This window comes from Salvelinus alpinus, chromosome 5, assembly GCF_045679555.1.
Source record: "Salvelinus alpinus chromosome 5, SLU_Salpinus.1, whole genome shotgun sequence".
Lineage (NCBI taxonomy): Eukaryota > Metazoa > Chordata > Actinopteri > Salmoniformes > Salmonidae > Salvelinus > Salvelinus alpinus.
Window position 1 is genome coordinate 74,578,681 of NC_092090.1, and position 142,494 is coordinate 74,721,174.

At 41.7% G+C, this 142,494-nt stretch overlaps 4 protein-coding genes and 1 long non-coding RNA gene across 9 annotated transcripts; 2 read left to right on the top strand and 3 right to left on the bottom strand.

Annotated features, from left to right (window-relative positions):
- Window positions 1–19,636: 19,636 nt before the first annotated feature.
- LOC139576769 (uncharacterized) lies at window positions 19,637–32,831 on the bottom strand. The gene is made up of 4 exons (XR_011675169.1): window positions 32,494–32,831; window positions 32,267–32,371; window positions 30,912–31,554; window positions 19,637–28,286 (listed from the first exon to the last, which is right to left on the bottom strand). It is a non-coding gene; the product is annotated as an uncharacterized lncRNA (long non-coding RNA).
- Window positions 32,832–34,141: 1,310 nt separating this feature from the next.
- On the top strand, window positions 34,142–37,365 carry LOC139576771 (dual specificity protein phosphatase 18). The gene is made up of 2 exons (XM_071403211.1): window positions 34,142–34,240; window positions 36,595–37,365. The coding sequence occupies exon 2, from the start codon at window positions 36,674–36,676 to the stop codon at window positions 37,214–37,216; it is 543 nt and encodes a 180-aa protein (XP_071259312.1). The 5' UTR covers window positions 34,142–34,240; window positions 36,595–36,673; the 3' UTR covers window positions 37,217–37,365.
- A 126-nt stretch (window positions 37,366–37,491) lies between these two features.
- Window positions 37,492–48,607, bottom strand: LOC139576770 (trans-Golgi network integral membrane protein 1-like). Of its 2 annotated transcripts, none has more exons than XM_071403209.1 (4): window positions 48,405–48,607; window positions 41,128–41,636; window positions 40,017–40,100; window positions 37,492–39,829 (listed from the first exon to the last, which is right to left on the bottom strand). In XM_071403209.1, exons 1-4 carry the CDS (start codon window positions 48,460–48,462, stop codon window positions 39,827–39,829), a joined length of 654 nt encoding a protein of 217 aa, XP_071259310.1. In that variant the 5' UTR covers window positions 48,463–48,607; the 3' UTR covers window positions 37,492–39,826. The 2 variants fall into 2 exon arrangements, with proteins under 2 accessions (XP_071259310.1, XP_071259311.1); XM_071403210.1 differs by having other exon boundaries at window positions 37,492–39,826; window positions 48,405–48,600.
- A 7,671-nt stretch (window positions 48,608–56,278) lies between these two features.
- LOC139576772 (transcription factor 7-like 1-A) lies at window positions 56,279–104,529 on the bottom strand. 3 transcript variants are annotated; one of them, XM_071403214.1, is made up of 13 exons: window positions 103,608–104,529; window positions 103,356–103,428; window positions 103,112–103,239; window positions 78,463–78,546; window positions 62,988–63,123; window positions 62,686–62,788; window positions 60,652–60,735; window positions 58,837–58,983; window positions 58,422–58,584; window positions 58,190–58,297; window positions 57,908–57,959; window positions 57,633–57,669; window positions 57,096–57,206 (listed from the first exon to the last, which is right to left on the bottom strand). In XM_071403214.1, the coding sequence occupies exons 1-12, from the start codon at window positions 103,791–103,793 to the stop codon at window positions 57,650–57,652; spliced, it is 1,284 nt and encodes a 427-aa protein (XP_071259315.1). In that variant the 5' UTR covers window positions 103,794–104,529; the 3' UTR covers window positions 57,096–57,206; window positions 57,633–57,649. The 3 variants fall into 3 exon arrangements, with proteins under 3 accessions (XP_071259314.1, XP_071259313.1, XP_071259315.1); XM_071403213.1 differs by lacking the exon at window positions 57,633–57,669 and having other exon boundaries at window positions 56,279–57,206; window positions 58,422–58,581; window positions 103,608–104,526; XM_071403212.1 differs by lacking the exon at window positions 57,633–57,669 and having other exon boundaries at window positions 56,279–57,206; window positions 103,608–104,526.
- Window positions 104,530–123,919: 19,390 nt separating this feature from the next.
- On the top strand, window positions 123,920–134,804 carry LOC139576773 (ubiquitin-conjugating enzyme E2 D4). 2 transcript variants are annotated; one of them, XM_071403215.1, is made up of 8 exons: window positions 123,920–123,965; window positions 124,312–124,387; window positions 129,789–129,852; window positions 130,077–130,108; window positions 130,217–130,294; window positions 130,393–130,498; window positions 131,699–131,792; window positions 132,021–134,804. In XM_071403215.1, exons 2-8 carry the CDS (start codon window positions 124,325–124,327, stop codon window positions 132,064–132,066), a joined length of 483 nt encoding a protein of 160 aa, XP_071259316.1. In that variant the 5' UTR covers window positions 123,920–123,965; window positions 124,312–124,324; the 3' UTR covers window positions 132,067–134,804. The 2 variants fall into 2 exon arrangements, with proteins under 2 accessions (XP_071259316.1, XP_071259317.1); XM_071403216.1 differs by lacking the exon at window positions 123,920–123,965 and having other exon boundaries at window positions 124,358–124,610.
- Window positions 134,805–142,494: the final 7,690 nt, after the last annotated feature.

The following is a 142,494-nucleotide window of genomic DNA, read 5'->3' on the forward strand; positions in this document are numbered from 1 at the left end:
TTCCACTTGTAGGTAATAATACAAGAAATGTTCTGAGCAAATAATATAAGAAATAAAAAAAGTTGGTTAGGAGCTAGAAACAGAGCGATCGTGTCTGTCGGCGCCATCTTGCAACCACATATTTAACCATGGAGGACGTTCTGATTGGCCAGTGAAGGACCAAGTCTCGACACACCCACAACTTGTTTATTCACAAAAACCCAGCCCTTTCACGCCACCGCCAACTACTGTGCCTATAATTCCTGTTGTGAAAATAGCAAAAATATTTCTGACACACACTCAAACCAATAACGCTACCGCCAGTGCCAAGATTTACCATTACGTTAGGTTTGTTAAATAGAGCCTCTAAGGGCCTCCCGAGTGGCGCAGTGGTCTAAGTCCAGGCTCTGTCGCACCCGGCTGCGACCAAGAGACCCATGGGGCTGTGCACAATTGGCCCAACGTAGTCCGGGTTAAGGGAGGGTTTGGCCGGCAGGGATCTCCTTGTCCCATCACGCACTAGCGACTCCTGTGGCGGGCTAGGTGCAGTGCACGCTGACACAGTTGCCAGGTGCACAGGGTTTCCTCCGACACATTGGTGCGGCTGGCTTCCGGGTTAAGTGGACATTGTGTCAAGAAGCAGCGCGGCTTGGTTGGGTTGTGTTTCGGAGGACACATGGCTCTCGACCTTCGCCTCCCCTGAGTCTGTACAGGAGTTGCAGCGATGAGACAAGACTAACTACCAATTGGGGAGAAAAAAGGATAAAAGTAAAAACAATTATAAATAGAGCCTCTAATGAAATAACTCATTCTTGAGATGAACCACACAAAGAGCGGCTAATTCTGTGTGAAGGCATCCCTCACGTACATTAGCACACACACACACTCCCATTCTCCAGCAGCTCTGTAGGCGCTGTCATGGGCCCACTCCTCATCGGCTTGTCTCTTTTCTCTAGCTCTCCTCTTCTTCCTTTGTTCCCACCACACCACATCACACAGTCGTGTCCAGGTCTCCCCTCTAGGGAACATAGCCTGGCAGGATCCTTGTTTTCACAGTGCACATATTTTTTTGTTTCTTCATTTTCTTGTGTTTTTGTCTGTACGGGTGCTGGCTAATTACCGGAGCATTCTCCTCCTGCCAACAGCAAGCGGCTGTCGAGCGCCCATCCCCTCCCACCATCACCACCCCCCCCCCCCTTTCTCTCTCTCTTCCGTCTCTCTCTTTCACCTTTCTTTCTCTCTCTCTCAATTATATTCAAAGGGGCTTTATTGACATGGGAAACATATGTTTACAACGCCAAAGCAAGTGAAATAAACAAGAATTTTTTTTTAGAAGAAACAAAACAACAAAACAAAAACAATTAGAAATGAACACTAAACATTGCACTCACAAATGCTATGTTATCAGTTGTGTACAGTGTTTTAACAATGTGCAAATATTTGAAGTACAAATGGTAGGGGAAGATAAATACAGATGAATATTGGTTATATTTACAATGTTGTTGTCCTCCACTGGTTGCCCTTTTCTCATGGCAACTGGTGACAAATATTGACGCTTTGATTGCACACTGCAATATTTTTTGCCTAACAGATATGGTAGTTCATCAATGTTTGATTTGTTTTCAAATTCTTTGTTATATTTGGGAAATATGTGTCTCTAATATGGTCATGCATTTGGCAGGAGGTTAGGAAGTGCAGCTGTTTTCACCTCATTTTGTGGGCAGTGTGCACATAGTCTTCCCTCGAGAGCCAGGTTTGCCTATGGTGGCCTCCCTCGATAGTAATATAGTAATAATAATAATATATGCCATTTAGCAGACACTTTTAACCAAAGCGACTTACAGTCATGCGTGCATACATTTTATGTATGGCAAGAATAGCAAGACTATGCTCACTTAGTCTGTACATGGTCAAGGATTTTCTTAATTTTGGGTCAGTCACAGTGGTCAGGTATTCTGCCACTGTGTACTCTCTGTTTAGGTCCAGATAGCAATCAAGTTTGCTCAGTATTTTGCTTGATTCTTTCCAGTGTGTCAAATAGTTCTCTTTTTGGGTGATTGATTGGGTTTAATCGTGTTGCTGTCTTGGGGCTCTGTGGGGTCTGTTTCTGTTTGTGAACAGAGCCCCAAAACCAGCTGGCTGAGGGGACTCTTCTTTAGGTTAATCTCTTTTGCAGGTTATGGCTTTTTCGTGGAATGTTTGGGCATCGCTTCCTTTTATGTGGTTGTAGAATTTAACAACTCTTTTCTGAATTTTGATACTTAGCGGGTATAGTCCTAATTCTGCCCTGAACCCATTATTTGGGGTTTTACGTTATATGCTAAGGACATTTTTGCAGAATTCTGCAGATCAATTGGGTGTTTGTCCCATTTAGTGAATTTAGTGAATTCTTGTTTGGTGACAGACCTGGCACCAGGACAAAGCTGCGCTGTATCAGCATGAAAAAGGGGTCTTCTAGAAGTCATAAGGACAAAAATTCAGCAGGAGACAGGCAGATAGAGGTCCAAATGAGTGTTGGATTTATTTACACAGCGCTGGTGTTTCAAAGATGACGGTGATATTTACAAATATATATACAAAGATCTGACTTCAAAATGTCAGCGTTCAAAAGAAAAAGGCCCTCATCAGGCAATAAAACACAGGTGGGGTCTACCAGGCTCAGATACAGCCTCCCCTTGAGTTACCCAAAGTGACACTTAAAGGGCACTTAAATACAGTTGGCCACACCTATTCATGGCAGGCCAGGTATATTTATGCACGCTAAAGCGCGCGTGTTCACACAACATTAAACATGACGGCGAAACCGGACACATGCTCTCCAAAACAAAGACAACGAAGAAATTGACAGTAATCTGGTAAATGTAATTAAATAAACCAAAAGTTGCACCGTTTGTGAGCTCTCCAAACAACTTTTCCACTTGGAGAATGAGAATGGTATGAATGTATATTATATTTAATGAATTACCTACATTTCCAAATTAATGGGGGAATATGTTGGGATTAACAGTAACTTCACTGATGAATATATATTTTACGGGGCATTGATAAACATTGACACATTGAAACTAACATCTTCGACCACACACCCCTCCCCTTATTCTGGTCCCAACATTTTAAATGATGCTCGAGACACGTTCCTCACACAACAAGTAACCGCATAAACATTGTCAGGATGTAGCAGTGGTCATTTTCCCTTCAACTGAAATGATTACGGGTCAATATGTCTAACCACCACTCTTAGACACACACCCAAACTAATGGACATGTGACAGCAAGGCAGAATGGCACATTCCAAACGAGCACTGGGTACATGATACATATTGACCAGCATGGTATCAATTTGGTGAAGATAGATTGGCAGAGAAAATAAAGGAACATCATAGCAGTTGCTCCAAGTCAGGTTAACATTTTGCACAGGCCCTGAACAATGTCCACTAACCTTTTGGCGATGCGGGGGCCTTCCCCACATGAGCCTTTGTTGAAGCAGGTAAGGGAGCATTCTCCCCCTAACAATGCAGAGTGGACACTGGGGTTGTCTCCAGACAGTAACACAACTTCCATGCCACACCCAGGAACATTTTGCGGTGCAGTCATTTTCTCTCCAAGCCCGGAGAAAGTGTCAGAGCGCACCCTCTCCTCTCCAGGCTTCAATTCAGTGTCAGTCAATGTCGGGATGAAAACCTCACACAGCTAACCAAAGGGCAGACACTCCTGCAGAGCGCACCCCATAGGAACAGCAGAGGAGGAGGAACGAGACAGTAGGCCTCCAACAGGGCCCGATTGGTAAACTTGACCCCGCCCTTGTTAATCCAAATCAAATACTACAGGTGGAGGCATATCACGTTATTCACTTAGCCTGCCACAGAGATGAGAAGCATTTTTTCCTGCTTTTTATGGAAACCCAAAGGAGGCATACCTGACCGCCCAAGTGGCTTTCCATAGCCCCCTTACACACACCGCGGCACGCTCTGTCCACTGTGCTGACAGCGCAGTGGAAATTCAGACTAGTATAGAGCCCTCGCTAATTCATTGATATAAATGTTGAAGAGGGTGGGGCTCAAGCTGCATCCCTGTCTCACCCCACGGCCCTGAGGAAAGAAATCTGTGTACATTGCCAATTTTATTATTTGTATTTTTAATGTTTTTTAATTTGTTTTTTAAACCATATACATACAAACAACAACAACTTATAGACACACCCAAATAATGTTTATTGCCAATTTTAACTGCACATTTGTTATTTGTGTATATTGATTTTATAATGTTGTTTGTTTTCCTCCCAACACAACTTTCCATCAATTTGTACAGCAGGCCCTCATGCTAAATTCTCTCTTTCTCCCTCTCGCTCTTTTTCTCTCCTCACATTACCATGTTTCTGTCTCTCCCTCTGCTTGCTCTTTCTGACTCTCTTTCTTGCTTGCTCTCCCTCCCCTCTCTCTGTCCTCTTCCTCCTTGCCTCTCTCCTTCACTCTCCGGCTTGATGCCACTGCTGTTTTGAATAATTCAGCAGAAGCCGGTACTCTCCAGGGCCCCATTGTCTGTGCATGGCAGGAAAATGAGAGGGGGTGATAGGGAGAGAGACAGTAAAGGAGAGAGGAAGAAAGTCAGGGCAGTGTGTGTGTGTGTGTGTGTGTGTGTGTGTGTGTGTGTGTGTGTGTGTGTGTGTGTGTGTGTGTGTGTGTGTGTGTGTGTGTGTGTGTGTGTGTGTGTGTGTGTGTGTGTGTGTGTGTGTGTGTGTGTGTGTGTGTGTGTGTGTGTGTGTGTGTGCGTGTGTGTGCGTGTGAATGCGTGTGTATGTGTATGCGTGTGTGTGTGTGAGAGAGGGGGGGGGGGGGGGGTATTCCTGCCTGCCTACTCACCTGGCTGTGGTGTAAATCAGTCCTAATGAGGCAGTGGAGGAATACCCGGGCCCAGTGACGGACCGCAGACCCCCTCCACACACACACACACCACTTCTATTACCTCCGGCAGTGTGTGCTTCAGCTATCGACTTGTTGCTAAACTCAATTCCTTGTGTAGTCACCTCTGTGTGAGTTCAATGCCATCCAACTGGAGCAGGTGTATCGGCATGGAGAGCAGTGGTATGTAATGATAAAGCACACATAACCACAAACAATCTATGATACACCAACATCTATAATACAATATAAGAGATTGTAGTCTATTCAACCCATCAAACAATCAATAGCACATCATTTTTCAACCAACACATTTTTTTCCAACTGAGTGCAATTTCTGCCATAGTGGTAAGTTAGTGTTGCCGGTAGTTAGGGCCTATGTGCTCGGTCTCTCGGTCTCTCTCATCGTGAGGTAGATGAGTGTAAGCATTATTTTGAGTAGGACAGCAATCCCCACTCCTCCCAAACCACCAACTCCCTAGTTACCACCTGCAAGAGGGAGGGGAAAGAACTCATTTTCTAAATCTTTAGGATTCTCAGGGGGGACAGAAAAACAGTCCCTCTTCACAACCCCCCCTGGGTGCTGTGAACATCACGCAGCACTGATCTCAGACCAGATGACTGCAGTAGCACAAAGCTTCAAACACTACCATACAGGCTCCTCCATTCCCTACTGGTGATTTGTTCCTATAAGGAAATGTGTCAGTAATAGCGACACCTTTATAAATATGGACCAATGAAGACGCTTTGTACTGCCTACATTGTGACTTCAGTCAAAGACTGCTCTCTTAGGAGATGACATACTAGACCGTCAGATTGAAGGTTTTTAGTCGTAGAAGGAGTAGAAAAAAAAGACAACCATACAGTGTCTAGACATCTAAGGAATGATGCAAATGTTGTGAAATGGCTTTCTGTGAGATGTTCTATGAACAAGACAACTGTCAGGCATTTGTGTGTAAAATATGGATACTGTACTAAACGCTTGGGGGACATGTCTTGGAGATTTGAGATAATAAACTAAGTATTGATCATTATTTCTATCAATAATCACAGTATTATTTCTATCTCCTGGTTTTGGGTGAGAAGCCCACACCACATCTCTCTCCAGTAAAAAGCAATGATCCTGGTGGATTTGACATGATTACTACTCTTTACAGGGTATATTGATTCCTTTTGTCCCCTGAGACATAACATTTAATAATACAATAATAAAACATGGTAAACCTTTAGTGGATTGTTCATTGGAGGAAACGGGGAGGCATAAGATGCAGTATATTGAAGGAAGATTTACACATTCAACCAGGTTAACAAAAGGAAGTAAGGAAATACTTGTAGAACCTGTGCTGTAGGGGCATCATATTTCAAATCAAATAAATGGTATTTGTCACATGCGCCGAATACAACCTTACAGTGAAATGCTTCCTTACGAGCCCCTAACCAACACTGCAGTTTATAAAAATACTGATAAGAATAAGAAATAAAAGTAACAAGTAATTAAAGAGCAGCAGTAAAATAACAATAGTGAGACTATATACAGAGGGGGTACCGGTACAGAGTCAATGTGCAGGGGCACCGGTTAGTTGAGGTAATATGTACGTGTAGGTAGAGTTATTAAAGTGACTATGCATAGATGATAACAACAGAGAGTAGCGGCAGTGTAAAAGAGAAAGGGGTAATGCAAATAGTCTGGGTAGCCATTTGATTAGGTGTTCAGGAGTCTTATGACTTGGGGGTAGAAGCTGTTTAGAAGTCTCTTGGACCTAGACTTGGCGCTCCGGTATCACTTGCCGTGTGGTAGCAGAGAGAACAGTCTATGACTAGAGTGGCTGGGGTGGCTTATTTCAGTTTCTTTGTTTCTATCTGTCCCTCACTGTAGCGCTAGCTTTTCTAGAGCATTTCCTCTCCCCTCCTCCCTCTAGTTAACAAGTCAACATCAGAAGGTGTGTTTCAGTTTGGTCACATACTGTATCTCACATTAGCAAGCTAATACATCTTACTGTATCCAGGGGACTGATTGGACAGCTGGAGTGATTTTGGTTAGAGAGAGGAGTGAAGAGAATAGAGAATAGGAGAGAAGAGCATAGGAGAGAAGAGAATAGGAGAGAAGAGAATAGGAGAGAGAGAGAGAATAGGATAGAGAGAATAGGAGAGAGAGAATAGGAGAGAAGAGAATAGGAGAGAAGAGAATAGGAGAGAGAGAATAGGATAGAGAGAATAGGAGAGAGAGAATAGGAGAGAAGAGAATAGGAGAGAAGAGAATATGAGAGAGAGAATAGGAGAGAGAGAATAGGAAAGAGAGAATAGGAGAGAAGAGAATATGAGAGAAAAGAATAGGAGAGAAGAGAATAGGAGAGAAGAGAATAGGAGAGAGAGTATAGGAGAGAGAGAATAGGAGAGACGAGAATAGGAGAGACGAGAATAGGAGAGACGGGAATAGGAGAGACGAGAAGAGGAGAGAGAGAATAGGAGAGAGAGAATAGGATAAAAAATTAGAGGAGGGAGAGAAGAGAAAAGAGAGAATAGGTGAGAGGAGAGTAGGAGAGAAGAGAGTAGGAGAGAAGAGAGTAGGAGAGAGAGAATAGGAGAGAAAAGAATAGGAGAGAGAGAATAGCAGAGAGAGAATAGGAGAGATAGAAAATAGGAGAGAGAGAATAGGAGAGAAGAGCATAGGAGAGAAGAGAATAGGAGATAGAATAGGAGAGAGAGAATAGGAGAGAGAGAATATAAGAGATAGAATAGGAGGGAAGAGAATAGGAGAGAGAATAGGAGAGAGAGAATAGGAGAGAGAATAGCAGAGAGAGAATAGGAGAGAGAATAGGAGAGAGAATAGGAGAGAGAATAAGAAAGAGAGAATATGAGAAAATAGAATAGGAGAGAGAGAGAGAATTGGAGGGAGAGAATATGAAAGAAAGAATAGGAGAGAATAGAAGAGAGAGCGAATAGGAGAGATAGAATAGGAGATAAGAAAATAGGAGAGAGGATAGTAGAGAGAGAATAGGAGAGAGAATAACAGAGAGAATATGAAAGAAGAGAATAGGAGAGAGAGAATAGGAGAGAGAGAATAGGAGAGAAGAGAAGAGAGAGAGAATAGGAGAGATAATATGAGAGAGATAAGGGGGTATGAAGTATGAGGGTTGACCCTTTGCCAGTAATTCTGTCCAGAAGTAGACTGTTCACCATTTACATTCTTTGAAAACAAAGCCATAAACTGAGAGTAATTAGCTCCACATGTTGATAACCCCCCCCCCCCCCCCCCCCCCCTCATTTTTGTCACGGGGGTCCCCTATTGCAAACTGGCCCTGCCAAGAACATAGACTGGAGTAATAGAGAACACCCATAGAACATTTCATTCTTTTGTAAAATCATGAGAAATCATGAGAAATGTTGGGAATTTTAACAGGTGAGATTTTGTTTAAACCTTTCTGTTTATGAGTTATTTTGTTGGCGTGTATCCAACATATTGATGACATGCTCCATGGCAATTATAGAGATCAGTATTCTGCTGCTGCCGGCCTTTACAGATGCTATCTGTGTGGTCAAACAGCCTGACCTCAGAGCCACACAAAACATACTTGAGTTTGTATTTCTGAAAAGAAAGAAAGACATAGTTAAAGAAAGAAAGAGTCAAAGAAAGGGAATGTCTCAACATCTGCCTTGCAGCTGAGAGGATTTTGGAGAGAGAGCGAGACAGCAGGAGAAAAAGGAATTAAACATAAATGGGGGAAGGGGGGGGCTCGGGGAAGGGTGGGAGAACAGAGAGAGAGAGAGGAGCCAAAATGGCAGGAGTGGAACAAAATGGCAGGGGTGAGGGAACACTAATGCATTTACTTGCTGAAGTCAGACAGGTTTAATACCCCATGCCATTCACATCTGCCCTCCTGTGCCCTGCCCCTATTGGTTTAGTTTGGCGATTAGGCCTTGTCTTAGTGCACCCACAGCTGCAGAGAGGTCAGTAGTGGCAGTGTTTTAGCTTGTTACCTTGGAACTCACAGCACTGAAGTACCCCTTCCCTTCTTTCCCCTTGGTTGGCTGGCTGTGTGGCTGGCTGTGTGGCTGGCTGTGTGGGGGGCCCAGCTGTCACTCCTACAGGGCCTGACAGTAATCAGGAGAAGTGAGTGCTGAGGACGTGTCAACAGTAACAAACCCTGCGCTTCGTTTAGGCCAGATTAAGCAGATTGCTCATTGCCAGTGACATAATTTAGATGAATGGTGGGTGTAATCCATCAGACGGGTGTGTGGGGGGGGAGAGGAGAGAGAGGGGGGCCAGGGAGTACAACCCTCTCAGTGCCTAGCTGCTAGTAGAGATCCCATTACCCTACACCTGTTAACAACACCAGTCCTGCAGTGTAAACAGTAAAGTGATCGCTTTATCGGAGAGTGGGAACAGGACAGGAGAGGAAGGAAAATAGAGGAAAAGAGAGAGCGGTTTAGAGAGATGGAAAGATGGGAGGGAAAAGTGAGGAAAATAGGTGTTTTCTTCTGATTTGGGTGTTGGAGGGACTAGCACCTCTGGACATGATGGATGAGCTTGGGCTCTGGAGAGACAGGTCATGGACAGACGCAGCCACAACGAAACATGCGCCTGACACTGGGGCAACAGGGACATCTAGTGGCCAGGAGCCAGGAGTCAGGAGCCAGGAGCCAGGAGCATACAAGACCTATAACATGTTCCACAGGGATGTGCTCTGTGTGAGTAGAAAATGACAGCGGTAAGACAGAAGCAGATGAATACCTCCATTTCAACTTCAACCTGGTCCTGGTCCTGGATAAATATCACTCTGATAAGTCAACGATTACAGTTACTGTGACTGCTAGAGAGGGCTCTTGACCCCACGATGTAATTAATGGCACACAAAGTATTATATCTGTTGAAAACCATGTCAACATCCTTAAAGCAGTGCAAGACAGTATCAATGTAACAGACTACAATCAATGAGAGGCAGTACTACAGTTCTCCACAACAGCCTTAAGTATATCATAGTAGTATTATAAAGTAACAGCAGATCTGCACCAGACACATGATAGAGATCCGTGTAAATATACTGCTGGGAGGTATTGTAGAATGTTCCGAGTTTATTTCTCTCCCCTGGCTGAACCGAGGCCCTTGTGACTGAATACCCAGAGCAATGTGTTAGCACTTACAATTAAGAGGAGCCAAATATGCACTGTGTGATTACTCTAATGGGAGCTTCATCTGCACACACACAGAGCTGTTGGAATTATTCCTGCTTTTGTGGATGTTAGTGGGACTTTTTCTTCAAAGGTACCAAGTCTCAGTTGAAGCATATGATTATATGAACCTGTAGATTCTAGTGTGAAACACAAGATAAAATACTGACTGCCAGCTAAGGCATTTTGCCTGTAATTGGTAATTGCATTTGTAGAGATTAGCAACAAAATAAAAAAGCCCAAACTATTTCATATTAACTTGTAAATAGTTATACCACCTCACTTTATTTTTCCATGTGGAAAAAGCATGTATTCCCCAGTTTAGAACATCTCCCTCCTCATAGCCATGAAGGTATAGAGGCACATATAATTGGACACTCCTCTCATTGCACTCTGCACTCTCCCTATAAATCTCCCCTGGCAACAACACACACACCACACTAGGCGTACAAGTAAAAGTTTGGACTGAGTCACCTGACTATTCCCTCTAGACAATGCTAGCTAAAATACTTCATAAAGGCTTCATATAATCGTTTTTCCAGAGTCCTCCTCCCCCCCCCCCCCCCCCCCTACTCTGAACATTGTGTCTCTAACGAGTCACGTCCATCTAGCAATTATGATGAAATTAAAGCTATTTTCCATGGCCAGTGTTTGCCTCGGTAATAACCGCGGTGAGATAGGCTTCATTCATTCAGAATTTTAGTTCAGCTAAATTCCTGTCACATTAGGCAGAGGAGCAAAATCAGTGTCACTCAGATATTCCACTTAATGGTTTGGTGACGGCCTGGGATTTTTTCTCTTCCTTTCGCAATCCTCCTAACCCTAGCTCCCCGCCAATTACGCCTTTTAATCTATATGTAGATAATGGTGCCCAGGACCTCCCTGTTGAAATGTCAGGTGTGAAGAGGTTATTAGCTAACTTTTAATTACTGTCCATCATTCAGCGCCGTGCCTGATAGATTGGGCCTCTCTGCCTGTCCGCTTATCTAGCCTCGCTATGTTGGCTGAACGCAGGGGTAAAGGTGACAGTTTAGAAAGCACCGGGTCGCTGACTTAATATCACCATTTTTACACAGGACTTTGGGGTGGGGAGAAATGAGATGAGGAGGAGGGGGGAAATGTAAAAGGAAACGAGACAAATTGTGTCGAATGGTATAATGGAGGATATGAGGAGAGAGAGAGAGATAAGGAAAGGGGGAAGGACATGAAGGAAGAATGGGGGTAAAAAAAAAAGGTTTGTAGGGAACAGCTCTGGAGCAGCATCTCTAGCCACAGGTGAAGTTATGTTCCAGGAGGTATAGGTAGATTCATTCTATGATCAGTGGTTCAGCCATACACATTTTCTCATTCAAATAATTAATTGCAAATAAAACTCATTTTGGCAAGTTTAAAGTCACATGCAAGGTGCACCATCCATCTATTCATATAGACACATACACCTGCCCTTCACTGTCAGAGAGAGATCACGCTGTTCTTAGAAATTACTTTTAAATCTCTCGCTCTCTCTCTGACCATTTCCCTGTACTGGCCTGGTGTAAAAGCCCTTATTGTACTTAAAAAAAAGAAAAAAACATTCATCCTCCCCAATACTTCTAGTCCTAAAGCCCAGAATAACATGACCACTGAGGCTCAGAGCTGTGTCTGTATCCATTAGCAATTTAACAAGCTGCAGATTACTTTGGCTAAATTTATGACACAGGAAGGAATTAGATTACCTAGCAATAAGAAAAATAATAATAATTAAAAGGAAAACTGATCTTTTGTTTCGTTGGACATTTTTATTTCAGGGGTGAGATGTAAAAAGAGTACTCTTGCGGTTAAACTTTTAAAAAGCAGTTTGCTTCTCAATGTTATGGGATTGGAATGAATCCACACTAAACAAAAATATAAACACAACATACAACAATTTCTATGATTTTATTGTGTTACAGTTCATATAAGGAAATCAGTCAATTGAAATAAATTCATTAGGCCCTAATCTATGGATTTTACATGACTGGGCAGGGGCGCAGCCATGGGTGGGCCTGGAATGGCATATGCTCACCCACTTGGGAGCCAGGCCCAGCCAAACAGAATTAGTTTTTCCCCACAAAAGGGCTTTATTACAGACAGAAATACTCCTCAGTTTCATCAGCTGTCCGGGTTGCTGGTCTCAGACGATCCCGCAGGTGAAGATGCCGAATGTGGAGGTCCTGGGCTGGCGTGGTTACACGTGGTCTGCGGTTGTGAGGCCGATTGGAAGTACTGCCAAATTCTCTAAAACGATGGCTTGTGGTAGAGAAATTAACATTCAATTATCTGGCAACAGCTCAGGTGGACATTCCTGCAGTCAGCATACCAATTGCACGCTCCCTCAAAACATGAGACATCTGTGGCATTGTGACAAAACTGGACATTTTAGAGTGGCCTTTTATTTCCCCCTGCACAAGGTGCACCTGTGTAATGATCATGCTGTTTAATAAGCTTGTTGATATGCAACACCTGTCAGGTGGAGGGATTATCTTGGCAAAGGAGAAATGGTCACTAACAGGGATGTAAACAGATTTGTGCACAAAATTTGAGAGAAATAAGCTTTTTGTGTGTATGGAAAATTTCTGGGATCTTTTATTTCAGCGCATGAAACATGGGACCAACACTTACATGTTGCATTTATATTTTTGTTCATTGTAAATGGAATTACATGTTTTATGTTCCCCCAGTTTTCAAATCAGCTTGTATGCTTCATTTACTATATGGTTCATTTTAAAGCTTTCCAGAGCATAACTATTATGTTATTTTAGAAAAACCTAAACTCAAATCCTGTTACCAGCAGCGGACTGAAATGTGACATGATTCTGTGTGTTTATTTGAGTGTGTTAGCTAGTACAGTATATGTGCTTCATTTGAGAGTGTGGAAGTGTATGTGTGTACATTTTCCAGTCTCCCAGAGTGACCCATCAATAACACTGGAGCAAGATCATTACTTTTAATGTTGTGCCATGGTATTAAACCCTGTGTATTAAACCATAGACGCTTCATCATAACGTTGTTGAGACTTAGTGTGCTCCTGGGTTTTTCAGGTGAGTTACAACCTGTAATGTAAAACATGTTTTGTTAAACAGCCTCGGCACAGAAACAGATACATGAACATGTGTTTATTGGCTGTTTTAGAGCACTGAGTAATGCTGCTATTTAGGGTGGTTTTGAGAATGCACCAGGGAGGATTTTATGCAATTTACCCACACTTTGCCCTCCTTCCCCCTCCCCCTAGAGGTGAATTGGGGGTAAATTTGAAATATTAGGCCAACCCCATTACCCCCTTTATTCCCCATTTCCTAGTGCCTGAGGTACATAGATACACACGCTCAAAAACACATATGTGCTTATTCAAAACCCCAGTGAACGGGGTTTCTTCCTCTCGGTCCAGTATGGAAAAGACTACAGGACAGTCTGGGAATTGTAGGTTTCCTGGTTGTCTGATATATAAAACATACAGCTGATAGACATACTTGCAATCAAGACATTGGCTGAAACATTCCTACAAGCTCCCATTCACAACTGTACACAGCCTCGCACGGGCACACTCACTGATTCAGGGAGAGCCATCACTATTCAGCCCTTGAAATGTCTTCGATCAGATTTACTATTTTAAACTGTGCATGGCCAGGCACTGTCACAATGATTAGAGCGCTGTGGAAATAAATATTTCCCAAGCTTAGTGTCTCTCTCCTCCCTCACCATCTTTTACAGCTTAGAGACAAATTCTGTTTGAAGCAATCTGCTGCTATTCCAGCACACAGTTTCTCTGGTTATTCCAGGGAACTCGCTGCTTTAGTGTTGAAGAGGAGAGGAGCATACAAAGGACAGAACTAAACAAGTAAAAGAATTGGTCAAATCTTGCAAGAGGAGTTAATTTAGACCAAGCAAAATAATTAATCTAGCCAACATACTTTTCCCTCTGTCTCTCTCCTTTGTCTCCCCCCTTACACCAGATATATACAGCACTGCTCTCCAATTTATTTCATCTTTATAAATGTAGAAGAAATGTTTATTTACAATGATAGCCTCCAATATGACATTGAATCCCTAAAAAGTCAAAATAAACAAGAACCTCTACTTGATGAATATGCATTTGCGTGCTTACATAAATGCCAAACAGTACTGAAAATGATATCTTGTAAGCCCTTGAGTTACCACTTGATATGGTAATGAATAAAGGTGTAACGTGTAAATTCTTTCCTGGCCTGTTCTGTGAAGGGGTCCTGTGTGTTTTGATTCTGTGTGCTGAGCTCTGTGGTAAATTAAAAGTGACCCGTGAAGACCCTGGGCCCGGCCCCACCGCTCCTACCTATGGAAACCCCTCATCTGGATCACATTGGGCTCAAATGGAAAGCAGAACCCCTTTTTCTGATACAGGGAGAGGGGAGGTGGGAGTAGGGGTCTATCGGGAGGGAACAGGGTGGGGGCACTGGTGTTTCTACTCAAGCCTGTCTCTATGTGTATCAATGTGCAATACAATATCTTGGGCTCTTTCTCTCTCACACACACACACACGCATTCACACGCACACACACACACACACACACACACACACACACACACACACACACACACACACACACACACACACACACACACACACACACACACACACACACACACACACACACACACACACACACACACACACACACACACACACACACACACACACACTTTCCAGTCACGTTCTCAGTATGGAGAATGAGAGACAGGTGTGTCCTCAAACTCAGTTAACATCTGAAATGGTGTGCAAGTTTCAATGCTTTAATTACCCGAAGCAAATAAATTATCAAGTAATAAAATAATACGGAGTGGCTGTGGATCAGACTATTCCTGGATGTTTCTTCCTGACAACTAAAGGTCCAAGAGGGCCTGCGCATGTGCAGATATAAGTAGCACAAACGTCTCTGTGGACAAATGGATATTGGTTACCATTGTACAAATGGTGGCTGCATAGCTTTATCATTAGAGAGTCTCTCAGTCTCAGAGAAATGCAGACAGCTGACATTTTGACCATGGTATCCATGGCAACAAGGATGTGAGGGAAAAGTGTGTTCCAGGTGAACTTTTTTGGTGAGCACTCCTGAACTGTTTTTCATTAATCGTCTCACAATGTGTATTATCACCAGTAAGAAAAGTCAGAGTAAGAAATAATCATTATCATCTACATAATTTAACGGTCACAATTACGTGTGTGTGTGTGTGTGTGTGTGTGTGTGTGTGTGTGTGTGTGTGCGTGCGTGCGTGCGTGCGTGCGTGCGTGCGTGCGTGCGTGTGTGGTTTTGCTATCCTTGAGGGGACCAGAAGTCCTCACAAGGGATTGTAAAACAAGGAACATTCGAACAACTGGGGACATTTCGTCGGTCCCCAAAAGGAAAAAGGTTATTTTAGGCCAGTGTGTGTGTGTTTGTGTATAGTTGTTTTCCTACCTTATCAGGACCCCAATGTCCTAACAATTAACCTGAATGTCCTGACAATGTATAACTTTTTTGTTCTGACAACTTTTCTCATGTCCTGAATTTGTTCAAATGCTATTTTAAGCTTAAGGGTTAGGTTTAGGGTTTGGGGTTAGGGTTTTTGGGGTTAGGGTTAAGGGAACATTTTATTTTTAATGGTCAAACATTTTTACTTCCAAAAGTCCTGAAATTTAATGAAAATAAATCTGCTTGTGAGATCTGCTATTATGATTTATATAGCCATTTAAGGCCATGCGATTGCATATAATATTAGTCCTAAACATCCCAGGTGGGATGCATTATTGCAACAATTGTAACGTAATCCAGGATAAACACATATGTTTAAAGTGGAATAAATTACTCCTGTAATGTGATTGAAAATTCTGAGTAAAATAGAGCTTTCTTACATCATAATAGTGTACAAATTCACATAAATCCCCAAAGTACATGCTGGTTCAGAATGCTATCGCCCAATCATAATATATGATATCCCTTCAAAGGGGCAGTCTGCATTTTAAACAAAGTGTTTCCCCACCACTGTTTTGGTAAAAAGCTGAGGGATGGGGCTGGAGAAATGTAACCACTCTCAAAATCATAGACAGAGCTGTGGATGCAAGGACCGACCCTCTATGATATCAAAAGTATAGTCTTAACCATGTCGAGGCTATACGGTGTTTGGATAGCCTTAATATATTGGGGGTTCTGATGGGGTACATGAGTTGAACTAAGCTCATGAGGCATTTATAAGCTATATTCTTCAAGAATCATTGGGTACATATAACTCAATTATGTAATTTATTTAAGTCCAAAAATGGATGTAGCAACTGCATATTTCCCCTTGACGTGCCATCTATGGAAAGTGTGTTCAATATCACTTTACAGTATTATCATCCTTATCAGCAGTGGTGCAGACCTTGGCCTGTGTGTAGGGACTGATGGGAGGGCATATTGGTCCAGGAGAACAGCATAGTCTTATTTTGGCCTAATACCTAACCTGGCTGACACACCTGATGCCATGAGCTAAACCAAGCACAATCCCACCTTTATCCCCAAGCTGTTGAACAATCACGACCAGAAGAATAATCTAAGCGGGCTAGGTTTAATTTGCAGACAGCAGCAACACTGTCTTACGTGGGGCTTTACTGCCCCCTGCTGTTAAACCCTAGGAACAAAATATGATAAACACAACATGGAGGGAGGGTGGGGGAGACTTTGGACACAAACTTATTGTAAGGTGCTACTCATATACAGTAATAGTCAACAGTTTGGACAAACTTACTCATTCCAGGGTTTCTATATTTGTGCTATTTTCTACATTACAGAATAACTGTGAAGACATCAAGACGATGAAATAACACATATGGAATCATGTAGTAACCCAAAAAGTGTTAAACAAATCAAAATATATTTTATATTTGAGATTCTTCAAAGTAGACACCCTTTGCCTTGATGACAACTTTGCACACTCATGGCATTCTCTCAACCAGCTTCATGAGGTAGTCACCTGAAACGCATTTCAATTAACAGGCGGCCTTGTTAAAAGTTAATTTGTGGAATTTTTTGAATTTTTTCCCTTCGTAATGAGATTGAGCCAATCAGTTGTATTGTGACAAAGTAGGGGTGGTATACAAAAGATAGCCCCTTTTTGGTAAAAGACCAAGTCCATATTATGGCAAGATCAGCTGAAATAAGCAAAGAGAAACGACAGTGCATCATTACTTTAAGACATGAAGGTCAGTCAATATGGAACATTCCAAGAACTTTGAAAGTTCCTTCAAGTGCAGTCGCAAAAACCATGAAGCACTAAGATGAAACTGGCTCTCATGAGGACCGCCACAGGAAAGGAAGATACAGAGTTACACTACCGTTCAAAAGTTTGGGGTCACTTAGAAATGTCCTCGTTTTCTAAAGAAAAGCACAGTTTTTGTCCATTAAAATTACATCAAATTTGTCAGAAATACAGTGTAGACATTGTTAATGTTGTAAATGACTATTGTAGCTGGAAATGGCAGATTTTTTATGGAATATCTACATAGGCGTACAGAGGCCCATTATCAACAACCATCACTCCTCTGTTCCAATGGCACGTTGTGTTAGCTAATCCAAGTTTATTATTTTAAAAGGCTAATTGATCGTTAGAAAACCCTTATGCAATTATGTTAGCACAGCTGAAAATTGTTGTTCTGATTAAAGAAGCAATAAAACTGGCCTTCTTTAGACTAGTTGAGTATCTGGAGCATCAGCATTTGTGGGTTCGATTACAGGCTCAAAATGGCCAGAAACAAAGAACTTTCTTCTGAAACTCGTCAGTCTATTCTTGTTCTGAGAAATGAAGGCGACACCATCAACTTTTCAGAGACTGCGTGAATCATGCCTTCATGGTCTAATTGCTGCAAAGAAACCACTACTGAAGGACACCAATAAGAAGAAGGGACTTGCTTGGGCCAAGAAACACGAGCAATGGACATTAAACCACTGGAAATCTGTCCTTTGGTCTGATGAATCCAAATTTGAGATTTTTGGTTCCAACCGCCGTGTCTTTGTGAGACGCAGAGTAGGTGAACGGATGATCTCCACATGTGTGGTTCTCACCGTGAAGCATGGAGGAGGTGTTCTGGTGCTTTGCTGGTGACACTGTCAGTGATTTATTTAGAATTCAAGGCACACTTAACCAGCATGGCTACCACAGCATTCTGCAGCAATACGCCATCCCATCTGGTTTGTACTTAGAGGGACGATCATTTGTTTTCCAACAGGACAATGACCCAACACACCTCCAGGCTGTGTAATGGCTATTTGACCAAAAAGGAGAGTGATGGAGTGCTGCATCAGATGACCTGGCCTCCACAATCACCCGACATCAACCAAATTGAGATGGTTTGGGATGAGTTGGACCGCAGAGTGAAGATAAAGCTGCCAACAAATGCTCAGCATTATCTTTTTTTAAATTCCAGCCCCCGTCCCCGAAGGAGGCCTTTTGCCTTTGGTAGGCCGTCATTGTAAATAAGAAGTTGTTCTTAACTGAATTGCCTAGTTAAATAAAGGTTAAATAAAATAAATATTTTTTTAAATGTGCAAACTTCATCAAGACTGTGGGGAAATAATTCCAGGTGAAGCTGTTTGAGAGAATACCAAGAGTGTGCAAAGCTGTCGTCAAGGCAAAGGGTGGCTACTTTGAAGAATCTAAAATAAAAATATATTTTGATTTGTTTAACACTTTTTCGGTTACTACATGATTCCATGTGTTATTTCATAGTTTTGATGTCTTCACTATTATTCTACAATGTAGAAAACAGTCAAAATAAATGAAAACCCTTGAATGAGTAGGTGTGTCCAAACTTCTGACTGGTACTGTATATATTCCATGATTTACTTATACTATAAGTCATTCAACCAGATGTCACACATAAATGCCACTGATAGCAAATGTATACTATTACTCAATTCATAGGACACAAGATAATATTTCATTTCACAGGACACAAGATATTTAATTTATGGTGGACATTTTGACCATTAAAAGATGTTACAAATATTATACTTATGTTAACATTTGGGCAATCCAATGTCTTGAAAGTATGCTTTCTTGAATTGATAAGAAAAATATTTCCTCCAATTCAAACATTGGACAGGAAATTGTTGTTGAAGTGCTCTCCACAGTTTAAGGAGGTTTGTTAAGCACAGGTGTTTTTCAGCATTGTGAATATTAAGGCCTCTGCATGTGTCAAATACACTGTGGTAGTAATCACACGCCGCTATGATTACAGCAATTAGGAGATCAAAGACATAGCCCCAGTCACCTGTCTGTCACTCTACAGAGGCAGGCTGGGGTGGGGTGGGTGGTATGGGGGAGCAGTGACTGGCTGGTTGAGTGAAAGCTGCCTACTGCAGACAGAATGAGAGAGCCTCCATGGGAGCCTTTCACACACTGAGTACAGAGTGATAACGCAGTACGGTTGAGTGGCAACCTGCGGTTCCCACAGAGCGATAATATACATACAGAAAGATCATTCTTGGACTTAAAATTGGTCCAAGAAACACCAGGCCTAGAGAATGTTTAGCCGTTTTCTAAAAATAAATACCTTAGCGCTAAAACACAAGACAAAGAGGCGCTTTTCAAAATGTGTGACAGTTTATTCCACAGTGAAAAGGACATGGGAAATGTGTTTCATCAATCCAGTATTCAGTAATGCCAGTACATAAAGGACAGAGAAGTAAGACCTCTTCTACACTGTGGTGGTCACTGATTAGTTAGGTTGGTCATCCTTAACTCCTATGACTGAGCTACTCTGAAAAACTGCTTCATACAGTAGCTTGATCAATTTGATAGTCAAGCTTTGACAGTTGTTTCGTTATCATAAAATGTGGTTTCATTTTTAGGCTAAATCACTTGTAAATAGGGGATGAGGACAACATTGCTATGCCATAATGTTACTCAGCAGAAAACTGATACATAAACATACTCATTAACACTCAGACAATCACCTCGTCATGCACACAGTTTGAGAATAAATGTACACACATGCAGGCACACGCACATATGCATGCCCACACATGCACGCGGACACACACACCAAAGTGAGGTGATGGTTTGCTGAACCAAAACCTCAAAACCTTATAACTCTGAGCACATGATTTCAGTTTGTTTGTTAGATAATTAGTAGGTTTGTTTTTTGTTAGATAATTAGTTAATTAGTAGGTTAGTTTGTTAGATAATTAGTAGGTTAGTTAGTTTGTTAGATAATTAGTAGGTTAGTTAGTTTGTTAGATAATTAGTAGGTTAGTTAGTTAGTTAGATATTTAGTAGGTTAGTTAGTTTGTTAGATAATTAGTAGGTTAGTTCGTTTTTTAGATTGTGGGGAGCTATCATGTCCCAATAGAGCGATTCCATGCCAGCGGAATATATTTATTCTATCTCAGATTGTTCTGGCAAATCTCACAGAAACTTCATTGGGAGATGGATGTTTGACATGCTTTTTACATTTGTATCAGAATTTTTTGTTGCGGTTGAAAATCATGATGAAAGTAGCTATTTTAGACCTTTTTTAGACCTATACATGCCTCCTGTAAGACCCCTTGAACAGTACATGACACAGACATCTTGGTGTTATTATTCTTCTTATAATGTACTGTAAAATATGTATGTCTTGGTTCTGAAATAAAACCTTTCACAACTATTAATATGAATATCTCAAAACTACCTTTTTAGAATTTGTTTCCTTTTAAGACATATTGTTTGGAACAATATACTTTACAACAAGAATCATCAACTAGATTCAGCTATGAGCTGATTTTACTTGAGCGGATGGTCGGAACATAATTAGAAATAATTTGTAGACTGCAAATTGACCGTAAGAAACCTAAACGGATATAATATTTGACTAAAACAATAATTTCAAACCTTGCTTATATTTGTATACGATTACCTGTCTCTCTTATGTGTGGGAATATATTTCCTAAATTAAAAAACTCACTTGGAGCTGATTTCCTGGTGTTTTTGCAGTATTTTATGTCCAACAATGAAAATTCCAATGAACAAAAAAAGAAATTGGGGGGCCAAATAAAACCACCAGCAGGCCTAATTCGGCCCATGGGCCACCAGTTGGGGAACCCTGCTCTACAAGTAAATCAAATTTCCAGAGTGAGCTCTCTGCTAATTCTGAAGGTATGATCAATTTTATGAGCATCACCAACACAGTGAATGGGCAAAATATGTCAAAGGCAACTCTGCCGGTGACCTAAAGGAGGACTGGAATTGGTTAGTGAACTATGTCAATATCTATGTATAAAAATGGGTCATATCATTAAAAGTATGATAGAGCCCACTCTGGAAATTCGACATGGTTTGAAGAGTATATTGTTACAATGTCTAAAAATAAGCCAGACTCCTGCTACCCAAGTCATAGACTGTTCTCTCCGCTAACGCACAGCAAATGGTACCGGAGCGCCAAGTCTGGGACCAAACGTCTCCTGAACAGCTTCTACCCCTAAGCCACAAGACTGCTGAACAGTTAATAATATGTCTACCCTATTTGCATTGAGACCCTTTTTAATTGTACTGACTCCCTTGCACCGGCACTATGCAGACTCACTGGACTCCACCCACACTGACTACATACACTCACTCACTCACGCATATTGACGTCACACACTCACACTTTCACATACGCTGCTGCTACTCTGTTGATTATCCATCCTGATTGTCTAGTCACGTTTAACCCCTACCTACAGTTGAAGTCGGAAGTAAAATTAGGTTGGAGTCATTAAAACTCGTTTTTCAACCACTCCACAAATTACTTGTTAACAAACTATAGTTTTGGCAAGTCAGTTAGGACATCTACTTTGTGCATGACACAAGTCATTTTTCCAACAATTGTTTACAGATTATTTCACTTATAATTCACTGTATCACAATTCCAGTGGGTCAGAAGTTTACATAAACTAAGTTGACTGTGCCTTTAAACAGCTTCGAAAATTCCAGAAAATTATGTCATGGCTTTAGAAGCTTCTGATAGGCTAATTGACATAATTTGAGTCAATTGGAGGTGTACCTGTGGATGTATTTCAAGGCCTACCTTCAAACTCAGTGCCTCTTTGCTTGACAAATCAAAAGAAAATCAAAAGAAATCAGCCAAGACCTCAGAAAAAAATTGTACACCTCCACAAGTCTGGTTCATCCTTGGGAGCAATTTCCAAATGTCTGAAGGTACCACGTTCATCTGTACAAACAATAGTACGCAAGTATAAACACCATGGGATCACGCAGCCGTAATACCGCTCAGTAAGGAGACACGTTCTGTCTCCTAGAGATGAATGTAATTTGGTGCAAAAAGTGCAAATCAATCCCAGAAAAACAGCAAAGGACCTTGTGAAGATGCTGGAGGAAACAGGTACAAAAGTATCTATATCCACAGTAAAACGAGTCCTATATCAACATAACCTGAAAGGCCGCTCCACAAGGAAGAAGCCACTGCTCCAAAACCGCCATTAAAAAACAGATTACGGTTTGCAACTGCACATGGGGACAAAGATCGTACTTTTTGGAGAAATGTTCTCCGGTCTGATGAAACAAAAATGGAACTGTTCGGCCATAATGACCATCGTTATGTTTGGAGGAAAAAGGGGGGGGGGTGCAAGCCGAAGAACACCATCCCAACCATGAAGCACGGGGTTAACAGCATCATGTTGTGGGGTGCTTTGCTGCCGGAGGGACTGGTGCACTTCACAAAAAAGATGGCTTCATGAGGAGGAAAATTATGTGGATATATTGAAGAAACATCTCAAGACATCCATCAGGAAGTTAAAGCTTGGTGGCAAATGGGTCTTCCAAATGGACAATGACCCCAAGCATACATCCAAAGTTGTGGCAAAATGGCTTAAGGACAACAAAGTCAAGGTATTGGAGTGGCCATCACAAAGCCCTGACCCCATTCCTATAGAAAATTTGTGGACAGAACTGAAAAAGCGTGTGCGAGCAAGGAGGCCTACAAACCTGACTCAGTTACACCAGCTCTATCAAGAGGAATGGACCACAATTCACCCAACTTATTGTGGGAAGCTTGTGAAAGGCTACCCAAAACGTTTGACCCAGTTAAACAATTTAAAGGCAATGCTACCAAATACTAATTGAGTGCATGTAAACTTCTGACCCACTGGGAATGTGATGAAAGAAATAAAAGCTTAAATAAATCATTGTCTCTACTATTAATCTGACATTTCACATTCTTAAAATAAAGTGGTGATCCTAACTGACCTAAGACAGGGAATTTTTACTCTGATTAAATGTCAGCAATGGTGAAAAACTGAGTTTAAATGTATTTGGCTAAGGTGTATGTAAACTTCCGACTTCAACTGTACATGTACATATTGCCCCAATTACCTCGTAATCCTTGCAAATTGACTCGGTACCGGTACTCCTTGTATATAGTTTTGTTATTTTGTGTGACTATTTCCTTTTTTGCAAATGTTTCTTACTTTTTACCTCTGCATCGTTGGGAAAGGACTCGTAAGTAAGCATTTCAAGGTAAAGTCTACACCTGTTGTATTCGCCACATGTGACAAATAAAAAACATTTGATTTTATATGACTAAGATATCTGTATGATGTACGGTTCACAGATCATACGTCTTACAGGAGGCATGTATAGGTCTAAAAAAAAGGCTTAAAATGGCTACTTTCGTCATGATTCTCTCAAACAGTTTGTGATACAAATAAAATCATTTCAAACATCCTTCCTCCCAATTAAGTTTCTATGTGAGAATTGCAAGAACAATCTGAGATAACAAAAATATTTTCTGCTCCCACTGGCGTGGGATCGCCCAATAGTTAGTGTTCTCACTCCATTTCAGGAGGTTAGTAAAATGTCATACGATCAAGGACTAAAGGATGTATCCTCAGGATGACTCAGGAAAATGAGTAAAGACAATATACTGCATGGCCTACAAGATGCTGTTTGATACAAGATGCTGTTTGATCTCACCAAGGGGCAGGGTGGAGTGGGTGACATGATTAAAAGAAGAAGACATATTTAAAAAATACTATAGTATACTATGCTCTAAATACTGTAGTATTCCTATATTTATATACTATCGTATTCAGTGTAGTGTTTTTACGGAAGCATATTATAGTTTTCACTGTAGTGTTTTTGCAGAAGTATATTGTAGTATTCACTGCAGTGTTTTTGCGGACATGACTAATATAGTATAGTATTCACTGTAGTTTTTGCAGAAGTATACTATAAGTTTTCACTGTAGTGTTTTTGCGGACTTTACTGTAGTGTTTTTGTGGACATAACTCTAGTATACTGTAAAGCTTACTACAGTATAAATACTGAAAATATTCCTATAGTAAAAACTATAGCATATACTATAGTAATTACTGTAGTTTTTACGGATATTGTTCTAGTATTTACTATGTTTTTTGTGGTATTTTTTTGTACTTTTTACCCCTTTTTCGCCCCAATTTCGTGACATCCAATTGGTACTTACAATCTTGACCCATCACTGCAAACTCATGTTTGGATTCGGGAGAGGCTCATAGAAATGGAGGATTTCTCCTTGAGGAAACCTGCTGGGCAAAAATAGCAAATGTTCCATAAGCTGTAGGTAGGTAGGTAGAACTGGAGTCTGATCAGATAGTTCAGAGCATCTGTTCTTTTTTACAATCTGTAGGGAAGACAATATATAGTCTATACATGGCATGTAGGTATCTCACTCATAGTTAGCACAAATTGAGATATGGGGGCAATGATGAAAAAAGCACAAAATGTTCATACTTGAGTAAAACTAAAGAACCTTAAAAGAAATGACAAGTAAAAATGAAAGTCACCCAGTAAAATACTACTTGAGTAAAAGTCTAAAAGTTTTTGGTTTTAAATGTACTTTAGTATCAAAAGTAAAATAAAAATATTGTAAAATTCCAGACGGCACAATTTTCTTGTTTTTTTTTATTTACAGATCGCCAGGGGCACACTACAACCCTCAGATGTAATTTACAAACGAAGCATGTGTTTAGTGAGTCCGCCAGATCAGAGGCAGTAGGGATGACCAGGGATGTTCTCTTGATAAGTTTGTGAAATAGACAATTCTCCTGTCCTGCTAAGCATTCAACGAGTACTTTTGGGTGTCAGGGAAAATGTAAGGAGTAAAAAGTACATTATTTTCTTTAGGAATGTAGTGGAGTAAAAGTAAAAGTTGTCAAAAATATAAATAGTAAAGTACAGATACCCCAAAAAACTACATAAGTAGTACTTTCAAAAATGTTTACTTAAGTACTTTACACCACTGTATGGGGGATGGGAATGTGAAGCATATGCAAATTAAAATAATCTAGTATAACTATATATTTTTATTTTTTTACTGTTTTTGTGGACATTACTGTAGTATTTCCTAGTGTTTTTTGCAGATAATGCTGTCTTATTTAATCTAGTATTATACAGTATACAATAAAAAATATATAGTAAGCACTACACACGATCGAGGGATACTACAGTGTGTAGTATAGTATTCTACAGTATATTTAAAAAAATATATAGTTAGCAGTACACGATAGAGGGATATTACAATGTGGAGTGTAGTATTCGCCAGTATACTACACAATCCAATAGTAAGCACTATATAGTCAAGAGATACTACAGTGTGTAGTATAGTATTCCACAGTATACTACAAAAGTATATAGTAAGCACTACACGATCAAGGGATACTACAGTGTGCAGTATACTATATACCATTCTACATTTTAGACATTTAGCAGAATCTCTTATCCAGAGCGACTTACAGGAGCAATTAGGGTTAAGTGCCTTGCTCAAGGGCACATCGACAGATGTTTCACCTTGTCGGCTCAGGGATTCGGACCAGTGTCTTTTCGGTTACTGTATACCGTTATAGTATAACACAAAATGATATAGTAAGTTCTACACATGATCCAGGGATACTACAGAGTGTACTATAGTATTCTATAGTAAAATGTAGCATTGTTTTATGTGGGAAGATACAGTATGTTAGTAAGAGCAATGAATCAATGGTCAAATTGTTAGGCCTCATATGGGGTGGTTAGTATACCAGTCACCACTCAGTTAGTAGTAAAGCAGGAAAGGATTGCTATTTCCTTTGGTTTATCTTTTATAAGATAATACACATCAGTGTCTATGCAGACTGCAAACCCAGCACTGAGCTGCAACACCTTTTGGAGGTTGGCCACACAATGGACAGAGGGACAAACATTTGTCAGCCATTATTTGTTAAGATAGAATACTTCAGCTTTAATGAAATGCAATTCTTTAGCTTTAATGAAATACAATTCTTTAGCATAGTTACTGTACGATTTATAATATATATATTTTTTAAATCAATCGTCACCCTGAGCAGAAGTGTGTGGTCAACCTAGGTGCGCTTTTTCTTTAAATCAATTGGTTGATCCAGCTTTCCATCCCAGATCCTGGAATCACTCACCATTGTGCTTTAGGGGGCCAAAAGTAACATGTCTCAAGCAACATATCACACTTAAGGTTATAACAGATTGATAAATACATAGTTCTTGTATATGATTTTGGGTGATCTGTGTCTGGCGGGAGAAGGGTTTCAGGAAAATGTGAGAGGACTCTGTCTCAGACTCAGGGCACAAAGCAAAGGGTTAGTGAGTGTGTTAGAAATTACAAGTCCAGCCAACATCATCCATAGTACAGTTGAGTATTAGTAACAATAGGTCTGTTATCAGACGTTAGTACTGTTAGGTATTAGAGGGTTATTGTTAGTGTATTTATTAAGGAATGCCAAGAGAGCTGTTGACAGTTGGGGGTTTGGTTTCAGAGTGTAAGAATATTAATGACAGTAACAGCCCCACTCTTAAACACACAATGTACACACACACACACACACACAGTGGTTTTAACAGACCATTAGGTTAAGGATGGTTTTAACCAGGGAGAGTCAGACAAGGCACTTCTCCAGTGCTTGGGTTTCAGTTTGGTTGATTAGTGAATGTTAGACTGTTAGTCCAGGTTAGTAAACCAGGATTACCCCAGTGTTGGTTAGTTCTTTACGACTCCAGCTAAGGTTACTCAGAGTACATGCAGCAATCACAAGACAAACCAGGCCTCGGGAAACCGTCTAAAAACTACACCCCCAACACAAACACAGCTACACACACTGACACAACTCTAACATCCTCAACACTCCTGTAACGTTAGGGTAGACTAATGTTACCAAACCATCCACACAGGCTTGTCATGGGTGTGCTCCCTGCTAGCTTGGTTAGGAGCACATCATTGAAATTAACAGCAAGGCCATCTCAGCAGACTCAATCTTGTTAGTCATGTTAGACGTCAGAGATTGGAGGAGGTGAGTAAGGCGTTAAAGTGTTGCCAAGGTTACAGAGAAGAGAAAGGACAGTGCTGACAGCATGAGGAGAAGCAGGCATCAGAGAGAGGTGTTAGTCAACTGCAGTGTCAGTGCTTTGATCAGCTGAACAGTGTGGAAGGGGATCAGAACGTGTTAGAGTTATTTTACAAAGGAGGGGAGAGAAAGCATCCCTCAGTTAAACAGTATTTCGGGGAAGGAAATGCAAAGCACCAAAGCGTCAGACACACAACACTACAACTCCACCCCTTATGAGTCTCTCTTATGGCATGAAATGTGGTCCTATCCAATAAAGTCCTGAACAATGTGGCACAAAAGACTACAAGTAGCCCTTTCCTGCAGTCAAATTACCAAATCGCCCTCTAGTGGACTCATGGGTGGAATGTTATTCATATCTTTCATCATTAATAAACATTATTTCAAAAACCCGCCGAAAATTCTGGGTTTCTATGGTTTTGTAATGTTTCAGTCTTCTTTGATGTATATAAACTGTAATATTGGGATGCAAACTCAAACTTGAATACATTTCAAATGTATGGTACAGGTCTGATATGGTACAGGTCTTTTTTTAAGCCCATAACCATGTATGTGAGGTGTATACTCTTGTTTCATAGTAGATTTGTTTAAGACAACCAAGAAACACTGTGACTGATTTAGCTCATTGCAGTAAAAGGTTCAAGGGAAACCAGCAATGTGCCAATGATACTTCCATTTTAAGTAGGCTAAGTAAAATATCCAAATAATCACAGCAAGGTGATACACTTCTAACACATATTGATAGATAAAGAAGTGTGGCTGTGCCCCATCAGCAGTGGGTGAATGCCAATGTTGTGCCCCTTTCTCAGTGGGTGAAAGCCATAGGTCCCAGTTCCAGTCCCAGTTCGGTAAGGATGAACCGCGTTGACAACTGCAGAGGGAATGACATGACAACACAGTCACTGAGTTCTGTTCTACACAACACAGTAAGGTGTGTTGAAAACTGAGCAGCAGAGAAAGATGAAGATGATGAACTGAGTAGTAGACAGTTTGACAGGCTCGGAGAAATAGTCATTGTGTCAGTTTTACTGAGGACACCTCAACTAAGACAAATGGAGGGAGCAGAGAAGCAGGCACTGGTTCAGGCTGACATGGTGCTACGGTGAAGAGGAGAACAGACATTTAGTCTGCACTTTACTGTTTCAGTCTAAACATGAAATGTCACTCATTTTGTCACAAACTTCAAGTCATAAGCAAGAGGGCTTGTGTGTGTGCAATCAGGTTTTTGCCAATGGGCAGGATTCTAAGAATTACTACAGTTCCAGGACATATGTGTTACCTTGGTAAACCACATATGTAGACTACCCTTCCAAATGCAGCCTCTATTTCTCTCTAGCTCTTGGTTGACCTGACCCAACCAAACATTTTATAGGCCGATCTGGCACATGTCAGATATTAAAACTCATCAGCCATGAAAGCAGATTAGACTAATCTGATTTAGTTATGGTTCTGCTTTCAGGTTGTTTTGTTCTCCGCCTTCTTTCTCTGGCAGTATAGGTCGACTGCACTGTTAAAATGCGGTGGATTAATATACAGTTGAAGTCGGAAGTTTACATACACCTTAGCCAAATACATTTAAACTCAGTTTTTCACAATTGCTGACATTTAATCAGAGTAAAAATTCCCTGTCTTAGGTCAGTTAGGATCACCACTTTATTTTAAGAATGTTAAATGTCAGAATAATAGTAGTGACAATGATTTATTTAAGCTTTTATTTCTTTCATCACATTCCCAGTGGGTCAGAAGTTTACATACACTCAATTAGTATTTGGTAGCATTGCCTTTAAATTGTTTAACTTGGGTCAAACGTTTTGGGTAGCCTTTCACAAGCTTCCCACAATAAGTTGGGTGAATTTTGGCCCATTCCTCCTTACAGAGCTGGTGTAACTGAGTCAGGTTTGTAGGCCTCCTTGCTCGCACACACTTTTTCAGTTCTGTCCACAAATTTTCTATAGGATTGAGGTCAGGGCTTTCTGATGGCCACTCCAATACCTTGACTTTGTTGTCCTTAAGCCATTTTGCTACAACTTTGGATGTATGCTTGGGGTCATTGTCCATTTGGAAGACCCATTTGCGACCAAGCTTAAACTTTCTGACTGATGTCTTGATATGTTGCTTCAATATATCCACATAATTTTCCATCCACATACTTTTCCTTCCTCATGATGCCATCTTTTTTGTGAAGTGCACCAGTCCCTTCTGCAGCATATCACCCCCACAACATGATGCTGCCACCCACGTGCTTCACGGTTTGGATGGCGTTCTTCGGCTTGCAAGCCTCACCATTTTTCCTCCAAACATAACGATGATCATTATGGCCAAATAGTTCAATTTTTGTTTCATCAGACCAGAGGACACTTCTCCAAAAAGTACAATCTTTGTCCCCATGTGCAGTTGCAAACCATAGTCTGGCTTTTTTATGGCGGTTTTGGAGCAGTGGCTTCTTCCTTGCTGAGCGGCCTTTCAGGTTATGTTGATATAGAACTTGTTTTACTGTGGATATAGATACCTTTGTACCTGTTTCCTCCAGCATCTTCACAGTGTCCTTTGCTGTTGTTCTGGAATTGATTTGCACTTTTTGCACCAAAGTACGTTCATCTCTAGGAGACACAACGCGTCTCCTTCCTGAGCAGTATGACAGCTGCGTGGTCCCGTGATGTTTATACTTGCGTACTATTGTTTGTACAGATTAACGTGGTACCTTCAGGCGTTTGGAAATTGCTCCCAAGAATGAACCAGACTTGTGGAGGTCTACCATTTTTTTTCTGAGGTCTTGGCTGATTTCTTTTGATTTTCCCATGATGTCAAGCAAAGAGGCACTGAGTTTGAAGGTAGGCCTTGAAATACATCCACAGGTACGCCTCCAATTGACTCAAATTATGTCACTTAGCCTATCAGAAGCTTCTAAAGCCACGACATCATTTTCTGGAATTTTCGAAGCTGTTTAAAGGCACAGTCAACTTAGTGTATGTAAACTTCTGACCCACTGGAATTGTGATACAGTGAATTATAAGTGAAATAATCTGTCTGTAAACAATTGTTGGAAAAATGACTTGTGTCATGCACAAAGTAGATGTCCTAATCGACTTGCCAAAACTATAGTTTATTAACAAGTAATTTGTGGAGTGGTTGAAAAACAAGTTTTAATGACTCCAACCTAAGTGTATGTAAACTTCCGACTTCAACTGTATAAACACACTAAACTAATCCCTTACATATACCCCCTCTCTCAGCACGAGGAGATACTGTACAGCACAACCTCAATGGTAGCACTGTTCTTTGTGTGAGTATAAGGCCCTTGAACCAGTGTGTAACGAGATGTCTCATTGCTCAAACGCCTAACAAAGCCTCAGTCATATCTAGAGAACAGAGAAAACAGTCTACCTCAGTATAGGTTACCAGTTGGTCTCCTTAACAAGGTCATTTAGCAAATAATTGTGCCTTCTTAGTCAATGACTTCAATGGAAATCTACATTAGCTTGATAAATAGTGTTACCTGTTTAAAAACAGCTTTGTTGACAGCCTTGTCAGTCAGGAAATGTCGTTGACTCGTCTAAATAGGCTCTGAGGGCTGGCACCATCCCAGCATCTTCCTCAGGATATATCTGGAGATAAACACAGAGCAGAGAGCAGCAGAAAGTGGAACGCAACCCCCTGGAACACCTGTCCCCAAAACCCTACCAAGGACGTGCTGGACCATTGGCCTTGACTACTGCCAATAGATACTATGAACTGCAGTAGGCCAGGGTTACTAAATTAATCTGCAAAATCACCAAGAATCATAGGCGTTGAGGAACAGTATCTAATGGACCTGAATAACCTTTTTTTTCTAACTTATTTGAATTTTTTTACTTTGAACTAACCTAATTTAAATGAATAACTTGTTACGACAGCTCCCCTAATACCAACAATAGTCATTGAAAAATATCACGGAATGGAGCACACAAGACAGAATTACCATCAATAACGGCTGTTAAACCTCTGCCTTTACAAGAACCCCCTCCACAGTATGAGGATATACTGGACACATACCCATTTGTCTCTCCCTACTCCTGTATTCACCAGTCAGTCAGGGACACCAGGGAACCCCAGTCATCATGGGGTCTTGCATTCCGACAGCTGGGCTGTGGGTTTGGCCACTGTATACAGAGGGCATCCATTAGCCAGCAGCACTATGTAAACAGCAGCAGTGGAGGTGGACAGGGTGATATAAGAACTGTTTGTAATAAAACTAGATTGATCCACACTACCCTTGCGTCATCACATGCTGATGCCATAGAGGGGCTGCGAGCATGAATGTCTGCCCAAAGAAAAATACATGTTGATTATTCCTATCCTATGATTACATTTTTAAACTCCATAATGGAACAGCAGATTGCCAAAACGGACAAGGCATAGGATGCTGTGGTGGCTCACTCACACTCACTGCGCTGTTGCTGCATTCAAATGTCTCAATTATTAATGTAGGGTTAGACTAGTTGGTCCTGCGGAGCTTTGTGTGTGCGTGTCTGCTTGTATTAGGCGTTTGCCTTTAAACTTCACTGAAATGGGTGTTGAAAGGGTATTTAGCTCTTATAAAACTGTCGTACTACACGAGCGCATCATAAAACATAATTTCAAAATGAACCTCGCAATGACGATTTGTCAAACCCAGCTTGAATGATTAAACACCATACATTATGATTGTTTTAATCATCTTATTTATACCCTATGTTCTCCTGCGCATGATGTAAATGGGACAACAATTGTATGTCTGAGGCTACGGTCTTGGAAGCTAATCACATATTAAAATGTAGAATGAAATGTCATGTTATTAAACGAATATCAGAAAATCGGTCAGTGGTCTCCTACCTTTTGCAATGATGTAAGTTTGACCACCGGTCCACAATGCACCAGTCTCGCAGCATCTGTGTCAGTCAGTAAGGCTGCGATGAAGCGCTCGAGCTGTCCGATCCCCTTCGGGTAGGATGAGAGATGTGCAAAATTATCAATCATATAGTGTAGATATTCTAAATTAAAAGCGAATCCTTACCAATGGTTTTGTGATGCGCAGTGCACAAAAACATATTCCAACTTACCCATGCATCGATCTCCTCTAAAATGAGGACGTGCTGTGGAGTGCGTCACGTTGCTTGAGCAGAGGTCTGGTAAATGGCGAGCAGCTGCCTCTGATGGGCGGTTAAAAGAGAGTAAATAAAAGACAGAAGCCTGGACAAAGGAGTGTTTGGATGGCATGAGATTAACCAGTATGCAGATGTCTGTATTTTATATGCAAGCGCATGTAGGCTACGGACTCCAGCTGCCATAAATATACGTCCTATTGTTACTACAAACTCGTGACAGAATGCCCGTAGGTCTCCTCCACCATCTGCGTTCCCTCTGTAATCGAAACGTGTCTGTATGCGTTGTCCCAACCTTTTCAAATGGGCTACAACAACAGCATCTCTGCGGTGAGCTAGAATAGAATAGAATGAAGCATACTGTAAATACGGGGCCTATCCTATACCACAATGTAAACCCAGTGTCCAGTTAGGTAAAATAAAAACTGAAATTATCACATTAATAGCCTTGCCTGCACAGCGCCATGGAGAAATTAAATATAAGCACACTCCTGTCTGTGACCCCTTATAACCTAATCTAAATAAGAGCTTCATCTCATACAGAAAGCAATTATATGCACATATATACACACACACACACAAACAGTACCAGTCAAAAGTTTGGACACATCTACTAATTCCAGGGTTTTTCTTAATTTTTTACTATTTTCTACATTGTAGAATAATAGTGAAGACATCAACATTATGAAATAACACATATGGAATCATGTAGTAACCAAAAAAAGGTGTTTTGGAAGAATCTGAAGAATCTTATATTTGACATTCTTCAAAGTTGCCTTGATGACAGCTTTGCACACTCTTGGCATTCTCTCAACCAGCTTCATGAGGTAGTCACCTGGAATGCATTTAAATTAACAGGTGTGCCTTGTTAAAAGTTAATTTGTGGAATTTCTTTCCTTCTTAATGTGTTTGAGCCAGTCAGTTGTGTTATGACAAGGTAGGGGTGGTATACAGAAGTTACCCCTATTTGGTAAAACCAAGTCCATATTATGGTAAGAACAGTTCAAATTAGCAAAGAGAAATAACGGTCCATCATTACTTTAAGACATGAAGGTCAGTCAATACGGAACATTTCAAGAACTTTGCAAGTTTCTTCAAGTGCAGTCACAAAAACCACCAAGCACTATGATGAAACTCTCTCATGAGGACCGCCACAGGAAAGGAAGACCCAGAGTTACCTCTGTTGCAGAGGATAAATTCAAGTCAAAAAGGCAAAGGGTGGCTACTTAACTCTTTTTTGGTTACTACATGATTCCATATGTGTTATTTCATAGTTGTGATGTTTTCACTATTATTCTACAATGAAGAAAATAGTAAAAAGAAAGAAAAACCCTTGAATGAGTGGGTGTGACCAAACTTTTGACTGGTACTGTATATACATATACACACATATCAACTGTTGCTACCAGACTTAACTATTGCTAATACTGTACAATTTAAACACTTGCCCCCCAATCCCCCCTTCCCTGATACATGTGTAAATATTATACTATAAATTGGACCTTCCTGTATTATACTTATGCTAAAATGTCTACATGATCTACTTCATTCATCACACACAACACTTTGTAATTTGGGTGAACTATCCCTTTAAAAGAAACGCGTTGTAAGATGTGGTCACTTCGGGATTCCGTAGCTGATGAAAATAAACAGACATCACTTTGCTTCTTCCTGAAAAGAATGTGAGCCCGCGCACTGAATTGAGGTGGGTTGTATTTATGTGTTCAATGTTTATAATTGGTAAAGGATATTTTGGCATATGTATTTAACTATTTTAATAAACAGAGAGCTATGATCAAGTTGTTGTTGATTAGCTGCTTCCTAGCAACTGGCTGGCTTTGTTAGCTGCATGGAGATATTTTTTCCATCCCCCCGGCGGCTCCCCATTAAAGATCGTTAAAGGGGCAACCGACGCCCTTGCAATTGAATGGTTCCAGGCAGTTAACTAAATATTTCAGACTCGTTGCACAAATTATTATGAGGTCAGTCATACATTTTCTTAGTATTTGGAATGCAAGGTCAGTGGATTTGTTTATTAGTGATTCTGCTCAGTCCAATCCCCTCGAACGTGGTGATAAAATAATCAGTTAAAGCTAATTTCCTGAAATTCTACACTTGCCATGTTAATGTTATCTGAGATGAGTTACTAAATCAATGGGGGTCCCAAGCCTGGTCGGTATTCGGCCATAATTTAATACTAATTACTCCATGGCATCATAATTATTAGTTTAGATAGATGGCTAGACTAATTTACCAATCTAAAAGATTGTTGAGTGACTGACATAAGACCATAACCACATCTCGAAATTGCACCTTGTGTAGTCTATTCTAACTCAATAAGTTGAGACCCCGACTGAGTTCCTAAATCTTGTTTAAAAAGTCGCAACATATATACTTTAAGGTCGACTTCCACAGCTCTAGTACAAGATTAGCTCTAGTGCCCCAAAGCCTGTTTCAGCATGGGCAGTGCCATTGAAGACTTGTCAAAGTTGGTGGATAAATGTCTTACTCAGGCTGCTTACCATTGAAAAGAAAACACACTTGTCTGCTTAAGGCAGAGTTTTCCAACCCTCTCCTTTGGGCCCCCCTCCCATGATCTTTCACATTTTTGTTCAAACCCTAAACTGGCACACCTGATTCAATTAGCCAACTAATCATCAAGCCTTTGACTAATTGAGTCAGGTCTGCCAGTTTAGGGTTAAAGCACAAATGTGAAAGTCTGCGGTGGCCAGAGGAGAGGGTTGGGAAACCCTGGCTTAAGGCACCACTGTCCCATAGGCACCAATGCGATAGCAGCTGGGTCTGGTCTGCTTAGTTCAGGGGTGTCAAACTCATTCAACAGAGGGCCCAGTGTCTGCGGGTATATGTTTTCTCTTTCAATGAAGCCCTAGACAACCAGGTGAGGGGTGTTCCTTACTAATTAGTGACCTTAATTCATTAATCAAGTACAAGGGAGGAGCAAAAAAACCAGACACTCAGCCCTCCGTGGAATGAGTTTGACACGTGCTGTATATGAACCAGAAAAAAAGTGAGTGAGATGTCTCTGGACTTGACTTTCACCATTTTGAAGTAGTCAACTGGATGGGACTTCCTATGGGTTAAGGAAGAATCACATAATTCCCTCCAGGTCATCAGGAGGGATCAGCCAATGAATTATACTCCTGAGTAAACGTTCCATAACTGAAGAGGGCAGTAAATCAGCAACCTTGTCTTTTATACCTGTTCAGACAACACACTTCAGGTGGCAGTAAACACCCTTGACTACTTTAAAAATGGAGAAAGCCCTCAATGGTGCTGCCCATTTTAAGGCACAGCTGCAAAGAAAGGCCCCCTATGTGGTAGGCCTACCTGTGATGTTCAACACCTGGCACGTATTCATTACGCCGTTTTGTTGCAAAAACGTTCTTAAACGAAACGGTGAGAGATCTACATGAATTTGCAAGCTGCGTGACGAATGGTGCTTTGACTCCAATCTGCAGTTGCTCTCAGCTCAACGCTGGGATTGCTGTGGAGTAAGTTTGAGGGGTGAATGTAGCACATGGGGATGTCCACATGCACTGCCGAATAACTAGCTTTTTGCAAAGCACAACGGGTAAGACACTTCGGGCGAGCGGTCACGTGCTAACATGGCAGAGGTCCTGGTTTCAAGCCTCAGCGTGAGCCTAATCAGGAGAAGGCAGTACTTGCTAAGCAGGCAGCGTGATGTCCGCTACATATGGCCATGACACACTTATTTACTTCCCTTCAATCATTTGAAAGGAAATGACTGGTCTACGAAATATAGTGGAAACTTCCCCTAACCCAGCCCATGGTTGCGTCCCAAATGGCACCCTATTAGCTGCCTTTTATAGGTAGCTACTTTTGACAGGAGCCTTATGGGCCTTGATCAAAGTAGTGCACTATATAGGGAGATTTGTGGAAGATGGAACCCATGTCTCCACCAAGCCAATGCTTTTAGATTTGTGTTAAGTAGTCTGCAGGTGCTTGGAATGCAGCCAGATTATTCTATCAATTCATGTGTTGTTGCCTAACAAGTGTCTTTCTCCCATCTATTTTAAGTGTCATCTTGTCTGCCAGTCAGCTATCCATGGTCCACACACAACTCTGCCTACGTACTTCCTTTGGTTAACCTGTTTCAATGCATCAGTCTGGTGAACAGAGACTTGCAGGTTTGTGTCAAGTTACCGAACACCTTTTCCTCAGCAACGGCAGAGCTGCAAATGATAAGGCTGTCATATCTCGTTTCAACATCACCTGCATCATCAATGCCACACAAAACATCACAAACACTTCCACTGCAGAGGTGGAATATGTCCATATACCTGTTACAGACTCTCCATCTTCTCCTCTGAGCGACTTCTTTGACGAGGTAGCAGATAAAATCCAGCTCGTTGGGGAGCAGTGTGGACACACATTGGTTCACTGCAATGCAGGTGTGAGTCGCTCAGCTACGTTATGCTTGGTGTATCTAATGAAGTACCATGGAATTACACTTTTGGAGGCCCACAAAAAGGTCAAATCTTGTCGACCTATTATTAGACCAAACAGTGGATTCTGGAAGCAACTCATCCAGTATGAACGCAAGCTCCGTGGTTGTGCCACGGTCACAATGATCACGTCCCCCATGGGTGAAATACCTGACATTTATGAAGAGGAGACCAAAGATATGCTTCCTCTTTGACATGCACTGTTTGTTAAAATGATTGTCAACCCCATTGTAAAAATGCATTAATACTCTTGTTTTATATCCAGTATGTTGAGTTGGAAGTGGTCCTCTCAAATGTATTTGTAAACTTTGATTCAGAAATAAAAATTAGTTGTACAATGTCACTTTACGATTTACAACTAAACAAAAAAAGGTTTGTCTTTTGTAAAGGCTACAACTTCAAGTGTCATCCAGGGTAAGAAGTGTTCACATGTAGAAAGGTTTTATAAATACATTCAAATGACAATGAATATTGTTAAATACATTTTATTCATTTCAACTCCCACCAAAAAAGAAAAACATTTGCATTGTGTGACAGTGACAAAACCACAGCAAGTATAGTATAAAATGTCATTTCTAATCCAATTTAGCTTAAATTGGTCCAGCATACAAAAAGGATCTGTGCAAAATGACTACTTCCATTTGCCATATACTCAACTGACTATTGAAAAGCACATTGTACAGAAAGATCTCTATGAAACAAGGCCCTGGGTAGAAATATAGTGATCATTTAGGATGCAGACACATGAAAAATATACACTGGCTCAGTCTTAAAAATATTATCCGATATTCTTCAATCTTCTACATTCCTTGGAATGTTAATCAATACTCTTAATTTTGTCAAAACGTCTATCCTACGTCCCCCATGCGCCACTCGGGCCCTCAAATGACAGCTTTGTTGAGACCATGAAAAGTTTGGGACAGATCAGCTATTTTGGGGTCCCGAGTGGCGCAGCGGTCTAAGGCACTGTATCTCAGTGCATGAGGCATCACTACAGTCCCTGGTTCGAATCCAGGCTGAATCACATCTGGCCGTGATTGGGAGTCCCATAGTGCGGCGCACAATTGGCCCAGCGTTGGCCGGGGTAGGCAGTCATTGTAAATAAGAATTTGTTCTTAACTGACTTGCCTAGTTAAATAAAGGTAAAATTAAAAAATATTGTCCCTCTTTAGAAAGAACATAAATACATAATGCCCTTCACATGCTAGATAGCTCTAATCCTCGGGAGAGCCCTGCACGTGCATGAATTTTAGCACTAACCAAGCCCGCCACATTCAGGCACTACCCTGCCCCGGCCCAATTACTTCTGCCAAATTTAAAGGCCCAGCCCTGCCCGAAACCAGAAATAACTTCCTCACTTAGTAAATCCATTAGCTGCTCCTCTCTGTCCATCTCTCGCTCCCTGCGCGCAAGCAGCACGCTCTGCATGCACTATTCTCATGGCGGCTCATTATGTGTAACCATAGCAACGGCTCCGTTTGGGCTGCTCTGCTCAATGGCGAGACATGCGAGAAGTGTTAAAGCCGTTGATCCGGCAATGCCGTCAACCAATCATGTCAATGCAGAGCTATACAAAGCTATAGGGAGCCCTCCGCATTGATACAAAATCTGGGCGGCGATGCGGCCTCCGCAAGCCTCCAGAGGAGCCGCAGCTGCATCACACCCTCTGTACAGAGCCTCCGGAGGCCACATGTAACAATGCTGGGAGCTCCGTACAGCTCCACATTGACATGATTGGTTGATGGTAGGTGGGGGCGGTACATCCCGTATAAATACAAACGCACTTCCTTGACAACAACTCTGCTCTGCTCCTCAAGAATTATGAATGCCCTGACTTCTGCAGAGACCGCATCGCAGTAAATGCTCTACGGCCAATTCAGATGCCAGATTAACCATACATCGGCTTTTAGCTACTTTTTGTCACTCTAAACTTCTACAAAACTCAAGGAACATTATTTGGGGGGGGGGGGCTAGGACAGTTTCGGAAACCCTGATCTAATCGAATGCTAGACAGTCAGAAAGCATCGAAAATTACCAAACTGATGGATATTGGAATATTTTTTTCAGATTCTGACAGCTAGGAAATATAACATTTTACGTGTGGCCCTCCAAACCTCGTGAAGATAATGCTTTTGACACCCCTGCTCTAATATATTTGGAATTTAGGCCTAGGTTAAGTTCAGTATCATTCATCCACATGCATTATCAGTCACACAATCACTTTCACTGTTTTTCACTTACTGACACTCCAACCAACACAATGCAACTAAAACGCCCCTTTCCTCTGCTATCTCAAGGGATCAAGCTAAAAAGAAAATACAACACTCCAAAACATACAAGAAGTACCTTTACATTCATCTGGCCAACATTGTGGTCATCATAGCAGGTGTCCAACTACTGTCCAATAGTACTTGCAAACACTAAGGGACCAGTTGGAATCCTCACAATATAACTTCTTCTGTGAAAAAAAATCATCCTGAGTCAGTACATCAAGTTATTATATCAGTCAGATGGACTGACTGAGAAAACAAAGGACGCCCCAAAGTAGCACAATAACACAGGAGTGCAAACACAAGCATGCTTATCTTTCTCAGCAACAGTATCCTCTGCATAGTCATGCAATAAGCATCCAAAGACAAACATCTATTAAGTAATACCCATTTGTTAAAAAATAAAAAATAAATCAATATAGATTAAACCAAGCAAGTCTTCTTTCACCAGGAATCAGTTTGGTGCCTTATTTCATCTTAACACCTATATCCACAGTTTTCTGGCATTGACTTCATGACAGTGATGCACCTTCACTACTGAAGAAGAAAATAAACAAAATTAGTGCCAGACAGGGAAACAACATACAATCTGCTTCTGAAACCCTGCAACACACATAGGGAGCGTCATATCTTTATTCAGAACCCTCCATGTATGGACAGAGCAATAAATAAAACAATAAAAAGGGATTAAATTGACTATGGAATCCATATTTTTCATACTTACATTCTGTTCCAGCTTGGTGTACTCTGCGCCTTTGGGCCGACGTCCCGATCTCGACCTCTTTCCCTCGACGCAATAGGCAATGATCTGACAAAAACAGACAATAATAGGCCTGTGTCACAACTTGTTTAATTGACTGTTCTCTTACATGTTTTTAGCTAACACAATCATATCACTAGTGTCTTGGATGTGCTTGTTCTGGAGGTATCTTTTTATGGACTAATTCATATACTGAAGAAAAATATAAAAACGCAACAATTTCCAAGATTTGACTGAGTTACAGTTCATGTAAGGAAATCAGTAAATTGAAATACATGAATTAGGCCCTAATCTATGGATTTCACATGACTGGGCAGGGGAGCAGCCATTGGCCCACTCACTCGGGAGTCAGGCCCAGCCACTGGGAAGCCAGGCCCAGCCAATCAGAATGAGTTTTTCCCCACAAAAGGGCATTATTACAGACAGAAATACTTCTGTTTTATCAGCTGCAGGTGGCTGGTCTCAGATAATCCTGCAGGTGAGGGAGCCGGATGCGGAGGTCCTGGGCTGGGGTGGTTACACATGGTCTGTGGTTGAGGCTGATTGGACATATGGCGGCTTATGGTAGAGAAATAAACATTCAATTCTCTGGCAACAGCTCTGGTGGACATTCCTGCAGTCAGCATGCCAATTTCGAGCTCCCTCAAAATTCAGACATCTGTGGCATTGTGTGACAACACTGCACATTTTAGTGGCCTTTTATTGTCCCCCGCACAAGGTGCACCTGTGTAATTATCATGCTGTTTAATAAGCTTCTTGATATGCCACACCTGTCAGGTGGATGGATTATCTTGGCAAAGGAGAAACGCTCACTAACTGGGATGTATACAAATTTGTGCACAACATTTGAGAGAAATGTGTTTTTTGTGCATATGGAACATTTCTTGGCTATTTTATTTCAGCTCATGAAACCAACACTTTACAGGTTGCGTTTATATTTTTGTTCAGTATAATAATGAATGTATTTTATATAGCGCTTTTCATTACATAGAGAATCTCAAAGACGCTCATTATGACCCAGATTATGACCAAGAATCAAAAGCTGTAATGTGTAAATCGATATTAGCCCAAGTACCTTCCGCTTGTTGTGGTAGCTAATGTAGAGCACTGCCACCAACACAGCTGTGCACACAAGATAAGCAAAGAAGTGACTGCTCTCTGCCTCATCACGTGTGCCGTGGGTTTCCTTTCCAGCCGGGTCTACTGGTGCCGTCTCCTTTCTAGGCGGGTCTACTGGTGCCGATGTCGTTTCCTTTTCAGGAGAGGCTCCTGGTGCTGATGCCGTTTCCTTTTCAGGAGAGACTCCTGGTGCTGATGCCGTTACCTTTTCAGGAGAGACTCCTGGTGTTGATGCCGTTTCCTTTTCAGGAGAGACTCCTGGTGCTGATGCCGTTTCCTTTTCAGGAGAGACTACTGGTGCCAGTGTCGTTTCCTTTTCCTTTCCAGTAGATACTCCCGCTTCTGGTTTATTTCCAATAGATACTCCTGGTGCTGACATGTCCTTTGCAGAAATGATCTGTGCCTGCATATCGCTTACTGGTAGAGAATTTGGTAACAGATCCTTTGAGTCTCCTTGAAGAAGACCTATAGATTTAACAGATTAAACAAACATTTTGAGCTGATTTCAAATGTTTTGAAAAACATTTGCTGGACTGCCTAGTGAAAACTAAACTGACCGCAGCACTTATTTATAGTAAGACCTGGAGCGCACCCCACACCCGAATACATATGAGGAAGAAATCTGCAGCAGAGTACAGAGTGTTAAAACCAAAATGTGAATAAAAAAAACTAATGTGGCACTGGCAGTATAGTGTCTGATTTAGCTGGCTCCCTCAATTCAACAATTATTTGATCAGATTAAATAGCCAGTTCAGTATAACATTAGGACACTAGCAAATCTAGCTTTCAAAAACCCTTCTCCACAGGGTTTTCAGCAGTTAGCATTGCACACGGTTGCCTGCGTGTGAAGTACAATTCAGGCGCTGTGTTTTAACGTTTAGAAACGTAAAAAATCACCACTTGCAAAACATATGCTGATATGCCCCTTATCTTTCATATCAGCGAGAAAGATACTTTCAAATTTAAAAAAATATACATTTCATGTAGCAGTTTTGTACAGATCCACAAGATGCGTGTGCCTCCAGTTGACAAACTACACTTCCTCCCCAGTTACGCTTACACACAGGTGTTCAGCGCACGCTAGATGGTACAGGTGAGCACCTCTCGTGAATCGCAAACTACTGCCTTGCCACTACCAAGTCTCTCAGAGGGCCCTCTGTGGTCACCTGTTGCTGACGAAACTCGGGGATCAATAAACCCATGACACACTCGTGACTTAAATGATGCAATTCATGTTCCACTTTTAAATAATAAAACGAGCATGAAACTCAAATTAACAAATATCCTGTTGTTTTACAAAATATAAACCTCAGTAACAGTTAAACATTTAATTTGGGAGGTATTTATCTTTTACATGTGTCAAGTCTCGACATCAGACATAAACAAATGCATGTGTCATAATTAGGCACGACCTCTCCATTATTTTGCATCAAGTAGCGCAAACTCATGGGATTCCACTTTACTAAGAAGCCGGCAGCATTGCAGGCTCAGTCAAATTCATACCGGAGGGGCTAATTAGTCCTTGCATCCTCAATAATTTCCGCTCCCTCAGCTTTCACAGATGCCTGAGTGAATGTGCAAATGGAGGGGCGAGGGTGATTTGGGATTCAGCCACCGTCTTCAGTCTGTTCGCGGTAAACAAGCACTGTAACATGATATGGCCAGTGTGGGAACAAAACCCTATAAAAAGGGGCCTCCTGAGTGGCGCAGCGGTCTAAGGCACTGCATCACAGTGCTAGTGGCGTCACTAGACCCATGTTTGTTCCCGGATTGTATCACAACCGGATGTGATCGGAGTCCCATAGGTCGGCGCACAATTGGCCCAGTGTCATCTGGGTTAGGGGAGGGCTTTACCTGGCTCACCGCGCTCTAGCAACTCCTTGTGGCAGCCCGGGCGCCTGTAGGCTGACATTGGTCGTCAGTTGAACAGTGTTTCCTCCGACACATTGGTGTGGCTGGCTTCCGGGTTAAGCGGGCGGGTGTTAAGAAGCGTGGCTTGGCGTGTTTCGGAGGACGCATGGCTCGATCTTCGCCTCCCAAGCCCGTTGGGGATTTGCAGTGATAAGACAAGATCGAAATTGGGGCGAAAAAAGGGGGTAAAATATATTTTTTTTGTATCTAATACAAAAATATATATAAAATAACGTAGTAATTTTAGCTTTTTCAAAATTGTTGATATGAAAGATACATCCCTTAATGTTTCCAAAACCGTACCGCAAGCGATGCGTTTTAACGTTCAGAAGGAGCGTCTGGGCTGTTAACAAATTTACACCGGACAGAAGATAATACAGATGGGTTAGCTGACATCACAAGAATGATGTGCGCTTCCATCGGGCAGAAGTCAGCGTGTTGTTGTTATTCTGGTTGGCCAGATTACTAGCAAGAATGACAAGAAACTGTCATGTGGGAAATCGTAAATTGCTCGTTTCAGCTCGTTATTGATATCATGTCTTGTTTTGACTGATTTCATGCCAAAGCTAATATGGCTAAAATTCGCTAGCTTGCTAACTAACAACTGTAACAATGTATTTTAGAGACATGTGCTCATTGTGCAAATGTATTTATGTTTTCAATAAACATTGGACAGGAAATAGAGCTTACATGTTGTCAACAATCTAACGGTGTGTTTGTAAATTCACTCTGTAGAGCCAGAGTGCGCTCTGGGCGTTTGTAAATTCAGAGTGTTGTCAGAAAGTCCATTCTTAAATTCAGTGTTTTGCTTTAAGAGTGCACACTGGACGTTCTGGCCGAGGAGTAGGGTTGATCGAGGGTTCTAACCTCACAACAGCAGTCAAGCACCCAAGCTAACTGGTTAGTAGGCTACCTTGCTTGCTACCTACCTACTTCCAGACAAATGAGAGAACACCTCACTCTGGCCATTTTACTACCCATAGCAGATGTGGTTCATGTTATCTACAGCGTTGGTGACTAACTGTGCTGCTAACAACAATAGAATTACTTTGTTTGCCAGTGTTTGCTCATACCAGCCATATTCAACAGGTGTTGTAAACTCATCAGTTATTCTACACTCAAATCAAATCACTGGCACACTCAAGTAGGCTGGACACATGAAATGTTTAACAATGCTTTTTTCTAATAAAAAATAGTTCATTGCATCCGCGGTGGAGCCCAGTTTCATAATATTACAATATATCCCAGCTGCCTGCCGTAGTTTTGAAGTAATCACGGAAAAAAAACAGGCCTTATTTTAGGGCATTTTTCACCCTGCCAGCTCCTATTAGTTCTATTGAGCACTGTGGCACCAACTCGCCTTCCGAACGTTCTAATCCAATTTTGTTGTACTATGTAACAATGGCAGCGTCGCTATAGTTGGCAATGGAAACCTGTTCATGTTGTTTATACTTCAAATGTAAACAAAAACTTACTCATGTTACTCTGAGGTCGTCCCATTGTTTACTATTGGGAAATATAGGTATGTCTGTCTATTTTGCCAAATATCTCGCAATGTGTATATTTTGATTTTAATTAACTGGACACCATTTTAATCTCCTCTCTAATTAGGTAAGGCTGGGCAGTGTATCTCGTTGTCATCAAACGCTAGACCAGAAAGTAGTCAGAATAGTCAGAAGTTGCCATTTTTTCCTACTTCCTCGTTATGCAGACATAAGCACACGTGGCACCATCGAGGTGCGGATTTTTACTTTCTACACAAGTTGTTAATTTTCAGTTTCGTCCTATGAACAGATTGTAGTGGTAAAATAAAAAGGGATACATGTTTTGGTGCCATTTAGGCTAAATGGAATTCTAAGCTTCACTCCAGTCAAAACACGCTCTGCGAACGTTCGATTCCATTCATTTGCTATGGGCTGGCACTAGTGTTCAAATCAAATCAAATGTTATTTGTCACATACACATGGTTAGCAGATGTTAATGCGAGTGTAGCGAAATGCTTGTGCTTCTAGTTCCGACAATGCAGTAATAACCAACAAGTAATCTAACCTAACAATTCCACAACTACTACCTTATACACACAAGTGTAAAGGGATAAAGAATATGTACATAAAGATATATGAATGACTGATGGTACATAACGGCATAGGCAAGATGCAGTAGATGGTATAGAGTACAGTATATACATATGAGATGAGTAATGTAGGGTATGTAAACATTATATTAAGTGGCATTGTTTAAAGTGGCTAGTGGTACATTTTTACATAATTTCCATCAATTCCCATTATTAAAGTGGCTGGAGTTGAGTCAGTATGTTGGCAGCGGCCACTAAATGTTAGTGGTGGCTGTTTAACAGTCTGATGGCCTTGAGATAGAAGCTGTTTTTCAGTCTCTCGGTCCCTGCTTTGATGCACCTGTACTGACCTCGCCTTCTGGATGATAGCGGGGTGAACAGGCAGTGGCTTGGGTGGTTGTTGTCCTTGATGATCTTTATGGCCTTCCTGTGACATCGGGTGGTGTAGGTGTCCTGGAGGGCAGGTAGTTTGCCCCCGGTGATGCGTTGTGCAGACCTCACTACCCTCTGGAGAGCCTTACGGTTGTGGGCGGAGCAGTTGCCGTACCAGGCGGTGGTACAGCCCGACAGGATGCTCTCGATTGTGCATCTGTAGAAGTTTGTGAGTGCTTTTGGTGACAAGCCGAATTTCTTCAGCCTCCTGAGGTTGAAGAGGCGCTGCTGCGCCTTCTTCACAACGCTGTCTGTGTGGGTGGACCAATTCAGTTTGTCCGTGATGTGTACACCGAGGAACTTAAAACTTTCCACCTTCTCCACTACTGTCCCGTCGATGTGGATAGGGGGGTGCGCCCTCTGCGGTTTCCTGAAGTCCACAATCATCTCCTTTGTTTTGTTGACGTTGAGTGTGAGGTTATTTTCCTGACACCACACTCCGAGGGCCCTCACCTCCTCCCTGTAGGCCGTCTCGTCGTTGTTGGTAATCAAGCCTACCACTGTAGTGTCGTCCGCAAACTTGATGATTGAGTTGGAGGCGTGCATGGCCACGCAGTCGTGGGTGAACAGGGAGTACAGGAGAGGGCTCAGAACGCACCCTTGTGGGGCCCCGGTGTTGAGGATCAGCGGGGTGGAGATGTTGTTACCTACCCTCACCACCTGGTGGCGGCCCGTCAGGAAGTCCAGGACCCAGTTGCACAGGGCAGGGTCGAGACCCAGGGTCTCGAGCTTGATGACGAGTTTGGAGGGTACTATGGTGTTAAATGCTGAGCTGTAGTCGATGAACAGCATTCTCACATAGGTATTCCTCTTGTCCAGATGGGTTAGGGCAGTGTGCAGTGTGGTTGCGATTGCGTCGTCTGTGGACCTATTGGGTCGGTAAGCAAATTGGAGTGGGTCTAGGGTGTCAGGTAGGGTGGAGGTGATATGGTCCTTGACTAGTCTCTCAAAGCACTTCATGATGACGGAAGAGAGTGCTACGGGGCGGTAGTCGTTTAGCTCAGTTACCTTAGCTTTCTTGGGAACAGGAACAATGGTGGCCCTCTTGAAGCATGTGGGAACAGCAGACTGGGATAAGGATTGATTGAATATGTCCTTAAACACACCAGCCAGCTGGTCTGCGCATGCTCTGAGGACGCGGCTGGGAATGCCGTCTGGGCCTGCAGCCTTGCGAGGGTTAACACGTTTAAATGTTTTACTCACCTCGGCTGCAGTGAAGGAGAGCCCGCAGGTTTTGGTAGCGGGCCGTGTCAGTGGCACTGTATTGTCCAGCTTAGCCAACGTTCTAAAGCCGTTTTTCAGCCTTGGGTGAATCTTGACTCGTTCTATTGTCCAGCCTAACTCAAGCTTCATGTCCAGCAGATGTGTTCGACTTTTTGCGTTCCTGCGGAAGTCACGTCTCAATCACCCCAACAGCGTTTTTGCATTTTAGTACACCAGAAGTACATTCATTTTCAATGAAACGTTACGTTTGCCCTGCGTTGCAGAAGCAGTTGCAGTTGTTCCATGTGGTGCATACGTTGGATTTATCAAACATATGCATCAAACGGCTTGACAGAATTGGTAGAAGGTAAATGTTGAACTTTTGTTGCACACATATCCAGATGATGCTGTGTACCATTTTGCGTAATGATGCTGTCGATGTGATCAAGGCGTCATTCATTGTCAATGGAGCAGTCTGCAACGCTACGTTTGGGATGCCGCACTAGGGTGTGGTGTATTCCGTGTACCGCATGCATTCAATATTTTCAACTTGTGCGCTGCATGACTTTGCGGTGGTACAAACGCAAGATCATAAAAGTTCCCATGGTGGGGGTGACACCATACAGAGGCCAAATTATGACTATTGTGTAGTTGGAGAAGAGACCGGCTGAACGACTGGAAAGTTGTCTCAGGTAAGAATGACAGACAATTCATCATTACTACACTTGGGTAGTGCGCCCTGTTGGCTAGTTTTCAGGAAACCAGCAAACAGAATGGTGTGCAAAATTAATTACGCACAGAACTGTCCTGTGCACAATTTAGCCTGCCATCATGCAGGATAAGCTAGTGATTTGAAATCAGTACTCTATATGTGAACAACCAGTTCAATTTATTGATGTCTCTAGTGATGAGTGACAGAAGAATAGAAACAAACTAGATGAATTGTTGCAATGCACCCTTCTGTTTACCAGCCTAAAAAAACTGTAGGTGAATAGGATAATATCTTTAATCTGTTCTAATTATTAGCTTTGGTCGAACAGGGCGAAAATGATTTCATCCATGCTTCAAACCGCTCTGAAGCCTTGTGAAGCAAGTTCAAACATCTGGCAAAAACATACAGCAAAATGCATGTGCCTCTGGTGGGCATACGGCATCAGACGAGAGTGCTCTGAAATCGGAGTAGATAGCCAGTCAATTTAAGAACGTACCCTAAACTAACCCAGTCTGTTTGGCCCCAACCCGTGTTTTGTCAAAAGGCGCTAAAAAGTAGTTAGTTTTGCTATAACCCATTCATAGACGCTATGTAACGCAATTGGCCCACGTCATTGGGGTAACTAGCTAACGTTAGCTAGCTGTGTCATGTTCCAATATCTCTCAGATCAAATCGATTATCTAACGTATAGCCAGTCTCGGTACACACATAAAACACACATAAAAACAAAGATTGGCTGTTCAAAGTTATTGTAACATTACAATAAAGGTAAACATTTGTTTAAGTAACGTTATATAGGAGGTGAGGTATGGCATGCACCTGGTCTACGCAATTTAAGATTAGCAGATTGAGCGCTAAATTAGCTAGCTAGCTTTTTAAAATATTTTACAAAAACTCTCACCTCTGACACCACCAGACAAATAAACCAGCACGATAAACAACATAAATATTGTTCTCATTGTAGCTTTGAGGCAACACAAACCTAGTCAGATATAAGAAATTACTACGGAAAGAGTTCCCAATAATGCTTTGCTCAAAGGTGATGACTCAAATCCTGATATAAACACTTCCTTCCTCCTTCTACTGTTCATGTCTGCCAAAACCAAGAGTGTAATCCGGTGTAATCATTAGTCCAAACAGTTCCGTTTTGCGAGTAAAACGACAGTTTCTATTGGACAAATTCAGCTAGATCCCGCCCTGTTTCTTTCAGTTTGCTTCCGTCTAAGAAACGTTTTGCAACAGAATACACCTCTGATTTTACGTCACAGATTGAAACATTGTCAAATTAAAAGATGATAAACTCACGATTTCCAAAATCCGATTTTTGTACATTAACAGTTGGCTATGCAACTGAATGTGATGTGCGTTCACACAACTCCAATCGCTCCAAAATGTAGATTTTTTTGTCTGCCAATTGCAATATTTAAAGGAATCCAGCAGAGATCAGTACAGGTCTACTGATGATGTGATAAACCTTGAAGTTGATCACCAGTATCACAGAATATCACATTAAACCATATTATCCAATATGTCTTAGAAGTGGTTTATATTTATACCGGTCTGTTTAGACGCGTATATATACAGATTCATATTACATTTGTGATACATTTCCAATCAGCATAGGCCTGCTAGCTACTAGAGCCTGTCACAATCTGTATAGGGGAAAGGCCAGTTTGCAGCTAAGGTCTGATGGGAGATGTTTACAGACCAAAATGCTACCTGGTCTCAGAGCATTTCGTATTATTCTGTATGTAAATCCGAGACACTCCATTTAGTATGATATGTTACATAAGACAGATGGTTACTTGGTCAGCGTGGATGGATGGGTGGGTGTATAACGCAATTGTCTAGTAACCCAAAGGTTGTGAGTTCAAATTTCATCACAAACAACTTTCGCAAGTACTTTGCAAGTTAGCTAACCCTAACCCTTTTAGCTAACCCTTCACTTTTAATTTTTTAATGTAACCTTTATTTAACTAGGCAAGTCAGTTAAGAACAAATTATTATTTACAATGACAGCCTACCCCGGCCAAACCTGAACGACGCTGGACCAATTGTGCGTTCTATGGTACTCCCAATTACGGCCGGATGTGATACAGCCTGGATTCAAACCAGGGACTGTAGTGACACCTCTTGCACTGAGATGCAGTGCCTTAGACTGCTGCGCCACTCGGGAGCCCAAAACCTAACCCTACCCCTAACCCTTTAACCTAACTCCTAAAAGTAACCCTAACCACTAACTCTAAACCCTAGCTAACGTTAACAAGCTAGAATTTTTAACATACCATACATTTAACAAATTCGTAACATATTGTACAAATCTATAGTGATCAAAAATATAAACAAACATGCGTATAAGGAAATCAGTCAATTGAAATAAATAAATTAGGCCCTATATCTATAGATTTCACATGACTGAGAATACGGATATGCACCTGTTAGCCACAGATACCTTAAAAAAAGGTAGGGGTGTGGATCAGAAAAACAGTATCTGGTGTGACCACCATTTGCCTCATGCAGCGCGACATCTCCTTCTCATAGAGTTGATCAGGCTGTTGATTTTGGCCTGTGGAATGTTGTCCCACTCCTCTCCAATGGCTGTGCATTAGTTGCTGGATTTTGGTGGGAACTGGAACACGTTGTTGTACACGTTTATCCTGAACATCCCAAACATGCGTAATGATTGACATATTTGGTGAGTATGCAGGCCATGGAAGAACTGGTACATTTTCAACTTCCAGGAATTGTGTACATATCCTTGTGACATGGAGCCTTGGATTATCATGCTGAAACATGAGGTGATGGCAGCGGATGAATGGCACAGCAATGGACCTCAGGATCTCATCACGGTATCTCTGTGCATTCAAATTGCCATTGATAAAATGCAATTGTGTTCGATGTCCGTAGCTTATGCCTACCTGCCCATACCATGACCCCACCACAACCATGGGGCACCCTGTTCACAACGTTGACATCAACAAACCGTTTGCCCACACGATGCCATACATGTGGTCTGCAGTTGTGAGGCCGATTGGACGTACTGCCAAATTCCATAAAATGATGTTGGAGGTGGCTTATGGTAGAAAAATGAACATTCAATCATCTGACAACAGCTCTGGTGGACATTTCTGAAGTCAGCATGCCAATTGCATGTTTCCTGAAAACTTGAGACATCTGTGGCATTGTATTGTATGACAAACCTGCACATTTTAGAGTAGCCTTTTATTGTCCCCAGCACAAGGTGCACCTGTGTAATGATCACGCTGTTTAATTAGCTTCTTGATATGCCACACCTGTCAGGTGGATGGATTATCTTGGCAAAGGAGAAATGCTCACTAACAGGGATGTAAACAAATTTGTGCACACAATTTGAGAGCAGCTTTTTGTGTGTATTAAACATTCTCTGGGATCTTTTATTTCAGCTCATGAAACATGTGACCAACATTTCCCATGTTGCGTTTTACATTTTTGTTCAGTGTATATCAAGTTTTGAAAATTCATAACATATAACACAAATTGTAATTCGCAACATATCATACAATTTAATACATACCATACGAAATGTAAATATCATACTAAATGGAGTGTCCCGGATTTACCTACAGAATAATACGAAATGTGCTGAGACCAGGTTGCACAGTGTTGTTGGTTCAAATCCCATAAGGAGCATTTTTTTTATCCTTCAAGGTGGTTTGGTTTAAGAAATTCAATGTTTTTATTAAGTAAAGGTTTCTTATGTATTTTGTCAGCAGAGCCTAGCGGTTGGAGTGTTGGGCCAGTGAACGAAAAGTTGCTAGTTGCGTGAAATAGGACAAATATAATTATTATTTTATGGTGTCATAATAAATTACATTGGGATCCATGCCGATCTTACTGTGAACACATTCATATGCAAATGCAGAGAGATTCAGTGAGGTCTGACTACTACCATGGAGCTGTTTGTCAAGTTGTGCGATAAAAATCTCTAGAAGTAAACATATTTCAATATGTGCAAAAGCCTTGAGATAATCCTCCTTACGGAATCATCAATAAAATGCAACTTGTTTGAGCACATGACCTGAGATCGTGGGAGTGATAATCATCCAAATGTTAATGAGAGGTATTTTACATCTCAGCTGGAAACGAGAGACCTGTGGATTCTTGTCATGAATGTGTCTTCATTATGGTGTTTGACATTTAGAAAGTTATATCATCTATCTCATTCTTGAGTTACATTTGCATTCCCTTCTTTAAGGTCAAATGGGTATGAATAATACATTAAGCAGGGGGTTCTTAAGCTCACAGCAAGCGATACCTGTCTTCATAGAGGTGCCAGCTGAGTCTTGTCAAACTGGGGGGAAACAATCAATTAATATCACGTTGAGAAAGCAGGGTAGAAGCAAACACACTGGAACCTTCCAGACACTTCCAACATCCTGATATCTATCGATATGGGCACCAAGATAATGATAACAAAGGAAAAAGCAGGCGTGATTGTATAAGTACAGAAATAATGACATATTTGAACCCATATTTGAACCCTGTATGCATGTATTACTTTAGTTGATAATCTGGTAGACTCTTCCGTTCTGTCTGTAGACAATAACATAATTGAAATTTGAGATAAGCAGCACTACATTTATTTTTTGCAGCCCTACCCCTCCTAGACAGTCCATGTAGAATGTGGATTACTTACTCATTCTGACTGTTATTATGGCTCATATATCAAATTTTATTTGTCACATGCGCCGAATACAACAGGTGTAGACCTTACAGTGAGATGCTTACTTACAAGCCCTTAACCAACAATGCAGTTTAAAAAAAATACAACAACAAAAAAAGTAAGAGATAAGAATATCAAATCATTAAAGAGCAGCAGTAAATAACAATAGCGGGGCTATATTCAGGGGGTGCCGGTACAGAGTCAATGTGTCAATGTGCTAGCCAGACCTGAATATTGTAGCCTATAAGCCACTACTAGGATTTTATGTCCTTTTGACAGCATGCTACCTGCATAAAATAACAGGATGTTACAGTGTCTCCTGAATGCCAATCTGAATGGATCCTTCTCTATAATCCAATAGTATTATTTATTTAATTCAAGAATTAACCACTGATATTCTAACCTGAGAGGAATCGTATTAACTCCTCTGTCTAATGGGGTACTTATTTGGATCTCTACAGTGTCATGCATTTTAAATATCAAAGGGTTAACCTGGAATGAATTTGAGATCAAAGGAGGGCCCAAAAAAGAACCATGACAAGAGACTGCAAGAATTTAATGAGCAAAATTAACATGTATTAAATCTGACCTTGTGCACATGGCAGATATCTAGTAGAGGCAACCAAATACAATACTTATTATTGGATCAACAGTGACGAGTAAGGGCTAGGGATGCACACTTACAATGGGTGACAATAACCCCCCCTCTTTCAATAAATATACAGTACTAATATCTGTTATTTTCAAATGGGATCAGGAAAATGTTTATAGGTAGAATGCTGTTGGTACATTTTTAATTCCATCATAAGATTTAATTGTCACTCTATTATAGTTAATCAACGAGGGGCTAAGGATTCAGACTCTACAATGTTGTGCAAATAAAACCTAAAATACTAATATCAAGAAAAATAAATGTAGTTTCTAGCCTGTATGTATGAAGCAACAAATAGGATAGCATTTGTTCAAATATGAATTTTATACATTGCAGCTACATACACTACATGACCAAAAGTATGTGGACAGCTGCTCGTCGAACATCTCATTCCAAAATCATGGGCATTAATATGGAGTTGGTCCCTCCTTTGCTGCTATAACAGCCTCCACTCTTCTGGGAAGGCTTTCCACTAGATGTTGGAACATTGCTGTGGGGATTCAGCCACAAGAGCATTAGTGAGGTCGGGAACTGATGTTGGGCAATTAGGCCTGGCTCACAGTCAGTGTTCCAATTCATCCCAAAGGTGTTGGATGGGGTTGAGGTCAGGGCTCTGTGCAGGCCAGTCAAGTTCTTCCACACCAATCTCGACAAACCATTTCTGTATGGATCTCGCTTTGTGCACGGGGGAAATGTCATACTGAAACAGAAAAAGGCCTTCCCCAAATTGTTCCCACAAAAATGGAAGCACAGAATCCTCTAGAATGTCATTGTATGCTGTAGCATTAAGATTTCTCTTCACTGAAACTAAGGGGCCTAGCCCGAACCATGGAAAACAGCCCCAGACCATTATTCCTCCTCCACCAAACTTTACAGTTGGCACTAGGCATTCGGGCAGGTAGCGTTCTCCTGGCATCCGCCAAACTCAGATTAGCCTGTCGGAATGCCAAATAGTGAAGCGTGATTCATTACTCCAGAGAACGCGTTTCCACTGTTCCAGAGTCCAAAGGCGGTGAGCTTTACACCACTCTAGCAGACGCTGGGCATTGCTCATGGTGATCTTTGGCTAGTGTGTGGCTGCTCGGCCAAGGAACCCATTTCATGAAGCTCCCGACGAACTGTTCTTGTGTTGACGTTGCTTCCAGAGGCAGTATGGAACTCAGTAGTGAGTGCTGCAACGGAGGACACACGATTTTTACGCGCTACTCGCTGGTCCCTTTCTGTGAGCTTGTGTGGCCTACCACTTCGCGGCTGAGCCATTGTTGCACTTTGACGTTTCCACTTCACAATAACAGCACTTTCAGTTGACCTGGGCAGTTTTAGCAGGGCAGAAATGTGACAAACTGACTTGTTGGAAAGGTGGCATCCTCTGACAGTTCCACGTTGAAAGTCACTGAGCTCTTCAGTAAGGCCATTCTACTGCCAATGTTTGTCCATGGAGATTGCATGGCTGTGTGCTCGATTTTATACACCTGTCAGCAATGGGTGTGGCTGAAATAGCCGAATCCACAAATTTAAAGGGGTGTCCACATACCTTTGTATATATAGTGTATGAAACAAGGTACATCTAATACTATTGCCTCATCACAAATTCTGCACCTGTATTCCTATGATAATTTTGAAACAAGAATGCAGTGATGGATATTGACTGAAATTCATTGACATTGCTTGATGCAGCCATGTTTTGAAGCAGTATAACATGGCTTGAAGCCAGCCTGGGATAGCCAGCATATTTTAAGTCATTCACCTGGAGTCTCTCAGTTTTATGTGTTACTAACTATAGAGAATGTAACATTACAATAGATGTATAGCCTTGAGGAGACAGTTTTATCGGTTGTTGTTGACAACTCATTACCTGTCATATCAGTGATGGATTGGAGAAGTAGCTGAGGGTAGGCAGGCGTGGCACCAGAGACCACGGCCTCTGCCTGTGATGACATAAGACAGAGGAAAACAAGCAGAGACTAATAATTAGTTAAAACATTGCTGGGAGACTGACATCTCAGTATCTCACCGCAGGGCAAAAATGGAAACAAATCCTCTGTGTGCACATGTCCGTCAGTCTGTCGCTCGCAGTTCAGGCCATGAAGAACCCAGTCTAAGAGAGAGCGAGACACCCTTGTCTGAGGGCATTGTCCTACAGCTGTGTTGAGGAAATGGTTCAAGTTATCGATTATGGACAACACTAATGAATGACAGCTATTGGTATTGTTTGCATACATATAGAATTAGAATAAAACGCATAATTTTGTGTACAGAGCCATATTATTTTACTCTGCTCCATCAGAACTAGGCGAATCTGTATGTTCATAGCCTCTCAATCAGAGCTGATAAGGATGCTGAGCATGGTAAGCAAATGAGTGTGCATGTTGTCAACCATTGTTAGTGTTACACAGGAGGGGATACCCTGGGGAAACCAAAGAGGAGTGGATTTGGGACAGGAAGGCTGGTCAGCCTCCTACCATCTGGATGTTGCAGGAATACATTGACTCATTTCTTACTTCTTCAATTTGATTTTTAGAATACCCAAACTACCAATTATCTCAATGGCAATCTAACTGTAGCTCTCCTCTCTCTCTTCTTTGTGGGAAGTGTGGGTAAGGACAAGGTAAGGTCTAAAACATAGAGTCACAGGGCGAAGGAACTTCAATGTGCTCTTCCAGGCTAGTACCACAGCTAGAGGCTAATTGGACCATCCCTGGCACTGGTCCTCATCTCCAAAGCCACCAAAAACTGTAACCTACCTTGTGTATTTTTGACTAACTGAATATCCTAATTAGGTCCCAGGAGCTCCATCCCATTACCTCGGAGTTAATTAAGCCTCAGCACTGTGCCAAATGGTGAATAAAGATGCAGTAGAACTGTGCGAGGGAAAGGGGTTTGGTGTGCTGGGGAGGAGGCTGACCTGCTTGTTTGTCGTTGTTATGGAACTCTACATTCCAGGATGTCTTTTATTTTTTATTTGTATTTATATTTGGCTTAAAATGTTACCTTGGCACAGGTTGTCATTTTCCAGCGTGGTTAGCCTAAATTCACCCTATTAAAGATAAACTAGTGATTCTTCCCCCACTATCGTGATTATATATTTATTATCCACAACTAAAGTGCCCAAAATACAACATATCTGTTACTAACCGATGAATGACCACTTCCAATATTTATCTTGAAGAACTTCACAGTGCCTCCATCAGCTGTTGATAAGTTTTAAAACTCCCAGCAAATAGGCCCCTTCCAACTTAGCATCTGCACCTGTATTTACATCTACCCGGTTTGAATCTGTAGGAAATGTGTACATTGCTTCAAAATTCATATAATGTAACAATTATGTTATTGATTCATATTCAAATGAATGTGCATGATCAGAGAGTGATGAAAATAACACTCGTCTTGCAGAGTGCATGGAAGAAATGAGAAGCAGGCATTTCTAAGAAACAATCTCAAAGGTTTATTTAACATGTCAAAAGGAAGGTCACACACTTGGGAATTTAAAAGGGATCATTGAAATTACTGAAATAATTGGCAAAAACTATGAATTAAACTCAATATTAACATTAAATCAGGTTTTGGTTAAAAGGAGAGGGTGTTTTTTATTTTCCTTGTTTTTTCTTAAAGAAACATTTTATACATGGGTTATTTTATACAACTGGTTCATTGGATAAATGCATCAAAAAGAGAAACCAGTTCTGTAGTAAACTTTACAAAAAAATACATTTTGTTTCATTGAGAGTAGAAAAGGACAGGATCAAATATTGACCAATAATATTTCTTCCTTTTCATCATTTAAAAAAAGTTGTTCTAATATCAATTTTTTGAAAAGTAAAAGCAATATACAGCACAATAAAAGAGAAAGGAATTGCTTTTGTAGATTTAGTCAGACGATTTGGTTACCAAGGAGAGGGGCTGTGACTGGAACAGGGCATGATGGGAATGCAGGGCTGCTTGATGGAAAGGAGAGGGCGGGGAGAGCATCGAGTGGTGTAGGGAGCTGAATGGGATTGGCCGAGAGAAAATTGGTGCAGAGTGGCTGGAGTGGCTGCCTGAAGTACCAATAGGGATAGAGATGCTTGGGTGGGACGAGGAGGAAGAGGATGAAGATGACGAAGAAGAAGCAGATCCAGAGGGCTTGCCAGTTAGGAAATGATGGTGCAGGCGTCCCTCTGGTTTGGTGGTGAGGGACAGGGGCTGGGCCTGCTCTGAGTGGGTGGCAGCGGGCGCAGCCGGGGAGGCCAGAGCTGCAGAGGGTGTGGCTGGAGAATCCAGCATGCTGCCGTGAGACGAGGCAGGGCTGTCACACATCTTCTCTGAGGGTAGGTACTGCACACACTGATTCTTGTTCCTGATTGAGAAGTCTGGGTAAACAAAAGGAAGGGGCTTCGTCAATATTGCTGTTAAAGAAGCCGACAATCGTGTCCTTCAACAGTGCCCGTTCTCTTGTACACATGATAGCTGGCCAAAAAATACAAAACATTCACAGACAATGTACAGAACATGGAAAACCAAAAGGTCTGGGACAAACAGATAAACTTTGAATTAATTTATTAAAAAAAGGTGAAGTTGCAGAAGTGAAATTAACGACAAAATGGCATATGCTTTTATAAATTAAACAAATCAGGCAGAAAAACGTCTGTGATCATATAAACAAAGTCGATGACACGTTAAATGCCTGCATGTAAATGAGGTTTGAGCGTTCTGCTGCAACAAACCAAACCACTGCGGGTGGAGTGGAGAGCAGTGGCCTGCAGTTCAGCCACACTGGTTCATAACAGCAGACATACCTGCCACAACGTCACTATTAGCACTGAACCTCATATGCTGCTTGTCAAAGTATAGAAGGAAGAGAGGAGTTAGTAAAGAAGGAAAAAACTGAAGTCAAAAACTTAAAAAGGTGTTATTTTGCATATTGCATGTTGTATTGGACCACTGCCAAGTCACATGACCAGCAAAGTGAAGCTTGGGGTACTATTTCACACAGGCCAACAGATGGAGTTCTTTCTGCCCTAAATCGAGAAGAACGGTCCAAGAGAAGGACAGAGAGAAAAGGGCCCCTTACCCTCTGGTGTTGAGTCTGGCTTATTATCTCTCTTCCTCTTTTTCCGCTTTCCCTGAGCAGATAAACAAAACAATGTATTTAGAAAAAAACTGGTCTCTATCCAAGTGACAGCGACATGCTTCAACACTACCTCATACAACTTCAGTGTATGAGAACAACAGTACAGTTATTATTACAGATACAGTATTGAATCGTTTTTAAACCAAGTGGAAATGAGGGGGCGCTTAAGCAACCCACATGTCCCTCATTGTTAAAAGATCCATGGAAAGATGTCCTACTCACATAGTTATCTCGTGCTGACCAGCCTGGGTAGAGTTGGGAGTGGAGTTGCCTCTCTTTCCTTGCCAGCTCATAGTATTTCGCTTGCTCTTCTCTCGAAAGTGAGTGCCACTGTGAACACAAACATGACAAAAGTCAGAGAACTAGTCGAAGCATGTACAGAATTTACATCCACAAACACATTCCCAACCTGTTGTGTGTGTGTCTGTGTGGTCAGGCAGTGTGCTGTGCTCACCCTTCGGCCCAGTATCTGGTTGATGGCAGCGCTCTCCTTCAGGGTGCACTCAGCCACCACCTTGGCCCTCATCTCCTTCATGTACAGCATGAAGGCATTCAGAGGCTTCTTGATGTGGGGCTTCTTGTCCTCCTCCTTCTTCGCCGGGCCAGGAGACTTCCTGCTGAGACAACAAAACACACATTCAAATGTCCCTTAAAATAGTCCTTTTGTGTGAGGTCTGATTCCCTTCCAGAAGACCTGGCTGACCCATTACAAAGAGTCAGGATATTCTTGAATCCTGGCCCTTTAAATGGAATTATGAATAGAGACTGGATACTCAGTCAATAATCCATTTGAATAAGATCACAGTATAAAGTGTTTATATGTTTGGCTGTAAGTAAATGTGAAGAATCTGTTAGTTAATGGTCCTTACGAATGCATGGAGGGGCTCATGTGGTCATGACTGTTGGGCTCCTGCTTGATGGCTGGTGATACGATAGCAGGATGAGGGATGCCAGTCTGGTGCATGCCGTGGGGGTGGTGGGGCATCATGTGGGGGGAGAAACGGCTAGACACCAAGCTGGAAAACAACAAAAGACAAACACCTGTTAAACTTTTCACAGGCACTTTCTGTCTGCCCTGTCAAGTCAACTTCGACTGCTTTGACCGTCTGTCTGGAGTCTAGACTAAAGTAATGTCCAAAATTAGCTACATATTTTTTTCTTCTTCAAATAAAGGCTCAAAAGCCCCTTTATCCGACCATGCCTGGAGAAAAGTGGAGTGTGTGGTAACCATGGTGACCAAGGGGCCCTGACACCTGAAACCACTTTCCTCCCTGTGTTCCAAACCATGGAGGGACTTCCACAGCTACCAGAACAGAACATTCAGATAACTGTCGGAAAACGAGAGTGGTGCTAACACAACACAATGGTACATTGTACATGGTCAAAGGGGGAAATTAAGGTCCGTGCTCCTCTGCCACACATTCCTGTTAAATACATGATTGAATGGAAAATCCTTCAATGCTTCATAAAAATCTCATAACATTTAAGACAGATATGGTCCATGATTTACTATAGCATTGTACTGTAAGTTTGTGAGTGTGCACAGACACTTTCCTTGCTTTACTTCCCCAGAGTCAGGTGAACTTGTGGATACCATTTTTATGTCTCGGAGTCCAGTATGAAGGACGTTCGAGGTAGTTTTGCGAGCTGTTCCCATAGACTCCAGTCATTGCGATAATGCTAGTTAGCAATTGCGCAAACGGTAGTTAGCAACTTCTATCAAACTGCACCCAGACAAATATGGTATCCACAAGTTCATCTGTCTCCAGGGAAGTAGATAAAGGGCTTCATTGCCAAAATCCTGAAGTATCCCTTTAACAGTAACAAGTCAAATTGAGGATTACCCAATAGGGTAAATTTTATGAAAATAATCTCTCCAATATTTTTTGATTTAAACTATAATCTCATACGTAAGAGGGGCGGGCCTCTTTCAACCATTACCATCCCAGCAGCCCAAAAAAACAATGAGGAAAAGAAAAATATAAAACATAAAAAGTCAAGCAGACATTTTGCTACATACTGTATGAGATACAGTACATAAAGTAATATATTTATGACAAAACTGTCAAGTATTACCTGACACACGTATCAAGTCTTGTTCAAGGGGGGCGGACGGTAAGACAAACTTTGTAACAATGTGGCAGGAACTGAGAGCACTATTGATCCCATTGAGACCCTGATGAATATTTCATCCCATACTAGCACCGGAAGGCTCGCTACAAATCTTTCAAATTTGACAGTGGGCAGAGAGTTAAATCAGATGGGAGTTGTCGGTTCAGATTAGCTTTGATTTGTCCTAATCGATTCTTAGGCCTTTCATCTTTGTGTGTGTGTGTGTAGCAGAGCAACTCAGAACATTGGCCTGAGCGAGAAAAGACAGTGCTGTCTACCGGGTAGGGTTTTGAATGCCAATAGTCTGTTCGCTTTCTCTTTGGAAGGAAGGCTGATCTCATCTTTAGAAGACTTAGCCCCCACATTCCTTTGTAGTCCCTACCCCACTGACTGTCCATGGTTGGATACCCCTGTCCTAATACTGTTATAAACTAATGAGCAATGACAAGATCAGAAACATGACTAAAGAGTGTAATGTAACCACTAGATATTGAATATCTACATTTTTAGGGAGGGTTAGGGGCTGGTGGACGTTCCTGAGACTGGGTGACAAAAAGCAGAGATACACTCACCTGGACATGGATGCATTCATTGCGAGGGCGGGATAGGGGTGCCGGAACCCCCCTGGGGGGATAGAGTACATGTGCTGGCCCTGCCTGAGAATGAGAGAAGGAGAGGGAGGCAACAGTGAGAAGAGGATCAGACACAACTGAGAGAGAACGCAGCAGCACTAATCCAGCCCTCATCAACTGCAATCCCCTGCGTGAGGAACAGCACCATTCAAATTGATTACAAGACCCATGGCAAAACCCATCGAATGTGAAGTATTTATCGTAAATATCTCAAATATGACAGTGTTTTAATATTTGAATATCAGAACGTGCTTTAACGTTTAAGAAATGCATCAGACTGTAGTCAATGTTTCTCCTATACTATAGTTGAAGTCGGAAGTTAACATACACCTTAGCGAAATACATTTAAAAACTCGGTTTTTCACAATTCCTGACATTTAATCCTAGTAAAAATTCCCTGTCTTAGGTCTGTTAGGATCACCACTGTATTTTAAGAATGTCAAATGTCAGAATAATAGTACAGAGAATTATTTATTTCAGCTTTTATTTCTTTCATCACATTCCCAGTGGGTCAGAAGTTTACATACACTCAATTAGTATTTGGTAGCATTGCCTTTAAATTGTTTAACTTGGGGTCAAACGTTTTGGGTAGTCTTCCACAAGCTTCCCAAAATAAGTAGGGTGAATTGTAGCCCATTCCTCCTTACAGAGCTAGTGTAACTGAGTCAGGTTTGTAGGCCTCCTTGCTCGCACACGCTTGTTCAGTTCTGCCCACAAATTTTCTATAGGATTGAGGTCAGGGCTTTCTGATGGCCACTCCACTACCTTGACTTTGTTGTACTTAAGCAATTTTGCCACAACTTTGGAAGTATGCTTGGGGTCATTGTCCATTTGGAATACCCATTTGCCACCAAGCTTAAACTTCCTGACTGATGTCTTGGGATGTTGCTTCAATATATCCACATATTTTTCCTACTCATGATGCCATTGATTTTGTGAAGTGCAGCAGCCCCTCCTACAGCAAAGCACCCCCACAACATGATGCTGCCACCCTGTGCTTCACGGTTGGGATGGTGTTTTCAGCTTGCAAGTCTCCCCCTTTTTCCTCTAAACATAACGATGGTCATTATGGCCAAACAGTTCTATTTTTGTTTCATCAGACCAGAGGACATTTCTCCCAAAATAATCATCTTTGTCCCCACGTGCAGTTGCAAACCGCAGTCTGGCTTTTTTTATGGCGGTTTTGGAGCAGTGGCTTCTTCCTTGCTGAGCGGCCTTTCAGGTTGTGTTGATATAGGACTCATTTTACTGTGGATATAGATACTTTTGTACCTGTTTCCTCCAGCATCTTCACAAGGTTCTTTGCTGTTGTTCTGGGATTGATTTGCACTTTTCGCACCAACGTACGTTCATCTCTAGGAGAAAGAACGTGTCTCTTTCCTGAGCGGTATGACGGCTACGTGGTCCCATGGTGTTTATACTTGCGTACTATTGTTTGTAAAGATGAACGTGGTACCTTCAGGCATTTGGAAATTGCTCCCAAGGATGAACCAGACTTGTGGAGGTCTACAATTATTTTTCTGAGGTCTTGGCTGATTTCTTTTGATTTACCCATGATGTCAAGCAAAGAGGCACTGAGTGTGAAGGTAGCCCTTGAAATACATCCACAGGTACACCTCCAATTGACTCAAATTATGTCAATTAGCCTATCAGAAGCTTCTAAAGCCATGCCATCATTTTCTGGAATTTTCCAAGCTGTTTAAAGGCACAGTCAACTTAGTGTATGTAAACTTCTGACCCACTGGAATTGTGATACAGTGAATTATAAGTTAAATAATCTGTCTGGTAACAATTGTTGGAAAAATGACTTGTGTCATGCACAAAGTAGATGTCCTAACCGACTTGCCAAAACTATAGTTTATTAACAAGAAATTTGTGGAGTGGTTGAAAAATGAGTTTTAATGTATGTAAACTTCCGACTTCAACTTCAACATGAGATTTGGACTGTAAGATTTAACGCTGTGTGTTACTCACTGTGGCACCAGCCAGCCCAGAGGATGAGGGATCTGTCCCACTGCACCCGAAGACAGGGGGTAGTACGGAGAGAGCTCTGATGGGTGGGGAGTCCGAGGAATGCCTGAAGGGAAAACAAAAGGGTACAGTTTAAGCATTTAGGTCATTTTACTAGTCACAGTCAAGGTCATTATCTCTAAGAAATTAGCCAATGATTAAGTCAGACATACCTCTGTTAAAGTTGAATGCAAGCCATGCAATGCTTTTGGATCAGAGGCTGTACTAGGCAGCAACATGATATTCCATGAGGTTTGTGTGTGTACCTGTCTTTGGGTCAAGGATCTCCGGGGAGAGGTGTGAGGGAGGGGTTCCGGGGGAGAAGTGTTCGTTGCTGTAGGTGATGAGGGGGGTCAGCGGGTGGACATGGTGAGCATGCTGCACCACTGGGACCTTGTTGGACTGTAGGAGAGACGAGAGGAACACACAGAGGGACTTTAGACATGGGAGAGACAGGATAGGTTAGAGCAGGGGTTTACTGGTATTCCTGGGTCTCCAAACACTCTCACAGAAATAGGCTCATTCATAACTTACAGATAACACAGTCTGGCATTTGTAACACGTTGTGCATGATGTTTGACATTTTCATTGACTAACATGTATAGCCTTCTGCATCATAATGTTCCAAATCCACCATGGAGCCAACGAGCATGAAGGTACAGTGCATTCGGAAAGTATTCACACCCCTTGACTTTTTCCATATTTTGTTGAGTTACAGCCTTATTCTAAAATGGATTAAATTGTTTCCCCCCCTCAATCTACACACAATACCCCATAATGACAAAGCAAAACAGGTTAAGAAATGTTTGCGAATATCTAAAAAATAATTATAAAAAATCGTAAATATCACATTTACATAGGTATTCAGACCCTTTGTTGAAGCACCTTTGAAAGCTATTACAGCCTCGAGTCTTCTTGGGTATGAAGCTAAAAACTTGGCACACCAGTATTTGGGAGATTCTCCCATTCTTCTCTGCAGATCCTCTCAAGATCTGTCAGGTTGGATGGGGAGCATTGCTGCACAGCTATTTTTAGGTCTCTCCAGAGATGTTCGATCAGGTTCAAGTCAGGGCTATGGCTGGGCCCCTCAAGGACATTCAGAGACTTGTCCCGAAGCCACTCCTGCGTTGTCTTGGCTGTGTGCTTAGAGTCGTTGTCCTGTTGGAAGATGAACCTTCACCCCAGTCTGAGGTTCTGAGCACTCTGGAGCAGGTGTTCATCAAGGATCTCTCTGTACTTTGCTCCGTTCATCTTTCCCTCGATCCTGACTAGTCTCCCATTCCCTACCGCTGAAAAACATCCCCAAAGCATGATGCTGCCACCACCATGCTTCACCGTAGGAATGGTGCCAGGTTTCCTCCAGACGTGACACCTGGCATTCAGGCCAAAGAGTTCAATCTTGGTTTCATCAGACCAGAGAACCTTGTTTCTAATGGTCTAAGAGTCCTTTAGGTGCGTTTTGGCAAACTCCAAGTGGGCTGTCATGTGCCTTTTACAGGGGAGTGGTTTCAGTCTGACCACTCTACCATAAAGGCCTGCATGGTGGAGTGCTGTAGAAATGGTTGTGCTTCTGGGATGTTCTCCCATCTCCACAGAGGAACTCTGGAGCTATGTCAGAGTGACCATCGGGTTCTTGGTCACCTCCCTGACCAAGGTCCTTCTCCTCCGATTGCTCTGTTTGGCTGGGTGCCCAGCTCTAGTAAGAGTGTTGGTAGTTCCACACTTCTTCCAATTAAGAATGACGGAGGTCACAGTGTTCTTGGGGACATTCAACTGCCTTTTTGTGGTACCCTTCCCCAAATCTGTGCCTCGACACAATCCTGTCTCGGAGCACTGTGGGACCTTGCATACAGTACCGGTCAAAAGTTTGAACACACCTACTCATTCAAGGGTTTTTCTTTATTTACTATTTTCTACATTGTAGAATAATAGAAGACATCAAAGCTATGAAATAACACATATGGAATTATGTAGTAACCAAATAAGTGTTAAAAAATTCTAAATATATTTTCTATTTGAGGTTCTTTAAAGTAGCCACCATTTGCCTTGATGACAGCTTTGCACACTCTTGGCATTCTCTCAACCAGCTTCATTAGGTATTCACCTGGAATGCATTTCAATTAACAGGTGTGCCTTGTTAAAGGTTAATGCGTTTGAGCTAATCAGTTGTGTTGTGTCAAGGTAGGGGTGGTTTACAGAAGATAGCCCTATTTGGTAAAAGACCATGTCCATATTATGGCAAGAACAGCTCAAATAAGCAAAGAGAAATAACAGTCCATCATTACCTTAAGACATGAAGGTCAGACAATCAGGAAAATGTCAAGAACTTTGAAAGTTTCATCAAGTGCTATGACGAAACTGGCTCTCATGAGGACCGCCACAGGAAAGGTAGACCCAGAGTTAGCTCTGCTGCAGAGGATAAGTTCATTAGAGTTAACTGCACCTCAGACTGCAGCCCAAATAAATTCTTCACAGAGTTCAAGTAACAGACACATCTCAACATCAACTGTTCAGAGGAGACTATTCTGCAGCGATACACCATCCCATCTAGTTTGCGCTTCATGGGACTATCATTTGTTTTTCAACAGGACAATGATCCAACACACCTTCAGGCTGTGTAAGGGCTATTTGACCAAGAAGGAGAGTGAGGAGTGCTGCATCAGATGACCTGGCCTCCACAATCACCCGACCTCAACCCAATTGAGATGGTTTGGGATGAGTTGGACTGCAGAGTAAAGGAAAAGCAGCCAACAAGTGCTCAGGATATGTGGGTACTCCTTCCAGACTGTTGGAAATGAATTCCAGATGAAGCTGGTTGAGAGAATGCCAAGAGTGTGCAAAGCTGTCATCAAGGCAAAGGGTGGCTAGTTTGAAAAACTCAAATAGAAAATATATTATGATTTGTTTAACACTTTTTTAGTTACTACAAGATTCCATATGTGTTATTTCATAGCTTTGATTTCTTCACTATTAATCTACAATGTATAAAATAGTAAAAAATAAAGAAAAACCCTTGAATGAGTATGTGTGTCCAAACTTCTGACCGGTACTGTATATTTCCTGAGTTGTATAATATCTCCTAGATATAGGACAGACACTTGTGTTGTTTTCGCATTGTTATTATGGGGTATTGTGTGTAGATTGATGAGGAAAATAAATAATTTCATCAATTTTAGAATAATGCTGTAACGTAACAAAATGTTGAAAAAGGTCAATGGGTCTGAATACTTTCCGAATGCACTGTATGTTGTTGGTAGTCACCGTGTCACTAAGTCATGTGTGTAAAGGTGATGGTTAGCCCCTATGTCTGTGCCTGCCTGTTTGGCTGTCGCTCTTCCTCCCTGGTAAACAAAGCAGGCTGTGGCTGTGCGTGTGACGGGCCCTATGATGCAATCTGGATCCCCACCAAGGCACAGTAAAAGCCTGCGGATACATGCCAACACCATTACGGCCATTTAGTGGCGGAGAGAACTGTTTGTTCAGCCTAACAGGCAAAACAACAGGGCCCATGATCCAAAAGTCACACCTGTAAGTACTCTAGGTACCTCAATGCCCATACACATGACTGGATCCCTTATTTCATGCCGCTAACTCACCCACACAATATTCAGCCCTCAGTTGATCAGAGTGTAGGATGACGTTACCCCTATACACATTTTTAGGATCTCTCATTGATTTGGTCTGAGTACACTACACTGGTATTAGATCTATCTATATGGTCTACGGGGGGAAAAAATCCTATATACACTCAAAGCACTCACAATACAGCATAAATCACAATGGGAGTTGGGATATACACTTCAAGAAGTTTGTTGGAGCAGACTCATTGTTATTTCAGCTTTTTTAATAGAGCTGTGTGGTGCCAGAGAAACTCCAGATCCCCATAGTCTGCTAGCTAACTGCACTAGAGCTGGCCAGGACAGCCAGGAGGACGATGATGATGATAATAATAACCAGCGTCTCTACTTTCATTAGGCAGCGTTCAGCCTCAGTCATTTCCCCTGGCTGCCCCGCTCAATGGAACGCTTGTTGGCCCAACTCGTCACATGGGAGGGTCAGGGGTGGGGGGGGGAGAAAGGAATCTTGTTCCTCCAACCTAACCTTTCTTCAGTATCCCTCCCCAACTCCTTCTCAACCTCTCATCTAACCAATGAGGTCCAGGAGGGAACAAGGTTTGCATTGAGACGGCTGTACGCTCTCTTACTTCACGCTGCTTAGAATTGTTCCAAATATCAGGCATGCTTTTTCTGCCCTTTTTTTATATCAGTTCCAACCTTTCCCCCTTTTTAAGTCTTAGCAAACTTGTTTCTCCTGCTTCCAAAGCCTGCTTTGATTTCAGAAATGCCAGTTGTGACGAGGATAATATTTACAAATGCAAAGTGAGATAAAATGAACTTAAAATGTTTAACGCCTTGTAAAACGTGAAGTATACATTTGTTCAAAGTGCACATTAGGTGTAAACAACCAAAGAACCCATGATACGGATAAAGCTTTCATATTATATGATGGTTGCATAAAGCATTATTGCATTATGTAGAAAACCCAGTGCTCAAATGTCATGTATACTTTAGGCAGGCTTTGTTGTTCTACTTCATGTACAATGTGATAAAATTTCTCCTATATTGTGGATGCTGTTTGAAACCTCTGGACCTGAGTGCCAACACATTTTGGGAAGCACTTCAGTGAGAATTGGAAATGATCGGCATTAATAATTTGTACTTTGGAATACACCAATCGCGTGTTCACTTCGAACGGATTTTTAAGTTTAACAGCGCCAACTTCAACATGGATACCAGACTCTGCATTTTAGTAAAGCGTTGCCAAAAAAAGTGTGGAACAGAAATATGTACTGTAGGTGTGGGCTGTTCACATGCAAAACCATTTTGGCCAGCGGCCTACCTGCTTAAACCATCTCCAGAGGAGAGGTCCCTCTGTGGTCTACCTTAAGGGACATAGATGGTTACCTCATCAACTTCTACTGGCTTATTAGGTATTGACTGAAAAGTAAGTAAGTCCCTCCCACTAGATCTGAATATTATGAGTGGCTACAATTAAATAAAAATACTTTTAAAAATGAAGGCAATGGTATTACACTTCTTCAGTCTGTCACCTGAACATTCAGCTGGAATGCAGTTCAACAGTAATTACCAGTTAGTAAATGTGAATTTCCCACAACAACAAGTCGTCTTAATATAAAAAAAATTGATTAAGTTAGTTTAAGACGTTTCGGGGGGGGGGGGGAATATGGAACATGGAATTGTTTTATGAAGGTCATACCATGGATCATTTAGCCATTTGATTTTGAATTTTAGGACCTCTTTAGGTAGGCCTCAAAAACATTAATTTGATAAAATATTGAATTTGGCCTTTACTACTATAGCCCACAGAATAATACATTCATGAATTGCAAAATAGACAGTCATAAAAATACATCATAAAGAAAAAGGTTTTGAAGTGTCTGTCCTCTATCTTGGAGATATTATAAAACTCAGGAAATATACAGTACCGGTCAGAGGTTTGGACACACCTACTCATTCAAGGGTTTTTCTTTATTTTTACTAGTTTATACATTGTAGAATAATAGAAGAGATCAAAGCTGTGAAATAACACATATGGATTCATGTAGTAACCAAAAAAGTGTTAAACAAATCAAAATATATTTATATTTGAGATTCTTCAAAGTAGCCACCCTTTGCCTTGATGACAGCTTTGCACACTCTTGGCATTCTCTCAACCAGCTTCATGAGGGATGCTTTTCCAACAGTCTTGAAGGAGTTCCCACATATGCTGAGCACTTGTTGGCTGCTTTTCCTTCACTCTGCAGTCCAACTCATCCCAAACCATCTCAATTGGGTTGAGGTCGGGTGATTGTGAATGCCAGGTCATCTGATGCAGCATTCCATCACTCTCCTTCTTGAATCAAATAGTCCTTACACAGCCTGTTTTGGGTCATTGTCCTGTTGAAAAAGAAATGATTAGCCCCACGAAGCGCAAACCAGATGGGATGGCGTATCGCTGTAGAATGCTGTGGTAGCCATGCTGGTTAAGTGTGCCTTGAATTCTAAATAAATCACAGACAGTGTCACCAGCAAAGCACCCCCACACCATCACACCTCCTCCTCCTCCATGCTTCACGGTGGAAACCACACATGCCGAGATAATCCATTCACCTACTCTGCGTCTCACAAAGACACGGCGGTTGGAACCAAAAATCTCAAATTTGGACTCATCAGACCAAAGGACAGATTTCCACCGGTCTAATGTCCACTGCACGTGTTTCTTGGTCCAAGCAAGTCTCTTCTTTTAATTGGTGTCCTTTAGTAGTGGTTTCTTTGCAGAAATTCAGCCATGAAGACCTTATTCATGTAGTCTCCTCTGAACAGTTGATGCTGAGATGTGTCTGTTACTTGAACTCTGTGAAGCATTTATTTGGGCTGCAATCTGAGGTGCAGTTAACTCTAATGAACTTATCCTCTGCAGCAGATGTAACTGGGTCTTCTTTTCCTGTGGCAGTCCTCATGAGAGCCAGTTTCATCATAGCACTTGATAGTTTTTGCGACTGCACTTGAAGAAACTTTCAAAGTTCTTGACATTTTACATATTGACTGACCTTCATGTCTAAGGTAATGATGGACTGTTATTTCTCTTTGCTTATTTGAGCTGTTCTTGCCATAATATGGACTTGGTATTTTACCAAATAGGACTATCTTCTGTATACCACCCCTACCATGTCACAACACAACTGATTGACTCAAACTAGAGGTCGACCGATTAATCGGAATGGCCTATTTCAAGTTTTCATAACAATCGGTAATCTGTATTTTTTTTTTACTTAACTAGGCAAGTCAGTTAAGAACACATTCTTATTTTCAATGACGGCCTAGGAACGGTGGGTTAACTGCCTTGTTCAGGGGCAGAATGACAGATTTTTACCTTGTCAGCTCGGGGATTCGTTTTTGCAACCTTCCGGTTACTTGTCCAACGCTCTAACCACCTGCCTTACATTGCACTCCACGAGGAGCCTGTGTGGCAGGCTGACTTCCTGTTACGCGAGGGCAGCAAGAAGCCAAGGTAAAGTTGCTAGCTAGCATTAAACTTATCTTATAAAAAACAATAAATCTTAACATAATCACTAGTTAACTACACATGGTTTATGATATTACTAATTTATTTAGCATGTCCTGCGTTGCATATAATCGATGAGGTGCCTGTTAATTTCTAATTGAATCACAGCCTACTTCGCCAAACGGGTGATGATTTAACAAGCGCATTTGTGAAAAAAGCACTGTCGTTGCACCAATGTACCTAACCATAAACATCAATGCCTTTCTTTAAAATCAATACACAAGTATATATTTTTAAACCTGCATATTTAGTTAATATTGCCTGCTAACATGAATGTCTTATAACTAGGGCAATTGTGTCACTTCTCTTGCGTTCCGTGCAAGCAGTCAGGGTATATGCAGCAGTTTGGGCCGCCTGGCTCATTGCGAACTGTGTGAAGTCCATTTATTCCTAACAAAGGCCGTAATTAATTTGCCAGAATTGTACATAATTATGACATAACATTGAAGGTTGTGCAATGTAACAGCAATATTTAGACTTAGGGATGCCATCCGTTAGATAAAATACGGAACGGTTCCGTATTTCACTGAAAGAATAAACGTTTTGTTTTCGAAATGATCGTTTCCAGATTCTACCATTTTAATGACCAAAAGCTCGTATTTCTGTGTGTTATTATGTTATAATTAAGTCTATGATTTGATAGAGCAGTCTGACTGAGCGATGGTAGGCACCAGCAGGCTCGTAAGCATTCATTCAAACAGCACTTTCGTGTTTGCCAGCAGCTCTTCGCAATGCTTCAAGCATTGCACTGTTTATGACTTCAAGCCTATCAACTCCTGAGATTAGGCTGGTGTAACCAATGTGAAATGGCTAGCTAGTTAGCGGGGTGTGCTCTAATAGCGTTTCAATCGGTGACATCACTCGCTCTGAGACTTGGAGTAGTTGTTCCCCTTGCTCTGCATGGGTAACGCTGCTTCGAGGGTGGCTGTTGTCGATGTGTTCCTGGTTCGAGCCCAGGTAGGAGCGAGGAGAGGGACGGAAGCTATACTGTTACACTGGCAATACTAAAGTGCCTATAAGAACATCCAATAGTCAAAGGTATGTGAAATACAAATCGTATAGAGAGAAATAGTCCTATAATTCCTATAATAACTACAACCTAAAACTTCTTACCTGGGAATATTGAAGACTCATGTTAAAAGGAACCACCAGCTTTTATATCTTCTCATGTTCTGAGCAAGGAACTTAAACGTTAGCTTTTTTACATGGCACATATTGCACTTTTACTTTCTTCTCCAACACTTTGTTTTTGCATTATTTAAACCAAATTGAACATGTTTCATTATTTATTTGAGGCTAAATTGATTTTATCGATATATTATATTAAGTTAAAATAAGTGTTCATTCAGTATTGTTGTAATTGTCATTATTACAAATAAATAAAATTCGACCGATTAATCGGTATCGGCTTTTTTTTGTATTCCAATAATCGGTATCGGTGTTGAAAAATCATAATCGGTCGACCTCTAGCTCAAACGCATTAACTTTTAACAAGGCACACCTGTTAATTGAAATGCATTCCAGGTGACTACCTCATGAAGCTGGTTGAGAGAATGCCAAGAGTGTGCAAAGCTGTCATCAAGGCAAAAGGTGGCTACTTTGAAGAATCTCAAATTGAAAATATATTTTGAATTGTTTAACGTGGTTTTGGTTACTATTACTACACCATTGTGTTCAAGAGTGTCTCCTCTTTCTACAGTAGGGTCATAATAGTTTGTAGCCCAAACGGTTCGGACGCAACAGACAAATGTTGGGACATCAAATGACCAACTTCAGATGAGTCCCGTGGGGCTTGTAAGAGCAAAACGGAGAACACCACCGTGTTTGTGAGAGTCTTCCCTTTCTATAGAGTGGTCATATCAGTTTGAAGACCAAACCGTTTAGATGCTACAGTGCTTTTTGTGAGAAGACCAAGAAGTCTCCTCGTCTGACAAACAGCGCTGTAGCTCTGCCACTTTCCACCGCAGGTGTGGAAGGGCGACATATGGGGATGTAGTGGATTGAGATGCAACCCATTCAAAAAGCTAGATACTGTATTTCTAGCTTAAACTGACAGATTTTGATGGGGATTTTTTTTTCTTATGCTGCGTTTAGATGGTACGAGGTAGACAGCAAACCAGATGTCAGTCTTTTCAATGAGAATGTAAATGCTGTAGAGGATGGCGGCGGAAGACGAGACTTGCCGCCAGAGTTAAAATATTTAAAGTTTTGCCGTCTGCTGCAGCATTGTTTTCTACCGGATGTTGATTTGCACTGTTTGTTTACTGAAATCTCCATAGCAACACATACTGTCGTGCTGGCTTGCTTTTGCTGTCACCCTCTTTCTTGCTTTCTTGTCCCGCTTTGCCAACAGGTGGTTTTTGCGTCCCTCGTCTAAACGCAGCATTAGATTCCAGGTGTGTCAATAGACTCTAGGTCAATAGACTCTAGCCCATCAATACCTCTATTCATCCTCTAATAACCCTCCTACCCATGACAGCTTCACATGCTTGGCTTCATGATCACATGGGCAAGGTGTATTAAGTAAACCACATGGAACATAAGCTATGTTTCAAATATAAACATGTACCAAAACACAATGCCTTCACAAATGTCGTGTGGCAACACTGACTAATGATATTAGATCTGAGTCGACACGGTAACAGGAAGAAAAGTTGCTGAGCCAGTGCAGAGACAAGGTCGCTGTCTGTTAAGCGGTTTGAGGCGAAGTAGACCGAGGTGGCAGTACCTCACTGGGCCATTAAACTTGGAGCACTGCTAAGAAAACCACAGTCCTTAGTCAATGTGGGTGTAGGGGTGGATTTCATTCAAGCAAACATGTTTTTGGATCCTGCACATCTGAATTGAATTACTACGCAAACAGCCGATGGGGAAGAGAGAGCAGAACAAACTTTGTGTATGCTTTTCTACTACGCAATCACTTCAGGGTGGGAGGCTCAGAGGCCTTTCAAAACTCCAGGAAAGAAAGAGTGAAAAGATTGCATAGCATGCTGAGAAATCCAAGCCTTGTTTGTCAATGACAAAAGGAAACAGACGTAAGTTGACTGACCGTGTCACATGATTTTAGAATCAACCCACCAAAAACTATGACATTAATCCCAGAGAAGCTACGCCACTTTGTCTGACCAGTCACCCCCTCTGAAAGGGTCAATTGCAATAATGTTTAAGGTTAAGAAAATGGCTGTGTCACTTTGCAGTGGCTAGACACCAATAAATCATTTAGTGTTTCACCTAGGTCACGTGAAGAACTGAGAGGGCAAGCTAAAAACATAGTGAATTTATTAAAAGAGGTAGCAGAGAATAATTATTCATCAACGTCTAAATCATTAACATGGTATATAAACAAATTATATATAATTATATAATCAAATTCCTATATGTTTGACCTTTTGATAAAGATACCTTCTAGGCAATGTTCCCTCTAATCTGCGGGAGGGCATGCAGCTCCCCTGGGACTGCCTTGCAGAAGAAATATCAGCACGCGCAGAGAAGCACAAGGTTGAACTTCACTCAACTTTCTATTTTTCCCCTTTAACACTATCAACGTCTCCCTCTACTGTGGGTATTGTGAATATTAGCCACTTTCAATGAAACATACAGAAACAAAAACAACTATGCAAGAGATTTTCTTGTAGGCAGAACGCACCGGAGTAGGATTCTATTGCATTGACAGGCACGACTCAGCCCATACTCTACAGACCAGTGATGCATAACCAATCAGAGCTGCACTCTCCCTATATGCAAATAGACCATTGCCATATATGGATGTGTGCAATTCACTTTTAACTGGACTGTGTTTACAGCATTAATGGTGGTGAGTATATGCGCTTGTTTTGAGATCACTTGAGAGCAGCATGTAGCCACGCGTGCACATTTGTTCATATACTTTGCTAGTAATTGAGTTATTATCCCAGTTATAGCTCATTTCTAAATCAGCCATGGGGGAGTGGTTGTTTCCTACAAAAGCACAAAAAGTATGCATTTCTATCCATCTTTGAAAAGCGAGTCAGGTAAAGAGCATTTTTTCTGTCTTAAAGGGACAGTGTTGTACTTTGAGACTAAAGTAGCCAATAGGCAGAAGGTAGCATAATTTGTCTGATTATCTGTAAAAATGGTATGGGAATAATAATTAACTTCATTTTGTAAAGTGGTTTCTTGCATAAAACAGCACATTTTCAGTCATCTCCTTGTCTGAAGGACAAGTGGATAAACAGGTTAATGTCAAGCCCTGCATATTTTTTCCAAAAGTCTTACGGAATGTTTGCCTACAATGAACACCCCACATTGGCTGCTACTGTAGGCTGAATGATAGAACAGCTATTTCCATGTTAACATGTTATGGGATGCATTTTCTCTATTGTTTTTGATGCTAGGCCACTTGATAGGCCTACATTATGACCACAGTAACTACTTGGCCACTGTTATAACTGTAACTTAAAGCAAGTACAGCCTCAGTCTTCACAATAAATGCATCCCAGAAATTGCACAGAATTTTCACAACGTTCAAGTTTGCACTCAGCAGACCTGAAATTTGCTCAGTGCCCCCAAAAATTGAGGGAACAAGTGCACTTTCTTGTTTATTAGTGGCTATGTACTTGGATATTGAGACCTGATTCCTATCAGTGTGTGTCTATAAAAGCAGTGTTTCTGCAGAGCCATGAAAGGACTGCAGCCTTCCCATCAGTATTCAGTTCAGGCTTCCCAAAGCCTTTGATTTCATGATGGACTCTGGTTGTTCAATGCGTAATGCAACACTGGCAAATCTCAGAGGACACCCAGCCAAAGGTCTTTCAAACTATTTTGGACTGCGAGCTAGCAGAAAGTATCTTTGGCAAACCCAACCTGTACCATTCTCTGTCGACGTCTTTACAAAAACTTCTACTCAGTCTAATGTGCTGAAAGATGCACGGGCACTTCATGGAGAAGCCATCTTTGGAATGGAAATCCATGTCAATGCTGAGGTCTTACCACTTCAATTCAATTAACAAGCAACCAGGTGACCGCCATACTCCACTAAATGAATTATGACATGCTACTGACACACGGGGACCAAGACAGCGCTCCTGTCATCATGATTGCGCTGTAATGGGGTATTGAAACACAGAGAAAATAATGATTCTATCTTTGTCAAATTCAGAACAGGAGGCCATATTTGAGCTGTGAGTACTGATCATCTGATGACTGAACTGGGCAGATATAGTCCTGACTTCAGTGTCTAAGACCGACCTCGTTAGGAAGTCACATTACTTCGTAAACTTGCTTAACAGTGAGTCACTTGTTACCAATGACATGTCTAACATGGAAAAATCAGTAGGAATGGTAGAATGACTTGAATCAGCGGAAGTGTGTGCTATTGACACAGCTTGATCACCATGGTGATGATTAGGCAGAGTTAGTCTAGTCTGAGGAGTGTGTTATTGCTGCTGTGATCTGAGGAGCCAGAACGCAGGCAGCTCTCTCCCTGTCCAGTCTAGTCCGGCTGGCATACCGCTACTGGTGACTGACAAGGCTGAGGCTGACACCCACAATGCATCACCTGGCCTTGCATCGCCTTTGATGTATAATGCATGAATAGGCAGCTCTCTGAACACAGGGTGTGATATTGGGGCGATGGTGTGGTATTCACAGACAAGCTTGTTCCCTTCTCCATATCCAGCCCCCCACCCCAACTCCAAACCCCGCCCCCATACTACCAAAAGCAATACCAACTGAATGCTAAATAAACCTGTCTCGTGAATAATTGAGGATCTCGGCCAGAGCAGGCTCTGATTAGCATACGGGCCTTATGGACCCAATCTGCACAGCAGTGACAGGACAGACAGCCTTCCCTGTTCCCGGGCTTCTCAAATGCACAGAAGGGTTTCATTTCTATTTCAGACTCCTCTCACTCCTGGTCCACTAACACAGCGAGAGGAGTCCTAGTGAGACCAGCTCCATCATTCATTACAATGCACATTGTTGTCTGCTGCAGACCAGGCACCGTGAGGGACAATTGATGATCTGAGGCACCAGGAATCTGATCATAACCAATGGCATCATCATCTCATTACTGCTGTAGTGCTGCAGCTAAATATTAAATCAGCAAAGACACTAAGGGGGGAGAAGGCCTTTCAACAAACACATTGGAGGGCAGATAAGTCATATCAATTAAGAGCCATATGTGCATGAACAGTGGAAGATACTTGACGGTCATCCCCAGAAGTCCCACATAATCAATACCAGACAAAAACTCATCTCCACACCAGCCGTCATGAATATACAATTATAACATGTAATGAGTGCTTCCAGAAGAGAGCAGGAATACATAAAGATGCTGCTGTCCCCCTCTCTCCTCAGGTCCCTCTGGCTGGCTGGCCCTGGCTCCTGGGCAGTAATCCCTGGACCCCCACGGACCCCATCCGCTCCCCCTGCTCTCATTAGTGCAGTGCTGGGGCCCTGCAGGCCTGGGGAGCCTGCCTCCTGCTCCCCCTCTCTGCTGCTAGGGTAATGAGCACATAATCAGCCTGGCTCCCTGGCAGCAGCTCACCAGAGGGGCATGTGGGCTTATGGCCATGGTGTGTGTGTGGGTGGGAGGTGGTGGATGGTGGGGGTAAGGGCACAGTGGGGTGTTTCAGTCTGAATGGCCTGGGTATCAGAGGACGCTTCTGCTCACACATCTGATGACCTTGTCTCTCAGATCACCTGATTTTATCTTGGCTACATCCTCTTCTGGTTAACATGACCACTCTAAAATACTCTGTGGACCGAAGAGATTTAGCTGAAGGGCAAGAAAATATAAACGAGAAAGGAGACCGTGACTTGAAATGGGAACAAGCAAACTGTCCACTACAAAATCTAAAGTTAGGCAATTAAAATAAGTAAAATATTCTCCTTCAAAATCAACTAAATCCTTCACGTCTGAATCTCAAATTCCTGGTCCTCATAAGTCTCTCTCTATCAACCTTCCTGGTTCAATGGACATTCAATAAAGATGAAGGTCACACAAATATAGAAGGCTCGTCACAGAGAAACATTCGTACGTTTCTTTTATGCGAATCTTGAGTTTGGCCAAGGTAGGGCAGCATGGAACCAAGCCAAAGACCTCAGGTTCCTCGTCAAGTCTTCAATAGCCCCTTTCATTTCCTCCTAATTCAATTGCAATTACTCTGCTCCTTATTCACATTTTTTTGCTGCCCTAAAATACAGGCCCATGCATTTCATAATGTCATATATTAAGTAAATAAAATAAAATCCATTGGCAGGAACAAAACAGGGCACAGCGAGCCCTGTGTCCCGCAGACAAACGAGGCATACTCACAGAGAGTCACTGACAGGTCAGCACTGTAATAAAATATATTTAATTGGCTTCCAATTGAGAGGGAAGTCAGCCACAGAGAAGCTCTGGATTCCCCAGGCCAAGGCCTGCACTGCTCCCACTGACAACAGCTTCCCATTGACGCCACTCAATGAAGACTTTGTCAAGTGCATCATTGTGTTTAAGCGATCCGACAAACACACCACAAACTAAACAGACCCGTCTAGCCGGAATCACTAAGGTCACAGGCTGAGTCACTGTGATTATTTAACCACAGTGTGGTAACCATGGGTGGCTCGCTGAGCACAAATACAAATCACTTCCCTAACCCCAGATCACCCAGATATGAGGTACAATACGCTGCTCTACTTCCTCCCCACTTCATGGTATGGAATGACTAGATGACTGTTGCAATGATGTAGTAGTAGTAGTAGTAGTAGTTGTAGTAGTAGTAGCAGCAGAGGGTGCTGGGAGCCGTTACTAGACACAGTGAGTGGCTGGATGGATGGTGTGGTATACTCACTAGGTGTCCTGGGGTGGGAGAGTGGGGGTGGCTGGATGGATGGTATGGTGTACTCACTAGGTGTCCTGGGGTGGGGGAGCGGGGGTGGCTGGATGGATGGTGTGGTGTACTCACTAGGTGTCCTGGGGTGGGGGAGCGGGGGTGGCTGGATGGATGGTGTGGTGTACTCACTAGGTGTCCTGGGGTGGGGGAGCGGGGGTGGCTGGATGGATGGATGGTGTACTCACGAGGTGTCCTGGGGTGGGAGAGCGGGGTTGGCTGGATGGATGGTATGGTGTACTCACTAGGTGTCCTGGGGTGGGGGAGCGGGGTGGCTGGATGGATGGATGGTGTACTCACTAGGTGTCCTGGGGTGGGAGAGCGGGGGTGGTTGGATGGATGGATGGTGTGGTGTACTCACTAGGTGTCCTGGGGTGGGAGAGTGGGGGTGGCTGGATGGATGGTATGGTGTACTCACTAGGTGTCCTGGGGTGGGAGAGTGGGGGTGGCTGGATGGATGGTATGGTGTACTCACTAGGTGTCCTGGGGTGGGGGAGCGGGGGTGGCTGGATGGATGGTGTGGTGTACTCACTAGGTGTCCTGGGGTGGGAGAGTGGGGGTGGCTGGATCGATGGTGTGGTGTACTCACTAGGTGTCCTGGGGTGGGAGAGTGGGGGTGGCTGGATGGATGGTATGGTGTACTCACTAGGTGTCCTGGGGTGGGAGAGTGGGGGTGGCTGGATGGATGGTATGGTGTACTCACTAGGTGTCCTGGGGTGGGAGAGCGGGGGTGGCTGGATGGATGGTATGGTGTACTCACTAGGTGTCCTGGGGTGGGGGAGCGGGGGTCTTTGAGTCCGGCAGCTCCAGGGACATCCAGTAGAGGCCATTTCATCTGCAGGTACTGTGGGGTGAAGAATAGGTAACATGAAACACAAATGTCTGGACACTGAAATAATACAGTAAGGACAAGCATACAAAAACATGTAGGGGGGGTGAAAAGAGTGAAAAGGAATGTATTTCTTATACAATAATACCAAATCTGCTTGGTGCACACTCAAATTTACCACAATTTTACACCACATGCCATTATCGAACTTGCTATAATGTGTTTAGACCAACTCGCTAATCCTTGTTGAGACTGAATTGCATGAAATATGGTTGAGCTATTCCAGAGCAGACCATGTCATAAATGGTGTGGGAGCCAGCAGAGAGACAGAACTCTGACAGACACCTGTATGAGACTCATATGTTGTTGGAGTCAGACACCGGCTTTTGGCAGAGCGGGGGAGAGGGAAGTGAACACAGCAGACTGGAGGGGGACTGTGAAATCTCCGTTTGTCAGAGAAAAAACAAGAGTCCAGCTGTGGGCGCCCATCGACTAGCGGGTGGGAAGGGACAGCTGGAAGGAAGCTCCATCAGAACGGGAGGGAAAGGCAGGGGTGGGGTCTCAACACTAAGCCTATGGCATCCTGGTGAATTGTTTTGGCCTTTTGACCCAAACCAAACTAATCCACTCTCCTTGTTAGCATTTTTCATCTTGTTATCATAGTTATCATTATATGGAGCATTAGTGTTTTCCTTTAATTTTGGGGGGAAAGGAAAACACTAATTGTTATTTTATGGCAGCACAGCCCATGCATCCTCGCTTTGGAACAGGATCATGTATACAGGAGTTGTTCTCTCTCAGCCTGAAAGCAACATGTTTCAAATACATTTTCCCTGTCAGCCTTGGTGCTGTGTGGAGCTGGTGATCTGTTCGATGCATAGCTCCACCATCTGGTTTGTGAATCAGTTTAAATACCGGATACAGCAGATTGTCATGCATGTGGATTTTCTCCATGGTATCCAACGACTTCAAATTCATAAAAAGGGTTTTCATTTCAGCTTATGCTGCATTTGTGCGAGCACACATAGACATGTGGTATCAAAGTTCATCTGAATACCAACATGTTTCCAACACCTCTGCATGTGTCATTAGTAATGTAACAGCATTGCTGTTTAGTAATGGATCCTCTAGTTGCGAGAAGTTTAGCACATTACTCAGTAGTTTAATTTATGTTGAGTATGGCACTCCTCAAAATGGCTAGGTCAGAAGCAGGCTACATAGAGAATGATGGTTCCTGTAACCAACCTCAGCCACCTAGGCCTTATCAGTGGACCTTTGACTGTTTCACTGCCCTGATCTACATTTACATTTACATTTAAGTCATTTATATCTAAAGGTTAAGACCATTTTGACAGCTCAGCTGTTTCAGGGGCTAGTGCACTAAAACATTCTCGCTCTCGCTCTCGCTCTCTCTCTCTCTCTCTCTCTCTCTCTCTCTCTCTCTCTCTCTCTCTCTCTCTCTCTCTCTCTCTCTCTCTCTCTCTCTCTCTCTCTCTCTCTCTCTCTCACACACACACACACACATCACATCACATCACATCACATCACATTTGACTCATAACGTCATCGTGTCCTGCTGTTTAACTTCTCAAAACCACATCCCAGAATCAAACAAATTAAAGAGTATTTTGCATGGGAAAAGGCCATATTGTACAATAAGACATTGCACGTTTCCTCATATTACATAAACCAAGGCTGTGCACTTTCATTAACAAATTATACTGTTGCACAAAGTGATGTATATATGGTGGGGAAAACTCACTGCACGCATGTGAAAGATGACAAAAGCCTATTCAAGGCTTAAAAGACTTATCAATCATCTGTGCAGGATTTGATTTTTAAAGCTTCATTCATCACTCAGAGTTTGTAGAGAGGAAGGAAACTTGGATGACTGCGGGTTAAAAATGGAAAAGACATTATAGCAGCAGGGGGAAAGGGAGAGAGGGGAAAAAAACATTCAGGAATGAGTTTGTCGGAGCAGGCAGAGGGTATTGTTTCCTGACAGCTGGGGTCCAATAGAGTACTGAGGGAGGAGGGAGGGGGACCCTTATTCCCATCTAAAGGGGGGGGGAATTCTTGGAGTTGACATCAGCCCTTTTCATTTTCACCACACTGCTCAAGGCTGAATCGCAGGTTCCAACTAATGGGCCCAAGTCCATACAACTGTCAGAAGGCCCTTGCTTTTAGAGGCTGCTAGCTCCCCATTGAAAATGTATTATGCGCTGTGCATACTGCCTAAAGAATGCTGCTTTCTGGGGGGAAAAAAACAAAACAATACAGTTTTCACTGTCTAATCTATGTCATTCACGAGTCCCTCCATAAATGAAACAAGCCCTATTGTGAGCATTTGGTCTACCCTGACCATGCCTACCCCCAGCTCCCCCACCCCCCCCCCCCCTTCCCTTATTTGACAGCTTCTGCCAGGACTGGGGAACATGCCCTAAGGCACTTTTATATTCAGAAGAGTCAGCCTCCTTTAAATAATTGCCACTGTACACTATGGAGCGGCTGGTTAGAGAAAGAAACCCTCAAACTACCATCTTCCACTACCCTCCCTACAAATGTCTACTCAACCTTACACACCCTACCTCACTGTAGTCAACTACACACAACTCACTCACTCACTCACTAACAAGAGAGCGAGAACAGTCCAGTGGGCTGTGGTAGGGGAGACAAGGAGAACAAGAGGGAGAAAAACAACTCAGGGATCAACTCAGAGGAGCCTAAGTTATTCAAATGCTTCTTATAAATCTTTCCTGACACACTCTCACACACACACAAATACAGTACATTCGGAAAGTATTCAGACCGCTTAACTTTTTCCACATTTTGTTACGTTACAGCCTTATTTGAAAATGGATTAAAATGAAAAAAATGAAATATCACATTTACATAAGTATTTAGACCCCCTGTACTTTGTTGAAGCACCTTTGCCAGTGATTACAGACTCGATTCTTCCTGGGTATTACGCTTCAAGCTTGGCACACCTGTATTTGGGGAGTTTCTCCCATTCTTCTCTGCAGATCCTCTCAAGTTCAGTCAGGTTGGATGGGGAGCGTTAATACACAGCTATTTTCAGGTCTCTCCAGAGAGGTTTGATCGGGTTCAAGTCAGGGCTATGGCTGGGCCACTCAAGGACATTCAGAGATTTGTCCTGAAGCCATTCCTGCATTGTCTTGGCTGTGTGCTTAGTGTCGTTATCATGTTGGAAGGGAAACCTTCGCCCCAGTCTGAGGTCCTGAGCACTCTGGAGCAGGTTTTTATCAAGAATCTCTGTACTTTGCTCCATTCATATTTCCCTTGATCCAGACTAGTCTCCCAGTACCTGCTGCTGAAAAACATTCCCACAGCATGATGCTGCCACCACCATAGGGATGGTGCCAGGTTTCCTCTAGACGTGACACTTGGCATTCAGGCCAAAGAGTTCAATCTTGGTCAAACCAGAGAATCTTGTTTCTCATGGTCTGAGAGTTCTTTAGATGCCTTTTGGCAAACTCCAAGCGGGCCGTCATGTGCCTTTTACTGAGGAGTGGCTTCCGTCTGACCACTCTACCTTAATAAAGGCCTGATTGGTGGAGTACTGCAGAGATGGTTGTCCTTCTGGAAGGTTTTCCCATCTCCACAGAGGAACTCTGGAGCTCTCATCGGGTTCTTGGTCACCTCCCTGACCAAGGCCCTTCTCCCCCGATTGCTTGGCTTGGACGGGCGGCCAGCTTAGGAAAAGTCTTGGTGGTTCCAAACTTCTTCCATTTAAAAATGACGGAGGCCACTGTGTTCTTGGGGACCTTCAATGCTGCAGACATTTTTTGGTACCCTTCCCCAGATCTGGACCTCAACACAAGCCTGTCTCTGTGTTCTACGGACAATTCCTTCGACCTCATGTGTTTTATTTTATTTGTATTTATTTTTTCGTTTTTGCTCAGACTTGCACTGTCAACTGTGGGACCTTATATAGACAGGTGTGTGCCTTTCCAAATCATGTCCAATCATTTGAATGTACCACAGGTGGACTAGAATAAAGTTGTAGAAACATCTAGGATGATCAATGGAAACAGGATGCACCGGAGCTCAATTTCGAGTCTCATAGCAAAGGGTCTGAATACTTATGTAAATAAAGTATTTCCGTACATTTTTATTTGTTGCAAACATTTCTAAAAACCTGTTTTCGCTTTGTCATTTTGAGGTATTGTGTGTAGATTATGTGTAATGTAATCACTTTTAGAATAAGGCTGTAACGTAACAAAATGTGGAAAAGGGAAAGGGGTCTGAATACTTTCCAAATGAGCTGTATATTGGCAAAAGATAAGTGTTCCTCATGAAGAACTTTACATTACTCTAAGTACGGGGAGGAAGCTTCAAATCCAAATGGGAATGACATGTTCTCTCTGCAAAATAACAGAACATTTAGGCCAGAGGTTGCTAAAATTACCAGGAATTCTGTTAAAAATGCGTTTCATTTAGAAAATTTGTTCTCCAAGTATTCCCACGAAAAAAAATAAAAAGAGACAAGTGATCATGTCTCAATGTAATCTAGTTATGAAATGATTCTTATGTTCAAAACAATCTATTTTTGGACTAAGGTGTGGTCAATTTGCCGTGAACAAATTATTAGAATTATGTTCCTGCCCCTGACCATCCGCTCCGAACAAAATCAGCCCGCGGCTGAATCTAGTACGTACCCGATTTAGCCTAAGAATCGAGCCCCTCCCCCCATTCAATCAAAATCAAATCCAAATGGTGTTTTGGACTATAACACAGAAACCTGGTTAGGAGACTTCATTAAATCCCCCCCAAATAAAAAAGGTACTTAAAAACCCAGAAAGGAAGGCACGGTAAATAGGAAGATACTACTGAAAAGGAGGTTCCCATGGCTGCAGTCTTATTGAATAGTCTGTAAAAGATTGAAAACACTGATTAACTAAAATCAGCAATTACATTTTACAGTAAACTTCAGGCAGTCCTGTAATGCTTCACAGATGTCCTTAATTTCATTAGAAACAATTTGAGCAGGCCTATGGTTGGCCTCCATCGAGACGCTGGTTTCAATGTAGAGACTGCTCTAGAGAAGAGTGTCAGATAAAAAGCTGTGAGAGCTGTGCAAATAGTCAACTTCTGCAAATATCTGATCCATTTCCATGCCTCTCTGTCTTCCAGCCTCCAGAACTCAAAATAGACATCAGTAGAATACTGTGCTACATGTCAGGGACCCAGATGCAACAAAGGTGGCAAAGTCGCCACAGAAAATTTCCAAAAAGCCAAGATTAACTCTTTGGTTTTTCGAACAGAGAGAATACAGCATATGCTCTGGGGCATGCTGACTGCCAGAGTTGGGTTCTAATTGTTAAATTTCTCTCACAGAGCATGGGGGAACATAGCCAAGTGTCTTTGTCATCTCTGAAGTGTGTGGTGCCATACTGCTGGCCAGACAACATCAGAGCATGGAGGAGAGGAGAGGCAGATGTCTGGACATTTGTTGTCAAAGTAAATCAGACACTGCCAGAGAGAGAAAAAAACAGGCCAAACTTTTCCACCAACTATCTGCAGACTTTGGAGTGTTTTAAAAAGTGTTATCAATCTGATGTCAATGGCATGACACATCCTCGGGGTCTTCTGTTCTAGTCAAACAAAACTACAAAAATGTGTCTTTGGAGTGTCTACAATGTCTATTTTAAAGAGCAATCTTGTCTAAAAACCCTATTGTAGACCCATTTATTATGGTTACAAATTACTAACCAAATGACTTTAAAATGTTAATACACTGTTCTAAGATTCCAATGGCAACAGATTAATTGACAGTGACACTCCAGCTCAGACCTGCGCTAAAGCTGCCTTGCGCTGTGGCATCAAGCCCCCTCCCACCCCTCTCCTCTCCAAACAGCAGGGCCAGAGGAATGCTTCCAGTGACTGCTCCAGCAGATAATGTCAATCACCTACTGTGTGGAGAGCCCCTCCCTATGGTTTTCTTTTGCCCTCCAACAGAAAACAAATGGGCCACACAGCTTGCTGTTAGAGTGAGGTGTTAATGATCCTCTACCCATATGAATAGCAGCTCCACACATTTGCCTTGTCAAACCTTACACCATAGTCCCTAGTTTCTCTCCGCTCAAATCACCTGCTTATGCGAGCCATTGACACCTCCACTTGATCTATGCATGACATACAATTATAAGCTTGCAGAGCAAAGACAATTGCTGTAAGTAGTCCCACCTTGTCACCGAGTTTGAATTAAGACCCATTGTTTGCAGACATTGCGGGCAATTACATAGACATAGGCAAAGTCCAGCCCTCATTGTGCTAATTAGTGGTTAATTGATGGGGAAACGACAAGCAGTTCCGCTGGTCAGCTTGGCTGCTACAGGGCACAGAAATAGTTGTTAGTGGGTCGTTCCACCTCAAAAAGCACAAAGAGGACCCACCATCTCAGATTGTTCTGAAATTTGTTTCATTATTTTGTTGAAATATAATTTGATCTGAGAAGCTAATTTATTGCACCCAAATTGGCCATTTAAATGTATAGGATTCATTTCATATTAATTAAATATAGTACCTAACATCTGATTTGAACTAAACCTTTTTCTAACCACTAGTTAGACATGAGGAATACAAAGAAAGGGACAAAAGCCACCCACGGACCCTCCACACCCCAACAACGAGTATATAGTATCAGTTCTGAGTTCTCTATGTCTCACAAGTAGAATGGTGATGTTTATTTCCCCTGTTCAGAGAATTAGTCATTTAAGTTAGGTTTATGTCCCATCTTACATTCTGATATTCCCAGGTTCTGACCACTAGATGGTGCTGTTCTAGGTCTTTTTTTAAAGAATCCCCACACCTCAATGTTAAAGGGATAGTTCACCCAAATTCCAAAATGACATTGGTTTCCATACCATGTACGCATCCTATGGACAAGGTATGACAGCAATCCATGCGTTGGTTTTGTTGCCCACTGTTTCAAATCCAATTAAGGTAAATTGTACCTAAATTAAAATTTTCACGCTTCATGTCCAAATCACCCTGAAGTATCTAAAAATGTATTGTGTAACTCAAAAATGTTACTTATAGAGGATTTGGAAATGGAGCGTGGAAATGCCAATATAGGTACCATTGACTTTTTTGTGCCACAAATGTTAAGTATTAGCATTTGAAACAAAGGCCAGTTAAACAAAACCAAAGCATGGGTTGCTGTCATACCTTGTCCATAGACTGCATATAGAAACCAATATGTCATTTTAGAATTTGGGTGAAATATCCCTTTAACATTTGGACCAAACACTGAGGTGTGGGGGGATTAAAAAATGTAATAAAAATCACCTGGAACAAAACCATCTAGTGGTCAGAACCTGGTAACATCAGGATGAAGGATGGGACACAAACCTAAGAACTTAAATGACTAATTCTCTGAACAGGGGAAAAAAACGAAATACATTACATAGGATAAATACATAATACTCCGAGACGCATCTACACTGAACAAAAATATAAACGCAATTTGTAAAGTGTTGGTACCATGTCATACGCACAAAAAGCTCATTCCTCTCACAAATGTGTTTACATCCCTGTTAGTGAGCATTTCTCCTTTGCCAAGATAATCCATCCACCTGACAGGTGTGGCATATCAAGAAGCTAATTGAACAGCATGATCATTACACAGGTGCAAAATAAAAGGCCACTAAAATGTGCAGTTGTCACACAACACAATGCCACAGATCATGTCTCAAGTTGAGGGAGCATACAATTGGCATGCTGACTGCAGGAATGTCCACCAGCGCTATTGGCAGAGAATAGAATGTTCTGAAACAAAGCTGAAAATGTTCCAGTTCTTCCATGGCCTGCATACAAGACATGTCACCCATTGAGCATGTTTGGAATGCTCTGGGTTGACATGTACGACAGCGTGTTCCAGTTCCCGCAAATATCCAGCAATTTCACACAGCCATTGAAGAGGAGTTGGACAACATTCCACAGCCTGATCAACTCTATGTGAAGGAGATTATTTGCATTGCATGGTCACACCAGATACGGACTGGTTTTCTGATCCACACCCCTACCTTTTTTTAAAGTTTCTGTGACCAACATATGCATGTCTTTTTTCCCCAGTCGTGAAATCCATAGATTAGGGCCTAATGGATTTATTTAAATTGACTGATTTCCTTATATGAACTGTAACTCCGTACAATTTTGCATGTTGCGTTTAGATTTCTGTTCAGTAAACATACTACTTGTCTAACATAGAAAACGGATACTGTATACTTCTTGTTAGAGATAAAATTATGTTTCAACAAAATAATGTTGCGGGAATGCTAATATCTGTTTCTAACTACAGAAATGATTTCAGAAAAATCGGAGATGGTGGGTGTCATGGCTTGCTGAAATAACATGGAACGGTCCTAGTGGAAAAACAGCCCATTATCCAGTCTGACTCTGCAGTAAAGTGGATTACCTTAGGAGGAAGTTGTCAATGAAAACAATCCTGAGGAAAACTAAGGAACTTACAAGGAGAAATAAAACATGGAGAAAATATTATGGTGCCTATATAATTGATGGAAATAACAATTCTTTACTGTGAATATATCCACACACTGTATTTATCATGTCATACCTAAACATAGATATACACTGGCCACCTTTATAGGGTTGTCAGTAAATAACAAGATGCTCTTCACATTAAAGACAAATATTGCCTTGAACAATTATATTCTTAAACTAAACAATGTATGAACTACTCCAAGGAAATACAATGAGACATTATCAAATCACTTTCAATGTCCTTATCAGTGTTGGTACCATTCCCCCCCCCCCCCCCCCTTTTCAGGAAAAACTGTGTGCCAAATGCACATGCCATAAAATGGATACAATACCAACTAGGCCATTTTGAATATGAGTACATCAAAAATTATAGATGTGTGTGGTAGGATATGTGAATAACAGAATGATATTTTTCAATGCCCCCCAGCCCAGAGCAAACATCCAGTTTATGTGTGGGGTTAACCCTGAGAAGGCCGCTGTTTCCAGCAGTGTCACTAGCATCCTGCTAATGGCTAGCACATTTGAAGTATCCATTAGTAAGTAGAGGAGTGAAGTTAAGTGACTGTGACAGGGGCACTCCCTCCGCTCGTTGGGCCTCTATTGTGACCCGGTTGGTCGCCCTGCTCTCTTATTCACAGCCGGGGAAAATGGGTCAAAGGTCAGCCATCCAGAGTGCACTGGTTTCTATGGCAACATGGCCTATGAAGGCCAGGCTCATTTGCCTCTTAACATGCTCTTGTACACAAAATAACTATTAGTGCAAAGAGGGAGAGAGGAGAGTGAAGAGGGAAGGAAGGCTGAGGGAGGTATTAAAAACACAGTGGAGGGGCTTTTTGAAGATTCTCAACCAGTTAGACTGTGCCAAAGAGTCCCAGATAAATCCAACATAACATCCATCGATGCTTTCTCACAACTATCAGTCTTAGTCCAATACAGAGCTGACATCACTGCCACGGTCGTCTACAAGCTACAAAGTAGAGGTTTAAGACACAGGGGGAAAAAACTTGCTAATTCATCCACACTTTTGGTATTGGTTTGATACTCAACAGGGAAAATACTTCTAAATATTACACAAACATACCAGAGATTCAATTTCATTGAACTCAATGAGCTTTCGTGTCATATGACTAGCTCATGCATATTTTGAAAAATGCCAAACTGGTCTTCAAGCCCCGAGTTATTTAGGCTGCAAACATTAGGTTTTGTTTGTAAAGACCCACTAATGAATTTGGACTTCAGTCTCAATACACAATCTCTTTGTACATGAACATGAAGTGCAAGCCCAAGTTATATGTTGGATTTTGCTTACTCTTATTTTGGCCTTTCTGAATAGTGCCTTGGGGGTTTTACTAGAGAGGAAAATGGCTTTAGTGAGACTATGCATTTTTACAGCTCACGCAGTTATTTCAGGGTTAATTTTTGGGGGGTTTTGATGTGACCCTGAATTATTGCTTCCTGTAGCCAGAGCTTAAAGTGTGTTGCTACGGCAGCAGAGTGAAAGCCTTTTTAAAGGAAGCACAGTATAGTTTTTATTCTATTTAATTGACTTTAAGGCAATTTCAATAAGATGTGGTTAAGGAAAATAAGCACTTTGTGAGGCCTTGTTGGGGTGAAAGTTTGGAATAAGTGAGCAATTGCATTACAGAACACAACAACAGGCAGGTCGAATAAAACTGAATGTATAATTAGAGCCATAAGAAAATAATCATGCGTCTGGCATGAGAGGATAGGAGGTTGCCATGCTGTTGCAGTCAGTTATGTGGTTTTCCATACCTGGCGTATCTGGTTTCAATTGTGATAGGCTTCTCTGTTAAGCCTAGTGTTAATGCAGTCCAATATCAAACCATGCTACACCAATAACGAAGAAGACGTTGTCTCTCTTTCACATCATTTCTACTGTCATTGTTTGTCCAGTAACACAACATTTTATTGTTTTGGGAGCAGCCTACTTTCATTGAAATGCACAGCCGTAAACCTCTGTGTAATTAACTCCAGAACATGTGGTGGTTAACAGTGGTTGGCTGGATGTTTACTGTAAAGCTCAACAGAGAAATCAAATGAACTCCATGTGCATGTGTGTGCATGTGTGTGCATGTGCGTGTATGTGTGTATGTGCGTGTGCGAGGGACGGAAATAAAAGTGCAACATCTAAACAAAAGACACATCATTGAAACCTGCATTTTTCATGTTTAACCAAAACACATAGACTAAAAGGGACAGCATGGGTTACCAATATAATGGAGAGTGTGGTGCCTGCCAAGCTGATTAAGACGCAATAATAAGTCCACCATACACCCACCATACATCACTTCTAAACTGAGGGAGAAACATACAAATAAACTTTTTACAGAAAAAGTGGATAAATATTTACACCTCAGAGTAAATTTGATCTTAAATCGATGATAAGTCTGTCAACTTTTCTATAAGTGCTTTCTGACAGAGCAAACCAGGCCGATTTTGTCTCGTCTTTTAAAACTGCCTCAGAGCAGCTGACAGAGGCAGGAGGCCATGAAGCATCTTTTAGAAAAAGTCAGTTTGAAAAAGTGGGGTCAGTGGGTGGGGTGCTGGGGAGAAGGGGAGAGAGAAAAAGGGCCTAAATTAAACACATTTGTTTCTGCTCTCACATACCACAAGTCTTATGAAAACAGAGGGATGATTGTGTTCTCTCTGCAGCCACCCCCCAATGCCACCCAGCCTCCTCCACCAGCTCCACCCACCCTCCCCACCACCACACACACACACACACAGCTGCCTGCAGATGCCTCCAGTGTTTGCACTGCAAGCAGGCACAAATCTCAGGGCCTGAAGTCTCAGCCCTGCTTCGTCTCAGTTTTACTGCCTGACATCCCTCTCACCCCACTGCTAACTTACTCTCTCTCCCTCTGAAACACACACACACACACACTGCGGGTATGCATGCCTGAACACTATGTTCCTCTTGCGTTACTACAGCCCATACATCCAAGTCACATTGTTCAAGTTTAATATGGCAGCATTTTGGACTTAAACAATCGTATTCATGTAAAAATTATTAATCAATAGACTGTGTTGCTGACTCACCTTTCAAGACGAAAATGTTAAAATGGGTCAAACAACGATTACCATACAAAATCATTAAAATGTTCACTAGTACAAATGTAAATAAAATGACACTTTCTTAAGAAAGTGCATTTAAACCCAGAGCAAGCAGTCAGCACATACTCCTGCTTGCCAGTTCCCTAATTCCAGAAACATCAGCCTTTAGGAGGAACACGGAGCAAAACGAGCCTGGGTCATAAGGTCCTTAAACCTCTTCAAGGATCACCAAGTCGCCTGACAGCAAAACAATGGAGTAGTAAACATTTGCAGGGGAATCTTCACCTTCCTGAGCACACATTAACCTCTCAGTCCCTGTCAATACTTAGGAAAAACCTCTTGAACAAATACTTTTCAGAGGGTTTGGAGGAAAAGGGAGGGATGAAATTCAGTGATCTTAAAGAAATAAAATCTTTACAGATAATAAATGCCATGTCAAATGAAATAAAATGATCTGTATCTGAGAGGAATGACGGGAAGTACCAAAGGCACAATGTTAGCCAGTAGTCTTGATGAATGCCAATGATATCATGGAGACTTTTATCAGGGAGAATGGAGGGCCACTAAATGCCAATGGAAAGATATTGAAATCCATAAAGATGCTGTAACTACACCAACATCAACTAAAGGCTGACCTTGCCATTTTGCTAAAATATTCCAGTCGCTGCATATTACTATAATTCAAATCGGTATACATTCTTATGAGAGGGGCAAGGTGATTATGATCAGGGGCTGCAGCAAATATCAGATTCCCAGGCAGGAACAGGGCAGTGTACCAATTACACTGAGAGTGTTCGGGAATGTAGAGCCAAGACCACGCAGCCACAGACCTGAACACGGACCACTCTCCACAATCACCACTGGCCATAGCAATACCGCACATGCTGTTTAGCTCACATAGTAGTTTTGTTGATGGAGAGTGGAAGAAAATATATTTATTTCCAGATATATTCTTTCCAAAAAAACTAAACCTATCCTACTTTACAGTGTAACAAACTTCTTCCAAATCCAAAGTGCTCACTCCTGCAAAAAAATTGAGATGACCCAAGCACTGTAAGCTGTGGCTCAGAGTGAGACAGAGACAGAAAGAGAGAGAGGGGGGGGGGGGGGGAGCTGATGGAGGAAAGAAGGGGGAGGGGGGAGAGAAGGGAGAGGGGAGCTTGTGCACAATTACAGTAGGGATTTATGGCCTGAGAAACAATTTATAAATCACATCGCCTGAGATAATGTGATCCAGATTGCTCTCCATGCAGCTGCAATTTTGGTCTGCGTGAAACTGCATAATAAACCTGACTGGAGGACATTTTGGGGGTGGGGGTGGTGGGACGGAAAGAGGCTGGAGTTGTTGGTGGGGGCTGACGAGAGAGGTCTTTGGCTCACAAACTTTGGAGGTGTTATGGACAAAAAGGCTGAGAGTCTTTTATTTGTGTGGTGTGAAATTTTGCTGAGGTGCAAAACAAGATTGCTGATCTTGAGATGGAGAGTCCTTGCGTAAACCTCACAATATGACTTTTCACATGCAAATAATAAGTCAGACGTTTATGAAAAGCTCAATCAATCTAAATGCCATTATGTATGGAGGTGAAGGGTAATTATTGAGGGAGAGCCACAAAGTAGGCCTCCAGCAAAAATACCAACAACAGTTATACAATGGCACTAGCGTAGCCTGCAATAAGACACCATATCCATATCTCAAGTTCTAAGCCAATGTCATTACATCCATGTGAAAGTATTTAACCACCATAATCACATCAATGGATTAGAGTGAACCCAAACATTTATTTGAGATAAATCATTGTGAAAGAAAAAAAATATTTAACAATAGAGTGGCTTTTTCCCTCTCTTTTCACAGCTTAGAGCTGGTCTGAAAAAGGGAACGGATGTGCTTGGTGGGGTTTGGTGCCCACTCAGCCAAGTGGCCCTGAACCTTGACCTCTCACCCTTCACCTTTGGGGGGCAAACAAAGCTCTGAGTGACATCTGAAACAGGAGACCCTATGGGGAGAGAGTATCTGGACAGGGCTGAACTGACCCATTAACGCTGCTGATAAGATTGTGTCTTTTTTTTCTTATGCGCATCTTAAACCATGGGGTAGCACACAGCTCAATCAAAATAACGAAGCAAACAACTAATTTGAGGTCAAAGTCCTCATCTCATTTAATCTAATTTATTTGCCAACACCTCCGTATTATCCGAGAGCAAACAAAACTGTTCCCTAATGAACAACTTCACCCGCCTGACGCCAAGCAAAGCTGTGGTTACCAACAACAAGCGAGAGAGAGGTTCCATGGAGCTAGTTATACATGTTTAACGAGGGGCTTTGCGAAGCCCAGACTAATATGAGTTATAGCAAAGAAGGAGAAAAAAATGGAATAACATGGCAAAACCCATTATCGAAAAATAGATGAAACAAACAAATAATAACCAGTCTGTTGATAAGGAACTCACTGAGGCATATGCACTGCTCTTCCAAAGACTCAACACAATAGCTCACGTAAATAGCCTCCAAGCAGTAGCATGTTGTAAACAAAAACACTGGAGAGTGTTGATTGCAAATGTGGCATATAGAAGTGAATGTAAGCCTTGGTCTCCAGAAAGCTTAAAGCCACTGTAGTATTTAAATCAGGCAAGGAGAGAGGAACATTGGGCGAAGGCAGCATTCTGTAGCTCAGCTGTGAGGCTCGAAGTAGTTGCCCTGGGGTCTTTGTCCTGCTTTTTAGGGCAAGTCTGAGGTAGTCAAAGACCCTATTCATGACCAGAGCTCTCGCTGCCAACACACCCATACAGCCCCAGTCAACTCAGCCCACAGCTATAGATCCTTCCCATTTCACACGAGAATCAGACCTGCCCCCCAAAGCCTGCTTCAGGGATTTCCAATAGCAGGCCTTTCCAGCCCATGTACAAATCAAACAAAAGGACTCCTTGGCTTACTTCATGTCATATAGGCTTGATTAGAGCTTTTTTAATGTAGCTAACTGGTCTAACTATGCAGCAAATAAGTCATTCACGTTTGTAAGGATTTTGTATCAAACCATGTAAATGGATGAGAAATTATACCAATGGAAGGTGTGGAGGAGTTTGCGTCTAATCATTCCAACTCGCCATATTGCAACTGCACCTATAGAGACCCCTCTCTTAAACATGTTTAAATTTGAAGTCTTATCTTTTATTATACTATTGATCATGCTAGGGGACAACTGTTTCAAAGTTTTGAAAACATCTTTAAGCCAAATAAGGACAAGCGTCAAATGAACAAATCACAAGGATAATCTAAAGAATCAAAAACACAGAGAATCTCACTGCCGATAGGTACTTATCACAGTAGGAGGCCGTTTCTACTCTTGCTAGAACAAAAGTGATACCTGCTGTGTGCCGACCTGGTAGTGACGAATCTGCCGTTCCCACTTGTAGAATCGCAATGCTAGTCAGTGGCCAACAACTTGACTTTTAGTCAATCAGAGAGCACAACCCCCCACGTGGCGGAGCCAACCGGGGTGACAACATTTCGGGTTAAGTGCTTTGCTCAAGGGCACAGACAGATCTTTCGCCTAGTCGGCTCTGGGATTTGAACCAGCGACCTTTCGGTTACTGGCCAGCTAGGCTACCCATATGAAAATGTAGGCTATGGGATGGTAGCTAGCTAAGTGCACAGATGCATTGCAAACAACACTAAATACTTCCTCCAAGCTAGATAACCACCGTAGCTAGTATTGCCATTATAATTAAATCACAGTGTATTAGTTTCCTGGAAACAACTGCCTTTGTTAGCTGCCGAGTTGGTGCAATGTCCTTAGCTAGCTAACCAGCTATGTTGTGCTAACTAATGAATATGATAACATTAGCTAGCTAAACATTTGGCTATGGGCTGGCACTGGCAGTATGTGATTATGGAGAGTGAATTAAATTGTTTCTTCGTCATCTTGGTAGGTAATTATCTGGCTAGTATCAACAAGGGCTTTCTACAAAATAGCAATATTAGTGCAGCTAGCAAACTAACATTGGAATCTAGACCATAAACTAAGCAACACAAACGGACAAGCATTGCCAACGCTACAGCCACCTTCTGGTTTGGAGTACTTTAACCAGGCTGAGTGACTGACGACCAAGGTCTTTGCTGTGTGAACACAAAAGAGATTGACTGCTGACACTGTTCAGAGGTGCTAATTATTCGTGGCTGGCGAACGGTAGACAATCCTATGTGCATGTCCCTGCTAAAAGGCAGGAGAAGGGGAAATCCCAAAATCACTTGAAACTAAAGCTTGACGATCTCAGCTGGAATTCATCAGTGTGTATTATTCATGGTAATCAAGTACATTGCATAATGGTTTGAAATATTCCATGAAAGGCCATAAAAACTACAAATCAAACAATTAAAAGCTGTGACAATTTTACATCTCGTCTGACTAACTAGATCCACAAGTGGAGACAACGAAGCTACACATTTCAGATGACTTGTGTCTTTGCTTTAATCAAATGTGATGCTCTGCAGAACATTGTGACTCCTTAACAAGTACAATTGGTTTACAGGGGTTACTTGGAGGCAGCAAAGGCAACCAGAGGCAAATGGGGAATTTAAATGTTAGGACAACATCCACATCCACAAGCTGAATGATAACTAAATAACCATTTCAGTTTATGGCATTACACTGAAAGCTCTGTCACAGGTCCAAAAGTGATGTTCCACCTACATGCCTTATCCAAAGAACCTTGTTTGAAAGTCTTGCATCTTCCCCAGACATCCTCCACTGAACAAGTTAATCCTTATCTCCAGAAGCTTAAAGTGATTTAATAAATGTTGACATTCAGTCAAATGGGTAGCAGCTACTCTCTTCAAAGAAACCTTCCAATACATCCATCTGCTGCTTGTAAATGTATGCAAGCTTACATTACACCAGTGTACTATAAACACTAGTGTTATTACACGGTCAATATGTATGACATTGTAATAAGAGTTGAAATGGGAGTAGCACACCAGTTCACACTTTAGCGAACTTGTATGACATTGTATTGATTACATGGACTGCATGTTCATTAACACACGTTTCTCACAAATCTTTCAACGTGTCATGTAATCACCAAGTACGTAGGTCTTATGACAGAGGGACACTTGTGTCCAATGTCCAAGAAAACATGTCCTCATCTTACTGTGTCACGGTGGTATCTAGGACCTTTAGAATGCATGCAGGTGCAACGTGATGGCTCTACCAGGAGACTTAAGCCGGGACCAGCAGTGCTGGAATGAGACACACTGATTTACAACTTCAACATGAACAACAGCTGCTCCGCTCACTGACAACTAAACTCATGCTGGAAAGATACCCAACCATTTCTTTATATAGTATAGGTTGGAGAGTCTAATCTGGCCATACTAGTATATACACTTCACAAACACAATTAACCTATGGTAACCTACCAGTAGTTACTATACTTACTTTATCCTGCGTTCCTACAAGTAAAAGTTGCAGAGTAAGCCTTAAAAAATTATTTCCATGGCATTTATATGAACTTAAGTGAGACCAGATTAAAATCTAAGTACCAGGGAATCTAGATCTGTAGGATCTGACAGTATCCTGCAGCTCTCTGATTGGCCTGTGAGGAAAGGGCAATGCATTCTGGTCCATAGCAGAGTAGTGCAGCTCTGTGGGGGAGAGAATCCCTCAAATAAGAGAGAGCCTCAAGGTCTGGAAGCTGGCCGACCTCGGGATAACAAGCAAAGGAATAGTGAGGCCTATATCTGCCCCAGTTTATGCTCCCACCACCACATCTCATCAACAATCTCTCCTCTTACCTTCTCTGCTCCCCTCTCGCTCTTCTGCTGCATGCACAACTTAAACTGAAAACAGCTGTTTGTAATACCAGACTGATAAAACCTATTTAGATTTGATTTTTTTTGCTGTACAATCAGGTTTTATTAGCATGGAATGAAAACTTTAGTGTACACTTTGAGAGCTAACCTTAGTTAATGTAATATACACAAGTCTCTGCAAAGTGCGGCCCACGTACAAGGAACCCAAAAGCCGTGAGTAGTGGTGTCGTCACTGTGCCCCCTTCCCCATCAATCAGCGATTGGCCCAATCACCTGGGAGGCAGATTGATTACCCAGATCCCCTGATAAAACTAGGGAGAAAAACTCCCTCCTAAACGGAGGCTTACTCCTAATAACGGAGACCATAGACATTAGTGAGCATGAGACATGCTGGCATTCATATGATATATGATCATGTCATGGCAACCTTTTTACTTTCAATACAGTTAACAGCTGTATGGCCTTGCTGGGAGCTCCATTGTTTAGTGGGAGAATTCCACATATCACACTGGTCATGGCTTAGCCCTTACCTTCATGCCGAAGATGACAGGTTTGTCAATGAGAATAAAATTGCATTTCCACTACCTTGACTCCTCTGACTCTCTGAACCCCATCACGGCCTATCCTAAAGACGCTAGAAAAATAAGAGAATCTGCTAAAAGAGGGCTGCAAATATCAACACGTCCATGTACACCACACAGTGCTGTGCTGTCTTTCTTTTCAGGCATGGAGAGGGTCAGGAAACTGCCTACACAGTAACAATGTTGAAGATATTAGGTGAAATGAGTGATATACAGGTATATATGATCCACGTGTGGTTTCCTGAAACCTGCTGCCGGGGTTTGATGTTGCACAGCATTACATTGACTCAAGCCATTGACTCATGGTCATAAACACTTACTCAGATGCCTTCCAACCTGCTCCTAACTTAAACCTGGAAAACTAGGCCAGGTGACTTGTTTCACAAATAACATATACATTTCTACTTACTGTATCAAGTAAAACAGATGCTATCAAAGTGGACTTGAAAGGTATCCATGCTTTGGTTGGCAAAATATCTATCAGGTTTGACAAAAAGTAGTCCCAATTTTTTTCATGAAGACAAGTACTGTACTACATCTCAAACTCTGCAGTAGTTCTGGTTAGACCAAAACACATATCTGGGATAAATTGATAAAAACACATTTGCACACATATTCATATTGGCACTTCAAAAGGATTCATTGATGTCACAGAACGTAGGGAGTCTGCGGCTGAGGGGGTGGTTATCCTTTCCTCAAAGGGTGCCGAGATGCTCCTGATGGGCCCTGCTCTTGAGAAGCCAGCGAGTGCTATAAACAGAATTTCTAATGGCAGGCGGGAGGGAGGGTGGGTAGGTGGTGAGCTAGCAGGCGAGGGATGGCGGGAGGATTTGACGCCAGCTCATGCTTTCCACAGAGACCAAAGAGGGAGGAATAGAGACCAGGACTGGCACCATTTCACACACTTCAATACAAGTGCTGTTATGAACCGAACATGAACAACCCTAAGTCCGAAAGATGAAATACAGAGAAATATCCATCCTCCCCGAGACACAGGAAGAGATTTGGGCTGAGAATCCTGAGCAAAGACCTAAGTAGCACCTTTACCACTGCATGAAGTAATCAGTAGAAACCAAAATCAAAACAAGTGTTTGGTTTATACTCTATTCATTCAATTAATATGGGTGGGTACTAGAGAAATGTTTTCAAACCGTCTTTAAGACATATCAGAACTTAATCTGGGTTAGAGCTGTATATTAAAGGGTTAGTAGAACACCGTTCTTCAGATTCGTAGTTTACTTCAGTTTAGCCAAATAATAAGGCTTTTTGAGCATTTAATTTCCCCCATTGCAAACAATAAGACCATTTATGACAAATAAATAATTTTAGTTGTGAGATGTTAGCTGGTCTTGACGTCCCTGAGGGCGCGTGCAATCTTTTTTTAATCAAAAAGCTGCTACTAAATTGATGTAGATTTGTTTGCCTTTGAAGAAAAAAAACTTTTCTAAAACATAAACCTAGTAAAAAAATGTTAGCTCTGTTTACACAGTCCTTGTAAAAAAATATTTGCCAGCTAACATTGGAGATTACTTTCAGCAGTCGCACAGTATCGAGGCTTGTCAGAATGAGCGTGGACACTGTTCCCTCTATAGCAGAGCAGCCACAGAACCTCCCCTGATGCTCGTTCCCTCAACCACCCCTCCACCATTGGGACTGCAAGGTTAGAGGAAAAGGCAGTGTCCTACCTGATGAAAAGACTGCTCCACACAAACACTGTTTGCTTATACAAGGAGAGGTCCTTTTATTCAATAGGACAATGCCACTGTTTACTTGTCTTTGTCTACCCATTTTTAAACACCAAAACCATCAGCAAGGCTGGAAAAATGAACACCTCAGTGAAGCATGCAATTGTAGTAACTGACATGTTCAGACATAGTAACACCCCTATTTCAAAGCCCATGATTGACTAGAATACATGCATTTGATTTAGTTGTATTCAACTGACTTTAGCCGACATGACGGACACCTCTCACACAAGAGGTAAATCACTGTTTACTGACAACATTGTACAAAGGGTGTCCCTTTAAAAAAGAAAACAATCTTGACTAAAATATAACAGGGCCGATGAACATTGTAGTCTGGAACAACTCCTCCAGCACTCGTCACTGAGAGTTCTTAATTACATCTACACTAGGCCTAAAAACAACACTGTCTGATATTCTACCTCACAGGGGACAGCCTCCTTGGCCCTCCACCCATGACAAAAGTCTAGTAAAACGGAATTCCAAAAGCAAAGTTCCTCCTGAACCCTCAGCGGATTACAGTGGAATTTCAGCTCAGAACAGCCACTAAATCAGTTATGCTTCTCCCTCTAGGGATTTGTGTTGTGCTGAGCCAAAGTGTCTTACCATTGCTCACGATAGGGTTGTCATATCCACATTCTCAAGTTTTCCCTCAAAACAATTGACATACAATACTAGATTAAACCAGAAACACTAAAAGAAACAAGGCGTATTCTGAGAAAGCACGGTGGTCTCTTGAGAAGCCTCTGTAACTGCTCTCTTCGTCTGGACATCACACTACTTCTTCTAAAACATGGCATATCAATTGATTGAAAATGCCCATGTATTATCATAGTATCTATATTACTGGGGGAGGCCAGAAGGGGGAGTTGTCGACAACATTGTCCCAGAGACAGAGTGAATGCACCTTGGGGAGAAAAAGCAAGACTTCCCAAACAATTCCACCTAAAGGTTAGAGATTTAAACATTCACTAATTACTACTAAAGTTATGATACATCTATTACGCTTGTTATCAATTGGTTGGTTCAAAGCAAGGGAGACCGTGTTGTTAATGTACCTTTACTGCTCCAGTATCTGTGTTTACATTCCTTATTCTAATTCTGAGCTCTGTTTTAACTGAGCTCGAGAACAGAATATTTGCAACACCAAACTACTGTATGAAACTGATTTGAAATTGAAGACATGCTCCGGTACTTTGGCAACTAGTAAATATTTTTTTTTACTTCCCGCTTTAGGCTGGGATGTGCCAATGTGTAGTTCATACATGCATAATCTATGAGCAGAATTACAGTTTTACCTCAATTAGCCACAAAATCCCTAGTTTGAAAGCAACATTTACTCCCCCAACGTGGGCCTGCCCCCTAGCAATTCGAGTTTCAGCCAATGAGCTTCAGCCCACGAGCTTCAGCCCACGCAATTTGAGTGACTGCTAGTAAGATGCACACACAGTAGAGAGAGAGAGAGCGACAAATGATGTGGTGCACATATCTGCACATTTGTGACGTAGTATCCAATTTTCGGGGATCACTTTTGGCTTGTGGGCGCTACTTTCAGAACTAATGGCTAAAAAGTATACAAAAGTACCGTATAATATCTTTCTGCCCTTAATTCATTTCTGCCCAAATCTGGAGCAATGCTGTCAAACTCAACAAGACTAATTATCTACTATATGAGCCTGTAGAGAGACCTCAGTCACACTCTCCAGCCAACTAACCAATTAGGAAACCTTGAAGGTATGTACAGAGCAAATGTTACTGTGGAACTCATTAGTTTAACAAACTTGTTAACCCAATGTTTGAGCAGAGACCAGTGACAAGTATTCTCTATTAAATGCAGCTGTATCCAACTTGGCATAACGGTTCAAAAACTGTCATTGTAGGCTTAAAAGATGATACATTATCAGATTATTCGAATTCAGAGCATTTTCTGTTAGATCCCAGGCAATGAGTTTTATTCAGCTCAATGGGGCAATACCAGTAAATGTGCAGTTTAGGACTACTTGTTCAGTAAATATCCTGAGTATTCCAGCCAGCCATTGTCTCACTGTAGTTTCTCTACCATGGTGGTGCTGATTGACAGAGTGGGCTCAATACATCCCATTGACCTGATTCTGTCCTCCTCATGTCATTAAGGGGATATAGCTCCAAATTGGAAAGGCTTAGAAGGAATGTGGATCCCTCCCTAAAGCGTATAACATTGAGAAAGAAAACTGACAGCTATCCTAACTAACTTTTTGTTTAAGAGTTTGTTTTTCTAAACCAAATCAAAACCATGCGGCGGTGGAGCTCTAGGTCCCAGCATGCTTTGTGTGAGGGGTCAATGAGGAACAACGTGAGTTCAAGACAGGGTTAAGTAAAATGTACTTACTTATTATTTCGCTAACTCAACATAATAAATAGGCTATTTGATCACAAGTTCTGCTAAAATACCAAGTGCTGTAAGGAATACAACATGGAAGGTTTATGTAAATAGGGCCTGGCACGTTTGCAAAAAATACCCAGATTTTTTCTGATATCACTGACCTTGGATAGGATTTACATTTTGGTCAACTCACACACAAAAAAAGAGGAAGTGATGAAAAACATCAAGAAGGAAGCAGTGAGAAGGAAAATATTGTATATTTGTCTACACAATTAATATTTTTGTGACGTGAGAGAGCAGCATGGATTGCTTGCACAAACATGGACCATACAACATTTTGTAAAGAAAATTATCTTAATTTGAAAAACTTTTTGAAATCTCATTGCCAAATTCAGGCAAGGAGTGTACAAAAAAATGAGTATTGTTCAAACCATAGATCGAAGGAACCGAAATTAAAGCAAGAATTGAAATAGATCTAGATAATGTCCATGAGGAGGAAAATTAAACATGGAAAAAACACAGGCATGCTAATTAAATGCAACAATTATGCTAATTGCCTATCCCTACAAATGGCTTGAGGAACAAAAGAGGATCTCCACAGTGGTATGCAACTTGTGTGTAGAGTGTAGCCATTTAGTTAATGAGCCCCAATGGAGACCTCCAATGAAGCCATCAAGCGCTCAGAATAACAATGGTCAACAAACGCCTCCCTAATTGAATGGAAGGTACAGGGAGGCAGGGAGAGTTGGTTTGGAACAGTGAAAAGGAGGCAGGGAGAGTTGGTATGGAACAGTGAAAAGGAGGCAGGGAGAGTTGGTTTGGAACAGTGAAAAGGAGGCAGGGAGAGTTGGTATGGAACAGTGAAAAGGAGGCAGGGAGAGTTGGTTTGGAACAGTGAAAAGGAGGCAGGGAGAGTTGGTATGGAACAGTGAAAAGGAGGCAGGGAGAGTTGGTTTGGAACAGTGAAAAGGAGGCAGGGAGAGTTGGTATGGAACAGTGAAAAGGAGGCAGGGAGAGTTGGTATGGAACAGTGAAAAGGAGGCAGGGAGAGTTGGTTTGGAACAGTGAAAAGGAGGCAGGGAGAGTTGGTATGGAACAGTGAAAAGGAGGCAGGGAGAGTTGGTTTGGAACAGTGAAAAGGAGGCAGGGAGAGTTGGTTTGGAACAGTGAAAAGGAGGCAGGGAGAGTTGGTTTGGAACAGTGAAAAGGAGGCAGGGAGAGTTGGTTTGGAACAGTGCAAAGTAGGCAGGGAGAGTTGGTTTGGAACAGTGAAAAGGAGGCAGGGAGAGTTGGTTTGGAACAGTGAAAAGGAGGCAGGGAGAGTTGGTTTGGAACAGTGAAAAGGAGGCAGGGAGAGTTGGTTTGGAACAGTGCAAAGTAGGCAGGGAAAAGCAGAGAAAGAAAGGGAGTAATTGCTTTTCACTGAAATGCTTGACTGGTCCCATCCAAATCACTCGCTTTTCAGGGTGAGATGGAAATGCTCCTAACAACAACATTATTTCATTAGGTGGTATTTTAATGACGTTTGCACTATTATTTAGTTGATAATGATGCACATTATTTAATTGTGAATTATATACACAATGGATAGCATACAGATATCTAAGGTAACAAGTTATATTATTTCTTAAAAATATATATTTTATGCAGAAAACTTTAATTTGCCCGAACAAGCAGGTCTCAGTATTTTTTTCATAATATGCCACACAACCTGGAATACATTGTGGTATATGGAAAATTACAGTAGGCATAATTTTAAAGAAGAAAATGACTTTCTAAGTCATGGGCATATGATTTTGGGTAAATAACTGGGCGAAAACAAATTTTGACAGGACAGTCAACTCCTGAAAATAAGCACATTCAGGATGACAGGTTATTGGACACTACTGTGGCCACCTACATGTTTTGCTTAGGTCTCTTGACTGCAACATCTGATGATGCCCTGTGCATAAAGTGTCTGTTTGTAAGAGTACATGTTGGCTATCACCCACAAGTTATCATTATTGCAAAGTTTTCCTTCATACTTATTGTTGAATTTGGGCTCTATGGAACATTAGATGGGCTTTGGAATTCATGGTCCTCAATGTAGTATGTACTTAGTACCTAATAAGTTGTTAACCACCCGAATGCCACAGCTTCCGTTGAAGAATCACATTTACAAAACACTTTACTGCTCATATTTATCATAATCACTTCTGCCTCGAAATAAATAGACCAACACATAGATAAATCATGCACTTCATCTGAATTAGAGATCGAGCCTAAAAATGTGCAGTTAGTACCCTACAGAAGGCTGACAGGAGGAAAAATATCCCAAAAGAACAAAGAACTAGTTAGCCTACTCCTTGAGAGGCCACTCGAAGGGAATATGGCGGTCTGGTTGTGCATAACCAATTTTTACACATGCCTTCAGTGGAAAGCAACGCGGATAACTGGCAACACTGAAGAGTAGCCTACATTGTAGATTCATTTTGTTATGGTCACTCACCGTTCTTGCGCTAGGGGAGAGGGCCCCATTGGATAGGTAGGGGTTGGTAAGATCTGGGATCATAAGAAACGGGTACCCAGGATAATGGGGACTCTTGAAAAAGCCACCATCTTGCTGTCTTCTGAGTGCTGCAAGGACAGAGCATGAATATCAGTAAAGAGAAGGGACATCACATACATATGAAATGCATTAAACAATAGTAAAGCAAATGTAACAATGTAGCATTGCAAGTGACAGATTTTACCTTCACTAAAGTAATCCCTGGTTTTCTCGTAACTGTCCAAGTCTGGTCTTGGTTGAGGGCGCCGCTCTGCTTGCTGACAAGGACAGAGGCACACACAGAACAAAAAGGGGAAAACTTGTAATAGTAGTCTACTTCAGCAATAGGCTATACCAAACATTTTTTTTTTTTTATGGGCATGTAGTATAAAGCCTATAGGCTATAGACACGCGTTTGCAATAGATCAGACTTCAGATCAGCATATAACGGCCTTACCTCGGAGTCTGACGAGCTACTGTTGTTTTCCGATTCGTTCACTAACGAAGACTTCAGATCATCCAAATCCCTCTCCGCTGATACATTTTCGGATATTTTTTCCTCTTGCTCGCCTTCATCTTTGAATGATATCATTTCATCGTTCGCCCCCAAATCATCACCACCACCTCCGTTAAGTTGTGGCATTTTGCTGATGAAAAAGTTTCTCCCTGATAAAGTTGACAAGAATGCACGATCGCTCCAACAAACCGAAATAAATCGTCTATTTGCAAAGGGGGGGACCGTCCAGTTTGTGCACTAGAATAAACCCAAAACTGACAGTGTGAAAACAAAATGCCACGTTTTCACATCTCCATTTTGATATACTGAATAATCTCCAACTTTTCCATGATGATGAACTCTCCAATAATCCACCAAATGCAACTGTTTTAATTGCGGCGTCAATAGCCGGATAAAGCAACTTCCCAGAAGTGTCTTCTTCACTCTACCCAGTGGGTTAGTTGCAACCCACTCTCCCTCCGTATGGGTGCTGAAGAATGCAACTTCGATATTCTTCCCGAGACGCTCACAGGCAAACAAACTGGGTACGAACCAATTTAAATTCAAGGATGACGTCCAATTTCACTTCCTAATATCATATGTGAGTTTCAATTCGACAGGCAAAAGATGAGTCTTATTATAAGCATGGAAATCGAACCACAGCTATTGCTTTCTTCGCAGGACACTCTCGTTCAGTCAAGAGTTTCGATCAAAACTATATTTACTTCGAGGAAGTTTACCTTTAATAACCGACCTTCGTATGTTCTTATATTAACTGTCAAATGATATCCGGTGCCAAATCTATATTTTCGGGTAGGTAAAAAAAGAACCCTCTTTCCCTCCACATTAGCTAACGGGGAATGCGCTTAGAAACTACTTGGTTGTTCAAGTGTAAGAAACAGCGCAACTTGTTCAGAATGCAAAGGAGGAGTTAACGCTGAAAAACGACACTTCATTCACCATGTAGACGGGTATGCTTAAAGGAACAGTTTGACCATATTACACATTACAACGTTACCATTCATATGGAAATAGTATCCTGTTGTTTCAACATCAGCAAGATATCAATGGTTATTATGTGACTAACAATGCTTCCAAGATCCATGACAATGTCAACTAATAGGTCTATACTTTAATTTAAATCTTTAAAATTCAACGTAGCCTGCCTGCAGTAGCTACTTTTTGTTGTATCTTATTTTTAGGCAAATTGTTCTACGAAATAAAGAAAGTAATATTCATAAACATTTGTTCCAGTGGGCACTTACTGACAGAATTTCACTTTCTGACAGAGAGAGAAGTCGGGGTTTCTATCAAGCAGACCAAATATTATGATATGATAATACTATACAGTAATCTTTAGAAATACCTAATCCTCCAACAACACTGTATTTATTTTCTTTGTGCTGCTGATGGATACAGCAGCACAAAGAAAATAAATACAGTATCCATCAGCAGCACCTCATGCTCATGTCATCCCATGCATCCCTGTCTCCTGTCCAAGCTGTGAACCCATCAGCAGCACCTCATGCTCATGTCATCCCATGCATCCCTGTCTCCTGTCCAAGCTGTGAACCCATCAGCAGCACCTCATGCTCATGTCATCCCATGCATCCCTGTCTCCTGTCCAAGCTGTGAACCCATCAGCAGCACCTCATGCTCATGTCATCCCATGCATCCCTGTCTCCTGTCCAAGCTGTGAACCCAGCAGCAGCATGCAGGAACCATGTTGGGCTGAAGCCATGTGATAATGACAGGCTCAGAAAAAAGAGTCTTAATTACACGCTGCCATGCTAATTGTGTGTTGGTGTGTTCCTGGAACAATACACTTGGAAAGGCAAGGCCCAGCAGCATGGTCTGTTAGCAGAGCTTCAGGTTCAGTTTGGTAATGAAATCCTCTTGTTATGAGGTTGGATCTCCAGCCCTCCCACCTAGACAGGACTGTCCTGGCCATTGCACTAACCCCAGCTGCATGATGCCCTCTGCAGTGAGTTGGGGCTTTTGGAGATACCATCGAGGGGAATCTACATGTGTGATGTTGACTAATAAACAGGGACGACGCCAACACGTATACCCACTCCAGCTAATATAAGGAGAAATAAATGATTAAAGACATGTTTCTACTATACTTATATACTTCCAAAGAGGTTAGCTATATTCTCAAAGATAAATAGATTGCTTTTTAATTTTAATGTAATCATTTCTTTTAAATCCACCTCCCCCTCTGACCATCACCTATTACGAATCATGTCTATATCTGTGACTGTCAGATGAGTTCAGAAATGTGGCAAAAGAAGAAAAATTGTCAAATGATACCTGTCACTGTGCATTAATATTCTAGTACCTGTCTGTCGCATGCGATCTTTCCCTAACCCTGGAAATTGTGCATTTTTCTAAGCCCAGCATTATATACTGGTGTAGCCTAGTGCATTTAAGTGCACATCTGTGAAGCTGAAGCTGACCAATTAAAACTTTATATATTAATTTCAACTCTATATAGTCATTTTTTCCCTGCATGGAATCTATGTACAGCATCTATTGATAAGTACTGAAAATAAAAATGGTGAAGTGTCATTGAGGAAGGGCATAAATGATTATAACTGTCAGAAAGGGATCTGTCTGATAATCTAGTTGAAGTCAGAAGCAAGTTTCCCTCATCTGAGGCACATACTTCACTCTCTTGCACTGGCTCTATGCACACTCACTGGACTCTACCCATACACATACTACACTGACACTCCAACACACACACACTACATTCGCTCACACACACACAAAACACACACACACACATGCATATTGACGCCACACTCACATAAACACACTTTCACACGGTTTATTATCAATCCTGATTGCCTAGTCACTTTTACCCCCACCTATATGTACTGTACAAATGACATCAATCACCTCAACTACCTCGTACCCCTGCAGATTGACTAGGTACCGGTACTCCTTGTATATTGGCTCCCGAGTGGCGCAGCGGTCTAAGGCACTGCATCACAGTGCTAGAGGTGTCACTACAGACCCTGGTTCGATTCCAGTATCACAATCGGCCGTGATTGGGAGTCCCATTGGGAAGCTCACAATTGGCCCAGCGTCATCCGGGTTAGAGTTTGGCCTGCGTAGGCCGTCATTGTAAATAAGAATTTGTTCTTACCTGACTTGCCTAGTTAAATAAAAAATAAATATAGCCTTGTTATTTTATTGTGTTACTATATCCTTTTTTTATTTACCTACTTTTTCTTACTTTTTAACTGCTTTGTTGGTTAAGGGCTCGTAAGCATTTCACCGTTAAGTCTACACCTGTTGTGTTCGGCGCATGTGACAAATACAATTAGATTTGATTTACTGAATGATTCATAGTAAACAGATCTACAATATTGTTCTGGAGGAGTGGCACAACAGAAAATACACTACATGACGAAAAGTAGTGGACACCTGCTTGTCGAACATCTCCTTCCAAAATCATGGGCATTAATATGGAGTTGATCCCCCTTTGCTGCTATAACACTCTTTTGGGAAGGCTTTCCACTAGATGTTGGAACATTGCTGCAGGGACTTGCTTCCATTCAGCCACAAGAGCATTAGTGAGGTCGGGCACTGATGTTGGGCGATTAGGCCTGGCTCGCAGTTGGCATTTCAATTCATCCCAAATGTGTTCAATGGGGTTGAGGTCAGAGCTCTGTGCAGGCCAGTCAAGTTCTTCCACACCGGTCTCGACAAACCATTTCTGTATGGACCTCGCTTTGTGCATGGGGGCAATGTCATGCTGAAACAGGAAAGGGTATTCCCCAAACTATTGCCACAAAGTTGGAGGTACAGAATCCTCTAGAACAGGCCTGGGCAACTCCAGTCCTCGGGGGCCTGATTGGTGTCACACTTTTCCCCCATCCCTAGCAAACACACCTGATTGAAAGTAATTGCATTATTAACTGAGGATCATGAATAGTTGATTATTTGAGTCAGGTGTGTTAGATGGGGCTGGGGCAAAAGTGTGACACCAATCAGGCCCCTGAGGACTGGAGTTGCCCAGGCCTGCTCTAGAATGTTATTGTATGCTGTATTATTAAGATTTCCCTTCACTGGAACGAAGGGGCCTAGCCCGAACCATGAAATACAGCCCCAGACCATTATTCTTCCTCCACCAAACTTTACAGTTGGCACTATACATTGGGGCAGGTAGCGTTTTCCTGGAATCCGCCAAACCCAGATTCGTCCGTCGGAGTCGGACTGCAAGATGGTGAAGCGTGATTCATCACTCCAGAGAACGCGTTTCCTCTGCTCCAGAGTCCAATGGCAGCAAGCTTTACACCACTCCAGCCAATGTTTGGCATTGCGCATGGTGATCTTAGGCTTGTGTGCTGCTGCTCGGCCATGGAAACCCATTTCATGAAGCTCCTGACGAACAGTTATTGTGCTGACGTTGCTTCCAGAGGCAGTTTGGAACTCAGTAGTGAGTATTACAACTGAGGGCAGACGATTTTAACACGCTACACGCAGCACTTGGCGGTCTCGTTCTGTGAGCTTGTGTGGCCTACCACTTCATGGCTGAGCCGTTGCTGCACCTAGACGTTTCCACTTTACAATAACAGCACTTACAGTTGACTGGGGCAGCTCTAGCAGGGCAGAAATTTGACAAACTGACTCGTTGGAAGGGTGGCATCCTATGACGGTGCCACGTTGAAAGTCACTGAGCTCTTCAGTAAGGCCATTCTACTGCCAATGTTTGTCTATGGCGATTACATGGCTGTGTGGAGATTTTATACACCAATCAGCAATGGGTGTGACTGAAATAGCCGAATCCACTAATTTGAAGGGGTGTCCACATACTTTTTCTATACTGTATAGTGTACATTTGGAGGGAAGAAAACTTTCACCATCATCTTCTCTTCCATGCCCACAATTTCTTTGTCTCCGGCTTTTCATTCATTTTTTTCTCTTATTCATTTTTTTACTCTTGCCCTCTTTCCTTTTGCTTTTACTCTTCTTTCCTCATGTCCTCCCTCAGCCCTCCCTCTTCATCTTTCTCACCGAAACTCCTATGGACTTCTGATCCCCTTCTTTTCTGATGCAATCTGACAGGCTTTTATCTGTTTGGGAAAAATATCATTGATGTTGTCGACCGCGTGTCAGCATGCAGAGGCTTGATTGACAATCCAGCAGAGTCTCCAAGGGCCTCATTAGAGCCCCACTCCCCATGTGTGTGTGTGAGTGCGCGTTTTGCACATGCGTACCATATCACTATGAATTGCAGGTATGGAGATCATGAACAATAGACCCAGCTTAGAGTTCCACACACGCAGATACATTTTTGCTCCAAGGGCTACATCCCAGTGTCTTCTTGCCCTACTGCATCCCCAGCACATAACACAAAACATTTTCCCCATGATGCACAGGAAACTCTTGCTCTATTGCATGTCCAAATGGATAACCTAACCACAACCACAATACTTACTCCTACCGACTGTTGGCGCTTACACAATTTTTCAGGCATAGATTATTTTACACAAGTCAATTATTATGAGGAAAGGTACAAATGATTTTCTTTGTTTTATTCAATTATTTTCAAGGATTTCAATTTCTAATTGAAGGGCACCTTGCATCACATGACATAATAGTTCTTTGACTCCTTCCAGAGTGTGTGGTGTGTGGTGTGTGTGTGTGTGTGTGTGTGTGTGTGTGTGTGTGTGTGTGTGTGTGTGTGTGTGTGTGTGTGTGTGTGTGTGTGTGTGTGTGTGTGTGTGTGTGTGTGTGTGTGTGTGTGTGTGTGTGTGTGTGTGTGTGTGTGTGTGTGTGTGTGTGTGTGTGTGTGTGTGTGTGTGTGTGTGTGTGTGTGTGTGTGTGTGTGGTGGTGGTGGTTGAGCAAGCGTGAATGAATGTGTGTATGTGATTTTGATCCTGTGTCCCAGTAGACATAATTACCTTCATTCACACACCACACACTTATGAAGGATTTACCCAATCAAATATTAAATTAATTAATTACAACGACATAGATTTTAGGTCTTAGATCCTCCTGAACCAGAAATCTCCAACACACTGACAATTCTCATGGATGCATCAATGTCACTGAGCTATGAAGTACTACTGCTGAAAAACATGCTGTTATACATGTAAGAACCAAAAGCAACACACTGCGACATAGCACTTATACCTGAATGATGAAGTGAAAACTCAAGGGAGTATACAGCAAGGTAATGATTAATACAGTAGTGCTTCATTAATACGTACTATATATTCTTGAATAAAATTGAAGGCTCTTTAACCTATTACAGCACTTCTACAGTTGATAATAGAATCCCTCTCTCTTCTAAATATCCACTCTTATCATGTTTTTCTATTTCTCATTTTCTCCATGTCTTCCTTGTTAGTGAGGGATTCATTTTAACTGGGAGCTCATGAGGGGTCAGGAGAGATGCGAACAGCCACAATCTTAGCCTGAGGGCAGATCGACTGGTGGCCAGAAAATGTATTCAGAGGGTGCTGTCCCTGCATCTGCCTTACTTTGAAGTTGTTCTCTCAACTCTGGCTTGTCTTACGTGACTTTATGCCCATTTTTTCCTTTCTGGAGAGAGAGAGAGCGAAAAGAGAGAAATAGAACGAGTGTGTGTGTGTGTGTGTACGAGAGAGGAAGAGAGAGAAGGGGTGGGATACTCTTTTATGTTTTGCCGATCTTCACTCAATCAGTTTTCCATCAAAGTAATGTTTAATTCAGAGCTAATTCCGGCCTCCTAGTCACGAATTTGCCTCACTGTTTTCTAGGTGCTCTTTTCTCTGCTCTGATCTGCAGTGTTATGTTGAGCACATTATGGCATGCAGAGCCCACCTAGTCACTGTGACATGTATGTATGGCTGGATAGAGACATGTCAGACTCCACACTGGCTGTCCCCTCTATCTCAGTCCTTACAGGTTCAAGTCTCACTCCACTGTCCACAACTTCAAAGCTTTCCTAAATGTACATGTTGATCCACACATGAACATGACACATGTTTTATTAACCCTTAGGGCCATTCAGTGTGTCACAAATTGAACAATGAAGCCAGTTAGCAACTGTGAATATAAAGAAGGTTGAACTTATTCAACTGGTTTCACAGGTGGAAAAATAATAAGTTGTTCTTTCTGTCATACTGATCTTTGATTTGATTTACTTCAGAATGTACAAGTTCTCTCTTCAAGTGGGATTTTTCCGTAACACCTTTATTGTTATTCAAAGATCTTGTTTATTAGAATTGTTGCTGGAAGTTACTCAAGCATTTTCTCTTTGTTATTCAGAGGCAACCACATATTTTTTCCACTTCATTGAGAATGTTTTCTGATGTTTTGTTGATTGACAGGGCTACCCGCAACTCATACAGCCATGTCCCCATGTTTATTAATTTGTCTAACTCCCCCTCCTATCTCCTCCACAGACAGCACTCTGACTTTTAGTGGGAGTGCCTCATGCAATCATATGTTTTATTAAATAACTTCATATCCGTTTTCTCTAAAGAAAGGCCCCTTTTTCAAGCTGGTAGGGCGTACGTGGTAGTTAAAACTGTATGATGACACTATATTAGATGACAGTTTTTACTGCCAAGAGGGTGTAACTGAAACAGTAAACTGTGCAGAGAAGAGAAAATAAAATACTGTTTCAGCATTTTATTCATTCAGTTTCTCTTGTGTTGCACTTAAAGTATTCATTTTCAAAAGCTATATTTTTCAAGATACGGTAAGGTGTTCATTTCTACATTGATCCAAACTATGTTTTGTTCACATGCAAGAGTCACATTATCTTTGTCTAAATTCAGTGAATCTTAACACTGAATATAATCCCAATTTAGCCGGTTTTAAAGCTCACATGAGCACATTTTAATTGTTCATACTGATAATCCTGTCATACGTTATACAGTTCTGCTTTATAAGACTCCCCAAAAACACGGTCAAGAGGAAACATGTATCAGTGCATCTTCCATTGTGTGTTTACGGTTTACATGGCTCCCTAAAATTGTGCCCGGTCCTTTGATTGAAATACCTTTTTGTGTTCTCTGTAATGCAGAGGTTTCTTTTAAGGAGCATTATTGCCAAGAACTTCAAAGCCTGCCAAATGCACTCTCCTCTCCTCTTAAAAACATCCTTATATTTTCCAAATGGACAGGAAGAGGCACTCGCTGGTATTGAGGTAATGTTAATGCAGTGCAGCACTTGTTTTCCACATAACCCTGTTTGTCCCTGGTGACTGAGCCAGCACGGTACTCAGCCCTATTGAGATCATTCATATACAACTCTAGATTAACCCTATTTCCACTCTAATGAACACTGAAAAGGGAAGAGTGCCATGCATGACAACAATTTTACTAACTACCCTACAAAAATGACTTGATGCCTTCCACATTTGCTTGAAGCAATTCATTATTTAAAAAACTGAAAAAAGCTCTGGTACACAATGTTAAGTTTTACAATCCAGTACAAAATGTAAAGTTACAGTAATATCAACTATACCCTATGGCTAGTTTATTCCCAATTAGTGCAGTTGACATGCCAATGCAAGATTACTGTAATTTACCTAAATCACTGTTAAAAATGTAATATACTCTATTGTCCCCTGTATTGGACTGTGCAAAATGAGTCTCTCTTCAGATATGGGACTCTCCCATTCTGCCATCACACATTTTATTGATCCAGTTAGCAAGGCAAGCACTTTTTAACTGTCTGGTGTTTTGTCAGCTGAGGATGCACAGCAGAGCTCCTTGGAGGATTGGAGGTCCTTTCCTGTGATGTAAACCCTATACAAGTGAAAGAATGTTGACTTTATTTAATATGTCCGCCAGATTTTAGGAGTTTTACGTGTCTGAGATGGTTTTCATTATGCATGAACCATACGTTGAGCAGAGGCATGCATAGCTGTAGACAGCTGGAAGTAACTCGAGACTCTCAGTCACTTATCAGTACTGGCATCCCTGCCATTTCCCATAGCCATCCTCAACCAAGAAGAATCCACCCATTGTTTTCATCTCTGTGGGCCCTGTGTTAACCCAGCAATGCCTTGCTGATTGTTGCAGAGATATTTAAGAAAATGGCTTTGTCCACATAAACCCGCATCTTGTGACATCCAAGCTGTGTGTGTGTGTGTGTGTGTGTGTGTCAGTGTGTGTGTGTGTGTGTGTGTGTGTGTGTGTGTGTGTGTGTGTGTGTGTGTGTGTGTGTGTGTGTGTGTGTGTGTGTGTGTGTGTGTGTGTGTATTGAGGGTGGTTAGTTGATAGGGTTCGAGAGAGCAGCTGCACCTGTCCTGTATGTCAACACAGGGGACTGGAGCAGACACTGAAGTAGAGAGATGGTTTTCACACCACTGCCCTCACTAAAGTTGCTTACTTTGCAAAGACAACAATAACCATGGTGCTCTGCTGTAGAATGGCCAAGGCCATACTACAACACCATAAACTGGGCACCTGGTCTGTGTGGGCCACGGATTATCTCTTGACTGAGCCCTGCTATGTACAGGCTTACTGGCCTTCCTCATGTCCCCTGATTCTTTTGGGTTTAGAGTTTCCAGGATGCTTTTTGTCTGTTTTACACATAGAGACAGGATCCCCCGTGGGGGTTGTTTAGAGGTTACAGGGGTAGTAAAGAGGTCAGGGAGAAACTGTCAGACTATTTCCTTTCTGTGGCCTTGGGAAACTGCACCACAAGTCTTTTGCATATTTTTAGTGTCCGAGCTGTTTTTCTCAGAATGAATCCACAGGAGAAGTTGCAGTTATTCCCAGTTTATAGGATCTTTCATTTCTCTCATGGATTACTTTTTATTGTTTTTTTTCTTTCCCTTTTTCACATAAGATCCTGTCCAATATAATGGACAGTCTGGAAGCCATCATTTTTATGTGTTAGTGTGTAAAACTCTGGACCATAAAATTACTACACAACCTTCTTCAGGCATTTGCCTCGTGCTCCTGGGTACCAACCGTGTGTCTACAGCTGTGATTTGGGTGTGGAAGGAATGAATGTTGTGGAAAAATAGGCCTATGTTATTTCTAGGCTTTTCTCTCCACTGTCGGTGAGACTACACTAATGGGCACAGAAAAAATCTCTGTATGCTGATCTACGATAATACAGTATCTTTATTTATTAGCTCAGAGAGAAAACACTCTAGGTGAAAAATAGATACAGGGGTTATTTTCTGGTGATGTGGAATTATACTGAAGGCTCTCTTCAAATGTCGAGGTCATCATGTTTGAATGGACAACTTGTTTTCATTTTTCTGTGTTTAAGGGCTGGCATAGATATTCTGTTTTGGTAAAGAGCAAACCAGGATATTCAGTGAAAGGCTGACCCCCTTTCCCTCTGTGACAGATCAGTCCTTCCCAAGGCCTTGCCAAGTATTGAGAGGGTGCATTCAGATGTGAAGGTACTCATAAACCTGCTGAGCGGTCATGCTCATTCACATTCAACCTGTCTGAACCGTCTGACCAATCGCATGGAAGATAGTCCTACCTGCTGCTCCACATTCCTTCTTTGTGTTTAGGAATCACACATGCATCACAATACCTCCCACTACTTCACCACGTTCTGTCTTTATCTGATGATGGACACACTGACCAATCACCCCACAGTAATAGTTGATTGTGAAGGTCACACTGTGTGTTAAAAAGAGCTACTGTAAATATATATATATTTACTAACAGCATAAAATACTCCAAAACGCCCCAAAACAGAAGACATATTTGCGCACATTAAAATTGTCTTAGCCAGACTGTTGTTCTTTTCTCCACTAATTCTGCAACACAATTATCACTTAGTGAAAGGGATCGTACGGGCCAATAAAAACAAGTAATTTCTGCTTAGCACTAGCCTACTTACTTTTAAATGCTTGGCTGTGCAGCTGCACCGTGCTCTGAAAAACAAACAGTGCCGTGCAGCTGGGCTCTTCAAGACACAGAAAAAGGGGAATTTTAATCCCATGTTTTTTTTGTTCTTTGGCACCGGTCAGATTTATTTGGTCATAAAGAGAGTAAAAGCACCCCACCATCTGAAGGGGCTGGGGAAGTGGGAAACCAAGTCATGCCAGACCCAGTTGTAGACAAAGAAACACAACGGGCCAGGAAATGTTTTCTGAGGGGTCAAAGTGCACCCAGAATATTCAAACCATACATAGACTAATCAGCTCAGATAGTGGCACATTACTAGCATACCTGGAGATTTTAGGCAGATAGCCCAGACCACTCATGATGATGAATACTACTCTGGGTTTGTTATCAGTGTAGAACAGATAACATGCAGAAATACGGGTTTTATAATAGTGACATCAATGACTGTGTTGTTTGTCTCATAAAACATTTGACAAAGTACTGAAACCAATAGTTACATGTCTCCAAGATCCATTTCCTGCAGCCTGATATGAAAATAAACTATCCATGGACCCCCAAAAAAAGCATTTCCAGCTGTCACCTCCCCCTCCAATGGTTTCAATCTGATACCATTAGGGCAAGAAGGGGTGAGGGTTGAAACTCGAGGAAAATACAAGATATGTAACTCAAACTACAAGTACTATGCTCCGAATCACTGTTGGATGAAAAACAAGACAAGTGTAACACCTACACTGAATCATATTTCAGTTGCATATAACTTTAAGCCTTCCCACAGATACAACTACAAAGCACTCAGAATCATTTTCTGTATGCAAAAAGTTTGAATGCTTGTTCAAAGTAGAATTTCAATCTATTGAGTAGCAATTGGTTCATTGCAGTCAGAGCTTTAAGGACTTTGAGAGCTGCAGTATTATTACACAAATACTGTTAACAAACTATTTTGCATCTTTATAATTTACTGTAATGTACTATAACAACCTGTGTGTTGATGACACAACAGATAACATGTCAAGATAAACATGCAGTAACCTGACAACATCCTGGCCAAAGAGCATCTGGAATATCACAGAAAGCTCAAGTCCTAGTACCATAAAAAATATGGATGTGTCTCTGAGAATGTCCAGAGACCGCACATAGACTCATCCAAATCCCTCAAGACACAAGGTTTGAGGACAGACTGGAGGTCTTAAATCTCTCTTTGGTTAAAGTGCACTAAGCTCAAGAGCATGTGTACACTGAGCAATAGAGAAATAATTAACTTATTCCCCTGTAAAGCAAGCCGGGCATTTGAATCCCACATCAAACTAATTTAGATTAGGATATGCACAACAATTTATGATAAACAATTTAAACATTGTACTCTACTGATTTAGATGTATTCTTAAACCTCTGCACCACAACCACTCTGGCTGTCATACACTTCTGCCACTTCTGTCTCTCTTTAGAAAATGACTCTTACCCTTGTATACTTGGCTTCCATTATTCCGATTTTACCTGAGGTACCCACAGGTACCAACTGTGGCTAAAAAGCTCCTATGCACTTCTATCCCCCTGTACACTTCAGTTGAGTGCAAGCATAATAGCATTGGCATACGCCTCAGCTTGAAGAAAGGCCTGGGAGGATGATGCGTTATTGTTTAGATAAATGCAAATTATTGGGAGAGATCATTACATTATCATACTGTATATAGGTATGCATGACCGCAAGCAGTTACGGTCAGCTGCTGTGCATCAACCTTAATTTTGCAAAGCATAGCAGTTTCAAGAGAGAGCAAGTCTGAGACATTTCTCCGATTTTTGTAATGGATGTCTGCTTCTTCTTTGTATGTAAAATTCCAAGTCATACTATGAGATTCAAAAACTAGCTGTGTATACACGTCACACAATTGTATTTAATATTCTGTTGATAAAGCTGTTAATTGATCAACTATTCAGCATGATTTTCAGACAGGACCTTCCAGTATAGACTTTGCCAGGCCTGTCGCTCTGTAGCCGAGGTATAAGCAGCATTGTATGCTAGAGAACCCAAGACACAAGCAGTCCTTTCTTAGTTGTTTTTTCTATTTAATGATCTGCGTTACCCCCAATTTGGTCAAAATGTAATTCCCATACTTTTGTGGGAAAGCATGTATACTATGTCCCCCTTTGAAGGAAATCACTATATTGAAGTACCTAATTAAGACATACATAGAACGCGAAGAGGGAAGAGTGGTCTACTCAGATGAAAAAATAACTAAAGGCAGTAAAGTCAGGAAGTTTATTAAGAAATGGTCGGACATTCTATTCTAACCAGAAACTCTACTTTAGTTCGACAAAACTCTTGAAATAACGGTGAATAATAAAAGAGAGAAAGACAAGAGAGCAAGAAGAGTACATTTTAATGTTTTCTTTTCTCTAGAGGGGAAGGCTCTTTATCATGCTTCACATCCAACCTCTCACCTCCCCCTTTGGGCCTTTAGAAGCATCCTGTGACCCCTGACCCCTGGACAATAGAGGCCAGGACGTTTCCCAGTGAGCAGCGACGTAGCCAACAACAGGAACATGAGGGGTGCTCCTGGGAAACAAACTGTTTATTGTGCGACAGGATGGACAGGGCCCTCACTTACTTTCACACAAACCCGTACACACACACACACACACACACACACACACACACACACACACACACACACTCACAAATGCCTCCTGTTGATTCATAAAATGCAAGAACAGCTCCACACGTCTTGTCAGCTGATGTATGCACTGTCCAAACCTGCTGCTCTGAAATTAGCTATAGATTACTTAATGTTTTGATGTGCTATTGTTACACTAAATAGGGATACGCCCGTCACTTATCTGTGGGCTTCAGTGTCTGCTCATGTGGGGGATGGTCCCTGGTTCCTGGTAAGGAGTGTGTGGGGGGTAGGGGTTAGGGGGAGAGAGAGAGAGAGAGAGAGAGAGAGAGAGAGAGAGAGAGAGAGAGAGAGAGAGAGAGAGAGAGAGAGAGAGAGAGAGAGAGAGAGAGAGAGAGAGAGAGAGAGAGAGAGAGAGAGAGAGGGTAGTAGATGAGGACATGGCTAGGGAAGACATGTTGTCTCTGCTCACAAAAGATTGCATCCGTCAGAGAGCATCATCTAAACAAGTTTAAGGATTTCTATCTTTTGTTGTTTTTATTCAATAAGACATAAAAAGCCCTCTGTCATGGACACAGTCAATAGAGAGGGTACTTCTTTTGTGGAGAAATAAAGCGCCTTTTCTTACCAACCCCCCTGGTTCATATAGAATATATCCAGTTGAGAACTACATTTGTCAAAGCACTACATTTGAATAAGTTGACGAATACGACAGCCAACGCATATATAAAAAATTCTGTCCACCCTTTACAAAAAATATATACATCATCTATAGGAAATACGAGTAAAGAAGTAAATAAAATCTTCCAAATCCCACACTTGTGTGGTGGTAGTATTCAGAAACAGATCTTCTTCTCAGAATGGAAGGTGAGAGCGGCAGCATGGTGTCAATAAACACACGGAAAAGTGTACTAGTACCGCCTTCATTCTGCCTAGCATCAAAACATGCCTGAGAAAACGAAGATGAGATGTACTCTTATCTCATGTTACAGATTTTTTTATTATCACGTGGCTGGGTTGGTTCAGGTAGTCAACCGTTTACATCACTGACTGATGTTTTTTCTGATTAGACTAGTACCAGGAGTACTTGGTACTGCCACCGTCTGTCTGTTTGAGAGGAAATCCCTTCTTTGTTTCTCAAGGAAGCTTAGCGAAATGAAAACCTGAATAAGTCATCAGAAGTCAAACGGCTGGAAAGCATTTACTAATGCTCAGGCTGTGATTGTTCCAGATACAGCAACAACTGTGTTAGTTAATGCAAAGGACTATACCTTACCCAAGGCTCTGGAGACTACTCATAGCAAAGGCAGTGTAGTAAAACAACTTTTCCAGCAGGCACGTTGTCAGCTTTGCAGTTAAAGACAGACAGAAAGACAGACACAGGGGGTACAAGGCTCCTCCCTAAAATGCTTACCCCCCCAAGGATCACTGGCTATGGTTGAGTGTGTTTCAAGTTTTCCTCCTTTCTCAACATGCTCAAAGTCTGCATGTGGTGGGTTGAATATCAACATTAACTACCGTTCAAAAGTTTTGGGTCACTTAGAAATGTCCTTGTTTTTTAAATAAAGGCACATTTTATGTCCATTAAAATAACATCAAATTGATCAGAAATACAGTGTAGACATTGTTAATGTTGTAAATGACTATTGTAGCTATAAACGGCAGATTTTTTAATGGAATATCTACATAGCCGTACAGAGGCCCATTATCAGCAACCTTCACTCCTGTGTTCCAATGGCACGTTGTGTTAGCTAATTCAAGTTTATCATTTTAAAAGGCTAATTGATCATTAGAAAACAATTTTGCAAGTAAGTTAGCACAGCTGAAAACGGTTGTGGTGATTAAATAAGCAATAAAACTTGCCTTCATTAGACTAGTTGAGTATCTGGAGCATCAGCATTTGTGGGTTCGATTACAGGCTCAAAATGGCCCGAAACAAAGAACTTTCTTCTGAAATGTTTCAGTCTATTCTTGTTCTGAGAAATTAAGGCTATTCCATGCAAGAAATTGCCAAGAAACTGAAGATCTCGTACAAAGCTGTGTACTACTCCCTTCACAGAACAGCGCAAACTGGCACTAACCAGAATAGAAAGAGGAGTGGGAGGCCCCGGTGAACAACTGAGCAAGAGGACAAGTACATTAGAGTGTCTAGTTTGAGAAACAGACCCCTCACAATTTTATGTTATTTTAATGGACATAAAATGTGCTTTTCTTCAAAAAACAAGGAGATTTCTAAGTGACCGCAAACTTTTCAACGGTAGTGTATATAGAGAGGATTTGGCTCCCTCTCTCCTCATCCAATGTCTAGGAGGTCTGTGTAGGGCCGTAATGTGCATAGCTCCTTGGGGGGATGGGTACTCATGTCTGTCTGAGACTATGAGGGTCTGTCAAATAATCTTCGGGAAGGGTGGGGCGGCTGACTGCTCTAATTGTTGCTACAATGGTCTCCCTGATGAACATGCTGATGTAATCCCGTAGAGGACAATGGGCTCTTATTTAACAAAAAGGTGCTAAAATTGTTTCTGATGGCCTTGTTTGACTTGGCCCACCTCCTCTTTTGCACATCCCCTTCTTCACTTTGTATTAGTCAGTTACGGTGTTATAGATTATACCTTTCAAGCAAACGGTGTGTAGGCTAGTTGTTTTTTGCATAACATATTTGTAACACTTTGAACTACCAATGTGTAATGCATTGCCATATTATAAAAGCCCATGAGTTGTTATGATTTTTTATAAGAAGTCTTACATTGTAGTGCAATATGGGTGCAGTAGAACGCAATATAGATTCATTAAACAAAGGCGGTTGGAAGAAAGTGTTACTTTAAAAAGTTATCGGAATGCTTTTGATTGATCCAATTATGAACTTGTAAGCACAAGAATGAATGAAAAGCCTTCTTAGGAAATGTCCATATTGGAATCTCCAAAGTAAATAATATACCCCCACTCTTACAGGGGGGAGCAGTGCCGCTGAAACTATGAAAATACCAGGGGCAGATAGCGGGTCTCACCCCTGAGTTATGTCTATAAATGGCATGTCTGGGATCATGGGCTTTTAACTATGTTAATCAAGTAAACAAATAAATGAGGTGTTATTGGGCAAGGACCCCTGCTTCTAAATGAGACACCCCCTCAACTGTTCACCAATTAATCCAATTAAACACTGCAGAGTTCACTGTGGTAACTGTGAAAGCAAATAATGCCATTTAATGAGTACATCCCTGAGGCCATAAATGTTTACACCACTGTATCATAACAAGGTTTGAACATGCCCCTCACACAACAAACCAATGCAGGCTAATGCTTAGTCCTGCACCAGCTGGTTTGGATTTCCAATGTCTAAGATAGGGAGTAACTACTGTAGACATTTATATTGCACCATTAAAATGGATATATGAAAATATATACAGTGCCACAAAAGTTGTCATCTATGCCTTGGAAATATTTGTTCTATTGTTTTGTAATTTTCATTTTTCATACTTCACAGTAATGTGTGGTATGATGTCCCATGGTCTTTATTAATATATCTGCTTGGTCAAAAAAACAATTGTGTGGATTGCTGGTCTGAGTCCATGTGGTTTATTGAGGTCAGAACCAGGCTCAACAAAGACCCGTTCTATTCATTATATTTCTATGCATTTAATCCTATCCGATAGATGAAATTTGGATATGTAACTTTTGAAAAACTGTGCCCATGGAACTCTTGCTAGTCAGTCTGGTCTACCTGTCAGAACCTTTATAGATCAGGGAGGTTTAGTCAATCTGAGAAGGATTTGGTTTGTCGGATTGGTAGGTTGTGGCAAACATCATCCACACGAGTGCTTACACTGTCATGAGGAATAGTTGTGGACTGATTCAGACCTCCTTTCAGACCTCCTTTAGACTGGGTCAATGGGCCATCATCGGCCACCTAAACGTTGACAAACCAAATAAAATCAGAGTCCAGGAAATTGGCCATGAATCAGTGATTGCACTGCACATAATTCCCTTTTTCAATAGCCTAGTCAAAGAAGGATGGGATTGTGCCCAAAGATGCTGACTTCGCTGCAAACATGAGAATTGGCTGCACACAATTGAGAATGTATAATCAAATCAAGAACATTAACACAGGGAGTGTACAAATATCTCTCTGTAAGTAGGAATTAGGGATCTTTGTTCCATATAAGAACCTCTGAGAACAGCCATGGACTTGGTTAAGGTAGAGCACCTCGAGGGGCTCTCAGAGGCTGAGCTCAACTTTAATTGGTTGAGCGTTTATTGGATAATTCAGACATAAGCAGGACCCATTTGAAATTATTGTGAAAATGATTGTGAACATATGTGCATTGTCACAGCAGATTTAGCTTGGGGTGCTGGCGGAGACTAACTCAATAAAGGAACATGTTAAAATATAGCTTGGGTATGAGAAATTAAATGACAAGAACCCTTCGTTCCTGACAGTGGGACAATCCTCTGATGAAGACTCTTCGTCCGAGAGAGACATGTCATAAGAAACAGACACTGCCATGCTCTCAAATTACACCACTATATTACATTGTCTTCAGTTGAGAGAGGTCAGCCAACCCGCCACCCTACCCATATCATACTGGGCATCCACACCAAGACACATACATAACTTTAGGTCTGGGGGCACCAACATTGTAACTAAAAACTCCGCACTACAAGGGATAGGTGGGGATTTCCCTTGTACCACTGGTAATGGGTTACCCAAGAAACAAGGAAACTGTACATGCTCTCTGCCAAGAAAGTAAAAAAAAAAAATCCATATCACCCTGACAGACCGTCCTAGACTCTTAGAAAAAAGGGTTCCACAAGGGTTCTTCAGCTGTCCCCATAGGAGAACCCTTTTTGGTTCCAAGTACAACCCTTTTTTGGTTCCAGGTAGAACCCTTTTGAGTTACATGTAAAACCCTTTGTGGAAAGGGTTCTACCTGGAACAAAAAATAGTTATTCAAAGGGTTTCACCTATGGGGACAGTCAGAGAAACCTTTTAGGTTCTAGATACTGTAGGAACGTTTTTTTAAAGAATGTAGATCGGCTATTGGTGCAGGATGTATGATGGGTTAGGGCTCTCTAGTGGTAGTCACCCAGATGATCTACGTTTAAAGCCCACAGTTGCCAAACAGTGCACATTTAAATTTCTAAGAGGGAGACAGTGGTGGAATGACTGTGGGAAGTTTTTCGAGCTGAGGCTTGAGGCCAACAGAGAGCGTGGGGGAAACAACTCCATGCTGAATGTTCTTAGCAAGTAGGCAGAGTCAGCACACAAGGCCCCTGCTGCACAAGGCCTGAACTGCTACCTCTACTGCGGGGCTGGCTGAATCTGATTATAGGCAGGCCCTGAGGACAGGCAGGTCATTGAGAGCGCAGAGATGAGCAAACAATAGATATTATCTTAAGGAATCGCTAGCTTTCCAAAGGAAAATGGTCCTCAGTGTCACATTGACGATGGGATCATCAACCTGACATTGAATCAGCCATTTAAGAAGGATGAACACTGCCACCCATTCATAGATACTCACTAAAATAATGAGAGCTCTTTTTCCACCTTTGTTTAAGACATATAAAGGGAAACTCATAGGGCTTTGCAAGACAAGGCTGTGCAGAAATTGGAGGATGCAGCTGACTCACAGATGAATACGCCTTTACAATGATTGGATATTGACTGAACAATCCCTTGGTCTATCACCATTGTACTTGACAAAGCTATATAGAAAAATCAATTTTAAAGCAAATGTATACATTTAAAAGTTTCTGCTATTGAATGTGCGTGACTATGTAGTGTAGCCTATTGTTGGCTAAATGTTTCATACATTTCTTTAGAACCTAACAACTTGCATAACTGTTGTTTTGTATCATGCTGAAGAAATATAATAGAATACATCTAGAATATAGATGCACCGAAAAATAAGAAATTGAGATATATACTACTACATGGTTATAAATGGCAAAAAATATCAATCCAAGGTGTTTATGCAAACTCTGCAGAAAAATAACTTGCACAAATTTGGGATCCAAAAATATTTTTCTCATCCCCGTCAAACTGTGTGAGAGTGGACATCTATACTTTTGAAATATACACAAATATTGTTGACAAACTGATATAGCTGCTATGGAGCTTCTTAATAGCACTATCAGTATACTGATAATGGTGGGCATGATCCGTCAGCTGAGTGAGTTTACTGCAGGGCCCTTAGATCAGTGGGCCCTGCTTATCCTTGAAGTCAAACAGGGACATCTTGTGGTCAGAGGCTCACATGTGGTTTATGAAGTTTTGTATGTGCTGCTGTGTTCTAAATGGTTGCAGATTGCCCCTGTAAATGTATGTTTAATATGGTAATTTTGTTTGAGCTCTCCATTATAATGAATTGTAATGTCTTGTACCTACCACATCTTGGCAGGATCAGACTCTTTTTGGAATAACCCTAAATCATATTGAAAATCTTTGTGGTCCAAACAGGATACCCACGTAGAAACAAAAACATGTTGGTTCTTCTCATCCAGCTAAAACACAATGATAATCTGCACCACACCTGACCTAAATCAAATATGAATCAATATTAACCAAAATATGAGAAGCATATAGATTTTCTTTACTTACAAAAGGGCAGTCAATAAATCGATGCTCATGTCTAAAATAACTGCCTTCATTGTCAGATAGGTAGCTAGGCCAAAAAGCGTAGGCCTAATAAATTGGAAAAGGCTATAAGGACACATCTGACGCCCCAAACCGATATTTCATTTCTGAATGTATAAAAAATAGTTTACGACACAAATATCCATTAAATTGATCAGATACTCTAGTGGCCACTCTAAGCATGAAAATAAATGTCTTCAAAAATGGAAAGCAGTCGGGAGAATGTAAGACCGGAAGGTACCCAAGTTTTTGTATGGAGATCAATGAGTGTTTAATTTGGTTAACAAAACATTGAATAGATTATTTGATACGTGGGCTTATTTGATCAAATAGACGTTTTGTAATATGATTAGGTTGTAAAGTGTACCGATATAAGTAGTTATCCCGCCAACCTTGAGAAAAAAACACTATATCGGTGTTGTGCCTGGTCGTCACTAGTTATTACAGCCACAAAGTCTTAAACCCGCCTATTTCTACAATTTGTTTTCTTAAAATGTGATTTTAAACATAAACCTAACCACACTGCTAACATTATATTTGGGCCCTGTTGTCCCTCTCGCTTCGCCTCTTCCTGTCTGGTTAGGGTCAGCTGTCCAATGCATTTCTCGTCTCGCGATACTCCGGAACTCCTCTCCAGCAGCAGTGGAAGGAGAGAGGGGGTGAGAACGTTCTTATATTATACCTCAGTGGGTGAGAAAGCTAGCCAACCTTCTACCGTGGAAACTACAGTAATATTCGAAAGATCCCACGATAGTTACATTATTTATATACACAAAGTAACTGTTTTGAAAAACATCGTAATTTAACCCAAATTATCTGTGCCAGTGTATTAGAGAGACATATCTAATTAAACGAGCAATGGCGTTGAAAAGAATTCAAAAGGTGAGTGTTTGTTATTGTTTGCTTATTTCTTCCTGTCATCCTGCGTTGCAACTAACGGTAACGTTAGTCAACTAAATAGTTATGCTTACAATCAGAAACGTTATAGTTCTCCACATTTCATGTAACACACACTTTTTTGTGCTCCCCTTGAATACTTCACATATAGACAAAGACGAGTAACCAATGGTGGCCTTTTGCAATTGACGCATTGCATGCTAGGAAGCTGTTAGCTAGCTAACGTTAGCTTAGCAGGACAGTATTTTTTTTTTGCTAGTTAGCGGTCCTCCCATCTAGTTAACGTTAGATAATGTAAAGGGGCCTGTACCAATTGCATTTGGTTGGGGTGCAAGTAATATGACTACATTGTGCGTGTATTTTTTTAATTTTTTTAATCACTAGTTAGCTAGTCATTTATTTGTCAGACGAACCCGGTGAGAGTCCAATTTGGGGCTAGGTTGCTAATGCTAGCTAGCGGTAGCTATCTTTTGCCATCTTTGCTCCATCATGAATGAGTGTGCTGGAAACTAATGCGCACGCGTGACATCTGACAGCTGTTTGCAGGTTGCCAAATACTGAACTCCAATGTCAATGTTGCCATATATGGAATGGCAAATGGGGCACTGGGGCAAGCAAGTGTATTTATAACAGAATGGACAGCGTTTGCATAAATAGTTAACTAACTAGTGTACTGATTTCTGTACAACAATAACAGTGATGTCATACCATATACACTAAAATGGTACACCGCTAGTAAACACCATAACTGCTAACATATGTGACTTTGGTGAACAATTGAAACAGCAGTGGGCTGTTTTTATTTATTATTTATTCACTGTAGTGAAAGTTTTCATTAGTAGGGATATTAGTTTTGTGAATTTGGCGAACAATTGAAACAGTGGTTAATTTTGTTTATATTCTCACTATAATAAAAGTAAAACAATTTGTAGGGTGTAACGTTATCATCACTTCACAGTATGGTACAGACGGGGACTGTGTAGTAATTGGTCATGTTAGCCTAAATGTCAAATTTGAGAAGAGGCTTTGATAGTTAATTTGGCTGTTACACCTTTCACCCCAACTCAGTGCTCAACCAGACAACCGTTGTCAAACAATGTGGTGTAGCCTATTTCACAATATCTGAATAATTTTCCACATCAATTTCCTCAGTCAGTGTGTGACTGTGTCTGAATCAGGGTCGTATTCACTAGAAAACAAACAGAAGAGAACAGACCGAAACGGGTATGGACTACCAGTCCAATAATACGACTCAGTGAACTCAACCCAGATGTGACTACCTATGCCAAGTTTTTTTCCCAACATTTGCAGAATTGCAGAGACAACAGCAGCCTGTTTAGAAAAAAATATACAGTACTTGTCAATAGTTTGGACAAGTACTCATTCCGGGGTTTTTCTTTATTCTTACTATTTTCTACATTGTAGAATAATAGTGAAGACATCAAAACTATGAAATAACACATATCAAAAAAGTGTTAAACAAATAAAAAATATATTTGATTATATTTTCCTTGATGACAGCTTTGCACACTTGGCATTCTCTCAACCAGCTTCATGAGGTAGTCACCTGGAATGCATTTCAATTAACAGGTGTGCCTTGTTAAAAGTTAATTTGTGGAATTTCTTTCCTTAATGCGTTTGAGCCAATCAGTTGTGTTGTGACATGGTAGGAGTGGTATACAGACGATAGCCCTATTTGGTAAAATACCAAGTCCATATTATGGCAAGAACAGCTCAAATAAGCAAAGAGAAACGACAGTACATCATTACCTTAAGACATGAAGGTCAGTCAATCTGGAACATTTAAAGAACTTTGCAAGTTTCTTCAAGTACAGTGGCAAAAACCATCAAGCGCTATGATGAAACTGGCTCTCATGAGGACTGCCACATGAAAGTAAGACCCATAGTTACCTCTGCTGCAGAGGATGAGTTCATTAGATTTACCAGCCTCAGAAATTGCAGCCCAAATAAATGCTTCACAGAGTTCAAGTTTAGACACATCAACGTAAACTGTTCATCGGAGACTGTGTGAATCAGGCCTTCATGGTCATATTGCTGCAAAGAAATCACTACACTACATCCTTTGCACCCCAGTATCTCTACTTGCACATTCATCTTCTGCACATCTATCACTCCAGTGTTTAATTGCGAAATTGTAATTACTTCACCACTACGACCTATTTATTGCCTTACCTCCCTAATCTTACCTCATTTGCACACACTGTATATAGATCTTTTCTATTGTGTTATTGACTGTAGGTTTTTCTAACTCGGTGTTGTTGTTTTTGTCGCACTGCTTTGCATTATTTTGGCCAGGTCGCAGTTGTAAATGAGAACTTGTTCTCTACTGGCCTACCTGGTTAAATATAGGTGAAATATAAAAAATAAACTACTAAAGGACACCAATAAGAAGAGACTTGCTTGGGTCAAGAAACACGAGCAAATCAAATCACATTTTATTGGTCACACACACATGGTTAGCAGCTGTTAATGCGAGTGCAGCAAAAAGCAAAATTCACAACAGCTTCCTTATACACACAAATATAAAGGGATGAATAAGAATATGTACATATAAATATATGGATGAGCGATGGCCATGCGACATAGGCAAGATGCAGTAGATGGTATAGAATATAGTATATACGTATGAGATGAGTAATGTAGGATATGTAAACATTATTAAAGTGGCGTTATTTAAAGTGACTAGTGATACCTTTATTAAATCCATTTATTTAAGTGACCAGAGATTTGAGACTGTTGCAGCAGCCTCTATGTTAGTGATGGCTGTTTTACAGTCTGATGGCCTTGAGATATAAGCTGTTTTTCAGTTTCTCGGTCCCAGCTTTGATGCACCTGTACTGATCTCGCCTTCTGGAAAATAGCGGGGTGAACAGGCAGTGGCTCGGGTGGTTGTTGGCCTTGATCTTTTTGGCCTTCCTGTGACATCGAGTGCTGTAGGTGTCCTGGAGGGCAGGTAGTTTGCCCCCGGGGATGCGTTGTGCAGACCACACTACCCTCTGGAGAGCCTTGCGGTTGAGGGTTGTGCAGTTGCCATACCAGGCGGTGATGCAGCCCGACAGGATGCTCTTGATTGTGCATCTGTAGAAGTTTGAGTGTTTTAGGTGACAAGCCAAATTTGGGGCTGAGAACAGGGCCCCACAAGGGTGCGGTGTTGAGGATCTGCGGGGTGGAGGTGTTGTTTCCTTCCTTCACCACCTGGAGGCGGCCCATCAGAAAGTCCAGGATCCACTTGCACAGGGCGGGGTCGAGACCCGGGGTCTTAAGCTTAATGACAAGTTTGGAGGGTACTATATGGTGTTAAATGCTGAGCTATAGTCAATGAACAGCATTTTTACATCGGTATTCCTCTTGTTCAGATGAGATAGGGCAGTGTGATGGCGATTGCGTCGTCTGTGGACCTATTGGGGTGGTAAGCAAATTGGATTGGGCCTAGGGTATCAGGTATGGTGGATGTGTTATGATCCTTGACTAGTCTATCAAAGCACTTCATGATGACAGAAGTGAGTGCTACGGGGCAATAGTCATTTAGTTCAGTTACCTTCGCTTTCTTGGGAACAGGAACAAGGGTGGCCATCTTGAAGCATGTGGGGACAGCAGATTGGGATTGATTGAATATGTCCGTAAACACACCAGCCAGCTGGTCTGCGTATGCTCTGAGGACGCGGCTAGGGATGTAGTCTGGGCCGGCAGCCTTGCGAGGATTAACACGTTTAAATGTTTTACTCACGTTGGCCACGGAGAAGGAGAGCCCACAGGCTTTGGTAGTGGGCCGTGTCAGTGGCACTGTTGTCCTCAAAGCGAGCAAAGAAGTTGTTTAATTTGTCTGGGAGCAAGATGTCGATGTCTGCGACGGGGCTGGTTTTCTTTTTGTAGCCTGTGATTGACTGTAGACCCTGCCACCATACGTCTCATGTTTAGCTGTTGAATTGCGACTCTACTTTGTCTCTATACTGAAGCTTTGCTTGTTTGATTGCCTTGCCTTGGGAATTACTACACTGTTTGTATTCGGTCATGTTTCCAGTCGCCTTGCCATGATTAAAAGCGGTGGTTCGCGCCTTTAGTTTTGCGTGAATGCTGCCATCAATCCACGGTTTCTGGTTAGGGAAGGTTTTAATAGTCACAATGGATACACACTCTACAAGAGAGCCAAAGAAATGGTTAGGTATGCAAAGGGTCATCAAGTTATAGCAGCAATCTACCTCACCAAGCAAGGTGAGAAGAATAAGAGCACCACATTGAAGCTGCCCAGCAACACCCGTTGGAGTGGTGTTGTCATCATGTTTGACTGTCTCCTGGAGGGGGAATGATTCTCCCAAGAAATGGCCAAATCCCACCAACATCAGCCGCCTCAGAGCGCAACTGCTCCTTGTTTGGGAACACACACCAAAGCACGCAACAGGCTGACCAATACAAGGCTCGGAAAATTGGTGGCCATCCGGGCAAATTTGAGGCTTTTTGAGCCTGACAATGAGCCATCCTCAACCAGGTTGGAAAGTGACAGTGAAGATGAGGCCTCAGAGTCTGATGTTCAAGAGGTGGACATTGAGGAGGTCAAGGGAGAAGACATGGAAGCATGAGAGGAAGACAACCAAAGTTTAGTTTCTAGACGATCATTTTACAGATGTATGTTGAAAACGTTTTTGGGAGATGCGATGGATCATTGGGGATCATTCAATATTCCCTTTTGTTGTTCAGTGAAATCATCCTATGTGAATAGTCAACTAATTTAATTAAAGTCCAATTCATAACTAAATAGTTTTTTTATTTTTTTCTATTGGAAGGATTTAATCATTTGCAATTGTCTACTTATGATAAGGTAAAATGTTTATGTTTCTGTCTCCATATGGTAAATATATCCAATGCAAAAAACATCTACATTTAAATGGTATTCATTTGCATATATTTCTGTTAATTCCCATGTATTCCTGTTAAATCCCACGGAAAGTTTCCACCTCTGAATATTCCCCAAAGTGTGCAAGCCTAAACCCTAGAATGAGTATGTGTGTCCATACTTTGACTGGTGCTGTATATCTGTAACATATGACACAGGTATATCCATGACAGAATTTTTTTCATTATCTGCCACATCGGCTAGAAGTGGACTCAAAAAGGTAATTTATCTATTATTGTTCATCTCTTTAGGAACTGACAGATTTGCAGAGGGATCCGCCTGCACAGTGCTCAGCGGGACCAGTTGGAGATGATTGTAAGTAACTATGGGATAAATCCTATATATTGATCACATGAAAGACTTATTTGCCATGTTTTTAAAAACAGTCTGTGCCAGTCTGTTAGACATTCAGTAGTGTGAAATGCACACCTACACTATACATACATGTAGGTAACTTTTGATGGGGACACATGCAATGGGCTAGGCTATGACATTGCATTGTTCTGTATTAATTGTAACCCATTTTAAATTGTATTTAGTGTTTCACTGGCAGGCGACAATAATGGGTCCGGTATGTGATTTAATTTCCCTTTTCTCTTATTAACAAATAGCTTAGCAACAATTAAGCTTTTACGGGTATTCTTCTCCTTCTAAACATGTTTTTCTTCTGTTCTTTTAGAATGACAGTCCTTATCAGGGAGGGGTGTTCTTTTTGACTATACACTTCCCTACAGATTACCCCTTCAAACCACCAAAGGTGGGTTTAAAAAGCACATAAGATCAGTTTACATTAGGAAACAATTCATAGTGCTAGCAGTATGTGCTGGTTGATAAAATGTTTCAATTCAATTGCAGGTTGCGTTCACGACAAAGATCTACCACCCCAATATCAACAGTAATGGAAGCATTTGTCTGGATATATTGAGATCTCAATGGTCGCCTGCACTCACTGTATCAAAAGGTAAGCCCCTATGAATGTTTGTCTATAGTAGAGCTGGGATGATGAATAGAAGATTGATACCTATCAAACCAATTATTTCAGACATTTTACTGATATCGATGCACACTATAAACTTATTGTTCAATTGATCGTTATTGTGAAAATTCAGTCAATTTATCATGGATTTTTGTCCATGTCGCCCAGCTCTAGTCTATAGGATCTGACATGAGGTTGGAATTAAATATTTCCAGGGATTACTTCAATATAATTTATTATGATGATGAGGGAAAATATATTTAAATATAATGCATAGGACCTTTTCAAATGTTAGCATTGATTTAAGGACAGAGACAGCATATCTCTCCAAACATGCTTATTTTAGAACTGTAGGCGTACACATTTAGTTGGTTTGTTTACAAGCCGTAAGGCTTACCATTTTAAGAAACAATTGTTTGACCGAGTCAATGTCTCTCCAGGTAGTTAAGTTTTATTATTCGAATGTAAAGGATACACATGGTATACACCGTCCAACAAAATGTTTACTTGCAGGTTCTTTCTCGACAATGGCAACAATAAGAAATAATAAAAGATAAGAATATGAATATAAAGTAAATGGCTCAGTAGAATATACTTTTTTTTGCATAAGTATAGTACAGGAAGGCACAATTTATAATCTAATATTTATATGTGTTTTGGGAAGTGGGTATTGGGGGGCAAGTGTTTAAATTGTGCAGTATTTAGTAATAATAATAAGTCTGGCAGCAGCAGCAGTTGTAATGTGTGTATCATGAATGTACCGTATATGGGGGTGTGTGGTAATAATGTACAAGACAATTAGTTCAAATTTAGCAATCCATTGTTATTTTCTACTTCAAATGGTTGTCAGAATAGTAAATATATTATTCTTAGACTTGAAGGGAAATCGTTATCATGTGCCACTTTGTGTCTCAGGTGAAGAGGTGGTCAACACAACAGCAACTGTTGTCATAGCAATATGGAGGAAAGCTGTGAGCTGTGTGTAGATGTATTAAAGGCTCTTAGTTCCCCTAAAGAAAATGCATGGTTAAGAGCCGTTACAGAAGCATTTGGCCTCCTTTTTGCATAATAAAATATTTAAAATAACATTTTTATTGACGTGTGTGTGCGTGGGTGTCTGCAGTGTGAGGGGTTTCAGATGTAGTTATTGCATTTTGATTATTTTCTTGTCCATTTTTTTTGTAGTTCTCTTGTCAATCTGCTCTCTGCTTTGCGATCCGAACCCAGATGACCCTCTTGTACCAGAGATTGCACACACCTACAAAGCTGACAGGGAAAAGTGAGTGTGCCATAGTGTTTGATTCCTTTGCTTTGAAACTCCAGCATACTGGTATTCCCGACTAGGGCATACTCCACAAACAGTTAAATGTATCTTTTAATGCCAACATTTTGGTCAATAGACCTTCATTTGATACCAACGTTTCAGTCAACTGACTGAAGGTCTAGAATACCAGTGTGCTAGTTCTGTTTTTCAGGTATAGCGCAAACCTTCCATTTTGTTTTACAGGTACAACAGACTAGCAAGAGAATGGACACAGAAGTATGCAATGTGAGAATGCCTGTGAAATGAAGACACTAAAAGAAGAAACATGTTTAATATTAACACAAGGCAAACGAACAAGAGGGGAAACATAACTACACACTCTGGCAGGAGAAGGAAGCGATAAAATAAGGGACAGTGCAACCTGGCTGCTAAGTGCCGAGCTGCTGCCATGTGCCATTCTTCATGACTTGTATGGATCAGCTGAGCAAGGCCTAAGGGACTCCTGAAAGCACTCCCTTATAGAATACTGGAATCTCCCCATAGTCCAGACCACCACACCCTGACTTTAACTATTACTACTTCTATTGTGACTATTATTATCAGTGTTACTATTCATATTCTTATGATCACTTGTTATTATAATGATATCATTGTGTTATTCTACTGAATGCTGAAACATTGGGTTTTGAATTTGGAGGGGACTAGTTAGCAGCTTGGTTCTCACTCCTTTCAAAGGTACTTTCTTTGCCCCTCTGAATGTCTTGTATTACTGTATGTTCATGTATTCAGTGGCCTTGCTGTATTATTGTAACAACCTCCTCTCAGACGTTAGAAGTGCAATTGAGTTGGAGTGCTCAGCACATAATGGTGCATGGCTATATGCAGCAGCGTTGTTCAATGGCTCACTAAGACTCTGGAGATGGTTCTACCCAAACTCTCACACCCGGACGTAATGTGAGACGATTCAGACAGTCATTCTGTATCCCCCTGAGCAAATTAATTGTATCCGTCAATGTATTTGGAAATGTCCCAAATGCAGTGACAGGTCGTCCTTGGAGAGCCTGGGGAGAGGTGCTATCAAGGTGAGCTGCCCTGGGTTGGACTGGCATCTGTGCTCATGGGCAAGAGACCAGGGAGAAAGTTCTGGAACCTCCACCACTTCTCTCACCTGTGTCGTCTACGTCCCTGCTTCTTGTCCTAGATCCATCCAGGGCTAGCATCTTACTTCATAAAATCCTACTGTAAGGTAGCACTTACAGTTGAGTACACGCATAGCGTAACAGAATGTAAACTTGTGAGATTGGGATGATTCATGAGGCTGGTGTTAGAGTGCAACCCTGTAAATACAGTAGCTCAGGTATATATTGAACTCACCTGTCTGAAAGGGCATTGTAGTGGCCTGTGATGAAAATGACCAGATCTGTGTTGCACACTGACATGCTGCTTTAATCCAGAAGTTGTCTTTGGAGACTTTATCTGACATGGGTCATTCATTAGCTTTCCCTACTCAACTTCTCGCCGTTATCACAGATTGTTTTACTGTACAACACTATGATGTGAATGTTTTCAAACAGTTTTTGTTCATACATGCTATTGCTTTGAATATGCCATTGGTTAAAACTGGAGTCATTTTTAATTTAGATGGGAGCTTGAAAATACGTTCTTTAATGACAACTGTTGCAGATCTATGAATGAACATGTCGTTTTTTTTGTTCAAGTGAGTAACTTTAACTCATCTTTTGTTTATTGTGAAGTTTCATTAGGTGTTTCACAAATGTTTCCCATGCCTTTTACATCTTAACATAACATGAGCTGTAACCTGGGTCGTGCCAGCTGCATATTTGTTTTAGCACATGTCTTGAGATTTTGTTCTTATCATTGGAACTTTACTTTCTCTTTATTTTTAGAGGGTCCGCAATAGTGCACATAGGCAATACATTTGTAACCTAGTATTCTGCAAGCTTGATTGTAGTTTTTTTTTTTATGTCACTAAAATGACCACCGTTGTGATTAATCTTGCATTAGTAATATCACATTTGAAGTAAACATAATCCAGTGGAGGTGCTGGACTAGTTAGACTGCATCTGTCTTGAGCTATAAATTGTCTGTTGCCATGGAAAGGGAATAAAAAGTATGGGGGGGGGATAATGTGAGAAATTTGGTCATCGAAACACTTAATGGATTTAGTGAAAGATCATGTAGGTTGATTGGGGTGGAAAAGAGGTTGTAGTCTATACTATACTGTAGCCTGGTTTGATTTAGGAGCCCGATGCATACTGTCATTATGAATTACATTTAGAATTGGTCATGAGGCTATGATTGAATATCCACTGAATACAGTCAATCATCTGGCAGTCAAGCCGTTTCTTAAAAAGACTGAGGCAGTGAGTAATGCCACTGGACAAAACTTATTTCTTCAGCTTGCTTTATTTTGCTCCGTATATTGCGTTGTCTGGTTATTTATTTTTGTCATCTGTCTTCCAGTTGTCCGTTTTGTGTGCAGTCAGCCTCAATCCATCAAATGTTTCTTTCAGTATGACATCCTGGTTTGATCCAAAGAGATACAAACTGAATTATCTCATTGGTCCAATGGGTTCTCAATGGAGGTCATGATAGGCAGCTTGGCATGCTTTGCACTCTGGAGAACATTTTCACAACCATTTGTCAGATATCAGGGATTTCTTTACATTTCATTTGCCTGACACCCCTGACAAAATCTTAGCCTTAACCATCATTTTGTGTATAGATACTGTAAATTGCTATCAGGGCTTGTTTCCCCTAAAGGGAAATCAATTTCATTTTATCACTAGAGACTTGCGATTAATATGTAAATTGGACAACTAATTTTTTTAGTGTACAGCCTTGCTAACTTGAAATTCAGGACCAGCCTTCATAAATAAATGCATCTCAAATGTATAGGTATGTCATTAAGACTTCCCATAACCAATTATCTCCCCTTGCATACACATGACAGAAAATAACAATTGGGTTGTCAATTTAAAAAAAATAAAACTCCTTTTTGTTTTATGTTTCTGAAATTAATTCCATACTCATTTATTGACTCATCTAAAACTATTGTAAAATATACATTACCTCATCTGTGTAGTTTTCAGTGTATATTTTTTTCTCCATGTCTGGTCTGATGGGCTGTTATCAGGGTTTTATCAATTTTGTAACAAATAATGAAATATCAGAGATTAGGGAGTTCAGGTTTCTACTCCATGGTTGCCTATACGGTGCAGACCAGACGGTTAAGAAAGAGTATGGCCAAAGAGACAACCAGCTGAAGGCCATGTTGAATTGTCCATTTTTTCAGAGACAAGTCGGTGGATTTCACGAAACACAAACAGTATGAAGACTTGAAAATGTGCTTTGTGTTCTATGGAAAACAATGAATGACGTAGAACTGACCTTCCATGGAGTTACATTGTCCAGAGAATGCATAGAGCCCCGAGCTGATTATGCCTTTTTTACGATGCCTATAATTTTATTTTATTTAACCAGGAAGGGCTCATTGAGATTTAAAATCTCTTTTTCAAGAGCGTCCTGGCCAAGATAGGCAGCACCAAGTCATTACAAAAATTACAGACAGACAACATGAAAAACTACAAGTAATCTAGTAAAAACCATTGAATTCACAAGAGTATAACAATATCAAAAACAGCAAATTAAAAACATTGACAGGTCAGGGAATCAGCCTCAAAATCCTTCATCAGTGATTTAAAAACACCAATCGGGACGACAAGTTCTTCCAGTTTAAAAGTATTTTGTAAGGTGTTCCAAGACGATGGCGCAGAGTACATAAAATACCTTTTACCAAATTCAGTTCGGACATTTGGAACAGTTAGCAGGATAAAGTCTAGCGAACGAAGAGAGTACCCACCACATTTCTGAACAATAAAAATGCCCAAATAAAAAGGTAGTAAACCCAAGATGGCTTTGTAAATAAAAGTATACCAGTGACTGAGCCTACGAGTGACTAGAGAAGGCCAGCCAACCCTGGTATATAAAGTGCAGTGGTGCGTAAGGGTTTTGCGGTTTAAAATAAATCTCAAAGTGCCATGGTAAAGAGTGTCAATTGATCTCAAGAGTGCATTCTAATTCAATTTAACACATTTGCCACTAGAAATGTGTTAAACATCCACTGAATTAGTTAGCAAGTTTACTAGATACCTACAGTAATTCATTTAGCTAACCAAACCATCAGTCCTTTCTTGCCATTATGAAAATCAAATTCAACAATGTGAATCTTTTCAATACGACTTTCTTTCAAAACTATTTAATTCAACCGCGCAAATATACCATTCATTTTCGGGAAAGAATGCACTCTAGAATTCCATTCAAGCCAATCAGGAACAAGTATTCAACAATGCCATGGTATTAAGTTAATTGAGCTAGCTGACCTGTGGCATGGCAGAAGTGGGCGATACTGAGTTTCCAGAAGTCCCACTCAGAAATAGAATTCATGTTGTAGGAACGAGCGAGAAGAAGGATGGCGAGAAGAAGCAAGACAGGAAAAACGGCACGAGGTGCGAACCCAAACCAACTGATAGACAAGCTAAGTACTTTCTCCTTGCTGAGACAAGTGCAGGAGAGAAAAATACATGTTACGTGCCTGAATGCCCTGAGCAGTCGATGGATAGTTAACTTGAAATTGATCCTGACAAAAGTGAGGAGAAAGAACCTGTGTTATCAGGTGAGGTGAAGGTTTCTGAACCTCACCGACATGATCAGGAAAATGCCAGAGAGGACTCTGACCCAGTGGGAGTAAGATTCTTGGAGAAAGTGGATCCATCCCCTTTGGCCGATCTGTTTGTTGTATCAGGCTGAGTAAAGAAGGAGTTGGGTTCTGTCAAGTCGGTCAAAGTATCCAGAGATGGACTTGTGTAGAGTTTTTGCGTATCTGCTGCTCGTTGGGAGAGGACGCTGCACGTTTCGAGACTCGGGATGAAAGTGGTGTTATGCTTTGCTCTCTGGAGCAGAGCTCTGAAAGGAGTGATGAAGGGTGGGGTTGAGTGTTAAGGTGGATCAACTGAAGTTGGGGATCCCCGCCTTTGGTGCGACGCAGACCCAGTGCGGTGGTGAGCGCGAGACTGAGGAGAACCGTGTCTGTTCTTTTAAGTTTTGATGCAGTGTTTTGATGTGCTTGCAGGATAAATTCATGGTAGGGTATATAACATTGGAGGCTGCTGACGGGAGGACGGCTCATAATAATGTCTGGAATGGAGTCAATGGAATGGTATCAAACACATGGAAACCTCATCTTTGACGTGTTTGATACCATTCTATTGACTCCATTCCAGACCTTATGAGCCGTCCTCCCGTCAGCAGCCTCCACTGTATTTAAGTTATCCCGTGAGAGCTTTTGTTCCGAACCCACTATGGTGTTTCATGTGCCAAGTTCATGGTTATGTTGCAGCAGTATGTAGGAGGGAGATTACGAGGTGTGAGAAGTGTGTTGTTTTGTTGGAAAAGGTGGAGCGTTTCAATTGTGGGGTTGACCATGTTGCTGGGGATCAGAAATGTCTTATGCAAGTAAGACAGATTTAAGTTTCCAGGGTGAGGACAGTGCAGAAAGTGTCATATGCTGAGGCAGTAAGGAAAGTAGAGGATGGTGGGCAAAGGGGGAGGGGGCCTGAGAAGATCCCTGTGAGAAGTAGGCAAGTACAGAGTGACCTGAACAGTTTGTGTAAGGTTGGCTTGTTGCTGTTTATTGCTATGGTTATTAATTGTACAGCACAGATGGAAAGGAAATCCCAGAAGATTGAATTGGTAGCAGCAGCAGATATGTTTTTGGGTATCAGAGATTTTAGTGCAGAATAACTACAGGTGGTTTGGTTTTGAGAGAAGGGGTTCCAGCCTCCTAGGCTGATGGCCTGGAGTAGGTTCTGTTGGGGCCAAAGTAGTGGGAAGGTGTGGTGGGATGTGTTGGGGATAGTGGTATATACACTGAGTGTACAAAACATTAGGAGAACCTGCTCTTTCCATGACATTGACTGACCAGGTAAATCCAGGTGAAAGCTATGATCCCTTATTGATGTCACCTGTTAAATCCACTTCAATCAGTGTAGTTGGAGGGGAGGAGACAGGTTAAAGAAGGATTTTTAAGCCTTAAAACAATTGCGACATGGATTGTGTATGTGTGCCATTCAGAGGATGAATGGGCAAGATAAAAGATGTAAGTGCCTTTGAACGGGGTATGGTAGTAGGTGCCAGGCGCACCGGTTTGAATGTGTCAAGAACTGCAACGCTGCTGGGTTTTTTTCACTCAACTGTATCAAGAATGGTCCACCACCCAACTTGACACAACTGTGGGAAGCATTGAAGTCTACATGGGCCAGCATCCCTGTGGAACGCTTTCGACACTTTGTAGTCCATGCCTGATGAATTGAGGCTGTTCTGAGGACAAAGGGGGGTGCAACACAATATGAGGAAGGTGTTGCTAATGTTTTCTACACTCAGTGTAGATGGAGGTGCAGTATCCTTTTTTCCCCATTTCCCTTTTGCCTTTTTCTGTGAACAGATGTGTTATGCACTTTCCAAACTGAAAGGCAGCAATACGCAACATAGCGTCTAGTCTGTCGGAAAGCTACACGAAGAAGATGTCCAGTCTGCCTTGGTCCCCATGGCCACATTCACTTCAATCCTCCAGAAGAGGGCGCATAGTCATTGTATTTTTTCTTCATCCCTAATGGGAAGAGTGGAGGATTGGAATGTTCTCTTCACGATGTGGCGAATCGATTACCGTTTTCTCAGCAGCAGGATCTTATGCTGGCTACACGATCGCAGATACAAATAATAATAAGAGTCCCCCTACATGCTAAACTTTGGGAATATGCTTTTTTTTGCGCTCTAGTGCAGTACAACTGTTTTTCACAGCATTGCAATCACATTTGAAAACAATTATGGAAAGTTTGACGTATTTTAATATTGTATTATTTATACAGCATTTATTTTTTTACTTTACACAAAGACTGGTATGTTGAAAGCTATTGTGTAGGCTATATTTAAAGAAATACACTTTTAAGTCTTCAAAACTTAAATGGGTCTCTTGTGCTGGGCATTGGGTTTAATACAGAGGACTGGTTACTCCAACCACTCCTTTCAATGAAACGCAATACATGGTATATGGGATACTTATTGGCTTTTCTACCTGTCTCAGCTAAAGTGGGGTGGGAAATACTCAGTAGGGTCTCTACTGTGACTGTTGTACATACCCAGCAACACTCCCCCCCCCCCCCCCTCTATAGCGCCCAATGCAAAATACTGTAATAGACTGAACATGGGATACATATTGGCTTGTAGAGTCTAACCACTGCCTGACCATACCCTGCTGCCTGCCCCCTCCAGTCCCTCCACCAACACCAGACCTCAGCGACCAATTCCCTACTCTCAGCTTTCTGGTATGTGTTGGAAAATTGATTAAATAAATAAAAGTTCTCATCAATCTACACACAATACCCCATAATGACAAAGCGAAAACAGTTTTTTTTAAACATTTTTGGAATTACAGAAATACCTTATGTAAATAAGTATTCAGACCCTTTGCTATGAGACTCAAAGTTTCCATTGATTATCTTTGAGATGTTGCTACAACTTGATTGAAGTCCACCTGTGGTAAATTCAATTGATTGGACATGATTTGGAAAGGCACACACCTGTCTATAGAAAGTCCCACAGTTGACAGTGCATGTCAGAGCAAAAACCAAGTCATGATGTCGACGGAATTGTCCGTAGAGCTCCAAGACAGGATTGTGTCGAAGCACAGATCTGGGGAAGGGCACCAAAACATTTCTGCAGCATTGAAGGACCCCAAGAACACACATCATTCTTAAATGGAAGAAGTTTGGAACCACTAAGACTCTTCCTAGAGCTGGCTGCCCGGCCAAACTGAGCAATCGGGGGAGAAGGACCTTGGTAGGGGGTGACCAAAAACCCGATGGTCACTCTGGCAGAGCTCAAAAGTTCCTCTGTGGAGATGGATGTCCTTCTAGAAGTTTTTCCCATCTCTGCAGCACTCCACCGATCAGGCCTTTATGGTAGAGTGGCCAGACGGAAGCCACTACTCAGTTAAAGGCACATGACAGCCCGCTTGGAGTTTGCCAAAAGGCACCATAAGGACTCTCAGACCATAAGAAACAAGATTCAATCAATCTATCAAATGTATTTATAAAGCCCTTTTTACATCAGCCGATGTCACAAAGTGCTACACAGAAACCCAGCCTAAAACCCCAAACAGCAAGCAATGCAGATGTAGAAGCACAGTGGCTAGGAAAAACTCCCTAGAAAGGAAGGAACCTAGGAAGAAACCTAGAGGAACCAGGCTCTGAGGGGTGGCCAGTCCTCTTCTGGCTGTGCCAGGTGGAGATTTTAAGAGTATGTGGCCATTAAGGCTAGATTGTTCTTAAAAATGTTCAAACGTTCAAAGATGACCAGCAGGGTTGTAGAGGGTGCAACAGGTCAGTACCTCAGGAGTAAATGTCATTTGGCTTTTCATAGCCAAGCATTCAGAGGTCGAGACGGCAGGTGCAGTATGGAGAGAGAGAGAGAGAGTTGAAAACAGCAGGTCCGGGACAAGGTAGCACGTCCGGTGAACAGATCAGGGTTCCATAGCCGCAGGCAGAACAGTTGAAAATGGAGCAGCAGCACTACCAGGTGGACTGGGGACAGCCAGGATTCATCAGACCAGGTAGTCCTGAGGCATTGTCCTAGGGTTCAGATCCTCTGGGAGGGGAGGGAGAGAGAGATAGAGAGAGAGAATTAGAGGGAGCATACTTAAATTCACACAGGACACCAGATATAACAGACTGACTCCAGCACATAGACTATTGCAGCATAGATACTGGAGACTGAGACGGGGGGTCGGGGAACACTGTGGGGGGGTCGGGGAACACTGTCTGACGATACCCCTGGACAGGGCCAACCAGGCAGGATGTAACACACCCACTTTGCCAAAGCACAGCCCCCACACCACTAGAGCGATATCAACAGACCACCAACTTACTACCCTGAGACAAGGCTGAGTATAGCCCACGATGATCTCCTCCACAGCACAAGCCCGAGGGAACGCAAAACAAGACAGGAAGATCACGTCTGTGACTCAACCCACTGAATTGATGAACCCCTCTTACGGATGGCATGGAAGAGCACTAGTAAGCCAGTGACTCAGCCCCCATTATTGGGTCAGAGGCAGAGATTCACAGTGGAGAGGAGCTGGCCAGGCAGAGACAGCCAGGGCGGGTTGTTGCTCCAGCGCCTTGCTGTTCACCTTCGCACCACTGGGCCAGACTACACTCAATCATAGGACCTACTGAAGAGATGAGTCTTCAATAAAGACTTAAAGGTTGAGATTGAGTCTGCGTCTCTCACATGGATAGGCAGACCATTCCATAAAAATTGAGCTCTATAGGAGAAAGCCCTGACTCCAGCTGTTTGCTTAGAAATTCAAAGGACAATAAGGAGGCCTGCGTCTTGTTACCGTAGCGTACATGTAGGTATGCACGGCAGGACCAAATCGGAGCGATAGGTAGGGGCATGCCCATGTAATGCTTTGTAGTTTAACAGTAAAACCTTGAAATAAGCCCTAACCTTAACAGCTATGTTTAGCACTAACTGAAGTTTATTTAGTGCTTTATCCGGGTAGCCAGAGAGTACAGCATTGCAGTAGTCTAATCTAGAAGTGATACAAGCATGGATTAGCTTTTCTGCATAATTTTTGGACAAACAGTTTCAGATTGTCTCTGGTCTGATGTAATTATTTTGCCTGAATGCCAAGCGTCACATCTGGAGGAAGCCTGGCACCATCCCTACGGTGAAGCATGGTGGTGGCAGCATCATGCTGTGGGGATGTTTTTCAGCGGCAGGGACTGGCAGAAGGATTGTGGGAAAGATGAACAGAGAAAAGTACAGAGAGATCCTTGATGAAAACCTGCTCCAGAGCGCACAAGACCTCAGACTGGGGCTAAGGTTCACCTTCCTACAGGTCAACGACCCTAAGCACACGGCCAAGACAAGGCAGGAGTGGCTTTGGGACCAGTCTTTGAATGTCCTTGAGTGGCCCAGTCAGAGCCGAGACTTGAACCCGATCGAACATCTCTGGAGAGACCTGAAATGGCTGTGCAGCAACGCTCCACATCCAACCTGACAGAGCTTGAGAGGATCTGCAGAGAAGAATGGGAGAAACTCCCCAAATACAGGTGTGCCAAGCTTGTAGTGTCATACCCAAGAAGACTCGAGGCTGTAATTGTTTTCAGTGATTCAACAAAGTACTAAGTAAAGGATCTGAATAGTTATGTAAACGTAATATTTCACTTTTTATTTTGCATAAATTTGCTAAAATTTCTAAACCAGTTTTTGCTTTGTCATTATGGAGTATTGTGTTACGTTTGATGACGGGGGGACAATTTAATCAATTTTAGAATAAGGCTGTAACGTAACAAAATGTAGAAAAAGTCAAGGGGTCTGAATTCCAAATGCACTGTATAAACCACTAGCAACATGATTTTACTAGAATACTGCCTAAAAATGACTTTATTTGTCAGGCCAAGCGATTGACCTGATGCATTTAAAAAAAATAATAATTTACACGTTAGGCTTATTTAAATGTAAACGTGCACCCATTACCATCACCATTAGGTTAATCTAGGTTGTTGAAAGGTATGCCAGTCCATCATTGTTTACATTGTGTCTTTTTGTGTACATTTCATTTCACACTGGA

Bases quoted from the DNA above. Each gene is read 5' to 3' on its own strand.
- LOC139576770 (XM_071403209.1), bottom strand. From the start codon at position 48,462: ATGAGAACAATATTTATGTTGTTTATCGTGCTGGTTTATTTGTCTGGT. The intron at 41,637-48,404 runs GTGAGAGTTTTT...TTAAATCTATAG, and splicing joins TTTGTCTGGTGGTGTCAGAG to GTCTTCTTCAAGGAGACTCA. The intron at 40,101-41,127 runs GTACTTGGGCTA...TGTTTTTGTCAG, and splicing joins GCTACCACAACAAGCGGAAG to ATCATTGCCTATTGCGTCGA.
- LOC139576771 (XM_071403211.1), top strand. From the start codon at position 36,674: ATGCATCAGTCTGGTGAACAGAGACTTGCAGGTTTGTGTCAAGTTACC.
- LOC139576773 (XM_071403215.1), top strand. From the start codon at position 124,325: ATGCATTTCTCGTCTCGCGATACTCCGGAACTCCTCTCCAGCAGCAGT. The intron at 124,388-129,788 runs GTGAGAACGTTC...TCATCTCTTTAG, and splicing joins GCAGTGGAAGGAGAGAGGGG to GAACTGACAGATTTGCAGAG. The intron at 130,295-130,392 runs GTGGGTTTAAAA...ATTCAATTGCAG, and splicing joins ACCCCTTCAAACCACCAAAG to GTTGCGTTCACGACAAAGAT.
- LOC139576772 (XM_071403212.1), bottom strand. From the start codon at position 103,793: ATGCCACAACTTAACGGAGGTGGTGGTGATGATTTGGGGGCGAACGAT. The intron at 78,547-103,111 runs GTGAGTGACCAT...TTCACCCCACAG, and splicing joins TCTCCCCTAGCGCAAGAACG to TACCTGCAGATGAAATGGCC. The intron at 57,207-57,907 runs GTAAGGGGCCCT...TTGTTTACCCAG, and splicing joins GCCAGACTCAACACCAGAGG to ACTTCTCAATCAGGAACAAG.